At 34.4% G+C, this 144,179-nt stretch overlaps 1 protein-coding gene across 1 annotated transcript; it reads left to right on the top strand.

The window, feature by feature from the left end:
- The first annotated feature begins 70,432 nt into the window (after positions 1–70,432).
- On the top strand, positions 70,433–143,725 carry kcnip4a (potassium voltage-gated channel interacting protein 4a). Its single transcript, XM_088931128.1, has 8 exons — positions 70,433–70,532; positions 106,430–106,554; positions 123,822–123,891; positions 131,169–131,239; positions 135,558–135,665; positions 137,528–137,632; positions 138,850–138,912; positions 139,784–143,725. The coding sequence occupies exons 1-8, from the start codon at positions 70,433–70,435 to the stop codon at positions 139,829–139,831; spliced, it is 690 nt and encodes a 229-aa protein (XP_088787254.1). The 3' UTR covers positions 139,832–143,725.
- Positions 143,726–144,179: the final 454 nt, after the last annotated feature.

Here is a 144,179-nt window from a genome sequence, read left to right as displayed (position 1 = left end):
TTTTGCCAAGATAAGTTGTCTGCATCATCAGCAAAGATTTATTCATGTAGTAAAATGCTGTCATCACACTTCATCTTTCTCTGTAAACAAATAAAGACATTGTCAGGTGTATTTGCTGGATATGTACAAAGGAAATCAACAGGAGACCAACAGAAGCAACATGAACATAACAGAATTGCATTTATAAAATTGAATGTGTAGTTCAGAAATTTGCATTTGGAATTAAAACTAAAAGAAATAGCAATGGCAAGAGTTCAGCAAATTTATACTCAAAACACGAATGTGTTTTCATTAAATAGTTTGAGTAATAGGCTCACAGTTTCGCATAGTTTCAGGAATTTTATCTTTGGCAATTGAAAAGCCAAATAAATTAAACTTATACAATATACATGCTTTACATACCTTTACATAACTCCTTTATTTGTATTTTTAGACTTCAGGGTTCTTTAACCCGGTTAACCTGAAGTTTATTTTTATTATTACAAAATACAGTATAGTCCCAAGTGGCAGATGTGCTTGAATGAGATCTTCTCTTGGACTTTTTGTTAGAATTTCATTTATCATCCTGATTATTCTGATAAATAAAAGATCATTTACAGAAAGCCTGCAGAAAGTTTAAAAACTGACTTCAATGAGGTACAGAAGAAGCAGCAAAAGTGTCAACAAATGCCATGACAATCTTAGAAGAAGAACTTAGATTACCTGTCAGTACAATGCCTTTACAATTCCCAATTCTCTTTACTCTGAGATGCTCTTTTCAAGCTTTTTAGCTTTTTGGAGGAGTAATTTGCATCCAGCATACATCAAATTAGGTCTGAGATTTCTCTTTGCAAGATATTTTACTGAAATAGTTTTCATGGTAAATAGCAATTTAAGGAGAAATAACAACAGAGTATCATGCAGGACATGTTTAATAAGAAATGTATCAAGAACAGACTGACAGGGTGAGCAAATATTTCATCAGGGCGAAATACCTGTAAAATTAAGCTCTCCTTTTATTTATTGGTCTCAGATGCAGTCTGACATGAAAAGGCACTGTGAACTTTTTACCTTTTTTATTCTTTGTCCAGACATCAAAATCAAGTATAATTCACACTACAGAAATGCATTCTACATACAGTAGGATTTTCATTTTGAAAGAATCGGTAAAACTACACTTATAAAAGCCAAATTAGATTCAGTTTTTTTTTTTATTTTCATCATTACTACACTAAAATATAATTTGCATTATGTCAGAATTTACCCTCATTTACTAGTTAAGCAATTGACAAAAGGAAATATTGAGATAATGAGATGTCACTTTCTATCTAGTGTGCAAAGCAAACTTAGACAGTTTTTCAAGTACTAATAATAATCACTGTGCATTTATTATAATTACAGAATTGTTATGAGCATTAGGTGTATTAGATATGAAAGCACCAAGCAAAAAAATACTCTTTAAGCAGCAGCTTGTGTTTGCTGAAGGAGAAAAAAAGAGCTCTTTCAATGGAATTTCTGTGTATTTATTTTCTTGACTTTGATGATTTTATACCAAAAACAGTTTTTTCTGTATTTTCTGCTACAATTAAATAAATGTTGCCATGAAGGTAGTTGATTTAATGACAATGCATAATGAGTGCTTAATTTGTAAATCACAAGAAATCAGAGATCAGTGTGAATGGGAGAGAAAGAATTGCTGTGAAGTATTTCACTTTCAAAGTATTTTCCAGACATCATTTTCGATAGTATGTGAAGAAGGCAACTTAAAAATAAAAATTAAAAAAAGTTATGATTAAATTACCACTTAAATTAATTTAGGTTAAAAAATCACCCAACGAGTGACATCTACTGTATCTATGTGCAATAAAAAATGCTTAAATCTTTATTATTTTAGAACAAATTCACCTGAAGTGTTTCCTCATTAGATAGTGAATCTCTAGTGTGTACATTAAAAACATGCTATGCTTTTGGAAATTAAGCTCCTTGTTTATGTATAAATTTTAAATAGATGTAATGGATAAAATATACACATCTGGTTTAACTGTGTGGTTAAACATTTGCTCCACAAGATTTTAAATCACTTAGGGATTCAGTGGCAAGAAACCTTTCAATCACAATTAGAGAAACAGTATGCCAGCAGGGGACACACACAAGCTTTCTACATGAATCCATAAAGTACATTCTTATTTTTGGAACATCTCCTTAATCCTTCTTGTTTATTCATTGACTAAGTGTGATTTATTTGACTAAGTGACAGGATAGAGATCAAAGTGATGGCTGATTGTCAGATTCTGATAAAAGCACATTCCCTGCATTACCTTGATATGACATTTAAACCTGTCATACTGGTCTTGATGATATGGAAATAAAGAATGAGAAAAAAAGATGTAGTACCCTTCTGTAATGGAGGGTCAGTATCCTGTATGCAACAGCCATAAAAATCACTGCTCTATAAAGGCAGTGAAATGCTATTAACTGGACTTTAGAAGGAGAACAGCAAATTAAATAGTGAAGGGTTTGGTAAATTGTACAGGTGAGTCATTATCAGTTTTACACATTAGACAGCCCATGCATCATTGAAAATTTGAGAAAAAATCTAATGTTCCACCAGTTATGAATCACCAGTCACCTTGAATCTAGATCCCTCTTACCCTGTACTGTTTGGCCCCCAGTTTTATTACACAGTAGAAGTTTCACAACACTTCTAGGACTGTTAGCATTAACTAGAAGAATACTCATATCTCATTGACAGCACTTTGAGCTTACAGATGCCCCACAATTCTGGCATTCTGGCAGACTCAAACCCACCTTTCTGGCAGTGTTTAGTCAACCGTGTACTGCTACTTTGGGAATTCCAGTTGCCATTATGTACAGTATATGAATAATATAGTGCAGACTATACAGTAGGTTTTTTTCTGCACTTCAAACACATGCCTCACAACTTGAATAAGTTTTAATGCACCTTTGTTGGTGATTTTATTATGATTAGGATTATTGACAATGCCTGACATTGCAAGGAAAAATCCCCATATGTGTCATCTTTGGGGAGCAAAATGAGCATTTTGAAAATATCTGCTTAGCTTTTCTGAACAGGGTAAGATCGTAACTGTAATTCTTTATCTCTTTTAAGTTAAATTCTTCTTGTTTGTTTCCTTTTTATGGAAAATATGTCAACATATTAACACTGAGTTTCAATAAAAAGGCAAAACTGATTTACAGTTGTGAAGTAAAATAGTTTATTGCTAAAACATAAAGATAGTTTTCAGTGTCTCATACTGTATGTAATTAATCCAGTATTTGCTTGGATTTGTAAGTTTTCATCAAAAAGGATCTCAAAGAGCTTTACAAATAGAAGGGAACCTTTTTTTTACTACTGGAATATTTCTTTTATATTTATTTTTTACATTTTGTCAAAACCAGTACGTGTTGATTGATTTTACTTAATAACCATATGTTGGATTTTGTGGTTTGCTGAGTAATAGTTATTAATCTTTTTCAATTTGGTCTACATGAAAAACTGCTAAAACTCTAAAGGTCATGGTGGTTGTTCTTGTGAATGCACCCATGGAAATTAAATGCTACAGCACACAGAAACCCTAATGTTTTTATGGACAACACATCAATTTATTTTCGATATGCTTCTGTCTTAAGGCAACTTGCTGTCTTGTCCAAACAGAATACCATCAAATTGCAGCATCTTGCAGCTTGTTTCCTTTGTTGAAAATTTAGAATAAAGAAGTTAAGATGGGGGAAATCAGATGTTTAGTACCAAATGTTTAGAGACAAGAAAACATAAAATACCATGTAATTGCTATTAAAAAATAAGCTTTGTGCTTGTATTAAACCCTGCTTGGTTTTGACAATACTATCTTAGATACTTGAAATTATTTTTAGAAGAAGTTTAGGAAAATTTAATTACGCAGCTGCATAAGTGAAATGAAAATTTAATTGGGGTTCCATTTTCCTCACTGTGGGAGCTTTATTATTGAATATTATAAATAGAATTCTGACACTGTTGCTCCCAATTGGTTTTTCCACCTGTTTGGTCTGTCTTTTATAAAGGCTTGACATGAATGACAGCTTATACTCATGAAAATAGAGATGTGGCTACTGTTGCAAAATGACTTGTAATGGTTTGCTAAAAATATAGACAGTACACATGGAAAACATGAGGTCATATTATCTTCTGACATTTAATCGTTGAAGCAGAACTGTATGCACTTTGAATCACAATCATGAAGATCAGAGGTGTGGTATTTGATTTTTGCACTGACATCAGCATTCTGATTTTTCATAATAAAAGGATTTACAGAATTGTTAAGTTTTAGTATACTGAAATCTTTCTAATTAACATGTTCAAACTGATTATCAAGATATTTGCCTTTGTAATACTATTTCAGGATATTTTTTAAGGATACAATGATAGATCTTTCGATATTATGTAAAACCTAAACGTGTCACGTACAAAATTCTGCAGTGACTGGACAATTAGACATTATGGGCATGCACCATGAGCTGTGAAATGACTGTGTAATATGTTTTCTGCTCTAACCTCCTGCTAGTTACTTAAAGTAAATATCTCATTGATATAGTCTTGTTAAAAAATATTTTTCTGATCATTTCGAAATATTAAATATTTAAATGTAACATACAAATCATAAATAGGACTGGTGAATATTATTTTAATAGATTTTAGACAATTGCAGCATTGCTGTTAATGATGCTTTTCTTTTCTGTTTGAGCAAATATGAGTGCCTAAGAAGTAATCTTTTTGTTCAAAATAATATGATTGTCAACTTTGTTTTTTTATCCCATTGCAGGGTTTTATTATTCTTGTCACTTTTCTTTTCAATTGTTCTTTGAGCCAAGTTGATGTGACAATATGAAGTGAAACAGTTTTGTTAAAAGGATTAATGGATTACAGTAGGCAGATAGAGGAACTTTGGATGTTGAAGGATAAATCAAAGTTTTTTTTTAAATATACAGTACTGTATTTTTAGCTTTTCCTTAAAAATAATAGAAAGTGTACAGTAGTGTTCACAATGTGCAAAAAACAACCTTATTTTTTTTTCCACTTAACATTAATAAGTGCACTACTTTTCACATATTTTTGGTTAACTCATCAAGGACAAAGCATTTGCTATAGACTCAGAGTACTTTCAAATGTAAAGATGTATGGGAAACATCACTCCTTGGTTTAAATTTAAACAAGGGGGTTATAAGGAACTTACTGATTGAAAGACAAAATATTCAGAATGAGATGGTGATACACAATATCTGAATGAAAATCCTAAAGTACTGTATATATCTCTTAGAAATGGGAGCTACTGTACAAAAAGACCAAAATCAACATAAGGATATACTGTATGAATGATTACAAATAAACGGCATTTGATCTATCTAGCCCGTGTGGTACTGTAGTTAGTATATAATCATGAAGCCATTTATTAATGGAAATTAGGGGACCACATTCAAGAGTGCTTTGTTTTCATACACCTACAGTACCTGTACAATCCTTTGGGAAACAAAATCCCAGCACCTCATGGTATTAGTTTTAAATACACTTCCACATACTGTAGTTCATGGTTCAACAAGAGCAGCTTGTGTGCTACAAAGGATCTAAGAATTTCAAAAGATCTTTAAGGTTATCAGGATCCGTTTTAAAAGACTGAGTTAAGAAGAGTGCCTTGACTTGGATTTGAAACTCTATGGTTGACAATTAAGTTAACCGTAGATTAATGTGTTCATGCTGCTCAGTTCCAAGGGGAATATTTACTGCCCTACTGTACATTGTACCAGCTGGAGCAGATGACGTTTTGGCATCAAAGACATAGAGGATTGCAGTTATCAAAACAATTGGCATGATGGATGATCTTTTAAGGTTCAAGAGATATATGATACAGGCATGGTGAATGTTATGCTACATAAGGTGTGTACATTAAACGGGAAATAAGTATCGATGTATTAAAGGTGGTGACAATGTCCAAACATAAGCAAAAGTACAGTATGAATGATGGAGCATTTCTATAGTGCCTCCCATGGCATTGTGATCTACGGTATGCTGATCTTTGTGCTGTATTATATTATTGTTTCACTACTGAACTCTTAATGAGCTGTGGAGACATTAGCCAGTTCAAGGAAACATGACGGCACCGAATGCTTTTCTCTCTTTGTCACTTTATAAGAAGAGCACTTTTAGCACAGCAGGGAAGGCCTCTGAAGGCATCCTAAATGCAGTAAATGCAGAATCTCTTAAATAAAATGCATTGGGTCAATAGATAAATGACAATCTAACAGATTTAGTTTCTCATTCAAACAACTGGTCAGTTTGTATTATGAAAACAAACATCATGGTTGCAGACATTTCTGATGTTCTGGTTCTCTGACACTTATTTAGGACTTTAAAAGCTACCAACATAAAATCAAATACAGTCCACATGTGGGTCAAAGTCATTTTCTTTTGTCTTCAACCTCATATCCCTTCTGAGTGTTTTTTACTCCTGTGGCACAGCACAGCACTTTAGGACTAACATTTGTTTTTTTTGTGCTCTTTGCATTTTAATAAGGTTCTGGCCCCTGTCAAGTGGAACACTACCAGTATTGACAGGGTCTAACATCTTAACATTTCAAAGGGAAAAAATTTAGCCTTCTTTTCTTACATCTAGTAGAACTCTTGTGATGTATTCCTTGATATGGTACCTCCTCATTTCCATCAGAGATATGGCAATTATAGTTGACCTTGTATTTGTCTGTGTCATTAAGGTTGGGAGACTAATTTATTATCATTATGATTTATTACCATGTCAAATACACTTACTGTAGTTCAAATTCTGACATGTATTTCAAGTATCAGAAGGAAATATTTGTTTGCCTCTAATGTATTAAAAACTTGCATTTTAAAAATAAATATTTTATAAATTAGGTAAAATTCTAGGGATTACAGAGTAGACAGGACAACGGATGGGCATATATTTTCTATGTCAAATATGATTAAGTTACTTGCTTAATACTTCCGGTTAAAAATATTACCATTTTAAAGTTTTAAGATATTTTAAAGTTCAAAGCACCAATCAAAGTCTTGTCCTTAAAACCTGTTTTTGTTAGTCTTAGCTTTACAGAATTAGTCATACTGATACAAGCCAAATCACACCACTTTATGAACGAATGAAGCAATTCCCAGATGTAGCTTTACAGGAACTTTGTTGTTCAGTATATACTTTCTACAAGCCTTGTCACACACATAACACAGCCACAGCATCCTTTAGCTGTTTCTTTCATTGTGTTTTTACTGTTCAACTGCCTCAGTAGTCTTCATACCTGACTTTAAGTGACCCTAGGGCATCTTGAGAGATGGCTTAGAGAGTCATTTGGAAAGGCTTTAAAATTTCCAATTGCAGTTTAAAACCAAGAAGAGTGTGTGAAATCAGCACTCTTCTTAATTACAAGCTGTGCAGTTCCTAAACAAATACTTAGTTAAGCTTTTTACAGCAGCAGTCTTTTATTCAGGATATGGTGCCTACAGTACTGTACATAAGCATAGCCTCACCAGGCTGATATAACATGCTGACTACATTAAGGATTTTTTTAAGTGCATTTCTTAAAATTTCATTCTGTTTTTTATGGGGGGTGTTGTATTTCCTTTGGATATAGAATATAAGAGCCAATATAAATAAGTATTCATTTTTTTAAGATTAAGGAAAGGAAGAATAAGAGCACTATATAAAAAATTATAATTTCTATAAATTTAGAAAAAAACATTGGTCACTTCTCTGATCCCACATTTAATTTGCCCCATAATCAATGTCTTATTAATGCTATCCAATTGTTCGAAATATTGTATTAAACCAAGCCTTTTAAATATTTATGTACAGCCTGTATAACCTATCTAGATTTTACAAACATTGACATTCCTTGAGATAGATATGAAATTATCTACATCTCTGTAATGGGTTCTGCATCAACAAACTGTGTCTATCTTTTGCCAGAAAGCCTGTTGTCTGCTTGCTCATGCATATTTGAGTATTTTCAAGACTTTCAATTCATGCCCACAGCAGAGCCAGAGCAGACTGCAGGTTAGTTGTGCCCCCATTGGCTAGCTGTGTGAAACAGGCTGTTTGGCTCTATGTAAGCAATCTGTCACCTGTCAGGCAGAGCTACAAGTGAGCAGAACTCTGAAAATCTAACCATCTGTTAAAACTATCTCACAATATTTAGATTTCTGTAAGAGCAAAATGGCTTAAGACAAAATACAAAGTGCGATAGTAAATTCTTTTCCTGTTAAATGTATTCACACCAAAGGCTGGAGTCATTTGTTCACATGGCTGCAACCAGAAATCTAATTTGTAAATCAGTAAAAAAATATGCTCAAATGTCTTTGAGGGCTCACACCCACACATGAAACTTGGGTGTGGGAAATTGGGTTTCATATAGAAGCCAGGTTCTTACGTATGCTGTTTTCTAACTGACAATTTTTAAGATTTCTGTTTTGTTTTTAAATTACTACTGTAGGTGTCCCAGAGTAAGAATGAGGGAAACTATAACATCACAGACATATTTTTTTATTTACTCATATGCATATGTTGTATTTGGCAAGCAGATCTTAACAAGACAAATAGGGATATGGGAAATTAGAATCAAGTGATGGGAGAGGACAAACTTATTCATAATGAACCTGCTTTGATACAAAATATTGCAACATACTGTATGGAAAAAGTAACAGCTTGAACAGGGTTCTATTTTTGAAGACACTGAAAATTTGAAGTCTGAGAGTCCCTCTATATTTCTTGAAGACAAATGATGACTGAAATTGTTCCACTGTGTACTCAGTGTGTGCACTTTGTCAGCACACTGTGAGCCCTGTGTGTTTCAGTTTAATCTTTCACAATATGAGGTTATTAAACCTTTTCTTGCTTTATTACCTAAAGAGATTAAACTAAGGCACTGTAATGTTTTACAGGGTGTTTAGGGACACTATGTTTTGTGTTGTTTGGACACAACCTGAATGTAGAACAAGATAACAGATGTTTTTCGTTGGTACCTGTGAAGCTTCCACATAATCATGTTTTAATCTATATGTGCTGAGCATCAAATGTCATCCATTACAAATTGTTGAGTCTCAAAGTGCTGTGCATTGGTGGTCCATAACTTTAAAAAACTTTTGGAAAAACTCTTTATCAAATAAAAACCTGAATTGATTTGCAAATGTTTTCTTACAAATACTTTACCATGTAGGGTGTAAAACCTTTTCCTGGCTAAGAACAAGTAATTGTGCAATGTGACCCTAGTTTAACTTAATACATTAACTTTTTGGCTGGTGTTTTCTTCCATTATTGCAAAAGTTTATATAAGGTGTTATTATGAGGTGATGTCATACATGTGTGAGTGAACAAAATAAACTAAAACAGTTCTGTGACCAGACCAAACTGACCCTAGAGAGGGCCAGGGTAAATCTGATGAACACATGAGATTTATCAGATTGTCATTTGAATGTGAAAATCCTCATTTCTCATGAGAATATAAATGAGCTTGTATTATGACATCCTTGAGAGTATACTTGGGTGGTATCTGAACCAAATCTCAGTAGTCCTATGTCATCTACACTGTGCATAAATATTTGGAAATAGAGCTACAGTATAAATAACTGAGTTGGGTGGTTTCATTGTACTGTAAGCTGCTGTACCTCCACAGTGATTGGCAAATATTTTATGAAATTGTTTTAACTCTTGAGTAAAGGAAGACATTGTTATGATGGGTGAATTTAATTTTGTCATATAATTTGAGAAGAAGCAATAGAATAATCAGGTGCTGAAAATGAAATGGTAGACATGGTTTTGCAATTTCTTTCTTACTCAGTTTGTTAAAGGACAAGCTAGAAGCAACTTGTTACATTGATGAGATATTTTCAAACAATCTAGACAAAGGTAAACCAGAGGTGATTAACACAAAGGAGTTAGTGAACCGACATTGTAACACTGTATATTTTGAAGAATATTTTAAAACTACTCTTCAAAGTGTACAATATACTGTACATACAACCTGTGTTGAAAACAGGTGTAAAATGTCATGGGAGTAGACTCTGAAAGAATTATAATGTAAGAGAAATAGAAGGAAATAAAAGATCATATAAAATAACAGAGTCAACAGAGAATTGATGTACTGTATACAGTTCTGTGCATGACAGCTACGCAATAGAAACACAATAGGGTAGAGAGCTATTTATCATTTGGTTTTAGCAACTTGCCTCAGGTGATGAACACACATACTGTACCTGTATAGATTCCACTGTTGATGTTATGTGGCAAGATGAATGTAAGCAAGTCAAATTCACATTCAAATTCTAAATCAATGGTTATGTTTATGTGCTACTGTACATATGAAATTGAATTGTTATATCTGTGCACAATTTTTTCTCTCGCAGTAATGGGAGGGAGTCAAAATGTTATTGTCCCCACCACATTCAGTAGAGAAGACTTTTATATATATATACTAATGATATTAAAAGCTGTAAGTTGATACTTCTCATTCACGTGTTCTAAACTGAATGTTTTGTATTTGGTGTTAAAGACTTCGGAATATTTTTTTATAGGCTAAGGTTAAATAATGAAGTACCCACAATAACCACTGATAACTGTGAAACTGAGAGCAAATGTCCATCAATAAACAAGGTTTGCTTTCCAGTGCAAGGTCAAATCATTGTATGTTTTTTTTTTCTTTTATTAGCCTGTTTTCTGCATATAAATAGAACATTTCTTCACAGTGTTAGTTAGCAAAATATTCTAATGAGGTACTGTAGGAATATCCTTTGTGTAATGTTATCATAGTGCACCACTTCAGGAGGAATGTTATTTACCACTTATTCCAAGACAGCACACTGAGAAGCTTGATGTGTGAAAATTTAATTTGAATGTAATGCTTTCTAGAGAATACTCCAGTACCAAATCTCTGGTAATTAAATGAAGAAAATGCTTTAGGTTTCTGTGTCCCCCTGCAAAATCAAAGCAGAACATGACAGAATGCCTTCCATCTATTAATTTTAGGAATGCTTCACAAAATATATTATGTTTCTGAACATATTTCTTAATTACTAAACAGATGCACACTTTATTGCTGAAAAATGAATTTTTATTGTTCTTATTTTTATTGTTACTCATTTGGTGAAGATGGTAATCTCTTGTCCAGATCAGTACTTACAAATGAAAAATGATAAAGGTTTCATTTCAGTTTGTTAACTAATACTGTAGTATTCACAAACACTACAGAGGCTGTTTACAAATTAGAGGTTGCATTCACATTTAAAGAAGCAGTGTTGTCAAGAAGCCATCCTGTGAGATATTTTCCACTGTATGGTATTTGCAGTGCTTATATAAGCAAACTACAATCTACTTTAATGCATTTCTCAACAGATTTATTGAGGTAGATGTTGATTTATGTTTTTAAGATGTTTGCCAGTCTGATTTTTCAACATTTTTATTATTTTCTGAAGTGACGCAACAACATGCAAATTCTGTGGCATCTCCCGTTTGGTGAATTATTTCGATTTACACAGGGCTTTGAAAGCCTGCAAAAGGCCACATAGTGTCTACATTGAGATCAAAACATATAGTAGCCTACCGTTCTGTTTAGACTGTGTTCATTAAGCAGTATTTGTTAAATAGCAAATAACAACATACTGTACTGTACTGCAAATGCCTCAACCAAGCTATGCCTCAACATCATAAATGCAGTCTTTGGAGTGGCTTTTACAGTATTTCAAAGTTCTGCAAACTGATTCCTAGACAATTGGGTGTTAGGCATATATAGTACTCACTGTGTAAATTTGCTGTGGAACAATACATGCAACAGTAAGATTGACTCTTGATGTGATAGTGTTTGCAGGGGGAAAAATTCAGTCTTTCTAAAAATGGATTTAAATTTCTAATAGAAAATTTTGAGTTTAAAAGTTTAAAAGCTAGACTCTTCTATAATGAATAGTGATGACTTGAAAGTAATGATTTCTGCAGATTCTCTCTGTATATGTATTGTGACAAAGTATTTGCAGGAAGGTTACAGAAGGAGTCCATTGTACAGTAGCTCAGTGATAGCTCTTTAACTTTATCATGAGACTCTTGATAACTTTCTCATTGTGTTCTTCATTATGTCCATCAGGCTTGGCAAGTACAAGCTACAAGCATTGAAGTGCACAGACAATTTTTCTTTTGTATATATATGTACACATGAATATATTAGAATTATACATACAATAAAACATAAAAATACAACAGATTTTCAGACATAGTGGAATTCACAGTTTTATAAAGCAAAATGTGGTTCATTATATCAGACAAAGGATCTCTCAAATACACCAATACACAAATTTATATTATTGACAAATATATTACTGTGTATTACAGTATATCCTTGTGATTTAAAAATATACAGGCTTTAGAGTTAATCCTGCTGTTAGCATCCACATCCCCCAGTAAAATAAAGGAAATTTAGAATATGACCATGACAACTGCATGCCTACAGCACATCAGGAGTATACAGACAATACAGAATTTGTTTGTGTTATATCTGAAGAAATATTTTACAGTATGTTTGTTCATTGTCTTTTATATTGGAATTGCCCATTCAACATGCTCTCATTGTATTAAACAGCTGTTTAATTGAGAGTTAATGAATTATATTTCCAGTATTTTAATAAAGTTTAGTTTTGCTTTACATGGCTTCATATACAGTATAATTTAGTGGTTCCTTTGTACTTGGAACTTTCCCACCTTGTAGTCTTTTACAATTGACATTTTTGTTCTATTTCACTACTTTTTTGCTGTGACACAGATAACCAAGTAATACCTTCTTACATACTACAAATAGAAATTTCCTTGCCATGATAATATCACTGAATGACTGACACATACAGCAGTATTGTTGAATATCTCTAAATTGTCATACCAGTAGAGCATAGGGGAATATACTGTAGTATACTGCTTTTACTTTAGAAAAACTAGGAATTTGCCCTAGTTTTTGCAATTAGCAATTAAACATTATTCTGTAATCATTAGATTTCTTCTGAATTCCCATGAAAAGCATTTAGCAGGGTTTATGACTTATGAATAATAAGTTGCCTTTGCATTGTTTAAACCAACAAGCAGCAGAGGTGACACATCTATTGATAGTGGGTGGCATACTGTATATTTAATGTTTTGATCACCTGTGATACCTGTGAGGGTTATAGAGAAGGAGAGATTATTTTCTTATCTTTTCAGATGTTTCCTAAAATTTGAATACGTATGTCATTGGCAAAGCAAGTGTTGTATAAAACATTTTTTAAATCACACAGTCAGTCAGATGTTTAGGAATGTGAAGGAAAAGCAGGTGGCTCAAGCAGTTTGCATTTGTATTTTCATTCACTGAATTATGGTTTCATTCATTGATGGACCAGAACAGTACAGTATATAACAGTAGACGTAGAAATTTGGATTGTAAGATAAAGGATAAGCGAGATACCAGAAAACCAGTTTCAATTCTGTCTGTCAAGATTTTTATTATGGTGCAAATTTTAGATATATGTTCATAATCATTGGTGATTCTTATGGATTTAAAGAAGTCTAGCATCTTTGGAAGCTACTGTAGATTAAAGTGTTAAAAGTTTATCAAATGTAAAGACGGACTACCTATCCACAGCCCTCTGTTATTTAATTGACCTTTTGACTGTTCAGCTATGCATGTGTGCTCAGACCGCTATTTCAAGTACCTGTACGTTCTATGTTTTAGCATTCACTCCCTCTAAAAATGTGAATTTTCAAGCAAATGCAAATTTGCAGCATTCTTATTCCAATAATTTTGCTCTATGCTGACTTTCACAAATCCTTTAACTCTACACTTTGAGAAAGAGCTGTTTTGTTACTGCAGACTGACAAATAAGGTCTCATTTGAGGTTTACTGTAACAAACTGCATTTGCACCCTTCATATTAAAAGTCTCTCTTGAGCCTTTTCTGTACGCTCTAGCTGTATCTATCTTAGGTACTATTAGTCTAATGTCCTTACCAGTGTTGACATAGCATGCTTTATTATGTTCCATCCAACCCTTATAATGCCTCATAATTCTCATTGTTTATGTTTTAGGCTGAAACTTTATACCGCATGCTGTAGTTGAGATGAAGGTATTCTGACAATATTAAATCATGTTTCGCCACACTGCACATATTTATTTTAGTCTGGTTATCCCAGTTTTAAAAATACAAATGTCATAGTTTCTGGTATGCTCCTGATGTCTCCCAGGTTGACCTCTGCATTTTTCAGTTCTGCCTGGAGTGTGTTAATGCTCTGGGAGACCTGATACTTTCTTGTTTTTTTCTTTCCATTTTGACCACATTTAATGTTTCATACTCAAAAACCTTCCTGATTTGTTTGGTATTTAAAAACACATTTAGAATATTTGTCTCTTTTTTTTATTTGGGTGCTGCCTTTCATTTGTGCAGTACTACTGTACATTATTAGCAATATCTTTGTTACAGTATTTGTTTCAATTGAATATGATTTCCAAATGCTAAGATAGACTTAACATTGAACCTGAACTTTGAGAAAAAAGAAAAAAACTGCTTTGAATGTATTTGAAACATTTGACTACATGTGCAATAAGGTGGTCAGCAAATATTTATTTACAACTGATTTGTACAGTTTGTATTGGGTAAGATGAATGGTTTGATATATTAGACCTACAGCTGAGCTTTTTGTGTATTCAGCCTCCCAGTCTGTTGTATAAACCCTTAATATATTATATATATATATTTAAGAAACCGATGACATTGGCAACATGTTTTAAAAGCAAGAGTTTTAAAATTCATTTTGTCACATAAAATTCTAGTTCTTTTTCTCACATAATAAATAAATGTGTTTTTCTAACACATGAGAAGTATGTTTTTGTAGTTTTCGTTTTATACCTGACCAATTTGGATTGACTAATTGCATCAGCATACTGTATCTAAGTTCACAGCAATGATTCCTGTATTGCATGGATAAAACGAGATTGGATTTGCCTTCCCATCATAGACATTTGTTTTGTGACACAAGGTCCACAGTTCCAGACAGTAAAGTTAGCACCAATTGGAAGGGTTGTGCATCTCTCACTGGTATTACAGGCAGGCCAGAAGGTTCCCAGGAAGGTGCAGGTGTTGCTGTTCCCAAGAAAGCCAAATTCATCCCATATGTACGCCTGAAGTGTTGTGTTCAGTTTTGGATAATGTATGAATATGTCTTTCAGGGATGAGTGATGCACCTGAATAATCTAAAGAACACTATAACATACAATATAATCTTAAATCCTCTTAAACAATTCTGTACAATCTCTGACCAAAATATTAAGAACAGCAAGCAGTGCCAGTGGCAGGAATTAAATGGTAGGCTTGGGGAGCATGAAACGTCTGTCACCTTCCCCGTGAAAAACTTGTGAAACCGTTGGAGCATGCAGTTCAATCCACACACCATTAGCCCTTTACAACCTCAGCTGAAGGCAATCTTGCATGAGGTACAGGATGGGATTGGACAGGCTGCAGATATTTCAGAATCTTGTGGAATATATGCCATTTACTGTTAAGACTGTTACTGGCTATTCACAGATGCTAGTTGTTAGGTGCTATTGTTATTATGGTTATTGAACTGTAGAGTAGACTGTGGAACTAGGGACTACACTATATACATAATATATATTATATATATAATTAGATTTAATTGTGCAAACTAATTAAATCCTCATGTTTAAGTCTAAGTACCCAGTCATATATTTATGTACATAGTCCCAAGCTAACAGGTTTCTGAAAAGGACAAAGGCTTCTAATTGTTTGTATATTAATTGAAAGAATGCAAGCATTTGGTGAGCCTAATCTGAAGACTTTTGGCATAGCTTTTTTTTCTTTCAGCTACAACCTTCTCCCTAAAAGTCAGTCAATACCTCCTGGACTCACACTGTCAGTGATTGGCACCTATTCCCCAACTGATGACACTGGTCTGTAGTCAGGTGAAGATTTCTTTCTAGGATCTGAGAAGTGACTGTGTGAGTTTATAGTTATTTTTACATTGCTGAGGGACTTCACCTTGCAGGTGAAGAGCTCTTGGAGACATTTGAAATAAGGAAGATGTGAAAAAATCCAGATATGTCATCCAGACACATGATAAAGAATCCAGGAGGGAATCCAATCTACCTGTAGCTGGTAATTTTATGTGAATACAGGTGGGAGACAAAAAATACTCTTGAAAGGCTGTAGCTTCAGAAGCCACTGAAAACAGCTTACACATGCTATAAGAGAAAATGTATATGTCATTTTTCAAAAACAGATAATTTTAAAGTAAATCTAAGAAATATTTATTTCTCCAGGGATTAACTCCTGGGATTCTGACAAAGGGAGATTATAACTCTGTCCAGATTCTTTTCCTCAGAATCAAGAGCAGATTTATTCTATCTTTTAACAACGAAAAAAAATATTAAAAGACAAAAAGTGAAAGAGAAAAGAAAATTCTGCTAAACAGTTGACAGTGTTTAGACGTTAAAATATTTTCGCTCTGCTTTGTTCCTTAATTCTATCACCTTATAACGGAACATGTCAAAAAATACTTTAAAAACATTTTAGGTAGTTCAAAAAACAAAAAGTCTTGATTATATAAACCTGAGAAATACTGTATATATATTCCCTTTCATATGATAAAACAGAAAGGGAAATATTTCCAGCAAACTGTTTTGTACTTCATGGCCTTTGTTTATGAAAGATAACCTCACAGTGCTGCTAAAAATGTTAAAACCCATAATTAAATAACTTCAGAATGGCTTAGCTATAAAATAATGTGTGGTGTTTTGCAGAAAAACACCTGTGCTAAGGTCAAAATCAATTTATAAGATGGTTGTTTTCATTTATTAAATTATACAGTAGCCCTCCTGTTCTACTTAGCATTTAGAATGTAGGCTGGTATGGACAAGTTTTGCCACACATTTTTGAACAGTGCCTACTTAGGGCACAATGCTCCTGAAAATTATATTTCAAACCATCATGAAAAAGTTAGGAATAACTTTACTTTGGCACAATTCATTGAATGTACCACGTTTCCAAGTCACATTTTACTATTTGTGCCTCAGTATGATCTACTAGCCTACTCATTAAGATTTAAGTTACCTAGCAGGAATGATCCAGTATTATAATGTAAACATTATTTTCAGTTTTATGGATAAAGATACTATCTATTTTCCCATTAAGACACAAAGCTGTGGAAACCTGCACAGGACTGACTTCACCATCGAACAATTTAATGTGCCTTGGGTTGTTGTTATGCAAATTGATTGCAGATATTCTTTGTCTTTGTCAGGCTGTTTGTTTGATGGAAATCCTTAGTTTAAGACTACAAGTTAAAGAAAAAGAAAGTGAGCATTCATTTCATGATTTCTTTTTATTGATGTGGCATTGCTGTTTAATTTTTCTGTATTCTGACCTGGCTGTTAGAGACGTGGTTATTCTTGACTCAGTATGTAGTCTGGAATTGTATTTCAGATGTGTATTATTACTAGGTTCATATCTGAGCTTTAAAAAAACCCAGAATTGAACATGTACAGTATAATGAGCATATAATTTAAATATATTTGTTCCTTTGCAGCTTGCATACTGATGAAATTCTGCAATTGCATATACAGTATAAAGCTAACCTTTATACTGTATATGCAAAATAACTTTTTATTTTTAATTTACAGTATTAAAGTACATTATGTCTAATATGTGCTTTGAAAATGTAAGATAGCAGAAACGTTTCTATCCTAGGATTATCTGTACCCAAGTTAGATATTTGGTCAAAAGGTCACATTTATTACACTTTAAATGTGACTCGGATTTCAAAACAAAAAGTTAAACAACAAAAAAAAACTGTTTTTCCCTTTTTATTTTACTAAAAACAGACCTGAGATAGTGGATCTCATGTTCTTATTGTGATCATGCACAATAACTGTATATTGTGAATTATGATCTTTATCTCCCACTATTATCTTAAATCATGACAAGAAGGTTCAATAAAAATCTCAATTAGTGCAGTTTGCAATTTATTTCTGGGCTCATTAGTCTACCATTCCTCCCCTTTTTGTTTTAAACAATGTTTCCTTTGTTGATTACAGTAATTTGGTTTGGTTTATTGCTGTTTGTTCAAAATTCCGATCAGACAGCAAATGATCAGTTTTGAGCAACTGAAACAGAGTTTGTCTATTCTACTTCATATAAGAAGTATGAGTTTGAGGTTAATAAGACCCTTCATGATAGCTTCTTCTTCAGGCCATGCCTCTACTCCTTACCTTGTTAAACTAGCCTTTTCTCAAACAGACAGCTACAGTGGAGCAATTTGTAGAATCTTCTGATTTGATTTCTGATACATTTACATGTACATGTGCAGTACAACCATTCAGAGAGAATTAACATATACAGTATAGGAAAATAATATCCTTACACTTACTGTATATACAGTAGCACTTTTCTTGACACTCCACTCAAAGCTCTTTACAGGTAATGGGGACTCCACCAGTACCAACCTGAATAATGCGACACGCTGCCATAGTGTGCCATTATGCTCACCACACATCAGCTATCAGTGAGGAGAATGGAGTGATGAAGCCAATTCATAGATGGGAATTACTAGGAGGCCATGGTTGGTAAAGGCCAATGGGAAATTAGAACAGGACACCTGGGTAACACCCAAACACTTTTTGAGAAATGCTCAGGGATTTTAATGACCACAGAGAGTCAGGGCCTCCGTTTTGCATCTCATCTGTAGGATGGCACCTTTTTACAGTATAGTGTCCCTGTCACTATACTGGAACATTAGGACCCACACAGACTATGGGGTGAGCACCCCCTACTGGCCCCACTAACACCTCTTCCAGCAGCAACCTTAGCTTTTCCAGGAGGTCTCCCATCCAGTTATTGGCCAGGCTCACACCTGCTGAGCTTCAGTGGGTTCCCAGTTGTGAGTTGCAATGGGAATATAAACAATGAGTAGGCAATACACTACAAAATGTACAGAACAAGGAAAGCAAAAATGTAACCTAGCTCTTCACAGAGCTCTACCTAGAGATCTTCAAGGTTCCTCACTTTTAAAGCACTGGGCAGCTAAGTTACTTACCAGACTTTCTTTTACCATATTGCTTTTTTATTTCAAGTCTCTGGAGATTTTGCTAAACTGTGCTGTGTTGCAGGAGATCAAGTGTCTAAGCAGGGATGTTCAGTTCTGGTCCTGAAGGGGCAGCATATCTGCAAGCTTTCATTCTAACACTGATTTTAACAACATACAGTATAGTAATTCAGCTTATTATTGGCTTGACTGGACCAACTTTTTCCCAGCTCTTGAAGTGTTCATGTTATTGCATAAATGAAGCTTTAACTAAAGAGACCTACAGTAAAAAGCCTTAAGACAAATCTGCAATGCACCCTTGCCTACTGCATGACTACAGTGGAACTATGCACTTAGGCACTTAGAAACAAAATATTGATATTCCGCATTGTTTTAAAGGTCAGTTTAAAATGTGTGGTCATGGACAATACTATAAAGTGCTGTAGATATAAAGAATTTTTAAGAAGTTGCTTTAAAATGTTTTCCTGCCAAAATCTAAATATGATTTTCTAAAGGTCAGAAAGTAAGAAAGAATGTTTACAAAAATCAAAATACTGTCCACAGGGTTAAATATGGCTTTGGTCACTGTAGCCTGCCATTTTCAATTGCTACTGAGTCATTTCTCACCACATTACCAGGCAATTGTGGAGAGTTGCCGACAAGTTTCCTTTTTAAGTTGTCCTTGATGGATTTTCCTTAAAGGTCAACTTGTATTTAAAGTAAGTGCCTGAATTATTCAGGATCAATTTGTTCCTCAAAGTTGTCTTGTGAAGAGGTACAGTAGATATCTCTTAGGAGAAAGAGGTGCAGGGACTAAGGTTATAGTTGCAATATTGCTGAATGGCGATGATTTGTTCTGTAGATTTATTTAGAATTATGTACTGTACCGGTGCAGTGCTAACATTAATTCACATTTCACTAGGAATAACAACACTCAAGAATTAAGGGAAAGGTTTCTTTTCCATGCTGAAGACAAAAAAAAAGTGACACAAAGTTTTAGCCATAGAGCCTTCTTTACCTGAACACCACAGCCAAAATTTTGTCTCTTTTTGTTTCAGCGTGGAATAAAACTTTACCTGTTCCTTTGCAGCCTATACCATGCTAACACAGCTACCTACTTGAAATTAATTAAGTATACTGAAAAGGTTTATTAAGTGTTTTAGTCACAGTACAGTAAGTATGGCTTAACCCACTTGTCGGAGGGACCAACCTCCTGGCTATAGCACAATAAATATGGAAGCTAAGACCCCCAGTCTGAGTAAGGAGTGACCAAGGTGGATGAGGGATGCAAAGGACAATTGTGAGGGACAGAAGAGGACTTATGTACTGTACAGTGTTTATCCATTTTTTGACATGAGGAAATGACTTCAGAAATTACAGTAGGATAGCTCATGCTGATTGAACTTTTAATTTAAACTCCATTAAAGGACACATTTTTCAAGGCGTTAGTGTAGTTTATTTGAATATAAAGAATGGTACCAAGAGCATTTGGTTTGTTTTTGAATACAGTGCCTTCTAGTCTTACCTTTTCATACCTCCAATGAAAGCGGATGAAAAACAGTACAGTATCCAAAGTGTGTCCTGTTTGTGCCCGTTGCTTGCCGGGATAGGCTCTGGCTCCCCTGCAACCCTGAATTGGAAGAAGTGGTTAGAACATGGATGGTCATTTCTCCAGCCGTCAATCCAATTGAACATTTGTGATTCTAACTCAAGGCAGCAGTGTGCTAGGGGGCACCAGAAGATAAGAAGAATTTAGAGCAATCCTACATGTAGGGATATTCATAAATGTCCTGTCTTACATGGTGGAAAATATTAGTACGCTACAGCATGTATCTTGGTGCCTCCAAGATGAGGATTTCCAAAATTATAGCTAAAGTTGAGTGAATAAATGTGACCCTCATTTTCCGGACTTTATTTAGTGATGACAACTTTGACTTTGCTCAGCGCAGTGCTCTTAGGATTACCATAACATTTTTAAAATTTTTATAAGCAGTAAACTTTATCCAGTTTATCTGTCGTTATCTCAATATATTCATATATATTCAGAGATATTTATCTTTAGACATTCATTCATCCAGATTTAGTCTCCACTTTAACTTTAAAGGGTCATAGTGACTGACAGGCACGAGGTGCAAGGCAGGACTACATACCAGACCTCCAGTCTATAGCAGGATGCAGGCATGCATTCTACCACAAATGGGTTACAAATTAGAGATGACAATTAACCTGAACAATATGTCTTTGGACAGCGGTAGTAAATCAGAGCACCCACAGGAAACTCAAAGACACAGGAGAGAACAAGCAAACTCTACACAAAGGCATTTCAGTATGCTACTTCATCAAATAATAAATGATAACCTTGTTAATTTTAACATAAAAAAAGATGCAAGAAACTAAGTTCAGTTCTTATGAAAGTTTGTGTGAATCGTGTAAAAATTGTTGGTCTAATTCACAAAGTTACTTACATATATGATGAGGTGCACAAAATCCAATATACTTAAGACTGGATCTGTGTTTTGATATCATTGGTCATTAAATTATTACTGTACCCTTTCACAGAAGAACCTTTTATCAATTCTGCCCTAAGTATTAAACATTATATGGCCTTGGTACATTTCAATATGAGGTACAATCTCTCTTATATTCTATAACTGCTTGTACCCTCTGGCATTGTCTCAGTGTGTCACTTATGATGGTACAGCAGCATTCTTCCATGCATACTGTATTCTGTAATATATTTCAGTTCATTCTTCTTTTCTCTGCTGGTTTTCACTTAAGCATTGAACAATTTAGATAAGGTTATCAAGCTGTTTTCTCTTTTGTAAGTTTTGATTATCTATATACCGTTCAGGTAACAGAGAGTTTAACTCCATGGGTAAAATGTTCTGCCCAAATGTTACACACAAAGGTCCTTATGGTTATCTATAAAATACAATTGTCACACATCAGGTGAAGGTGCCCAGTAACATGACTTTCTTACTTTGACCACTGGCATAAAAGACATCAATTATAGTTCCTTTGTTCCTGTTCCCCAGGATAGTCATATTTTTGTTATCACAGACGCCATGTCTCTTTTTTTATTAATGTAAACTAATTCAATCCTGCCTCTGACCAATAGGCCAGTAGAATTTTCTCAAGTCTGGCTTGGAACCTAGCATCATTGTTGAGGAAATTAATTGGAGGCAAGTGTACTTGCATTTCATAAGCATATGCATTCTAACTACAAAATAATATTAATGTAACAGCTATTGGAAAGATTTAAGGTGTTTTCATGGACCCATCAGGGTGCTCATCTAGATGATGTGCTGAAGCTATAAAAAAGTCAACAAAATGCTAAGAGATTTTGAAAAGCAGGGATTTTAAGACAATGAAAGATATTTTAAAATGTTATAATGCTTTGGCAAGACCTCATTTTATAACACTGTGCAAAATTATCATCTCTTCATAAGCAAAATGATTTTGCTGCTCAGGAGAATGAACAATATTTTCTGGAAATCCAAAGAAGGGCGGCAAGAGGAATGTGTGGTCTTAAAGGAATATTTTAAACATGTAACAACAGAATCTCTTTAGTCTTGAACAAAATACTTGAATACTACCAAGGGATTTTATTCAGGTATCAGAATCCTGATAGTTATTAACAATGTCAACGCAGTGCATTTCCTCAGGATCAAGATCAACAGTAACATGGGATACATGTAGAAATTAAAACAGCAGGCTCTTCTTTACACAAAGGATTGCTGGAGTACTGAACAAGCTACAGTACACAGCCGTATTATTGAAGCTGATACCCTAGCTTCCTTTAAGAAAGAGCTTGAAAGATTCCTTGTATCAATGACCTCTAAATAACCAAAGGAGCTAAATGGCCAGTGATGTCTCATTTTATTTGTAATTTTAATAAAGAGTATTGTAAATATCCAATCTCCAGCATCTGGATTCTTATAGGAGTGTTTAAAGTGCACAACTTTGATACACTAATTTAGTTAGCTTGCTGCAGTATATTAATGTAGTATCTCCTTCGTTTCTTCTTGATCTTGGTACTACTTGTATGCTTTAACAGATTTTCTTGTGAGGAAGCTGTAGTTTGTGGTATTTTGGTACCCATGGTTGACTAGTTTTGAGATAAACCATACAGTAAAGCTCATTGTCTATGATAAAGCTTGTTTTCTTTGAATTGTATTTTTTCCTTTTTGCTGTCTAAAAGATGTTTAGTTTTTGTGTTTTGTCCTGCATATGAGGCAAGATGTGGGGCAGAAGAGAATATGTTGTCATCTTACACAAGGTCATCAAGGGAGGTAAACACAATTAATTTGATACCTTTTTATTCTTAGACCTCTGAAGTCTATAGACAAGGTGAATAACAAAGCTAGCATGGCACAACATTGCCTGACTCCGTCTTGTCTGGAATTAACTTGGAAGGTCAGATGGATCATCTCACTTTGTATACAGACTTTATTAGTACAGTATGTGCATCAGCCATTTTCCACATTGCTCATTAATAAATGAAAACAAGCCTCAAGCATCCGCTAATATTATACACTTTACAGTGTCCTTATCTAATGTAAACAATGCATATAACCTCTCAAAATAAGCACTCCTTTCTCATTAAATTGAATCTTTAATCTGCTGTAGCAGCTTCACAAAAATATCAAATTTTACTCATTTACAGTCACTTAAAAATTGCATTATGCAAGTAGCTCATTTATATCCAGTGTAAGCCAAAGTTTTAAAACAAACTGAAAAACTGTATTGTTTCTGTATTGTTTCTTTTAGTTCATCACTGTTATATTAATAAAATAGGTAGAGAGGTGGAAGTATAGGTTTAATCTGCAAGTGACTCACTATGGCCACTAGAGGGAAGTGTGTGATGCTGTGTCCTGAGAATTCTTCAGTGTCAGGTAATTGTACACTAAGGGAATATAAATATGTATAACCAGCACAATCTTGAATTTTATTTAATGTTTGTAAGAAAGCAAGAGGGAGAATACCGTGCCATAAACACAAGACATCAAAAACTTTTTTTAATTCTTTGACAAAAATGTTGTATCCAGGATCCAGGATGCAAAAACATACTGTATAAAAGCACAAAGTGTTCCAATAAATGAATTATAATCCAAAACCTATTGTATAAATTGCTATTTGAGAAATTTTCATTGGATGTATGGTAACAATTTTATTTAAAACAGTTTTAACATCAGACACCTTTTAACAGAGATCTCTTAAGAAATTGGATAATTCATGTGTTGACAGTGACAGATATGACCATGTTGCCCATTGTATGGTATATAATATCTTTAGTATTAATGTAGTATTTCCTTTTTTGTAAACTTTTAGTATGTGTTTAGTATGTACTGTATATAAAGCTACAGCTATAATTTAGCTGAATATTCTGTATCATTTTACAACTAGATCATGCTTGACTATAAAGATGCTACCCCTGGGTAATATCGAGTAAAGATACAGTACATCTTTAGAGGAAATTGACAGCTTTTCCATTTGTGAGCACCCAATGTCAACAATACCTACATTAGCGATTCTGGTGGTCATTCTGTTTGGGTTGTTCCACTAACAAAGGGAGTAATGAGTTTGAGAACCAACGCTTAGATTTGTCTGCTTTCTTTTTTGTAGAAGCAAGGATCAGCTTTATCTTTTCTAACAGAGAAATGCTTGGCAAGTGTCACTTTGGTAACAGCCAAGTTTCTGTTGTTTGATTCAATAAGAGCTGTGAAATCTAGTTGCGGATGCTACAAAATGTTGGATCAATGTTTTTAATTTAGAACTTCTAGTTATTTTGTTATACCCACATGATGGATTGTTGTAGGGAAAAAATTAAGCCATTTACAGGACAAAATGGCAGTAAAAAACAGTTGTGTTTGGAGTTGTGAATATTGTCTTTTGCCATTTTCAAAAACCGCACAAACATACACAAGGGGGAATGAGTAAGTGTGGACAGGCACTCCCAAACCTCCACCAAGCCTCCTGCCTACCCATCGACTGTATTTTTCAACACTCGACAGGCAGCACAGTCCCATACTGGAAGCCCGGCACATATTCGAGGAGAGATGTAATTCTCACAGACACTACCGCTTGACTGCAAGTACCCAGGAGACTGATGGGATTGCTGAGAGCCAAGAGATCCATGGCTGACTAGTCAACTCTGACCTTGGTGGCACTTAGCCAATTGTGCACATCAACTTGGCGAATCCCAGACAGAACCAGCAAGTGATGTGGCCAGATGCATCATTCCTCATAATTTAGTTTTTCTATAACTGTCCATACAGTACTGTATGTGTTCCTTCTAAATCAAAGGAAGAGTCTAGCTTAACGAGAGAGGTACAAAACAGGCAAATACTTCAGCTCTTACATTCAAAGATGCTGTGAACAGTATCTGCAAAGCACTGGATTAAGAAAGTATTATTATGGAAATATTGTGAGGTTTTTTTTAATTGTATGGAATTACTGATCAAAGATTACATCTCTAATTTATTTCTGTAAACATGAAAGATCCATACAGCTTCTATCCAATTAATTCTTCCCCTTAACTTGTTTTAAAAATATTCCTTTCCCTAGCACTTTATTTAATTTTGAAATATAGCCGCATTTGTCTTGTGCCATGTCATCTTGATAAACAGAAGTTTTAAAGGCATCAAATGCCAAACAAGTGAAACAGCAGCTTTCTGTAAAGTGTACAGAAATGAATCCTGCTGATATCATCATGTCTGAAGTGTTATAAGTTTTTTACTTTTAGGTAGGCTCAAAGCACAGTGTCTCTTGCTTTTGAATATTATGGAAAATATGAGTTGTGTCTGAACCATTTTTCATAAAGTATAAATGCTATTTATATAGAAAATAGAGTTTCCACCTTTTGTTGCTCTCTGTGCTTCTAATCATGTTACTTTAAATTAAGACTTTGAAACTACACAATTTACACCAAACAAATACAAATAAAATATTCTGATATATATATAAATGCATTGTATTTTTAAAGAAAATGATAATGTTTGTAATTGCAGAAGTATTCATTCCATTTGTAAATGCAATCAGTGCAGGTACAGTAGATTAGAATAATTTGAAAGGTCACAAAATGTGTGAACAGTTTGATGACTATCCTTCTGTCTCATCAAGTTTCCAGAGATACTGTACATATTTACTTTCAAACTATGATTCACATACAAAGCTGGGTAAAAAGTACAGATCATGAGAAGGCTACTTCCCCGATTCTTTTGAATGAAGTCCATCACTTAAAAATGGGCATGATTATACCAACCCAGTACTACCTACAATAGATCAGACGGCCCTTAAAATTTTAAATTCAAAGAGCCTCATTGGCATGACCGATGAATTTCAAAAGCATATACAGTACCATTGACACAACATTTACTGTACAGACATTTACAGAATATGAGAGGAAGAGTGCCATATAAGAATATTTTGTATAAGACTATGGAGGGAAAGGGTAGCAGACAAAGTTGTTCCCATAGGAGATTGGTTGCAGAGGTTTCCCGGCACCATCAGTGTAGAGTTAACAGCTGTTGGGCTGACTGGAAGGGACAGAAAGACAGCAGTTCAAAGGTTGGGAGAGGTGGCAGAGAGAGCTTTATGCTGGCTCTACAACAGAGTTCAACTGGAGGCAGGGAGGAGATGGGCAGTGACTGATATTACTTGATGTTCTAATAACATCAAGTCCTTGTCAACAGCAATAGTCAATGCAACTATTGACTAAGGCAAAGCATCAGTAGATGTATCTAAAGAGTACAAACATTTACACACATCACATACTGTAAAACAGTATTGTCCCTGTCCTTTCCTCAGGCTGTGACAGCAGATCACCTACAGTATTTGGCTATCAACTCTCTTGTTTACTTTCCAGTAGGATTTTATAATGTTCTGATTCTGGGATGTGTGGCAATATTTTCTAATCTGAGAGCATTTTTTGCAAACTGAGCAGCAAGGCAAACAGGAAACTGGTTAGTATTACACAGTGACTTTCAAAGATTTCCAAAGTTCTGTGTCTGAGATAGGTGTCACTCTTAATCCATTTATAAAGCCTACACAAAGCTGGCCTATATGAGTGAATGACATGAAAAAAAACAATCAACTATACAGGTAAATACAAAGTGGGTTCAAACCCAACCACATATCTCCCAGTCAGTACCATCCTAACTACCACATATGGTGGTGGCAACATCATATTTTAGGGCTACTTCTCATCAGTAGGGACTGGGAATCTTGTCAGGACTTATAGAAAAATGGATGGTGCAAACTACTGTAGATTCACATTCTAGAAGAAAACCTGCTTGAACCACCCAGAAATCTAAAGTCAGGTCATAAATATATAGTTCAGCTGGGTGATGACCTAATGTACAGAGCCAAAGTCACACTGAAATGGTCTAACAAAAAAAGAGTGAATGTCCTTGAATGGCCCTGTCAAAGTCCTTGAACTCAAGAGAAGATTTATGGAGAGGGTAGACAATTGCAGTTCACCAACTATCCCCAGCAAAGTTGTCAGAACCAAAACTACAAAATTCAATTTCTGAATAATTGCTGCCAAAAGTTACATCCACCACCTACTGACCTACTTCCACCACCTACTTGGTGCATGAATACTCATATGCAAGCAGTAAATATTACTTAGTATGTTTAATTTTAAAGTAATTGTAGTTCATTTAGATGTTATATTATTGAGCACTAATCAGTACTTGTACCAAACATGGTATCAGTTTATAATTCTGTATGTACAGTCTAGTTTGTGAAATAGAATGCCTAAATATTTCAGTCTACTGTTACAGTTTCATTACACATTAAAATGTTTACTGAAACATTAAAGTTTCACTAATTGAAATTTGACACCAATGTAAATTAAATGATGATACTGGATTGAGATTATCTTGTGTGCAATGATGGTCACAGTAAATATGGATCTCTAATTTTTCTAACCTTCACAGGCTGTTGATCTGTGAAAGGTTTAGTAATTTAACTCACTGTGATCTGTCCTCTTAGTGGAATGACTGACACTTAATTTAGTCAGCAGCATAATTGGGATTATTCTAGCACATTTGTGGAATAAGTCAACTTTTAGAATTTGCAAGTCCAGCATATTCAATACCATATGGTTCTTTAGTGTCAGGTCTTTTTACTTACAGTAGTTAACGAGACAAGTTATTTGCTAATTAGGCACATTCATGATTCTAAGGCTTAAATGTTAATTATTTGAGAAGTATAATATATATATAGAAGTTGAACTGTTCCTGAATTAACAGACCTCATCTTCAACTTTCAGATGGATCTAAATAACGGTCATCATTTTCAATACAGCCTCTTTGACAACAGATAATTCCTTGCTGCTACAGCTGTATGTATAAAGCAGTGAGAATGACAATGTTTGACATCTGTAAGCCCTAGATAGATAACATTTGTTCCAGCTGTTTCTTTTAATTTACCTTGGACAAATCAGTATGTTCTATACCTAGGTTACCATTGACATGTATATGCTCATTTTGTAACATTATTTTGATCACTCCAAACCAATTAAATAAATATGAACTATAAACTTTAAACTAGATTAAAAAGGCTAAATGATGTACTTAGAACGTTAAACAAGTTATTAACACTTTCGATATTGTTCGTACTGTAGCTCTTATTCCTGACCAAGTTCTTCTTTGTTTTTGATTTAAACCAGATGGATAGGAACTTGGAAAAAGGGGTGTCTGTTGAGGTAACAGTATAAAAAATCAGTGCATTCAGATCCAGTATTTACCACTTTTAGAGTGCATGGTCAATACATGAAAGTTTTAATCGCAAAAGATTTGTTTTTTTTTGATTAGTCAGACTTGCCTTGAGGTTTATGAAACAACAAAACAGCATGGCATTCCTCATATGTTTAGAAATTACCCCAAAAAACCATTGATTATCAGCCTACTACTTTGCTTTGGTTTTTTGCATCAAATCCCTACCTTGATTTGAAAGGTTTCACAGCACCAAGCAACTTTTCAGTATAGTTTAAACCTCCAGGCTGTATTTTGTCATTTGCTTTCTTCTGATTCAATACCACATATACAGTACAGTAATTCCATACTGTATATTTACAATGGAGTACAAAAATACTGTAGTACTTAGGAATAAACAAGAACACCATCAGCACATAAAGCGACAAGTTTAGACAATTTATTGCATTAGAAATTGTACGTCAACACACTTTCTCAAAGCTACTGTACAGCAAAAAAGACCTATAACAGAATCACTCATGGGGATTGCATACTCATTATGAGTTATCTTGACGGTGTCAAACAGGTCCTCTCTGTGGGATGTGCTCTTGGCTGAACATTAGGGTTTCCATGAGATTTCGGTGTGAAAGTTGACTTCAAAGCTGGTGTGTACCATCTTTGCCCAGGGCTCTTTAGCTTTTGGATTCATAAGTCTCTTTCACTTCAAGGTATCTGACATGGACAACAAGGGTACTTTTACTCATCATTTCTGCACTCATCCCCTCCCACAGCTTATCCTCACGCTCTGAACCTACTGCAGAGAGCAGCTAGACAATTGTAGTGCAACAAGCAGAATACAAGGGGAGGTTTCATTTATAATTGATTAATCCTCTATTGTACATTCCTGTATCCTGAAGGTTTTTTACATGTTTGGTCATCTATTTTTTTTCCAATTCAATCAGTATATAAAGTTGTTCTCCTTTTGCAGCTTTTATTAATTGATATTCAGAGTACACAAAAAACTATTTAAATTATCTGTTTTCTATAAACATGTTAATTAGCCAAGTGCAAAGGTCTGAAGCCCCTGAGTGAAACATAATTTGAAAAAAAAAATTAAAGTAAACAACATGGCAGAACAAACCTGGGACAACAAGAAACAACAGTCACGTCAAACAGGAGAGTAGCTTTTCTGAAAATCGGTAAAAACATCTAGTTTGTGAATTTTAGATGTAAAGATAGAAACAGGTTTAAAACACTGTTTTGGTTAATGAAATGTTCTCAGTCATTAATGTACTTTGATATACTTTGCAAACTACATCTCTCATGGCCAAGTGTTTGAAGTTATGAAAGATGATAAAACAGAAAGTATTATACATGAAATAAAGAGAAGATCTGTTTGAAAGTTAGCTGGTAAGTTTACAGAATGTTTTTAGGTTTGCATTCTGAATAGGGATTTATACAGATTTCTGAATAGAGGCACAGTACAGTATATACTGTACTTTATGCGGGCATTCATTTAATACTTTACAGTATAACTGATATAGCTTAGTACTTATAAATTCAAGACTTTAATGAGTATCAGTTTTGATAGAAACAATTTGAATAGATTTTTTAAAAAACATGTAAAATATTTATGTAAAATAACTTATGTAAAAATATATTACATCCATTTTTCAGACAGTGCATAAAAGCATTTTGTATGCAAATATAAATAGACCTTTTTGTGAGAGCTACAGTACATTAATGTGCCATATTCAAAATTAAAGTTTTAAAATAGCTTTGTCTTGCAGGGATATTACTCAAGGATTTCTAATTTCATTATTATTTATTTATTGTGCCTCAAATTTATTTGCAAAGCAAAAAGTAATAGGTTTATTCCATGCTGAAAAAAAAGAAAACACAATGTTTCGGCTTCTTTTTTTCAGCATGGAGTAAACCTATTACTTGTTCCTTTGCAACCTACGCATGCTGACGCAGCTACCTACCACAACTATTTAAATTTATTTGTTGTGTTTGATATTGCATCTGGCAGTAATTGCTAATGTAATATTAGTCTGCAATTTGTTGGCCATATTTCATGTTGTTTGGTACAAAGTTAATATATTGTATATTTTGCTTTCTTGACATTTATTCTTAAAAGTGTTTATTATAATGTGTTATTGTATTTGTTTCTTGTTTTTTGTTCTCTGTTATTCAACACCATTAAAAATTTCCTTAGTACTATTTTTTGTGGTTGTATATTAGAATAAAATGAATTGTCTGAAAGTACTTACTGTAATATGTTTATAAAACAGAATAATGGAAATCTGTCGGAAATAATCTGTTTATGTTTTACAAAAAAAAGCAGATCGGCTATTTACAGTATGCACCAGTATGTTTATTAATAATATGAATGACATCAGTGAAGTTATTAAATTCATTTCATAAATAAAAGCATTTCCTGTATAAGAAAAATACATTGGCAGCTTTAATAAGATGCATTTTTATGTGCTTCGTTTAACAACTCAACTTTTTTAAGCCTTTAGGGTTCTATGCTTTTAAAAAGTTATAAAAGAATACTGTATGAAATAATGCCACTGAAGATGTAATGGTTATGATGCATAGCTTTTGGAGATTACTTTTTCTGCGGTACTGTATAGTATTTTGTATAACTTTATATGAACTATTTCTGTGCAACTTTATAAACCTTATATAAACAAACAAATGCATCCTGGAAAAAACACGTACCTGTAGGTATCATGTCTTATACCTTGAGAAATATGTATAGGGAGTGCAATTAATGCACAGTAATGTGTTAACAAGAATAAACAATATACTGCAGAAGCTAGATACATTAAAAACATCCATTTATCTCTGCATGGTCTTTTATGCTGAATTCATTAAATAGGAGAAAAAGAGCAATGACCTGTTCATAGCTTCAATGGAAAACAGGCTGATCGACTAAATATGACTTACTGTATCTTAATAGAAAATACATTCATCTTCAGTGCAGGAAGTGCAAAGTAACTCCTTTGAAGTGTATCTGCTTAATTTCATTATATATGCATCTTATTTTCATGGCTAATATAGAACTAAAAATTAATATTGACTAATGCATCTAGGCAAAAACTAACTTCATTTTTATCATCTCCCCTTTATGGAGACAATACGAAAAAACGATTACAGAAATGAATACATTGAAAAATGGTGAAGGGAATAAAATGAAATTTCACCAAGATGAAATTGAATAGATTGATATTATGTCATGAAAAGAAGTTAAGATGTGCAAACAATGACACTCCCTTGGCAGAAATGAAAAATAAGGGAAACCCATAATAAGTATGGGAGAGTGAGTATTTCAGACAAATTTCCCTCTCCCTGCTCTTGGGAATGGCTGAAATGGGGAATTGGTAGTCTGCACAGTGGTGGCATTGCAAAGATATTGATTGGCACTTGAGTTAAATTGTGTGAGCAGTCAGACTTGAAAGGTCTGAGCAGCAGGCAGACGCTGAGTGAAGATAATTCATGGTCATTATCTGTTCCAGCCACCAGGCAAGTAGATAATTGGTTCCACAATCAAGCCTGAACTTCTTTTGTGACCCCTTTACAAGTAAAGCAGAATTCTGTTGTTCTTTCAATGCCCTGTTCAAAGTGTGCATACTGTATTACTTCACTCCAACTGCTAGACAAGTTTATGATGCAGCATCTACAGGAAATAACACAAACAGAAAGCAAACCTTTCATTTGTGTCTAGCAGAGATATAAAATCATGTGTATTTTTGTTTCCTAAAGGATGCATAACATAGAAACTTTTGTTTGAATTGAAATATGTGTTTGTATTGATATGGACAGCAAAGCATAGGGATCTAAGCTTAAAAAACAAAGAAAGGGGGCAACGATGAAAGACAAGGATATCTGAATTCTCCCTCTGTAAAAAGACATGGGTAACAACATACTGTAGTATGCACTTATGACTTTGTTGGGTTTAATTTTTTGGAGAAGTCTGTATTGTTAACCCAGACTAACATCTGAATTATGATGTTTTAGCGGAGATCTCAGTGGGACCAGAGTACTTATTTCATTACCTAGAGATACAACTGTGGACCAATTTTAGAAGAGTAGAACCTTTAACTACAAAACTTATTTCCTGACAGTGTTTTTTGTTTTAAATGTAAGAATTTAATTAATAATAAAAGTGCACATTTATCTTTTTAAATGACGATTTTATTATTCTGTTTATCATTAATTTTCTGTGTGGGTAGTTCATTCAGAAAATACTAACAAAGATAAGCCTTAGATGACACAGGGCTCCTTTTATTAATAAAATGTCACTTAATTTATTTTTTTTAAACAAAGGGAAATCATTTTTCATCACTTCTTTTCTCCGCTTCTATGTTTTCTTTCGAGATGCTTTTCAACACAACTCACTCCTGTGCTCTGAAGCTAACAAGAGCCAAAGAGAAATATGAGCTTTCTCAAGGTCTGTTGTGTCAGTCAGGCTGATAGCCCCTTTTCTCTCTTCATGACACAGGACAAAAACAGTGAGGCTGAAGTGTCATCTGGGGATGGATTATTGATTTAAAGTGCAGCCACAGCTCCCACTGACCACACTGAGTCCTGCAAGGATACATTAAGCTAAATGCATTTACTGCCACACTTTTGTGTAGCAGCTCACTACTCCTTAAGACCACTGAAACACAAACAATTCAGCCAATAAACCTAGATTTGCTTCTGGTACCATCAGTTTTTTTTTGGTATTCCTTAATTATTTCTTTACTGGTTAAGCAGTTTAACTCCACCATCCGTGCATTAACTGATTCCTCCAATTCAGGGTTTTGAAGGAGCTGGAGCAAATCTCAGCAAACAACAGGCACAAAGCAGGATACATGCTAGATGGAACGCCAGTCCATCACAGGGCATACATAGACACAAACACAGACTCACACCAGGGCCCCTATTCTGTTTATGTGAATATGTGACCAGTTTACAGGATGTAAAGTTGAACCTAAGAATTCAAATTTAATTACAACTGGATTCTGTAACAGTGGTTTTCCTGATCATCTTTGTTTTCACACTGTGAAGGGTTTGTTGTTCTCTGTCTGTTCTGTTGTCAGACAGAAGGTATTACTCTAAGAACACTGAGATATTTGTCATCTTGAACATACATTTTGCCATATACAAAATGACAATGTGTTTCTTTAATAATGTACATCCTGTGGTGTATATAAAACTACGAACGATGAATACAGAATTTGTTTATTCCAGGGATCCTTTACCTTCTTTAATTTTGATATCTTAACTACTGGGACAAATACTCAGGGTCTTGCTTCATCTTTTTGAAGAGAATAATTCTTATTTGTCTCCAAAACCCCTTTCAAAACTTGGAACTATTTTTGCAATTTCATCACTTTTTTGTGGCATTATCAGTAACACGCAATTTTTAGTAATCTACCTATCTTGCAAAAATACCATTAAGAGAATAAACTTTCTGACACTATTAAATCTTTGAACTTGTGCCTCAAACCCATCACTCCTGATCACAGTCTGAAAAAGATTGTGTGCCACGACTGCAGATACCATAGATGCAGTTGTTTATCAACATTCTCTTTTTAATATGAATAATATTCTTGTGAGATCTGCTCTGATTTTTATTTTTTTTTCTGCTGAATAGTGTTCATGCCAATGACTGTGGGAAAATAAAAACTCAAAGGCATCTGTTATGCTGCATTAACAACACAAGAAAATGCCTTAGTGAAAGACTGAGGGGGTTGCTGTGTAATGAGTCACAGTGCAGGAGCCAAGACACTTGTGAGTCTCTGGTTGATTCAGTGTTGGAATCAGGCAACAGTTATCACTTTCAAATTGCACATTATGTTCAGTGTAACATTTTGGAAGTCAACTTTAGTTTCTGCACAAACAAAATACTAGTTTCAAAAGGCACATTGTGTATATCTTTACAGGTCTTTTAAATGCAAAAACTGTGTAAACATACATTTCAAAGATACTGGATATTGCTTTAAGATCTGGAGGTCCCTTTGAATACAGCAGCCATCCAAGGAAGTAACCAGTTAAGGATCCCACCAGGCGATGGTGTCACAATGTCAGGATGAGTTGTATTTGAAAGAGTTAGAGATTTCAATAGCTGTGCTGAGAGAAAATGTTTACTGGTTTCAATATCCCGGTCACTCTTCAGAGCTGGTCTGTATTTGCAACAACAAAAAAAATTGATTGTAAAACCGTATAGCAAAAGGTTTTGTGGTCAGTTGAAACCAAATTTGAACTTTTTGGTCTAAATGCAAACCATCCCATGTAATCCAAACTCAAAAAACACATTACTTAGTCAACACCATTCCTGCTGTCAAGAAAGGTGACATTGAGGCACTTGGCAAAAAATAATTGCACTATCATAATGTGCAAAATTGATAGAGATTTAGGGATCTGAGTAATTTGGGTGCCACATCCCTAGGTTCTGGGTTTGTCCAATATTTTGAATCAAATTGTTGTTAAAGCTGGGGTGCATGCCTCTTTTTGTGTATTTTATAAAAATAATTCTTACGTCCCGTGTTGGACCTGGTTATCAACTTATCCAGCTATTAGTTAATTATGACTTGATTTTTCATTTAATTTAGCTATCACAATAAAACCATACTGTTAAATTGTTTGATCTGAAAAGGAATCACTCAGGATGACTGATACTGATGAGAGGACTCCATGCTTCTATACTGTACATTTCATCCATCCAACCATTATCTAACCCTTTTATCCAATACAGGATTGCAGGAGAAATGGAGCCCATTGCTAGTCCATTGCAGGGCATACCACAAACATACTCCCATTAGGGTCAGTTTTCCCAGGAGAACCTGGAGGAAACCCACGTGAACACAGAGAGAACACACAAAGGCCATGAAGATAGCACCCAAGGACTTGAACCCAGGACCCCAGCAGTGTGAGGAAGCAATTTTAGTCACTGCACCTCGGCGCTCCCTGCTATTCAGTATATGTTGGGGAAATGGATAAATTTGAAATTCGGAAAAACAACCTCACAAAAATAATTACCTGACAAGCTCCAGTATTAGCACTTCTGGGTCTGAAAGCACAAACAATCTGTCACCACAAAACTATTTTTTAGCAAAATAATGAACAAGCATAACATGTGTGAGGATAGGTTCTGCCAAGAAAAACAGAATGCATCTAGGTGCTCTGTATTCACGATGATTCTCTTTCACTGATCGTGAAAGACCGTAGTGCTAATATAATTTTGTACTTCGAAAGGCACGTTGTTAGAGGTGAATAATTTTTGCAGGGTACAGTGGCTTGAGTGAATTCATTAACCAGAACATCTTAACACTTTATTTGAATGAACAAGTGCTATTGTTAAATAGGGATAACTTGGAAAACAATATTCATTATACTTACTAAATTATTGAAAATACTTTCACATCCTGTAGATGGTGATGTGTCATGCATATGTAAATCTGCTTTAAGGCTTTCAATTTGGTGTGATAGCCTCTGTCAGAAATCCAAACAACTGGCAATCTCAAATTTGTTTAAAAGCCATTAAGAGATCCTGAGTGTCTCAACTAGAAAAGACTGGATTGAGCCCCATAGTGCAGATATTACCATTCCAGTCTCAGTTATTTCATTAGCAAGTCGTGGTCAGTATACTGTAGCTATGCAACAACAACCTCCAGTGTGTCATGACAGGGAGTTTGATAATGTCAGTGAAAGCTGTGTTACTACTCTTTTTTCTGTAAGAAAATGTGGCACTGGCAGAGTGCAACAATAGTGGATGACTCTGGCACATCCAAATTTCAGAAGAAATCAGATTTAATTACCCCAAGTCTGGTTTGAGTGTTGGAGCAGTAAACCATGTGGATTAATAACTGGCCATACAAACTGGGAGGGCATAAACTAATTGGTAATTCCAAATTTAAAAATAGCCATTAAAACCATTTTTATAATGATCTCAGTAAAAGATAATGTGAAAGTAGCAAATGATGAGCAACAATCTATATATATAACCTGAATGAGAATTCTTAATCTTTATTCATATTGATTAATGATCAAAGGGAAGTTAATTAACTTTTTATCCTATTAAGCTCAAATGCTTGAGTCTTTGCTCGTGTTACAAATTAGCATGGTTCATTCAACAAGGTTTGTTTGGCTGAGGGAGTTGAAATGGACCACATACAGTAAGAATATTTTAATGTTTTTTTTTTCTCTTTTTAAGTATTAATTTGAATAGCATTAATAATCAGGAGTTGTCTCATTAAAAAAATCAATTAGTTGTGCATACTTTTCTCGACAGGTTGAAGAGCTAAGGAGGGAGATATCACAGAAGGATCTCTAATTTTCAACAAGTATACACACAAAAACACAGATAATTTCATGATACTGAAATAAATTCTCATGCAGAAATATTCTCCTGCTTCCAGAAAAAATAAAAGAAATATTTTACAGTAGGTTATGAAATAGCATAACAACTGATAAAAAATTAAGCATGTAAGCGTGCTGATAATAAGAATAAAATAATAACATTTCACCTCTTAAGCCTTTATTAAGTGTTAGGGAAAGAAAGAAGAGTTGCAATGTTATAAAGCTAAGGAGAATAAAATAAATAGAATGTAAAATGTATAATATATAATACATACCCATATATACAGTAGTTGTAAGAGTGTTTAATGAGGTAGTGACTAGAAAAGAAAAATATTAATGGTACAAACTAGCTTTCAAAAGAACAGCCTTCTATCTAAAGGGACGTAAGTGTTCTCCTTAAAACTAGATTAAAAGTAAAAAATAAGTATCTAGGTAAAAAATACTCATCCACTACTGGCCTCTCCAAAGTTCTTTCATGACCTTGCATCTTACTGTAACTTATTCTCAGTTCTCTTTTACAGATACTAACACACTGGGGGTCAGGTGTGCTTGTGGGTGTCTTCTGTATGGGTTTGTTGTAACAGAACTATCCTCTGTCTCTCTGTGTCTTTAGCTACATTCTGTAATGTCACTTATTGGTCTACTAACAAAGTCTGGTATTTCTCTCCAAAAATCAATTTACTTATTATCCATCCATCCATTTTCTAATCGCTGTGTTCAATTCAGGGACGTGGGGGAGCCAGAGCCTGTCTTCAAGTTCAACACTTAATTGCCATAACAACTAGTTGCATGGAGTTTGATTCTGTGAGGTCATACAATTAAAGAATGCATCCACCTAAAACATTCACAAGCCTTCCTCAACACACACCAGCAATAAAATAAGTAACAGTGAGATAAATAACAGTGAGGCCTGATGGAATAACAATAAGCCGTGCAAAAACATCAATATTAAAGTGCAGAGATTTGCATTTCACAGCCTCTGGGTAAGTGCTATTTCAGAACCTAGTGGTCCTTGCTTGTTAGACCTACAGTACTGTAAGCTACTTAACCAGATGGGGGAGAAATAAGAGGCTGGGCAGGGTGGGAAGGGTCAGCAAGGATCTTTAGAGCTTTGCATTTCAGTTTAGAGAAGTAGAGTGACTCCACAGAGGGAAGGTGGAATCCTACAGTACTCTCTTTAGCTGTTTCTTGTCCTCGGCAGAGGTGTTGCCATACCACACAGTGGTGGAGAAGGTCAAAACACTCGCAATGACAGATCATTGCGCCCTGTTACACCCCAAATGTCTTTAACTGTCTCAGAAAGAACAGCCTCTAGTGAGCTTTCTTGACCATGATGAATATGTTGGCAAACTGGCATACTGTAGGTCCAAGTGCACATCAGATAGGACATTGGCTATGAGTCACTCAAAAACTTTCATGATAACAGATGTCAACGCTACTGGTCTGTAGTCGTTGAGGCATCTTAGCTATGCATCTTAGGCATAGTAGCCATCTTAAAGTAGCCTGCTTAAGGGATAGATTGAAAATATAGGAGATAGAAGCAAGTTGTTTGGCACATGATTTCAGTGTAGCTGTTACACATGGTACAAGGTTTGGTCCAGATGCTTTTCTGCTCTTCTGTATGTGGAAAAATCATCTTAGATCATGCTCCTGAATGATAAAGGATGTTTGGAGGGATCCCACTGACTGTCTAGATGCAGACCGCCGCATGTGGTTTTGTGCATCAAACCTACAGTGGAATTCATTAAGATTGTCTGCTAGAAAGGGGTTGTCAACTGGAGCAGACAAGTAGGGAGCGTGTGCGAGTTCAGCTAAAGAGGGTGCTCATATACAGTAGGTTCATGATATATGGGTGGAATAGAGACCCCGCCGTCTGCTTGGGCCAGTTGCTGTAGTCAGCTGAAGACTGGATCCCTTGAAGGGGGAAGAATGTGTGAGATCTAGGAGCATGGAGGGATTCCGAAAAATAAAAATGTTCCAATGGAAGAGGGCTTTCAAACAGCAGCTTCTCTCCTGTCTGGTCTCTGGTCCAGGTGTGAGTGTGTTTAATTTGGCTATGGTTGTGTTGTGTATGTGTGAACGATTATCACCAAGCTGGAAGGGCCACCCACTGGGGCAATAATGAGAAAACTGGGGAGAACGAGACTCAGCCTGTATTCCTCCAGATGTGTGGAAGAAAGGTAGGAGGGGCTGAGTCTAGCTCCTGTTTCTGCTGGTGGAAGAGTAAGGAAACCAGGAAGCAGGGGACTCTAGGAAAAGTAAAGTGGCCGATTTCCAGATCCTGGCTTCCTGGGTCAAATGAAGATGGCATGTCTCTGCTGCAAGGACAAAGAAAGTCTTGCCAGGGTTGATTACACATTGAGCTGTTATGGTTGTGCGTGAATGAACGTATGAAAAAGTCAGAAAATTGTTGTGAAGGAAAATATTTTGTAGTGTCTTAAGTATGTTTGGGAGCTGTGTGATATCTACAAGAAGCAGTAAAAAGATGCAAAGTAAGAAAAAGTGTGAGAAAATCTTGTACAGATGGGTCCCATAATGAGCTCACCTAGTGGGCGAGGGCCTGCCTGTTGACACAGGGCTTACAGAAATTTTCTCTATGGAATATATAAACAAGGCTGAATCGAAAGCATGGTTGGGGAAAACAGACAAATGGTGCTTATTTTTGTAAAATGACATGGGGTACTGAAGGATATCAGAAACTTCAAAGGAGCCATACAAGTATAGTATATACAGTAGTTGGCTTTGTACTGTAAATAATCTACTGAATAATAGATCAGTTGTCTTTCATCGTTGTCATTAAATAGGCTTTTTAACATGTACGTGATTCATGATTGTAATGAAATACTTTGTATTTTTGTACAAGGATTGTACAGTAACTACCACATGAACAATTTGCAGAATACACAACCACAATTGAAAAAAATAATAACATACAGCATAAAAGTGACATGGAATATCTATGCCTGACAGGGAGGAGAAACTTGTTGTTCTGGCCTGTAATTTTCCTGTAATAATGGTATCAGACAAGGATTCTCCCATTGGATAATAAAGCTCATTGTCAGTAAACACTCAAGAGGAATATCAAATGTATTTTGATTTGTATCCAGCAATATATATATATTTTTTAATTGAAGACATCAAAAAAAGTAACAAGAACTGTGCCTGACAGGAGTACCAAAGTTTTGGTTACCCCTGGAGGCCCTACCTCATGAGGTAACAGATGTTGTATTGTATAGACTGGAGTATTGGAGTGTTTCTCTCACAGCTCATTTATTGTAAGCCATCTTGTGTGTGCTTACCAGTTGTAGAATTATGCTTTCATATATTGTATTTAACATAATTACAACGATAATCAATGTAAGCTACATCTGGCTTACAAAAAAATTAAAATAACATTTTTGGTTTAAAGAATTGGTTTAGTAATTCTGAGTTAAAAACCTTTAAAATTAAGAGAAAAACCAAATCAAGATTTTCTCAAGATCTTGCCTCCTCCAAAGGTGAACAAATCACAAATGCTAATCTGTTAGCTGTGCTGACGAAGGCTTTACCTTTTTCAGCCACTGAAAACCTTTCAATATCTAAGAATATCTGATATAAATTATTTCTGATTGCGATGGGTACCAGTTACATTTACTAGAATAGAAAGGAGTGGAATTCTTAGAAAATTAAGGGACATAAATAAGGAGTAGATTCAAAATGTGAATCCAGTGGGGAAGAACTGTATATGTGAATGTAACAAGTAATCAAGTGGTTAAACTGTATTTACTGTAAATGTGTTACATAATATTAGGAACAAGGCGCAAGAGATAAAAACCCCGGTATTACCATGAAACTGATATAATGGGAATCACAGAAGCATGGCCATTACTAAGTAATAGTGAATAATGATAAAAAAAACAAAAAAATGATAGTCTATTTAGACATACAAGACGAAACATAAGTAAATAAAACAAAGACGACCCATTAAGGACAAGGGATCGTAATATGGGATGCTTAGGAGGATATTTAGTATGTTTAAGAAAGCAGATTATAAATCAGTGAGAGCTTAATAGAAGATGAATGTACTTAGATATGGAAATAGCAGAGAGTTGATAGCATCAGTTTAAAGTTATACTGTCTAAAGTACAGGGCTGGTTCACCAACACCACTCCACAACACACAAGCCAGTAAATTATAGTCTAGAAAGCTCTGACCCACATGGTATAATACCGTAAATCAATTAAGAGAAATTTAAGGAGAAAGAAAACACTTTATAAAATGATTAAAGATGAACTGGATCCAGTTAAAGAAAATGAGTATTAATAATGAATTCCAAGCACAAGTGACAAAGGACATTAGGAAGAAGAACAGAAAGAAAAAAGTATTTTAATAGAGGCTCAAACTGGTAGTAAAATACTTTTTTCTGGCATTCTACCAGCAAAAGAACAGTAAAGAATGAAAAACTGCTTCAGAGATAATAAAACATTTAGATCATAGAATGCAAATAGATGATATACTCTATTAGATGAACATTTCACTTAGATGTTTACCAAGGCATGAATGACAACATGCCTTATCCAGAGCAAAGTTCTCTATTATGCTGTAACCAGATGTGTTACAGATATGCCTACAAAGCATACAGAACTTAAATCTTCAGGCCTTGGTGATATTAATTATGGAAATAAGATGTTTTTCATCTGACATTAACAAAACACTTCCAACAGTCACTCAAGATTGGGGCAATATCCCTTGACTAGAACATTGTTCATATACAGGTAGTATACATCCATAAAATGTTGCAACAAAATTGAACCAAGTAACTATAGTCCAATAATTCTTACTTCTATTACATGTAAGGTTATGGAAACAATAATTAGAACCAACCTAGGGGGCCATCTGTACTGTATGTATGAGTCTAGTAGATAGCTAACACAGATTTAACAAAGTCAGTTATTAGTTAACTAAGCTGTTAGTGTTCTTTGAACAAGCAACAGCAGTAATGGATAGAAACACAACATATATTAAAGCATTCAGCATCTAGACTTTCAGATTTTTTTACTCATTAAAGATTTATATTTTATATTGCATGAGGTAGACTTTCAAAGTACTGTTTGTTCTCAGAGAAAGAACTTGATAGAATACAGATGAGTCTTTAATGCACAAATTGAAAATACACGTACGTTGGGTACCAAATGGGTCTGTTTTAGACCACTGCTGTTCCCACTTTAAATCAAAGATCTAGATTCTTGTATAGGGAAACAGAGGTTGAAGCAACTACTTTTGAAAAATATGTTGACATATCATTCTTCTATACAAAATTAATGTTATAATATGTCATCAAAAGTGTATAATTTAAATCATGTCAGTCTGTTCAAATTGTATTGCAGTATGCACTTGTTAGACACAATTTAGACCATGGACACAAGGCAGAATACACACTGGATGGGACATCTGACCATCATAAGGCACACACAGATACAAACATGTACACACTCATACCAGGGCCAATTTTCCCAAAAGCCAATTAACCTACCAGTCTGTCTTTTGATTGGAGGGTGAAACAGGGGCACCCAGAGAAAACCCACATAAACTCAGGGAGAACATACAAGCTCCATGCAAATACGAGCCTGGGATTGGAACCCAGGGCCGCAGCTCTGTGAGCTAGCAATGCTAACCACTGCACCACCATACTGCCCTATAATTATGGTCATCCTGTGACAAAAAAGATATTGCCGTTATGGAATCAGCCCAGTGAAGAGTATGCAGATAGATTCATGGGACAAATGGAATGTCCTACACTGGCAGGCAAAACGAAGTGAAATTATTTGGTCTTGAGCAAGAAAAAGCTTCCATGGAATCTGATACAAGAATTCAAAATCCTCAAAGTCCGCCCAGTTGAGCTTCAAAATAGCAAAACATAAACATGTTGTAGAAGACACAAGTGAAAGGTAAAAAGTGCTTTTGAAACTGTGAGAAAGAGGATATTTTTTTTCATACAAACATGTTCTAGTGTCCCACAAAGAATTATGGGAGAGTAGAACAAGCCAGTTAATACTTTGACTTCTTAAAAAAATGGCTGGAAAAAATCTACTAGTAAAAACAGAGATGTATAATGACCTCCAGTCATTTGTAACCTATTTTGATGTTCTTATTATAGCTATTGCAAAAATGATAATGGTTAACATTATCTAGATAGAGGTTGAACTGCCCACAAAGCATAGCACTTCATCTTTTCTTTCATTTCATTTTTTAAACCTTTCTTTATTTTACTATGTTTCACCAGTTTGCAAATACAGTAGTCCAAATAGTTTTTTTTTCTCTCCAGGTGTCCTTGTGAATTTGATTTGCTTTGAATTATAGGCCTTCTACTTACTAAGAGCTGGAAAAAAAAAATAGAATTTGACTTTTTGAAAATTACCCCTAGAGGTGGAACATAAAACATCACTGGCGTCAAAGCTGGCATTGAGAGATGTCTCTGCACGATTAGGGCCCATTTGATAGAATCTAAAAGATCAGATTAAATTGAATATAATTCAAGAAAATTAAAGAAATTGTGGATGATACATTCTTAAAACAAATTGCCATATACTTTGGGGATGACAGGCACTCATCACTACTACAGTTCCATGATCAGTTATCAGGTTTTAATATATTTTTAGAAACAGCTCACTGTAAATGAGCAGTATATTAAAAATGGTGGTATAGTCAATGCACTTTACAATCCTGAATATTTCAGATATGTTGTGATATTTCACATTTTTGCAGCACACATTCATTAAATTTAAAAATATTAAACTTTTATGGGCTGTCAATTATATGTTTAAATTTTACAAAAATATATCTCAAATTGATTTGATGAAATTCAATCACAAAACTTAACATTTTCTTTCACATACACAACAGACTTTTCTGAAACTCATCAATATGTATAGTATATCCCTAAAATAAGTCTTGTAGATCTTCAGATTAAATGTGGGTAGTTCTTACGTGAAGATGCCTGAGAGCAAGTATCATAAATCCTACATCAGTTCACCTGAATTCATCTCTTAGCAACACTCATTTGACAAACCAAGATGAAATGCTTTTCCAAAGGAATTTTTAGAAATGTAATTAAAGTATAACCAATTTCCTAAGCAATTTGACTTCTGGCCTCTGTATTACACAGCACCTTCTGTACTCTGACAATATCTACTATGCCTCAGGCCTTCAGAATTCTTAAAAATACTGTATTAAAGCTATTTAGGAAGCTAAGCAAGCAAAGGTACTTTTCCTTACAAAATACAATTTTACCCTTCAATTAAATGGTTATTAGGACAATAGATAATTCATACATAATATTGACCAGATATTTAACACTTTACATCCATACCTACAGTACAAAGAGTTATATAAAAGTACCTAAAAAAGTGTGGAACCTAACATAGTTTTCAGATTCAAACATTAAAATATAAACAGGTAGTTCAAGTAGGTAGCTGCGTCAGCATGCGTAGGCTGCAAAGGAACAGGTAACGGGTTTATTCCATGCTGAAAAGAAAAAACAAGAAACACAACATTTCAGCTGTGGAGCCTTCTTCAGGTGTGAGCAAATATATATATGAGCTATTAAAATACAAAAGCTGTATTTCTGAGCCTGGGTATTTTTTAACTGGGTGTTACATCAATTGTTGATCATTGCATGTATTTCACTGCAAAATTAAAAACTGGCGATCCTCCATTGATCCAAAGCTTAAGTATGATTAAGAGACCCCTTATAAAATGTAAACCAGCCACATACTGTATTTACAGTATGTGCTTTAACAGCCTTACAGAGATCCTTGTCTGTAATCTTAAGAAATATCTAACTGCTGTTTTTGATGTGTCCTGTTCTTATAATTCTCTACAGCAGCACAGTACTAAAGAGATGTGATTCTTGTGAGGTATAAATCTTTGATATGAGGTATAAATGACTGTTCTTCAAAACTTCAAACATGCTTTCCTCTTTCTATAGTGCCTACAGTAGGAAACCTCATTAATAATAGTGTCAACAACCTGTTAATAAATTAAAAGGAAATGGTTCTAGCTTCTAGAATTTAGAACAGACGCAAATGTTTCTTCATGCATTTTTAATAGTATAATCTATCAATTTTCTTATTTAACTATGAAGGAGAGCATGTGGTTTCCTCTCCTTTTCAGCACTGGGCATGATAGCGATAATAAGGGGAAATGAGTTTAGCTAGATCATTCAATATTGCCAACGAAATGGCAACCCTCATAGACTCGTGGTCTTGCAGTTGATTTCCAACATGAAGCTGGGGTCAAATGAGTAAATTTGTAGATGTCAGGAAAATCAAGCAAAATGTTTTTTTCATGAAATCAGCTTAGCTTAGTCAGAACTGTATTTTAACTTCTGTACTTAATATTACTGTAATATTATATAATGGTGAACATTTTTTCTTCTGATTTTTTTTACCTTGTAAAGGTCTCTGCAACCCCTTGAGCTTGTTAGTGTTAGAAATAATTTAGATAAGTTTGGGAATTTCTTCAGTCCCCAGAACTTCAAAAACTTCGAAAACATCTCAGTTATTTTGTTCACATCAATGGTATTTTATTTTTTAATTAGGACAATTGAGTTGTAGGACCTTATCATAGCATTTTGATCTGTAATTATGAACAATGTGTGCAAAGATTGCATTTCTAGTCTTAATTGTCTTAATACTTTGGCAATCTTTACAGTGCATAGAAGCGATTTAATTGATTGGCATTTTGTTTAGCTAACATGAAATAAATGAGAGCTCATAGATCCAGAAAATATTCAAGCGTAATATGAGTTTTTAATAGTGTCCTTGATAACAACTTGTTTTCTTTCGTACAGTATGTGAACAGAAATTGCATACTCTCATCATCCAGTGCCATGCCTAAGGGGAATGTAAGAAAAGCAAGACCTTTGCCAAAAGACTGAAAAATGGCATCTGCTTTTGTCTTATACTTATAGCAGTTTATTGTCATAAGTTTACTTTGTTCTGAAGCACTTGTTTAGTTCAGTGAATCCAGATATTTTTTGACAAATGTACAATTTCCCACCTTTATCTGTGCTTTGTGTGATCAGTTGTCATTTAATTTGCATTTTATAATTTTTTTTTTAAAAGATGAATTGCTGCTATTGTTCTCATTTCTCATTCTGTCCTACTTTGTCATCACCTATTCTAAACCTGATCTAGATAGTTTGGGCACACAAGGCTCAACAGAGGCCATAGGAAAGATATAAATTATCTGAACAAAGGGCTGTTGGCTCAGGTTACATTATCTCAGTTCTAAAGGATTCACATGGGCTTTCCATGTACATCATTAGTGTCTGTTGTACAGATAAATGTAAATGCACCTGTAGGTAGGACACATTTTGTAAAGTGCCAGCATTATCAGGAATTGCGTTCAGTCTCATAATTTGTAAGAACACATTTGAATAGAAAATGCACATATCTGATCTGCTGTATTCAAAGTGTTTTCATGAATTTGAGGTCTTTTTTATTTTGGGGGGATTTTATTTTTGTAATTTCTGCAGCACTGCACAAAGGTGTTCAAAATTCATGAAGCCAATCTTAAATACTAATGAGTGGCAGTAGGTGAAAAATAGAAGTGAATTACATCTTAAATGTTACTTAATTCATAACAGTGTAATGCATGTAATGTATGTATCTGTTAATGCAATTATTTCCTAGATTATTAGTAAAACATTTAAACTTTTTCACAATTTATTTCATTGTTAGACGGCATGGTGAAATGACAACCATGTAACACAATATAGTATCATGTTTATGACTTTCCTTTAAATCAAGGGGGAACTTCTATACTATAGAAAAACAGTAAAACAGTTTGATCCAACAGCACCATAATAGTTGCATTAATATTTATAATTTTAGAGAGGAAGAAAGTCTTAGAATTGAAGCTATAGTACTGCTACTGCTTGTGAGGTTTCTACTTGAAAGTAGACCAAAAGTTGAATCACCTTGAAAGGAAATAATCAGCTGCATTGAAGGTTAAGCAAAAGGTATGCACATTACAGTGAATTCCCTTGATTTTTAATCTTATCTGGCTCCATGCAGAGGTACAGAGGTTAGCTGGAATGTCAAAGAAAAACCTACGAGAGTAATGTATGTTCTTATTGAGTATAAAATATTACTCTTTCCATCACTGCTCCTATTTGTTAAGGATTACTCTCTTCCTCCTTACAGGATGAAAATGCAGCAAATTTGAATTTTCACTTGAAAAGTGGTAAATATTTGACCCCCTGTAAAATACTTGGTTGTAAACCTTCCATTGGTAATTTATTCACATACAGGATATGTAGATCTGGGAGATAACTGAAATAAGAGTGAGCTTGAATTCACAATAATGACAGAAATATAAACATTAATATTTTAGGTGATTGAGACAAGTAGATGGTTTTGGTGCTTTGCCTGGATTTAGTCACAGAGAGTCTCAGAATTAAAGCTGATTGGCTGAGGCATGAGGGTGTAGTCATGAAGAAGCGGTGACTGGACCCCTCCTACACGAACCGAGCCAAAGGATAGTTGCAATGGGTGCATTGGAGGAGGAAGAATGCAAAACTGTGCCCTGTTTTAGAGGATGCAGTCTTAACTGGTGTGTGACTTTGGGTTTTTTTTTCCCTGACAAAATACGAGAAGAAAATAAAATGTCCCTCACCCTACATGAAATCTTCTCACCTTCTTCCCTCAGTCTTACGTCCCTTCACCCTTTTGCTTTATCTGAGGACCCTTAAAATATGGTCAGACAGCAACAATGAATTCCCCATGAAACAAGGACTTGACAGTGTCAGCAGCAATACACTGTACCTTCACTCTCACCTCACAGGCTTCATGAATCGATACATCAAACGTACCAAGAAATCATACCAACTCAGGCCAGAATTTAGTGGTGCCAGGGGAGGAAATAAAGAGATTCCTAATGCAGCACCAGCAATTATCCAAATGCAGTGAAATCAACTGTTTCTGCCTCTGCAAGATACCCAGGTAGTGTTATCATCTAGCAACAGTATCAAGTAAAAAAGGGGAATATCCCTATTTAGAATAATGACCAAACAAAGAAGAGATCTTTTTCCACAGTATATTCACCTCTGGATACTTCCTAAAAATATGTTATAAACTGCTCACATACAGTAGCCTCCCAGACAGAGTGAGCACAGGGCACTAAGGAACTAGCTTCATGGTGATACTGTTTAAGAAGGGTGAGATACACGCTGAACATAAGAGCACAACTCTGTGACGGAAAATAAATTAGATCCTCTGAAGATTAGGAATTTTGGAGGGAGATTTTCTATTGTACTTAATACCGTCCCAGTAAATGGTTTCATCTGCAATATTTAAGTCCCTATTTCAGATAGTAACAGCTGCTAGAAGTTTACTGAAGCCTGCATTTACAGTGGTATAAGTAAATCAAAGCAATTTGTTTTCCCTTGGTGCTAAATAGTTAATGCTTTGGGGTATCCCAATAATGCTACCATTAGCATGTGTTTCAGCCTGGAGATGTAGTTTCAAAAGGAAAGATAAGCCTGAAAGCTCCGATTACAATTGTGTGAGTCTTTCTCCTGAACATACAATTTAAATAATTACATGAATTATGGGTACAAAACACCATCTACAATGTGAAACAGGAACTCCAGTACAAATCAGTTGTTGAAGTCTATATGAGGTGACCAAAAGTGAGGACCTACTGTACTGTACAGGAGCATCGGGGTTTAACCACACAGACAATGGACCCAAATTAAGGACATTGAAAATAACTTAAAAGTTTGACAAAGCGAACCTTCCAGGACGACCTTTCACTATGCAGAGTGGAGGATTTGATACACAGTCCCTTTCCTTTCCACATGAATTTTGAAATTTTACAATGCAATTTTAATGCAGTCTGTTTCAACAGCTTAAGGGAAGAGAAAGGGGAATCAGACTACTAAAAAAAATTGAGGTGAGGAAGTACATTCATTTTTGTAATGGAGACTCAAGCCTGAAAAGAGTTGGAGAAATAAATGTTTTATTTTTATCTTTTTTATGTCAGCATCTACTGTACCTGTTAAGAAATGTTTCTAAAAGTGAGTACTGTTAATAGAAATGTGGTAGAACAGGTGTAAAACCTATTTTCATTAAATCCCTTTCAAGCAGGCTATACATACAATAAATGATAAAAATATTCAATATTCCCACCTTGTTTTGTATTTACCAAGGTTTTGCGTATTTTAACTGGGAAACAATCAGCAAGAGGCAAAGTTAAAGGAATGTTGCATGACAAAAATATGAACAGCTACAATGCAGAATACTGCTTGCTAGATATCAGCAATATAAAAAACAACCTGCTTCTACAACTGTTGCTATTGTTTGTTGGCAACAGCTGTCTGTACAAAGTATTTCGGCTTTCCATTCGATTTTAAGCTAAAATATAAATGTCTTCACTTCGCGTAAACTGCACAACATTGTTTATTTTTCTTTTCTAAAAGTCCCTTATTAGCGTGTTCCAAAATCTCCTTTTGAGATCATAACAAACACTAGGTAAAAGTTTAGTGAGACCAATAGTTGTTACTGAAAACCACTGAGGTTACTCCAGAATTTGGGAGGAACTGCCTACACAGGTCTTATCCCCTTTCAGTTTTGAGCAAAGTAACTCTCCTGTTAAGCTACATCTGTGACAACATCACACAGGAGTTGTTTGATGTGATGGGACAGAGGTAGAAAACCAGAGGGAGGTGTGTATGAGAGATTGATAAAATAACAACACCAAGGGTGCCTGCCACGTGCACGGGCTATTCAAGTTCATACAAGATGCAAGATGCAAATAGGAATAAACCTATTACTTACTCCTTTGCAAGATGCAAATTGCCTGGCTGATGGCACTGACCACAGCAGACACGAGTCACGATTCAGTTCATGCCTTGTCTGACAAATGCGGATGGTTGGATGGATCTGCCCATGGACTATATGTTTGACACCCTTGTGCTACAGGTTCTGAAGACAAGGCAAACAACAAAACTAAACGTTGGCAGCCCTGAACTGTATAATTTAGAGAAATTATGGTCCCAGGAATATCAATGATCACTAATAGCTGTGAAGCTTAAAGTTAGTAAGGGGTTTGACTGGCCGCCTTTAAAATAATAATTCTATGTAGATTTGTATATGAGAAAATTACACAGTGTCTAAACAGTGAATTGAATTATTTTATTAGAATGCTGATTTCCAGTGTTGTGGATTCAAAAAAGGTGAATTGCTGAACATGCTCTAGAAGGATCAGCTGGGTTTCCAATTCAATAGTTTTTTTTTCTAAAATGAGTTTCATGTAGTTGTGAAGCAAATGAGAGAATAATTTTAATAGAGCCTTTGACTGTAACCCACAAAATGCAAGAAGTGTTGACCAAGCCACTTTTAAACTAATTTTTAGTTACAGTATATCTGAAGAGTTTTAATAACGTGGTATTAAAACAACAGCAAAGGGCATACAGTGATTTATCACTTTAGAGTGTAGAAAATGGAGAGGTGATCTAAAAGGATATTAATATCACCACATTGTAAACCCCAATATGAGAAATAACAAGGTAATAACTACAGTATATGGAGCAGGAAAAAAGAAGAAAAAAGCTAGTTGTTTGGCTGAGGGTTAAAATACAAATTTATACTGTATCTGCCATACCAAGATCAGACTTACAATTTCAACTGGGTATTTGCCTCTGGTAATTCTGATCTTTTGATTACAGTATATGTCTAATGACTGTATTAAAGTCTGTGCCCAAAATGATATTGAAAGTTAACACATTCTAACAGAAACTTCCAACAATCAAAGCCCCTATTTGTTTTGTTTTCTGCAGACGTTGAGGCTGGCTCATAGTAATGCTTATCAACAAATTAACAGTATCTACATTAGTTACCTCAAATGAGACCTTCTGTATCATGGTAATATTTGCTGTATATTTCTCTGTTGCAGATAATCTAAACTACTATATTTGGTTGGACAATTTACCTTGTGTATGTTCATTCATGTGTATCAGAAACCAAATTCACTGAAGAAATTAATTCCTTAAGTAAATGAAGAGCACATAGCAGCCGATAAGTGAAACCATAAAGAAAAAAGGACAAGCATGTACTCAATCTTTCTTTTTAACAGTATAACTGCCCCCCTCATTCATCCCAAGCATCAACAGGATCGAGAACAAGAGCCTCCCCCCCAAGAAAAAGAACACCACGTGAGCAGAAAGGAGACGTTATTTTGTAGCCCCTCTACTTCCAATATCCTCCCATTTGAAACTTTTTTATTGATCCTGTCCTGACTAGATGCCAAAACACTGGTGCTCCCTTAGCAAACAAGCTGTTGAACATCAGAAATAAACCAACCTGATTAATACATTCAGGACCCTCTGGTTACCCCATGATTGTAACATTGTTTAGTTTTAGGTGAACTTCAAGCTCGATTGCTTTGTGCTCCAGAATTTCCAGCTTTTTTGCGTGGACATTCAGTAACTTTTGTGTGCGTCCAGAAAAAAAGTCCAGTTGAAGAACCAAATCCTAAATACAGTAGTTAACATTAGAGCTTTTAAGTTCACAGTCATTGCAGCACTCTTGATGCCACCATCACGAGCTGTGCTTAGAGTAAAACGGCCATCTTGCCCAGATCAGATTATTTCTTTTTTTTTTGTTGAAGACAGGGATTTCATTTTCTGGGCCACCATCTCTCATGCTGACAAGAAAAAGTGAGGTCAGTAACAGGAACTCTTCTTGTATTACCTATAGACTCTGTAGAATTAAGTACTTTTCTTTTTATTTAGTTTTCATATGTTGAAATGAACAGATTTTGCCCATGAATCTACAAAAAGCCAAATGGTTTCTTCTTTACCTTGTAATAGCATCTGCTGTGGCATCCATGATTTAGTATCTGGAAAACAAAAGTTGCTTTCTGTAGAATGGTGGTTACTGCATTGATGAATATACTTGTTAACATGAAAAAAGGTTTCAATCAGTTTTTAAGTAAAATGAAACTAATAGATCATGATTCTGAAATTAGGTAAATGACAGAAAACAGTAATCATCTATGCACAGTGACTCTGGCTATGAATTAAGAGCTACAAAGTTATTTCTCACTACTAGATGTAAACATTTTTGTGAAATGGAGTTCATAACTGAAGTTCTGGTGGTATGACAAGTTAGCAGAGAAAGTATACAGAAATGTTGTAAGGTATTGTAAGTATTATAAATCCTTCTTATTAGGCATATTCCATTTAGAATGAAGGCTCAAAAGTGTTCACAGATTTTAATTATTAGTCTGTCACAGACTGTGCCTTTCTAAATATGATGAGGTTATTTTTATATGAATTTTTTTTTTGTATCACACAACAAACCTCCCTTCATATGTCACTCAATTAAGTTTCAGATCCAGATAGATCTAAAAATCCCTCACTCATCCTATTATCTTAGACATTTTCATCACAGGTGTGAACCTTTGTTTGACGGGTGGCATTCTGAAGGTTGCCTAATGAAGTTACTTAATTTTTTTATGAAGTGTTTTAGAAAAAAATACATTTTTAAAACAAAACATCACTTTCCAAAGTTCTTTTTGAATTATGGCACACTGTACAAGTCATTAAAAACAGGTGTATCTGCTGTATGTGATTAATATTTCATGCAGGATCCAAGACATTTTCTTAAATTTCAAGTCTTAAACCCTTGAGTAATATAACATTATGTCACAAAGCAGGATTGTGAGCAAGATATCCATTATGCCTAGTAAGCTCTTTTTTGGTTTATAGAAATGATGTAGGCATCTTAGTGTTTTCTTGTGTGGATTGTAACATAGTATTGTTTATTTTATTTGTGTTGCTGTGGCTACATAATTTATTCTCAGAGAAAAGTGTCATAAAAGCCAACATAACAGGGTAAGAAAAATTTGTTTCTACTATGAAATAAATTCTCCACCTTAAAGAAGAAAAACAGAAAATAAAAATTTGATAAACTTAGTGTTTCCCTTGTTTTCCTTTTATATATTTTGAGGGAAATTGGGATTTTTTTATTTGTTTTCCAACCCATGTATAATGGCCCCTGTTTTTCTCTAAATATGACACTTCCACAATGTGGGTAAGTCTTACAGAGGAAAGATGAATAAATAGTAATGGCAAGGCTATTATGTATTCAGGGTGCCACTTTAGCAGAAAGGAATATTTCACATGAAGAAAAGAAAAATGTGGCCTTCAAGGATGTTAGTCGCTTTCCCACCAAGAAGAAAAATGTAACTAGGACACATACTCCATTGTTAAATAATTAGGGAGGAAAACAAAACATTATTCTTTGTATTCAACAATTGTATTAGAGCAATTGCAATCTATTCAGCATACGTAATTTACAATATGACCTCACTTAATTGCAGGTTATTGCATAATGGGTAGAGATTCCTGTTGACTTCATCTGAAAAAAAATGCCATATATGTGTTTCATTGTACATAAATTATTTAAATACACCTACTGTATACATAATGTGTTGTTCTGTCAAAAATGGGTAGATATGAGTCTTCTAATTTATGTGTTCAGGAAAAGGTGTCCACTTCAAATAACCAATCATATGCAATAGGAATGCTACACTTCTTTGAAATTACTGCTGTACATACTCATTCTCTTCCCTAAAATATGGTCCATATCAGTGGGAAATAAAATTGTTCACTGATGTTAAAAACATATTTAATAATTAGTGTTCTTAATTGGATTAAATGTGTGGTGTGCCAGCAGGGACTGGGAAGCTTTTCAAAGCTAAAAATAGAGCAATGTACAGGCAAATACTAAATTAAAACCTGTTAAAAACCTAAAATCTCACATTTTAGCCAGACAGTAATCCAAACCTGGAGAGGTTAAACAAAAAGAAAGTGAATGTCCTTGAGTGACCCAGTCTTGGCAAAATATGCAAAGAAGAATGGTTAAAAATTGCAGCATCCTGGTGCTAGGTAGACTTATAACTGCTGTCAATGGTGTTGATTTATATACATACATAGTGTATTAATGCATACACAGTGAATTTTTAGTCGGAACTTAAAAAATGTTTTAGTTTTTGAATTTTCATTAGATATTGGTTTATAAGCAGCATTTAGCATTTTTTGCTGACATTGAACTTCTTTCACCAATAAACATGTTCAATATGAGCATTCAATGAGAAAATAATTTTAATTTTATAAAAATGTGTATATATTTGTAATGCATTTCAATCAGACAAGAAAGAGGCTCAATTCTGTTGCAAAGTACGGTGAGCATGAAAAGGTTTATGAAAAGTTCATAAAATGTATCTTATATATGATTTAGTACGTTGCAGGGTCAGGGTAAACATTAGTGACAAATAATTTAAGAAAATAAAAATCAGTTGTAGTCTTTGGCTCATACTTACTTCAAGGAACCAGGTTATTAAAAAAAATGTCAGCCACTTCCTTATAACCAGGCTACCATTTCCTCAGCCAGACAATTTACACCAAATAAACTTTCAACACATTATCCTAATAAACTTTATTGTTGTGTCACATTAATTTGGGTTTAAAGGGGACCTGCAGTAACAATTTCTCAAGTTATTCAATCTTGGTAAAAACAATTGACAGTATCGCAAAATGTTACAAGTTCTGAATTGAGCACAAAACTTTGTGAACTTTGTAAAAGTACTATGTAGTCTGTTGTAGTTTTTTTTTGTATAATTTCACAACATGAAGTATTGCACATACTGTAGTGTCAGTACTGGATATCATCAGGTGAAGAAAAACAACAGAAAGCATCAACTTTTGCAATGTTACTTTTTCTACAAGGAAAACAATCCCTACAGGACATGTACAGTGTATAGTCTAGTTGTTTTATTAAATGTATACGTCAGCTATTTTCTGTACATATACTGTATATATATTTTAATTTATTTCAGAATGACTCTTAAGTATTTATGATCCCATATTACTACCTCTAGAGGTTGAAAGAGTAATTCACCATAATTGAGAGCTCGAAGCTCATTTCAGTTTTAGCACAGTTCCAAGGGCAATTTTGTTTGGTAAGGTGAATAAAATCCATCTATTTCAGAGATGAAAGTTACTTCATGGAAATCAGTAGACCATAAAAAGTGTTTGAACATAGTTTTTTTTAAACTAACTTTTCAAATAATCCACTCAGTGGATCAAAATGCTGTATTTTGATTGCAGTGCAGCAATATTTTTTTGTAACATAGCAATTTATAAGTAAAAGCTGTGGAAATTTAACATAATTTTCCTGGATTTTGAATTCTGTTTCTCACAATTGACACTTAATAGGCCTTTTTTTGCGCCTCTGTATTGTCTGGATGAAAACAAATTGTATTTGAAAAGCCCACATGAACAACTAAATGAAGTTCATAAGTTGTTCCCTCAAGCTCAGGGCCACACATCTTGTAATACTGATGTATATTCTTCCTACATGGACAGAATACTTTGTTTCCCCCCAGCAAACGTAATTTGTCCAGTTCTCAATCGTGTTTGCGCATTGTTTAATGCATTTACTGTTTCACAACATGTATTTATTACACTGTCTATGTACTGTATGTACTGTGTCTATATATTGTAACTACTGTTCATTTCTGTTCAGACTCCTGTTGTGAATTATGGTCTTTATTTTTTTCCGGGTTTGTTAAGTGTGTCCAGAGACACTAAATTAGTGGGTGCTCAGGATATTTTTGATTATCTACATTTTTTCAATAGTTAAATGTATTTCATTTATGACAAGAAAGACAAAAATGTAAGAAACACTTATATTTTACCTTTGATTTATATTGTTTAATTAATCAAAAACAGAACACGATAAAATAGTAATAGAATTTTTTTAGAAGCACTTTTCAACAAATTCAAAAAGGATCAGTTGTCATTCTCCTCCTCCCAAATTTAAACTCAAACCATTTTTGTAATTCAAAGCTGTTCTGTAGCTGAAGTCACAGATTCTAAATTCAGCTGTTTTTTTCAGAGATGATTTTTAAATAAAGGGACAGGTAAATGAAAAGTTGATTTGATTTATGGTCTTAACATTTTTACTCTTCTGCAGTTGTTATATCTAATAGTGGAAATCTTATCAATACATTGTAGCAAGATGTACTAAGGGGCATTAAAAATGCAATAAATGCTGTCGGTTCCAATATTCATCTATTGCATTTTTAATGTCTCTCAATATATAAATCACATAAGTACACTATATGACATGCTATCTAATACAGTATATGGAGTCAAAATCTTACTGTCTTCATTATTAGTCTTCTCCTCAAAATTAAAATAATTAAGTTGCATAATAAAAAGACACATAATAATGCCTCAATTTATTATGTGAATAGGACTGGTCAAATTATTGTGCCGGAAGTCTAATTGAATCAACATTTTTTTGTTTTACAGTTTCTGGAATAGCATTGAAAACAGCATCTGATTTAACTACCATTCAAAGCCAAGTGACTAAGTGAGCTGCAGTCATACCTGTTCTTTTTATTTAGCATATAAATTATTCTAAGCATATTTTTGGCTGAAGTAAATACCACTCACTTAAGCCTTTAAAGTTTATTTCAGGGCTTTCCACGGTCTTCAGTATTGAAATGTGGAAGGGCTCGGGATTAACATATCACTCATATTTTATGTTTGAAATGAGACACCCAAAAACACAGTTATTGCATGACTGTAGGCTGAGGTAACTGTAAAGAAGCATTTCCCATTATCATCAGTACAGGACTGTTGTTTTAAAACAATTTTCAGAAAAAGAGTGCCAAGGTTAATGACTGCCCTCGTAGACTTTCACATATTCTGTGAAAAGTACTGTGATTGAATCTCTTTAGTCTTAAGCAGTGAAGGTTATGAGATAAGTAAAGTATTACGACACCTTAAAGATACTGACAAGGTAATAAATAAGGTTAGAGATGAGAAGAGGCCATTCGACCCAAGTCAACCTAGAGAGCTGCTTCAATTGAAACTCGAGGGCAAAAGTGAAAAATAAGAAGGTAAGGATTGAGGAAAGAGAACTGGTGGGCCTTTTTTGCAGAAAGGGTCTGAAAACAAGGAACCAGCCATAACATTTCAGATCCTTCAAGAAACAGCTGTATGAAATCCTCAGATATTAGGATTTAGGAAAGAGAACTGGTGGGCCTTTTTGGCAAAAATGGTCCTAAAACAAGGAACAAGCCATAATGTTTCAGATCCTTCAAGAAACAGCTGTATGAGATCCTCAGATAAAATATAAGCAATCAAATGAGCATTGTACTGTATGCTGAATTACCTCTTTTTACTTTTAACCTTTCCTTAAATTGCCCAAAATTGAAAATATTGACTTTTCTTTCTAATTTATTTTTCCTTATGCAGCAGCTTGTCTTTCATGACATGTGGAAAAGGTAGTTATAGTTGGTTGTGCAGTTACTTTATGTCACCGATACACAGGGACGTGAAGTAACCCTCATTCTTAGATAAAGACAGATATGACAGTCTACAGTATTTCTTGGAGCAACTCTTGCACTAAGGAACCACTGGGAACTCCTCAAATCTCAAAATGGCATTTGGTTCTTTTGGCTACTTTACACATTCTCTTTTTGAAATGTTGAGATTTATCATTATTTAGCTGAGTTCTGTGATAACGTCCCCCCTTGTAAAACATGTGCTGGAGCTAGTGGCAGGGATGAGACAGAAAATTTAATCTAGACCTGAGATCAGTTTTACTGTCATAAGAACGGAATAAATAAAGGGCCAGTGTGTCACTGCCATCCTGTGCACAATGGTGATAAGAAATCAGGCTTTTTTAATGGACCTCTTTTTATCCAAACCATTTGACATTTTGAACATTTCTAGAATATGTCATTTTACAAAGAACATGGATGAAAGATGGTTCTTTCTGTCAAAAGGTCAGGAATGAAGACACAACATCATGGTGATTCACTAATGTTAGTCTACTCATTGCTAAAATATTATGCTGCAGGACATTTTTATGCGTACATGCATAAAAATAACTTCCAACACTCTTGACCGATTTTAAGTCTCCCATAAAGGTGACGTGTGGGTTAAATTTCATTCTTCTTCATTTTTTTTCACTCAATTTTAATGATATCATATTTTCTTTTCCAGGGGTGATATTCACAATAAAAAATGCCATTTACAATACAACTCATTTACTGGTGCATGTAAACATGTAAAACAGTTTCAAGGGGTCTATGGTCTCAAACTGAGCATATTTCTTGTTTATGACATTCTTAATCACTGTACGGTCACATTCTCTGAGTCTAGCCTCAGTTGTAAATTTGCATTTCAGACTGTATGTCCTTAACCTCAATTTGCAAATGCGCAGTGAAGGGAGACATTATTCAGTCTGCGAGGAGACAAAAGCTGTGGCAGGAGACATTGCTTAGTTAAAGTAAAATTGCTGTTGCAGTTTGCCAAATGTAAGAAAGATAGGGTTCAGCAGATGCAATATTTGCCTATTGACATACCAATGTATGTTTTAACATTGTAACTGGATTTTTTAAATGTAAAACGGTAAGATAATAGAGCCTGCTCAGTCAGCAGATTTATTTTAACAGCTTTAATTTAGCACAGTAGACAATACTGATACGTTTTTTTAATTAGCTCTCCTTTATCAACATCAGCATGTTTTAATTTTGCATTGCATTTCTTATGTATTCCTTGTCTAGTATGAAAGTGGTTATATAGTGGTACTATAACTACAATTCTCTGACATATGTTCATAGAGACCTTTCTATAGGGCTCTGATTAGTTTGTCTCACAGAGGCACTGTAAGAGTTGCAAACAGACAGGATTAAGGCATGTTCCTATTCAGACACACTGACAACATATCCCTGATGGCAAAACAAATGTCCATACACACCCACTACTGTGTATAGAATGGCAGAGTTCCCAGGCAACATAAAGTTTTTTTTTTCAATAGCATGCTAAGAAGGTAACTTAAAAAATTTTAATTTCAAATGCCATAATAAAGGCCTACTTTTGTAGTCTGAAACATTTTTTTCTGTGATGACCTGTTGTCGGATCCGTAGGATTTCAGAATACGAATGTGAGATCTTTCACTAGACTATACTGTACAGTATATGCAGTATAGGTTTGAGTGTAGGAGGCCCAGTCTTGGGGAGTACACAACTATCAAGGAAGTGGCACTGTACAGTACCTGCCCCCACCGCATGAACGACAAAATCCTAACAGGGTCAGAGCAGAGCTACATACCATACAGTACAGTATACATGTTACATACTGTATACTGTATAACCACCTGTTAACCATATTGACAGAAATACAATACATATTTTTTAAAAACTTTCATGTATTGAAATAAGTTTTCATGTGAAATATACAGTACATTGAATGTTTAACTTTTGTTCTTCCATTTTATAGTTTACAGTTACATTTTTTAGAACTATTAACATCATGCCAGCAGAGACGGGGGGTGGGGGGGGTAAAATACATCGGTGATTATGACTAATTTATCTACATTTAATTATGAAAAATGACAGAAAGAAATAAAGGTCTAATAAAAATATTAAATTATTTTACTTCACAAAGTAAAATCTGGTCTAAATGGGGGCAGAACTTATTTCTAGGTAAACCAGTATTAAAAATTAGTTTTAAAATATTCAACCTTTCAGACTGTATATTGAGAGAAAATTCTGGTGTTGCTGGTTCTTTAACACACCCTTTTCTCATAATTGTTTTAGTACTAGCAGCTAGAAAAACTGCAGTTATACTGTATATCTGTCTTTTGGTTCATTACAATCAACCAAAAAGTTTCCTAGATACAGGACTGAGAATTCAAAAAGTATGGTTACGTTTACTATATTATTAAGGGCTATGTGTAGAAATTGTTTTGAAATATTTTTTTTGTTTTAAGGATAAAATTCTCTTCTATTTTGTAATTTGCATTAATGCATGATATAAACGTATCTTTCTGAGCAGTGTTCTTCCTATTTCCAAGGAAATGTGTTGTTAAAAAGCATGTTTGAGCATGCTGCTTTGCAATGCAAAATGTGGCCCAAATGAATCCCATTTATTTCCTAACAGTTACCATTTTGTTCAAAACCATATGCGGGTTTTTGACATTTAACCTCTTTGTAAACTGTATGAAAAACCCAGGTGAATATTTGTTCAATTTAATTATTGATAATGGTTTGCACTACAGTCTTCCTTTCAGTTTTCTCCAAAATACTGGATATGGATAAATGTGTTTTAGTTTTAGTATGTTTCAAAACCTTTTTTCTTGAGCACCTTTTACTGTTTTTTTTATGTTTGGAGCAGAGGAAGTTACAGTGCATGCTATTCACTCTTTATTCAGTGTCATGCCTGCATTTTCTCTGGACCTATGTAGTTAACAACAGGTGAGATTTCTTCTCTCCATATTAAGCGATAGGCATTTAGGTTTCTGAAATTCAAATTGTACAGTATGTGACTGCCCTTACTCTATTTTTACACAAACAAGGTTGCTAATTCATGATTTAAAATAGGGCGGTGTTTTCAAGCTTTTACAAAAAGTTAGAAAAACCTTCCTTTAAAGTGTGTTTTTTTTACTGTCATTTGACAGCCATCTTTTGCTCCTCTAATGTGCCCATTTTAGTTAGTGCTAAATCAATCGATCAATCACCCAGCCTTGGTGTTTTTAAATTGTAAAGACTCGTGTTAAATATTTCATGACACAAGAAGGTGTGCGTGGTACCATATGCTTAGAGTTCCAAGAGTACACTGAGTGATACTGGAACACCAGTGCAAATTAAGAACAGTTTAAGCTTCTTTGTTTCTAAGAAGGTTTGGCTTAAGGCAGATAAACAGGCAACAATTTGGGAGACATAATTATTTTATTTGTGCAACTAATATGCTAGACATGAAACATGCAAATTAGTATTTTGGAAATATCTACAAAATTTCATTGAGTTTGAGTTAGGCCTAGCCTTTTGCAAGACCATACCCTGACCAACCGAGTCTCATAGTGACAAACACTTACAACACCATTTGAATGAGACACAAATTCAGTAACTGACAGGTAAATGTGTTTTTTTATGAATTAAAAAACTCCACTTAGAAGAAAATGGGTTTCTAAAGTGATGCTAGATTAAATAGAACCTTTCTCCCTATACAAAATAAATGCATCAAAATACAGTGAGAAGTTTCTCTTACTTGACTGTGTAACAAAAAGGAAATAGTTATTTCCACAAATAAGAATAAAGCTATTTAAATGTAAAATGAAGGTTATATTGTAAATTTATATCTTTCAAGGAGAAGGCCATACAGACTCATGTACTTAGATGTTGCTCCTGTCTTCAAAGTTAGATACAGGGCATCATAAATGGCAAACATAATTAAGATATAAACCTTTTCTAATGTTATACCTGCTCAGTGGCACGGAGAGCAGAATAATAAATCCAATCATATTCGCAATATGGACAATTATTATTTTTATTATTCATTTTCAAACCACTTTTTCCAGTTTAGGGGTGCAGGGGAGCCCATGACTATATCAGCAAGCAACGAGTGCAAGGCAGGGTACACCCTGGACAGGATCCCAGTCCATTGCAGGACACACACAGATATAAACACAAGCGTACACACACTCACACCATGGCAAAAGTTTTGAGTGTAAAAGGAAAGCAGACCACCGGGAGGAACACGTGTCAATACTAGGAGAACATACAAACTCCACACAGATAGCAGCCCAGATCTGGAATTGAAACCAGGGCCCTATGGCTGCAAGGTAGCAATGCTAAATGCTGCACCACTGCGCTGCCACTTATAGTTCTTCTTGTTCTTGTTCTTCTTTTTCTTCAATCACAGAAAAGAGGTAAGATCGATTTTAATCAAAATCACTTTGATAGATGACAGATTCACCTTCATAGATGACAGCTGTTTGGAATCTTACTTTTAGTTACACCCCACTGAGCCAAACTGGGGTGGTCTTGCAGGTTTACCTCAGTAAGGAAGTTGCATCAATACGAATCACTGCAATAAGTAAGTAACGTGTTAAGTACTTAAACGCGTTAAACTTATCTTTGGGAGAATAAATCACAACAAGCTACTGTAGCAGTACAGGAATAGTACAGGATAAACATTCAGTTAAACAGTTTCATCAGTCACTAAAATTGTATTTAATCAAATCCAGGAATGGGGCAAGCCTTCTAATATAATACCTAATTATATTTTAATATTAATATAATAATGTGATTTTATAAAAACTCCAGTATCGTTTATACAGTACATGCTATGCCTTTCAAAGAGTAGCTTCTGTCTGACAGAAAATAAAAGCATAAAATAATTTCAATTTTCTGTAACTCTTTTGAAAATCAATATCTATAATGGGGAGAAAATCTCGGTGAGTAGAGCAATTGAATATTCACTTCTCTGTGCCTGTCTGATGCTTTCTAAGTGTTGATGAAACCGACAGAAGAGAAATATGAGCTTTGCTCGCATCATAGAAAAAAGCAATGAAGAAACATTCCCAATGGACTTCTTTTCCCCTACAGTTTAGGATTCTCTCACAACCATTTGTGAATTTTCTTTTTTTTATTTTATTTTTTTCTAGTTTTGGTTGGTTAATGTAGTTAATGGCTGTGACAGGATTTCATACTGCTTTCCCATGCATTGCAAAAGCATGTTCAGTGGGAATACATGAGAGAATTAACCTTTTTCTTTCAAATATTCAGAATAGATTGTGAAACACGTTGTTTTCCTATCAGCAATCTGCTTATATTATTAATGTGGCTCATGCTTTTATCCACAGAGGCATACAGAGACTAGAAACACATATTTTGTTTAGAAATGTTGGTTCCAGTTTATACTGATGTTTTGCTTGTTTGAGGGCACATCAGCAGGAGATTTCTCATGTGGGATTTGACCACAGAACACCATTCCATTGTCTAGAGTCCTAAAAACTATTCTGAATTGCAGCTTACATTTATTGTCAGTCATCTAATTGTATAGTCTAATAAAATAGAAAACGAAGGCAATGATCTCTAAATGTAAAATCTATGAACGAAAAATTGATATAGAGAAGAAATCACTAATCTGCATATTTGCAAGGTGATGCAGAAGAATCTGTGTATATACAGTACCAGCTTGGTTTTGTTTTCCGTAATTATGGAGCATGTTTGTGGACTTGTTGTCATTATAGCTCTTGTATTTAAATGAGCAGTCCCTTGCAGTTTACCACTATCAAAAATTATGAGCCATCCGTCCATCCATTTTCTGGTTTATCCAATTCATGGTTGCTGGAGAGCTGGAGCCTATCCCAGCAAGCAACGGGCACAAGGCAGGATACACGCTGATTTGATGCCAGTCACTTGCATGGCACACACAACACAAACATGCATGTATTCACACAAGGGCCAGTTTTCCAAGAAGCCAGTTAACCTACCAGTAATAATAGTAATAATTTCTTACACTTCTATGGCGCTTTTCTAGACACTCCACTAAAAAGTGTCTTACAGGTAATGGGGACTCCCCTCCACCACCATCAATGTGCAGCATCCACCTGGATGATGTGACGGCAGCCATAGTGCACCAGAACGCTCACCACACATCAGTTATCAGTGGGTAGGAGAACAGAGTAATGCAGCCAATTCATACAGTAGATTATTAGGAGGCCATGATTGGTAAAAAACAATGTGAAATTTTTGAGAAATGCCCTGGGATTTTTAATGACCACAGAGAGTCAGGACCTCAGTGTTTACAGTGTTTACATCTCATCCAAAGGACAGTGCCTTTTTAGCGTATAGTGTCCCCATCACTATACTGGGACATTAGAACCCACAGAGACCGCAGGGTGAGCTCCCCCTACTGGCCCCACTAACACCTCTTCCAGCAGCAACCTTAGTTTTTAGTAGAGCTTAGTAGGGCTCCCATCCAGTTACTTACCAGGCTCACATCTGCGTAGTTTCAATGGGTTGCCAGTTGTGAGTTGCAGGGTGATATGGCTGCAGGCTGAGTCTTTGGACTATGGTAGGAAACCAGTGCATCTGTAGGAAACCCATGTGAACACAGGGAAAACACAAACTCCACACACATAGAGTTCAAGTTCTGGAATTAAACCCAGGGCCCCAGCACTGCAAGACATCATTGCTAACCACTGCGCCACTGTGAACCCTAATTATAAGTAAAGTCGTTAAATTATTTCCCTTCCTGTGTGCCAATATATACATATTTACAATTTACAATATATAAAGTAATACTACAATAACTTCCATTTTTTTAAATTGCAGTAACATTTTTAAAACAAGTGTTGTATTTCTTAAATTTCTGTAATTCCTGTTTTGAGAGTTTTTGTTATTTATGGACCATTCAATTGTTGAAAATAATTCAGAAAATAGCATTCTGTCTTTGTTGGTTTGTTTGTTTGGAGGAATGGAGGTTCTCTTGATTTCTCTTGTCTAGCACTATAGAGAAATACAATTTTTATACATTTAGCATACAATACAATCCAAGAACATTTTTTATATTCTTTTATTCATGACTTGTGACTCTTCATTCAGATTTTTATTTGGGATCTTTATTAGATTTATTTAATAATCGCTATAAATATTGCATACACAAAGTTAACACAAAATAATTCATATATTTTTTATTTGCAAAACTGAGCGATATAATAATTTTCATAGTAATAGCTATTTGCTTGGAGAGAATCAACAAGTTTCAAACTTGCTTTATTTTTTTCACCTCAGCAGTTACTCTGTAGAAGGCCTTTTTCTCAAGGGTCTTTATTCCAGTGTGTTAAGGAAAAGGCAGAATAACAGAATATGTGTCACTTTTTAAAAGCTCCACTTTAAAAATCTAGTTACTTATTTTTGTTCAGCAGTTATTTTTTTTAGTCTATAAAGCAGGTGCTTTAATCTGTCCATGCTTTCTTAAAAAGTCAGGTGAGGAGTTGTGTCAGTGTGCATTGGCTGAAAAGGACCAAGCAAAACTTTCAGGTGTGTCACCCGAAGAAGGCGACAGGAGAACTTTGTTTCTTCCTTCCGTTTTTCAGTGTGGAATTACCATTGACTTGTCTATTAACTCTTTTCCCCCTGTTCTGATTTTCATAAACATGAACTGTCCACCTGTATCCATCAATGCGATAAACACAAAACATATTATGTAATATTATTAAAAGAGTTCCTAGTCAAATGAAATTTGCTATCAATTATTACATTTAATTCAATGATTCAATGTCTTTGTGTACTTTATTACGTTCTTCATCTCAGTTTTGGAGGACCTGCAAACCACTATGATATGGCTTTAACATTGATGCCCAAGCACTATGCACATTGTCACATGCTTTCATTGCATCACATCACATTATTTGATTGGAATTCATGCTTTCCATACATCTTGGTTATTGACCTGGTTATTGGTGATTTGAGTTCCCATTATGTATTGAATAAATATGCAAGATGCATCACTTCAGTGGATACATAATTGGAAAGTCTCTTTCAATTGTAAAGTTTCTTATTTACTTGACTATTTATATATACAGCGTGTAATTACATAGTTTAATTAAATTAGGAAGTATGAGTCTTATTTGATCATCTTCACTCTAAGTTACCAATTGCAAATTAGAAATTCAGGTTTTCATTTTGCAAAATTAAGAGGCTGGTAATTCACCACCAACGTTGTGTTGTTAATGTTTCAATGTTTAAATATATCAGTGTTTTAATCTTTAACTTAACTTAAAGTTTAAGTCTTTTAATCTTGTGCATTCATGATGTTTGAACTTCATTAACCTCTGGTTGCACACATTTAGGATGAAAAAATGACATTTACATCTTCAGTAGATATACAGTAATTGTTCATAAGTGGTTTAAAGTAAGATATTTTGAGCTATTGTGTATTACATTAACTGATACTTAACTTTGTTTTTCCTGGAACTGTATGTTAAAATAAAGAGTGTATTCAAAGACAAATATTTATGTGTTGGACTTCAAATGTGACTAAATCTTCTAATGAAATAAATAAGAATTTGGCTACCTTTCTGAAACATGGTTTAAAACTAAAGAAGCAAATATTCTAGAGAATTTAAACATTTAAAGTTTAAAAATTTATATTTAAAATATTAAAATATTTTTTTCTATTTGAGTCTTTAAAGTGACTACTACAGTTTTGTTGTTATATTAGTGGATTGATCATTCTCACACTTTTTCAACAAGCCCAGTCACTTTGAATTACATGAAGAAAGAAATATTTATTTGTATTCTCTTTCTTCTACCTTTTCTTACTTCACTGTAGTACACAGATTTTCTTTTTATTATACAGTAGCAGTCACTTCTGTGAAAACAGTTGAATTAATAACAGTGCTGTCTTAAAGAGGAGCCATTAGCTGGGTATCTGGGATTATGTCACGATTTTCATTATGTTGACCGCAGCAAAATGTTGTCATCTAGAAGCATCTGACAGTTCTATCGAAGCAGTATGACACTTTTTATTTGCTCTCCATTAAATGAAATGTACATGTACAGCTGTCTGCACTTCCATTTAATGTGTATATTTCTACTGTAGAGTATATTACAGAGAGCTCATTATAATAGATCTTTTTCTTTTTCTTTCTGATCAATGCAGGAACATCCTTTGGGGATGTAGGTTATGTAAATGAATGTTTAGACCTGCCTAAGAGAATTTGATTTAAGCACCTCTATTGGCCTGTGAAAGGTCTAATTACCTTGCAAATCACTGATAAACATTCTTTCATTTGCCGTAATATGCCCATAGCACAGGATTAATTTATTTTAGGTGGCAGTTTGCCTTATGTTTCAGTAACGCTTTGAGCGTTTATTTTTTTCCAGTCTTTTTTTTTTCTGATTGATTTCTGCATTTTGTGTTTGTGATGCCGCAGCAAATATAAAACTAACTCGAAACTGCTGTAATCAAGGAATGTTGAGTGGTCGTTAAAGGGACTCATCTATTCCAGCTGCATAGAAAGAAAAGTTGTTTTAGAGGTTGTAAGGGAGGGACTGTGCTGTAAGGGAGCAGAACTGAGAGTGAGTGCATTTGAATGCACAGAGCTGCCTGATGAACAGTGCTCCCTAGTGCAAGTTCTTCCTCCTCCTTTTTTTTTTTATGTCTGAGGCAGCGAATTCCACACTGGCAGAGCCAAGTCTTTCTCCCTGAGCTGTTTAGGAACAGGTATTCTCTTACAAATCAAAAGTAACATTAACTACTCCTTAGGATGTCTCAACGAGTGGCTGAGCGGTCATCAGAGCATTCCAAAGGAGCACGCCGGCACTCATAAACACACAGCTCCAGGGAAGAACAGAGAGAGAGCTTGATATGCAAAGGCTTTGGCTGACACCTTTTCTCCGTGCTGTTTCCCATCTCTTTAACCAGTTGAAGCACTGCGATAAGAAACCGATCACTCGCAGAAACCTTTTACTTACACATAATTTGAGAAGAAGAGGAATTTTTTTGGTTATTTTTTGGTGGTGGTTCGTCATCCTAGCTTGAAGTTGTCAGGTAGAGAAAAGCAGCAACTCCAGAGCTGAGTTTAGATGGTGTGGCTCCCGAAAGCATGCTGAGTGTTGAGTGGGAGTCGGAGGGACTGCAAACAGTGGGCATTGTTGTGATTGTTTGTGCCTCTCTGAAACTGCTACACTTGCTGGGACTGATTAATTTTTCTGAAGGTAAGACAGATGCTCAGCATATGGTTTAAAGATACTGTAGTTTACATACTGTAGGAATCGGCAGATATCTTGAGTCTGTTTATTATTTGTTTATTATTAATTTGCTCACAGTATATACTGTAACATGCATGTTTTAGTTTCTTTCTTTCTGAGCCAATTGTGGCTTTGATTGCATAATGCATGCTTTCATGTAAACGAGTCTTAAAACAGAAAGCCAATTCAGCAGTCACTAAAACTTCATTTGTGAACCCACTTATTCCATTTGATGTTGTACAGTAGTTAGAAGACACTGTGATAAGTACAGCCAGTTTGTGGAAGTGCCCAGACTTCATTACACACTAAACTAAAAAAAAACACCTCTAAATTTCTAATATTAGATATTTGATCATCTGTGTAATTATTATTTACTGTATGTATTTCTCAGCAGTTCTATTTAATCAGTTGACAATTGATTTAAAAAAGCAGGCATTTCTCAGATTTAGTTTTGTAACTGATCAGATTGTAGTAGGGTAAATTATTTTGTTTTGTCCACGAAGGTTAATAAAGAAAAATGATATGTACTACTTTTCTTATTATTTGATAATATCTGTGAAAAGAAAGCAAGTTTTGGTATAATAGTGTCAGAGGTATCTGGTCACATACAGTAAATGAGTCATTATATCTAATGGTTTATCATTTTGTTGTTGGATAAACTGTGATCATACAATATTCCTGTTATTGTAAAAGTGGCCACAGTTTCACAACTTGTTATTCTTAAAACTTGCCATTTTGTAATTCGATTTTTCCAAGTTCTCAAAAATAATAATAAAAAGGATGGGTTGTTTCATTTTCCAGGTTACGGCAGTATTGAGATGCCTGTGCAAACATGATGCAGACCTTCTCAGTGTGAAAATAAAATAAATGAGTTTTTTTGCTCAACAGAAGGCAATTAAAACACAGGAATCGTGAGTCAGCTTTTAGACAGTGCTGTACAGTTTATGCCCTTATTTTATGATGTAAATCAAAATCTGATAAGATCCATTATCATTGTACTGTAAGTAACTGCAAATAAGCATGTTGCAGGGAGAAATTATGGAGTAGTTTGATTAAGTGCAAAGAGACTTTAAAAATGCCCATTGCACATTTTTAAGATGTGCTGCTCAGAGATACTTCTTGATGTAAATATCATGACTAATATTAAAGATTGAAAATCTCAGTAGCTACAGTATAAAGTTTCCTACAAATAGTTTAGATAGGCCTTTAATACTAAAGACCCAAGGCTTGTGTTTTAAATTCCATCTACTGTTTTAGCACTACAAAAACATATCAAAATGTGTCTAAATTGCAATAGTTACAATTAGCACAGATATCTCTCAGTCAACACCATCTCTTTTGTCAAGAATGGTGGTGGCAGCATTATCGTATGGGGCTGATTCTCATCAGCAGGGACTAGATTGGGGGCAAATGAATTGAGCAAAGTACAGGCAAATCATAGAAGAAAAAATGCTTCCGTTTGCCAAAAACGAATGCTTGTATAAAAAATGAATCTTTCAGCAGGCCAGTAACCTAAAGAAAGCACAAGGACAAAGCTACACTAGAGTGGCTTAACAAGAGGAAAACAAATATCCTTGAGTAGCCCAGTCAAAAGTCTTAAATTGAATCCTATAGAAAAACTGTGGTAAAACATTAAGATTGGTGTCCATCAGTGATCCTAAACCAAACTAACAGAGCTTGAGTGAGCTTTCACAGACATATTGGTGACAACTGCACCATTTCAGTGTGCAGATTTATCTAAAAATTCTTGCAATGGTAATGATTGCAAAGGTGCTTGCACTAAGGAGTGATGATATATATAGAAATTAATGCTTTTGCAATCAATATATTTGAACTTTTTTTGTAGTTACTGTATAACCATCCTGCCACTAGAGGCCACTACACAGACTCAGACTCTATTCTTTGTAAATAGCTACACAGTCAGTGTTACTTATCTAATTGATTAGATTAGTAGTGAATGTTGTTCTTGTACATCCTTACATGAATGTATTTAATTACCTTTTTGTTGTAAATCTCAAAAAGGACTCCTGTAAAGCCACCTGAACTTTATCTGTCTTGGCCATTGTGAAATTTAATGTTTGTAGACCTTGGGATCACACAGATGAAAGGTAGGGTCTGTTGTAAATTGGTCCTGAAACCTGACATTTGCAAATGACGAGCTGCTACCCTAGTTTTTGTTGTCTTTATGTTTGAAAACTAAATAATGGTCTAATGCAAAGAGCTGATTTGGGAAGACCTGAGCCCTCATCAAAAACATGTAAAGCTTTGGGGAAGAGAAGGAAGTCATAATGAGAATGGGACCCATCCCTCTGGCAGAGGAAGTGTGTCAGTGCATCAAGAGGGACTGAAAGTACCTCCAACAATTCCCTGAAATTTTTACCCATTTGGTAGTCGTGGAAACTTGGGGATGGTCTGAGTGGTGTGGTGATCTTTACCACCCAGTAAATAAGAGGGCCCTGAAAGGGACTTACTGTAGATTTGTGTGGCAGTTATAGAGTATCTGGCTATGACTAGCATTGCTGCCCCAATCAAAGTAATCCTGCCATGACTTCCTGCTCAGGGCAGCACTGGGGATTGGATCAGAATACAATTTTCAGCCCAGGGAATTGGAAAGTTCCAGAGCCTAAGCCTATATCTGAAGCTGAGCTGAAGACGTTGTTGAGCATCCAAGATGATCCAGAGGTGCTCCAGCTGCCAGGACCAAGTAACTGAGTGCCAGCAGCTGGTCACAGAACTTCTTAGCCAGCAGCAGTGGCAGGAAGCTTTACATGGTACACTGTTCTTGAACTTTCTTCAATGGGATAATGCTACTGTGGGGTAACTCCAGCAGAACACTAGACAGAGCCAGCGAGAAAAACTGATTCACAATTCCACCAAATTAACCTGTGAACTCAGGGAGAAGAGTGAGTCCCTGCAAGCGAATGAACACCTTTGGAAGAACATGGAGTCCAAAATGACTGCTTGTGACATGCAATGGACAATGGAGAAAGAACTTAACGCCTAAAATGCCTGCCCATGTGACAGATCAGTTAGCTGAAGTCCTGCCAGAGTGAAAAAAGAAAGCAGACTTCAGAAGAAACTGAAAGAGGTGAGTAATGAGCTAAAAGTCTCAGAGTTGCAGCCACGGCCTCCAAGCCGAGCTAGAAAAGTCCCAGTAGGAGGTGGCCACAGTTTCAAAGATCCAACACTGGCTGAGAAGTGCAGAGACATTAGTGGAAAAGGGGGGCAAAGGTGGAAAACCTGCAAGCTCAGTTCATCCAGCCCATTCTGAAAGGAAAGCGTTACAAGAGCATATTCTTTCCACAGAAGTGAGAAGAATTTGTTGCTGAAAAAAATATTCATCAACAAAATAATTAAATCTTTCAAAGGTTAATAAAACACTTACAAATTACAAAGACTCTTTAGAGACATACTGTATAAAAAGAGATTCCAGGAATGAGGATGGTTCTGAGCTGTGGTGTGTGGTGACCCAAAAGCTTCCTAAGTTGAAGGACGTGCTTTGTCCTATGAGCCAAGAGTCTTCTGAGGTGAAGGAGAGGGAACCACAACAACCTATTGTCACCAGGCCCTGAAGAAGATGATGAAGCATCTTGGCCTGTGTCTCCAGGAGAGCAGGAACATGACTCATTGATATTGCTGTTCCAACCTGAGCCTTCTGGGGAGGAGGGACACAAGACAGTAGCATTGCAGCTATGTCCTGAACCTTCTGGAGAAAAGGGACATAATTCCCATCTTGGTTTAAACATCTGGGGGAGGAGGGGTACTTCAGAGTACCATCAGAGACTGGTGAGTCCATGACCTCTCCCGTCAAACCAGAGAAGAGAGAGGACATTCTACGGAAAACACCACCACTTTCCTGCAGTCTTCATTGAAGGCCAGCATGATCTGTTCACATCTTCCATAAGACAAATGGGAACAAATATTGGGTCCTTTTTAGAGGAGAGTAGAGACTTGAATCCTCCAGCTTTCATATAGGCAAAGACTCATAGAAGAGGGTGTTCAATGCAGGTAGAGGTTTGTGAGAGCTGTAATTGTACCCAGCTCCTTGTCTGCAAAAGGTTGACACTCCCCCTCTTTGGAGGCTTCTAATCTTTTTGAAAGCTATACAGTGGTGTTAATTAGCTAATTGATTTGAATAGTGGTGTAAGCCGTCCTCGCCCATTCTCACATGGGTGTAATTAAGTTTGTGTTTGGTATTAAAATGGTATGCATGCTGCTATGGTGATGGTTATTTTATTTCTGAGTGCTTTGTTTTTGGCCATTGTAAGGTCTTATGTGTGCAGATCCTTGGTATCAATCTGGTTAAGAGTAGGACCTGTTATCTACAAAAGTGTTCACTTTAAGCATTCGTATTTTTAATTTAGCAAAATAGAACATTATTGGATGGAGGCTTTTTTGCTTTTTTTATGAAAGATTAAGAAGTCTCTTGTACCTAAGAATTTAGATGCCTAAGCCTATCTTCTTAAAGATCTATTTTAACGTCTGTCAAATCTGAAGCCTGTTACAAGCATTGAAGTGGAGATGTAATGTTTTGCTGCCACATCTTTGGCAATTGATGCTCTGCTTCTCCAGGATAAAATATGATTTATCAGGCTTTTGGTCAGACAGCCAGTGACTCATCTGCTAATAGTGTCACACAAAGCACACTTAAAATGGTATTAAGTTTACAACTAGTATGTTGATAGATATAAATGTCAATGAAGTCAACTAAAATTAATTGTACATTCTTAGCAGTAAATACCAGAAAGAATCATTATTTGACTGTAGTGGTTTTGTAGAGTAATACTATTTGTACAATGCAGAATACTTTACGTTTAAAGCAGGAGGATGACCTTAGTTTGCTTGATGGGGGATTATGAATAAACCTATATCTTGTATGAGGCTCTCTAACTAAACCTAAAGCATCTTTTACAATTAAACTGTTCAAATTCAGATACATTATTAAATTCTAATTCTTCTGCTCTGTTTGAAAAATATTTTGGTGGTAAAAGTTAATATGCACATACCAACATAATAATGGTTTGCCTGGAGTTTAAAACATGTTTTATATTCATAGTAAAAGATTTGTAATAACTGAACTTTCACTGACACAAAAAACTGCTTGGAGATAATGGGTCTGTAATTTCCCTGAGGTGAGTGTAGGGGAGCTAACCACCCAGAGACATTACAATCTTAAGGAGCAATAATATTTAGATTTGAAGATTTTAATTGCTATACATATCATGTAACACACAACCTTTGTTTACTGTATTTAAATATTATATTATGTTGTTCTGGTAGCAAAATGTTCTCATCAGTGCAAGCTGACTGATTTTCTCCTATAAGGGTGTGGTCTAACTATATGCGGCACAGCTGGTAAAGTAGGTTATTCATTGCATTGTGTAGAGCTGAAAGGCTATTGAAGGGAGGTGATGATTACTTCAGGTATCTGCTCACAGATACCTGTCATCACCAAGTTGTCAAAGACATGAATAAGATGAAAACCCATGCCCTGATGGCATGATCTTCACGAGCTCAACACAAGAAAATGTGACCTTTCATTAGTAACTCAGGGCAATCAATGATAATGATTGAGTGGTAAATGGAATTTAATTTAAAAAAAAAACTACTGTTTCGGTAGAATAGCTTTACCATCACATCAGATATTTTAATGTACCTTGACAAGGAAAAAACGTTTCACTTATTTGGATGCTGTACAACTGATTACAACAGCTACTCTAATTCTAATTTGTTTTAATCATTCAGATGTTTTAACAATAGTTTTAACAGTAACCAGATGTTGTACTTCTCTGCATGCCCCTTCTCAGCAGCACCCTCTGGGAGTGGTAAATGTCAGACAGCAAGGCTTACCCACAAAAGATTTGTGTTTATTTTTGTAGGCAGACAAACACTAACAGGGACAATTAACACAAAGTGCTGACTTGCGTCTTATAAGCAAAAGACCAGTCTGTGTGTCAAGAATGATAAATATTCCCAGGGAGGGATCTACTGTAGTGTTATTTCCTAAAAAAAAACACAACTCTCACCAAACTTTGAAATTTAAAGCTATTAGCAGAAAGAAAGAAAACTTTGTTGTGGATATATCTAAAGACTAAAAATCCTTTCATGTCCTTTTTACTTTAAATCACAATTCAAATATGTTACCTCAGAGGTTTTTTTTCTACTGCAGTGTCTTTCTATACCAAGGAATTGGATATCATTTGAAAAATAAAAAAGCCATAGATTAGAATGTGACCTTGCTCACGAAAGAATCTGTGAGACTTTCAAAGTGTGAGGTATGTTTTTTGTACTTTCCAATGTTCTGTAGGTTGAGTGACAGAATGCCATGTGGAAGATATGCCTTTTGACTCCATACTTTCAGGGGTTATTGGTAAACAAAGTCCAGCTTGAAAGGTCAGTTATGTTGCAATTCGTAACACAATGTGTGGCCAGGTTTGACCTCAGGAAGACAATAGATTGCTTTTCTGCCAAATTTGCTTTTCAGCAGGGAAGATTAATCAGAGAGTGACTGCGTTGGTTTTGCATTTTTAAAGCCATTTGAAGATGTAAAAATGCTTTGTTTATTTAGTGATTCGTTATGCTCTGCTTAACGATGAACACTTAAAATGTTAAAAAGACAAATATCATTAAAAAATGTATCCAACTATCTTTCAGTAAATATTAAAATAATAATATTGTGGTGTTGTCTGTTTATTTTTTACAGCTTCACCAAAACAGTTCTGAAATATATTAAGAAAATAACCTGTTTAATATTTAATGTGTCAAGTATTACATTACGGCATTCTGATATTCCAATGCCTTAGTGTCTCATCACTCACTAAAGAGTGGTGCTGAAAGATATAACCCACAGCACATTTAAGAGCAACAGGAGCACCTTAAAAGTCTATTTACTATATATATAATTTACAACACTGCCAGCAGGAAACATATCTAGAACCACTGTACCACTACTCCTTCACTTTCCTACTGTAAATCACTATCTGTCACACTAGATATTGAACTAGTTTAAAGTTATAGACATTGTTTGACAATGTGGATTGTTGTTTTAATATTACAAATAGTAAAATAGATCTTGATAAGAAGGCAATCTTTTTCTCATGGATGTTTATGTTATACATGTATGCTAATTAGGTCTTAGAACTTACTAAGTCCTTTAGTTCTGAGAGAAACCTTTTGCCTTTCATCCCTTTATGGTTTTGTTGCTTACAATGTTGTGGCTTTGTTTTATGTATTTGTTTAAACCAACCCATGCACTATTGGTCTTCAGTAAGTGTTTAAAATTGTTTTTTTTTAATGCAAAGTAGATAACTAGTTCAAGTTTTCCATTATAGCTGTTGCAAAAGACCTATTAAGGATCAGAAAATGTTTTGGAGAAAGCTGAATTGTAGGAAACAAAACCATTTACATGTTTATATGCAGTATACAGTATATGTTTCAGTAAGGAAAATGGCAAATCAAAGTTTTTTCAATGTAAAATTTTCATATTTTTTTTCTCCAAATAAACATTTACAGTACCTTTGAACATTTTGGCAACTATCATAATCTTGCACAACCTTGTATAGCTAATAGATTTTTCTAAAGGAAGAAAAGGTAATGTTAAATGCATATCAGGGCATAATTGATTTCAGATAATTTAAATTTCATTTCTGTTTCAATATTTCATCAGGACTCACAATAATCTCCTGTCTCTACCAACTGTATACTTGATATCGAATACATCTGACATATATAATTACTTTGCATGTTTCAGTTACCATTAAAATATCGTCCATGTCCTTTCTGTCACTGAGGGTTAAAAAGAGGATGTGTGGTGTTAGCCATGAATACTCAAGAAGGCTGAAGGATAATGAAATAGTTTTTATGAAAGAATGGAATGCAGGAGGGCACAGAGCATCTCTGGTAGCTGCAGCAATAATTTATCTTATGTAAGAAAAAATTAAAAATTGTGGTCACTGTGATGGGATATTAGTCTGCATCTCAAAGTCAAACAATTAATATAATCTTTAGGTCTCACTGGATGGGGGTGTGAAAAACATGGATTTTTAAAATGAGATGGGTAAAATTCTGACATGACAAAACCTAGTATCTATTTTCTTTAATGTTAGAAAACATCCAGTTCTGTTTCATTTCACTTTTTTGAAAATACTTATTTCACAAGCTTTGCAGATTAATTGAAAAAAACCTACTATGTGCCTAGAGGCAATACTTTGTATTTAATTATCTTTCTATTAAGTGCATTAGGTTCCTTAATTATTTTGGTGGGGGTATATTTAAATTGTAACTAGGTAATTTGTAGTTGAATTTAAGATTAGCTACCACACTAAATTTATGTTGAACAGAAGCACTGTTAAATTTGGCAGTGATATTAATTAAGCAATTTCTAACAGCAATAGAAAACTTCTGATGGATTAAACAATGAAAAACGGCAAATTTCCAGAGCTCTTTGTGCTTTTGCCTAATTACCCTTACAATCCTGTCCGTATTAACACAAAGTACTTTAAATAAGCTCTCCTGCTGGGCTGTGGTGCACTGCATTCCTGCCTCCTGCATTTTGAAGGATTAGGAGGCATAGTTGTGAAAAGCAAACAGACAGAAAAGAAGCTACAGTATTGACCACTGTGTGTAAGAAGCTTCCACCTTCATCAGTCAGTATAACCCCTGATTCAGACTGAACACCACTATTTCGAGCACTTAAAACACTTCCTTTCTGGTGGCTGCTTTGGGGGATCAATATTTTATATGACCTTGTTTTCTTGTCAAGAAAGCCTATCCAGAAGAATTCTTTTTCAGTACTCATTAGAAAATGCACTCTGGGATTTAAGAAGAGAATACTAAAGACCGATGCCTCATGAGCTGCTCCGCCACAGATTATCTCATAACAAAATTAAAAAAGATGTTTTTCAGTCATGATAAAATAATAGCTTTCTGGCATAGCAAGTTAGGAATAAGCATTGTTACTCTCCCCTGCTTTATGAGAAGTCTTACTTTATTTAAGGATCTCAGTGACAGTCCTTTACACACTTGTCTTGGTATATTACAACAAAGCATTTAAGCATTACAAAACAGAATACTGAAGCTGTAATGAAGGGCTTGCATAACAAGGCTGCTGACCAGTTAATTGTAGGACTGTTGACAACAAAGATTAGAACTGCAAAACAGTTTAATCTTCTGTGCTGCCAATAATGATAGCCCTCGTCCTCTAAAAGTGTAGCAGTTGTACAAATCAATAGACTTTCTGTCCATATTGTCAGTATTTTGCAGAACAATGGCAGACTATACTTCAAAAAGAAAAACAGCCAGAGGCTTCCACCATATTCTAGCCTTTCTGAGGAACAGCCCTGATATTTTGTTTATTTTTTAAATTAAGCAATGAAAATGTAATTGATGCTCTGATCTTGCTGTGTTTCACAATATGATAAAAATAATTAAGCTTGAAAAATGTAATGTTTTTCCCCCTGAGGTTTGTAAGACTAATATGACATCTTAAGTGGAAGTCATTAAAGAAAAATGTACCCATATACAGTACTGTAACAATTATTGTTTTGCTAATCGAAACCTGTAGTTCTTCAGCTAATAAAATAGCAGAATAAAATACAGAAATGACATCCCATAACAAGGAAATTGATGTGTGGAGTATGAAGTGACCATAATATGTGAATAAATAAACCTGTCTTTTATAATACAGATAAACTAGATATTGCTGAATACGTCACAATTTCATTTTCTCTTTGAAGTAAACTTTGTATTTATGACAATTACTTTTCATATCTATAAAAGACTTTCACATAGGCTAGTTTTTCCAAAAATATTATTACTTTAATGCAACAAATTACTAGGGAGAAACATATATCCAAAAGCAGTGTCTGACATATTTCGTTATTGGATTTGATCCTACAGTATATTGTCATGTTACCTGTCAGGTTCATACAACCACATTGTTTACTTTACAAATCATGATGGCCCAAAGGCCCATGGAGTTATCCCAGTGCAATACGAGGCCACAATGTTAACATCTGGGGCTTAAACCTAGAAAATACCAAATTACAGAGCATGACACTCCCCAATGTAAACAATTAGCCTCTAACCAATACTTCCTAATGCAACACTCCCAAATGTATCAAGTAAGGTATTTAAGTACCATAGTGAATTATAGCTCTGAAGTTTACTAATGTTTCAGAATGGGTTTTTGTATATGAACTAAGTAAGTTTTAGGTTTTAGAAGTTCTTTGTTATTGAAGCCCTGCCTGGGAATTCTGTTCATTTATGATGACATCAGAGGGCCATTTGAGAATCTAATTTTTTTAATCCTTCTGCTCCCAAGAGGACTATTCTTGCATTCAAGCCTTTCTTGTTTTAAAAAGCCCGATTCCTTAAGAACAGTTGAAACCTCTTCAAAATATAATTCTACACGTCATGTGGAATCTAATTTTAACGTTACAACAATTACAAAATGAGATGTGTATTGAGTAGTGATTGAAGTCAATAATTCTCTCTTCCCACTACAGAGAATTCAGAGAGGCTCAATCTTCAAAGAACCAAATTCAATATTCATTTTCCATGTTTTTTCATGTACACATTACTGTAATGTTTGACCAGTTTATGAAACAAAATCACCTCTGTTTGCCTGGGCTGAAAGACCTTTGAACAAGGAAGATTCTTCTATAGTTCTAGAGGAACTGTAATAAAAGAATACAAATTGAATTATATTTTTTTGCAAAAATATACTACTTTAATGGAACTTTAATGTAAATATACATTTCCCTCTACTTGGCATATGGAAGGGAATTTGTGTTTTCTTGGTCTCAGACTTGTGACTGCAGGAGCATCTGTGGTACTTAATCTGTATGAGATCAAATCATATATGTTTTTCATAATGTTGTGCTGCTGAATTTTAATACAATATAATAGTGTCATTTTTTATACCCGTGTACATCAGTACAGATTGCTGGAGACATTTGATGTATCAAAATACAATGATGGCATTTGACATTTCTTCTTCTTCAAAATATGTTAACATTGTTCAAAATAAATGAATTATTGCTCAGTATTTCTAGATTAAGAATATAATCAACCTATATAATTCAATATTTAGTTGGTTAGTTAAACTCATGAGACTGGTTGTTTCTTATAGTAACTTACTGGTACAGTATGTTACAGTGCTACTTCATTCTTTTTCTTTACAATTGCAAATCGAAAATGCAAGTAGTTTTGAAGGCTTCCAAGCATATACCCTGCCCACTTACTTTAAGAGTGAGTAAGCATGAGTGAAGTGTGAGTCAGCTAAGAGGAAACTAGAATGGAGTTTGGTAACAGTTTTAAATTTAGCAACTAAAATTATAGGAAACATTTAAACCAACAACTGATGACCTGCTGTAGTATAGGCCTATGAAACATTATAAACTCCAATTCTGTTTCAGAATGAAGAAACCTGCCAAGTTTCAAATCAGTTAGGGGAGAAATTCCCAAGATAATAGGAGCTTGAATTTTGTGAACAAAATGGAGGTCAGGTGTACAGTATATTTTGGTTCACATGAGATGTAAACCCATATTACCCACATGTCAGCATTATTTCGACTAGAATAATAAATCATTTTTAAACCTTAACTTCACCTACTCTGCTCTCCTACTGCCACCAGCAACTGAGCCCTGGCTTGATACATTGCCAAAAAAACAAGGAATTTATTTTCACAAAAATAAACCAGTTTCCCCCCCAAAGAAAACTCTCAAAGGAGCTCATCCAGTTTTCATCTTCCTTCCAGAGATCTACTAACATACTGAGTTTTTCCATTCTCATATATAGCACACCTTAACCTCGAAGCCTTTCTCTCTTAAAGGAACCACTCCCATATACTGTATACTGTACAATACCAGGTAAAGAAAGGCATAAATTAGATGAATTATATATAATTTTACAGTGACCATTCCCCTTAAGACTAGCAGTGATTTTTTCCCTGCTGATGTGGCACTCAGTCTTTTACTCTAGAAGGTTACAGGTGGCCATCTTACTGTCTCCAATTGGTCAAAGATAGTGTCCACACAAAAAAAAAACTCCAAGAATAAAGGAACACTGCCGTGATTGTGGGGAAAAAAGGGGAAAATAAGTACCACTCATATCTCTTATTTTTCCTATACACAGACAGGTTTTCAGGAAGCAAACGGGAAAAGTCTTTGAGTACATACTGTAAATGCATGTCTTTACATAAACTAAGACAAAGGCTTATACTTATATAATACCTTGCCCCGACAGCATCTACTCATGTGTCGTGACTGGCGCCCCTTCCTCCACCTCATCTCCACCTTTGCAGTGGCTCCCTTGCACCTGCTTCATGTTAATTAGGGCTTGGCTGAAGAACTGAAAAATAAACTGAAGTACTGTAACTTTGCAATCAATCACTTGTATTATTTATACAAATGATCCTTTTGTTATTCTGAAGCTGATTTCCACATGGTACGTTACTGCATATGTTAATAATTATTGAGCAACATCTTGTCCTGCTTGTACTGTAATATATACAGCACAGTTGCCATTAAATGTCATTTGTATCCCCTTCTTTCTTATGGAACATACAGTACCTGTAGCAATTGCGAAACAGGAGGAGCAATAGCAAAGAGCAAGGCATCATTTGATAGCAGTCTACTATATGTCTGTATATAACTGTAAGGGAGGGTATCAGATTAATTTAAATGGGTATAAAACTTAAAGACTCAGCATCTGGGGCAAAGCAAGGACAGTGATACTATTTTCAGTTCAAAACCATTCAGAAATACAGAAATACAGACAAGTATTTTGAAATTGAATGCATCGTTGCTCCAAACAGTGTCAGACTAGGTGAACATTGTCTGTCCTCAGATCTTCAATCATAAACTAAACAGTTTTAATCATAAACTAAGCAAGTATTTTTGGAAGTTACTCTGAACACACAGGAATGGATTTACCTTAGAACCTACAAAAAGTTATCTTAAGGAGACTAGAGTAAGTACTAAGTACTCTAAGCACCCCAAATTAAATTGAATGTATTTTGCATGTACTGTACCACATTGTTAGAACTAGTCTTGAGATGTAGGTAAAAAAATTCCCTCTTTTTTGCATCATGTTCAGTACCTGCTGACGTCGGGTACATCATGCCTGTAATGCTTACTGAATACCAACACTGCAAAGCCACACTTCAAGAATAAAAGATTTCAGAAAATTTATATTCACTTTGCACCTTACAGTTACTCCTTACAAGCACAATTAGTCACACTGACAAGTAATTGATTTAAATTTAATGAATCAACTTTATCTTCTAATTCAACTGAATGTTCTTGCCTGTGTGGGTAACTGATACTGTGACTGTGAGATACAGATGTAGAGCTAATATAAAGGCTTTTTGATGTTGAGAAGTGATTAAGTTTTGTTTTATCATCGTAGAATAAGCTGTACTAAATAATGTACTGTGTGCAGTGCATGCAGTTGATCTTGTGTCATGTCACTCTGGTTAATGCATCTAGAATTTAAATGTGACACACTACATTTCTCCCAATTTGTATTTGATTGCAACAATTACAGGATCCCTCTGGCTGAGACTATAGCAAGTGAACACTACCATTAAAACTGTTCTCATCAGCCTTAATCCATTAATCCATTGCATTAAGATAAGGTGGTACATCTTGTGTGAATGGCAGTTGTCTGTTTCACCATTTAAGGTTTTCCATTATTTCACATCACAAAGGCTGTGTGTTTTCGTGAGCAGTAAGCTCAAACTTTGACAGCCTGCAGGTGAACCTCTGGGAATAGGCAATTTGTAAGGCAGTAATGTGGCATGATGGTTAGGGCTTTGGACATACAGTACTATAACTGGTGAGTTGTGAATTTAAGTCCTTCATGGACCCTGTTATTGTATTTTCAGTAAAGTAGGCCTACTTAACTCAATTTGCTTCTGGAATATGACCTTCTGTATAAATGTGTACAAATATAAGTAATTGTATCAATATAGGAATATCTGACAACAATCTTTTAAATGTATTTCCAGGCCTGAATGCAAATATGCAGAACATAGAGTACTGTATACAGTTCCTACACAAATAAAACCCATGTTAAATGGAATTTTTCTTTTTTTGTTGTTGTCCTGAAAAGTATGTACAGTATCTTGAAATGTTAGAAACTAAATGTGTTGATCAAACCATTACTATTTTCTAATTGGTAGGGGCAAGAGCAGTTGAATTTTATTCTTATGCATACCTTCACAGTGAGTATTACTCTTCCTAATATACTGGAATTATAAATAAAAGTGAGGGGGGAAGAAGAAGATGATGAACCCTCTTTGTCTGGTATTGCTTGAAGTCATAGGATAGGAGTTTTGGGCTGAAATGATATGGCAAATACTCATATGCATTCAAATTGAGGGACTGTTTCCCTTCAGTAAATGAGAGCATTTCATTTTCTTTCAGAAACACTGAACAAATGCTTGCTTGTAAAAGAACAGCATTGAAAAATGGCCTTTCTGAATAGTAATATTCCTTGCATTCAAAGCTCAATGGCTGCCTATTTTGTTTGGGCAAAACCACAAATGGAAATAAATGACAGACCTTATTCTTATCTGCATGCTTTCCAGCATTTATATATTTTCTTGCAATATACAGTGTTTGTCTCATTTTATATAAACATACGCATGAAATTTGTGAAATGGGAATTTTGTATCGGTCATTAACCTAATACTGTGATAATAAAAATGGATGTATTTTTAAGTGTGCGTCCTGAAAAACAAATATCGAACAGCAATTGTGGGGTTTTTTTTGGATGCTGGAGGTCTTTCAAATATGCTTGTGGTATCCATGACTAGTTTGACTACTCATGTCTCAATCTTTTCTACATTCTTTTACCTGAAAGATTGATTATTCAACTATTACTAGTACAAATTTAAATATTTAAGAGTAGCAAAAGAACAAGAAGTGTAATCAGTTCCACCTGACAAAATTTTTCTAAACTCTTTCAAAATGATTGAACACACGGGAGGGTATATTGAAGATGTTTGAAATATATAAATACATCTTTTTGGTTTAAGGATAGTTTTACATACTAATCAAGTGCATTTTATTTAAATTACTATGTCTAATGATGAGATTGATAAAAAGTCCATAAACGTAATAACCTGTTGTATGTTTGGGACCTATATCTAAAATAGAATCCTTTTCATTTTAAGTTACTTCCTTATAGACTTGCATGATATTGATTTATCTTCGTGTATCTTTTCTTGGTTAGGTTGCATCTGTTTTTATAGTTTTTTTTAGCTCCTGGCAGCACCATGTTTTAATAAGTAGGCAAAGATATATGATTTACCAACTCACCTCGCCTCCAAATGTGCTCAACTCATCTACATCCAAAACTTAAACTTTGTTTAATTGCATTATGGCAATTCTCTGTTGAGAAAATGAAATATTGCTGTCAGCAGAATGGATGCAAATGGCACACTGGGGCTGTTGAACCTGACATGCTTCAACTTTAAAGGTTGGATTGCAATACATATCACAGTTGGTGTGAAGGATTTAATGCTTTAATAAATCATACGCTCAAGCAAAATATAGAGCAGCATGATTTATTGTGGTAATATTTTGTATTGTCACCCATCTGTGAGTTCAGTTCTTTGAAATAGAAGCCTTTTACTTAAGGCATCAATTAAAAATGAGCAACATATTTTGAGCAACTGGAATGTTTATACTGTACAGTCTCTTAAAGGTTGTATACTCTAATTCTTGGTGAGGTATCACTGCACTCTTCAGAAGAGCATTTCAGTCAGATTGCTGCAGTAAAATGCCCATGTTTACAAATTAACCTACTGTATAAGTGTTTGCTTTGGATAAAAGCATTAATCACATAAATTAATACTAAACTACTATGATGATGATGGTAATTATTATCATTATTATTATTCAAATGGGGTTTAAAAGTGTAAATTTTAAATTTTCTGGTTGATATTCATCATCTTTTTTTTGTTTAGAAAATTTATAATAAAAAATAATAACATTCAAATTTGAACTTTAATTAGATTATTAGACCCTAAACGGTGAACACCTCCATTAACTGTCATCTAAAATATGACCAAAATAGATAAACAGTATCTGTATGAAAGTAAAAAAATGTTCTTAATTAGATTTTCTGTCACTCTATTACAATGGGCAAAATTGCGTTTGCCCAACACATTAGAAAACAGCGATGTTTTCTGAGTGACACATAACATTTGTTTTCTGACCTCACAATATAACCAGAAAGGGCAACAATCCAGTTGATAAAGTATATTTATGGTCTATTTCAATAATATTTGCAAATCTAATGAATGTTCAAATGGAATTTTGTACAATGGAAAGTAGTAAATGGACTTCACAAAAAGTCATATGTGGAAAAAGATTTGTTAAACAGTTCTTAATTTTGTGCTTCTTTATATGCACAGATTCATCTAAACGTAAATTACATTATAACCTTAATATAAGCTGTCATTTTTGGTATGCTTGCAAATACTTTTGCAAAGCTGAATGGAGATGCATCAGAGACTGTATTGTATATTAGAAAAGCCTTTGCCAAGTAAACAACAAAGACAAATCAGTGGCAAAATGACACAGCACTTATATGTAAGTAACCTTGCAAAAGAGCCCCTAGATAAGACTCTGTGCAAATGTATTCAGATGTATTCATTTTTCTTTAAAACACTCTTTAGAAAACTGACAAGAATGAGCTTCTATGAGGTTTAGTTATCAATGGATGTACAGTACTGTACTTGTATACAGTATATCCATTCATTTGTATTCAACCATATAGATTGTACTCCTACTTTTTTGTTGCATCTGTTAAATCTATTTTGTTGAATTTCTCAGCCCATGTGCATACAGGTGAGATTACTATTTTCATATTTTAAAAAAAGATTGTAGGGAACTGAAATCTCCCTCTACTGTTTTATTCCTTTCCCATCAAGAAACCGTATCTATGGTTGTTATTGTCAATGGGGGGGGGGGTCTTGTGTTTGACAAGTTTAAAGATCCTAGATAATCATCATTTTCCCAATCCGGTCCTCAGTACCTACACAAATGTCCAGGTGTCAATCAGCACATACTTTTGTTCTTCAATTAACCGTATTTAGGATCTTGTCTTGCTCATAACTCGGGTCACTGGAGTTGTGAGACTGTAACAAAAAATTGCCTCCTCTCTTTTGTAATCTTTATTGGATAATAATATAAATAACATAACTGGATTGCACCTGATGCTTCTGCCTTAAATATGCAAAAAATAAACTTTACAGTAAACCTTTAAAATCACAATAGAATATTTCAGTCTGCATTATGGATGTTCTTGAACCCACTTTTGTGTAGTACCTTTGTTTTTCTTTATAACACTGTGCTTGTTATGGGTATGAATAAAAAAAGTGATTGGTTTGGTTAGTGCCTCGGGTATTTATATATGTAAGCAAAATCTTTTTGTTAAAATCAGTTTAGAATTTACAAAAAATTCAAGCATACTGTAAATATATGTCTTATCTGAACACACAGAGTGCATTAAAACTAGTTTACCATTAAATTAATCTCCAAGTTATTTACTAATACTACAGCCAGGGTGGGGTCTAAGATTCTTTAAGGACAGGTTTTCTGTGAATTCTAAACATGGTAACCTTAATTTGATTATATTGCTTAAAATGTGATTTATTTGTCAGAATTTGGGTCAGTCAATAAGGTCTGGTCATCTGTAAATTCAGATTACAGAAGGCAACAGACCTGTTTAGTCATACCTTTGTCAAACTTAAAAGAGACATACTGTACTGTATATTATGTGGCTAGTTTGTGCTATTACATCATCACAGTACTCTATTACTGAACTGGGACACAGAGCACCTATTTCTGGAAGCAAATATTGTTCTTTACTGATTGGGTAGCAGTTTAGTTTGTATAGAAAAGCATTCACCTGGTAGTGAACTGGGAAATGTTCACCAGTGCTGAGACTGTTATTCTACTGTACGTTTTTCCCTAGAAAACAGTGTTTTTTAATTTCCTTGCAATACGTTGGATCTTTCCAATATGCAATATATACTGTACCTGAATGCCTTGAAAACCATAAATCATTTTTCAGCTTTTAAATCATCAGTTTTTAAGTAGTTGATGCAGAATGGTGCACAGATTAATGTGATGAGCAATGTGCTATTTGCATCTGTCTCAAAGGTGACCATACTGTATGTATTGTGTGTAATTAATAGAGTCAAAACTTAAGACACCTCTCTTTTATAACTGTGATCACTTCTGTGGAAACTGCTTAGCATTCACTCTTCCTAAAATATGGATAGTCTTAGATGTCTTTACCTACTTCTTTTATACTGATGGTACATTCAGTATATGCCCCTTGTGCTTTGTTTATGTGTGTAATTCAAAATATTAGTATTATACATATATAGTTTCATATAAATATCGCCAATTTAGTTTACCAAGATTAAACTTTGCATTAATAATGAATAAATGAATAAATTAGCTTCTGCAAATCGTTATAAGGAGCGGGTGATTTAAATGAATAATTATCTGTTCCTTGTGCCTCCATTTAAAATGTTTCCTGTTTTGGAACTCTTGTTTCTATCTGTCCTTTCTCAAAATGTATTACAAGTAGATTTTATTTTTAATTGCGTTTATGTTAAGCATTCCTGAGCATTGCTGACACCAAGGTACTAGTCAAGATGTTTTTAATAGATGAAAGGGACTTTGAAAGATAAAAAATGTTAATGAATAAAATAAGAATGTCTTTTGAAGTATTATGAACTCCATCTTAAAAAGATTTCCAATATCATATTTAATTTCATATTTGTACAGTATCTGCATTTAGGTCACGGTGCAGAATATTCCTAAGTGCAGCCCTTACTACAGCAAAAAAAACAAATCTTTAAGTAAAGCTTCCATTCTTTTTTCTTGGCCATATCATTATCTAAGTGTTACTGTGATACCCTAAGCAAAACCCACACTTGGCTAAGAGCTTCTGAAGTTTGATGTTTTAGTGGGTGTCTTGTGGGACCTGCTGAGCATTGTGTCTTTACGTTAAAGATATACAGTAGGGGAACCTAAGCTGGTTAATTTTTAAATTCCACATTGCAAGGTGATAGAATAAAATAATAACTGGTAATTCATCTTTAAGAAATCTGTTGTAAATTGGCTAAGGTTGAGTCATTTCGACACATTATGAAAAGCAAATTCTAGGTTTCTTGTTTTTGCCCTTTCAGCTGCATGTTTTATGAGCTTGTGATTGCCATATTAGAATGACAAGAAGAGTTCTGCCTGATGAAAAAACAACGAAATGGCCCCTGATATTTCGTCACAAAACTAACTGATCCGTAAGAAGTAAAATCACATTAAGCCTGGGAGCTGTCTCAGTATTGATTAATCCAAAACCTAATGTGGACACATAAAATACAATACAATAATACAGTAAATTTGATAAAATCCTCATAAACTCATAAAACCTATCACTATATTACTATGGCAGTAAAGCCTGTTACATCTCTTTGTGCATTCCATTTCATAATGTTATGGTGATTGTTGTGTTCTTGTGCAGTATTCTCGATATTTCAAGCAGGTGTGCAAGAAACACATTTAGTTGAGGAGTTGGTTTATTAACAAAGTAGTTTTAAAATAACCAAAATACAATATAAAATCGAAGTGAAGAGTATCAGAAAGACAATCTCAAGGGTTATTCTTTGAGTTCTGCTAGAACAGTGGTTCCCAACTCTAGTTAGAGAACTATTTTGTCTGCTAGTGTTTGTTCCAGCTAACCTCTATCTTAATTGATTACTTTAATATAGACATTTTCTTGTTTAGACCACTGGTTGTCCTTTTATTGCATTCACTCTTGCATTTCAAAAATATCTGCTTCAAGTGTGTATTTTCCAAAAATGTCAAAATACAGAAGTTTAAGCAATATGTGTATCCTTATTTATAAATAAGCAGCTCAAATTATAGACACAGATGAGAATTAAAATGTACATTCAGAAATGCACAGTGGTCTTCCTTGGAACCAAGGATAGTAACCAGTGTGCAAGAGACCGGAGGAAACAAGGTTTAAGGGCCTGTCTTTTATATCAGATGTCCCACCCACTGGTTACCTCATTTAGTGTTTCTTAAAAGCATATTGTCCTTTCACAATTCTACCGCAATGCAAACAAACCACTAAAATGACATTTAACACTACCATTAAAAGAGGGTTTATCCAGTTGATGTGATATTTTTACTGATTTTGCTTTTGTGATATAATTTTTTGGAGTGGAAGTATTGGAAGAATGATATTGTTTTTCAGAACAATGCAAAGAATGAAAGAGGTATTTTAAATGGCCTTACTCCAGCCTTAAGAAGGCCTTTTGGATTCTATTCTAACCTGGATTTTCAACTGAACAATTAAAATACTGTAACTGTTACATTAAATGTGCAGTTACTGTACCTATATTGCACCTCAGAGTCATGGTTTGAAATATTACAGTTATCTACTGTAGTTAATTAAATAATTAGACCTACTGTATGACTGAGAGGTTCATTGGAATGAAAAAAAGACACTAGGCCCTCCAGGAATGGAATTTATGACCCCTAGTCAGTAAAATTTAGACCTTGAATAGTTTAGTGTGTAATATCAGGATATTTAACTAAGATTCCAACCAAGATTCAAATATTATTTGCAACCTTTGTGAAGGTGTCCCCCCATCACAAGGAAGTTTTAATGCCATGATTATTAATTTATCCTGACAGAACGCAATGCCATCAAAAGTTTCCCTGAACGGCTTTTTCCAGTGTGGTGAACACCACATACTGACCTGTTGGTGCAACAGGCTTGTTTATGAGGAGAGTTGTAGGCTGTTTTATTCCATTTTAGGGAAAAGGGTGTGTCAGCGATTAACATTTTATCAGGTTAATGTAATGGATCTTTTATATATATAATTACATATATAGTACGCTAATGTGTCAGAAAAGTATTGTAGCTGAATCAAGGAACAAATTTCATTTTGAATGATATCTTAGGTGCAAATCAGCTGTGATACTTGTAGAAAGAAGACATGGAATTTAATTAAATCTTTCATCCTGTTTTTGTTGGCCTGCATCTTTAAGCCGCAAAATGTTTCTCTGACCAAGACAAAAGGCGAAGGCTTCAGCTCAAAAGAAGCGAAACATCTTTAAACTACTGTCTTGTGGAATTATGGAGTTGCTGTATTTTTGCATAATTGCCCTACATTTCCCTGCAACTGGATCATCTCAGTGAAATATGACATTACATTGTGTAGAATACGGCTATTGTCCATTTTCATTTATCAAATTTTTATTACCTTCAGCAATATCATTTGACACCACAGTCTACCTTGTAGTAATTACTGACCAGCTACATTTACTTCTTTCAATCATATTGAACGGTTTTGTAATATTGTCTATTATTGTAATTTGGGTATTCCACTTTTGATGGTCATTTATAATGACTCTCAATTGTTACTTATTGCCTACTTTCAAATTCTGTTTAGTGTTTTGATGTCTAGTTATACTGTAGTTTCCATTTTTGTTTGTATAGGTGGTCTTTTCCATGATTCAGAATTTTATCATTACATTAAAAAAAACAATTTGTGTTTTGACAGTATTTGGGATGTTTTATTTAAAAAAATGGAATAGGCTATCCAGCTCTTGTTGAAGCCAATACTTTGGTTCAATCAAGAAATTGATGGAAGAAATTATTGGATCAATTAGCTACTAGCTACCAAATGTGATAGATCAGCCCAACTGCCTTTTCTTGTTCATAATCTGTCATAAATTATAAACTGCTTTATAAGTTATTACAGATGCTAGTGGCACTGGAGTTTGGATGACTTGAATTGCACATGATTTTCCTGGTTGCACAGTGGCATGGCCATTTGTGCTTCTCCCTCACAGCTCAAGGATCTGTATCCGCATGGGATACATCACCTCCTAGAGACATGCTGGCTTGATTTGATTGGCAACCTGTGTAGGTTCCACCTTTCATCTCGTGTTTCGAGGTTAGGCGTTGGCTTTTTGCAACCTTCAACAAGATAAAAGGCTTTTTGGATAATGGAAGTATCCTTGGTTTTCCATCCAACAGAGACCACTGGGACTTACCTCGTCAGTGAAAGAGTGCAGTGTTGTCAGTGAAAGATGCATTGCTGATCCAGGTGATAACACTTGTGTGAAGCAATGTGGAGTCACAGCAATGTCATATGGTGAATGGTTAAGTCAGTGGAGTAGTTCATATTTGTTTTTCTCTTTGTGCTGGTGATCTCAGTGGTGAGCTACAGTATATTGATCAGTAAATGACAATATCAAACTGGGAGAGTAGAAACTGGAGAAATAAATGGTCCATTCAATTAAAAATACTGGGAAATTTTTCCCTTTTGGAAAATATTAAGTATTATTTGAAGCACATTCCAAATATTCAGATGTATTTCTGTTTTCATGTAACAGCAAGTGAGCTCTACCTTTTAAGTCCCTGTGGGGAAAAATGAGAAATTTGAAGAATTTTCCCAAAGATGTGAGGGTTATTGAGCCTATTGAGTTCTCTGAATCACTGCTGTTGGCTATTGACTTCTCAGTATCACAGGAGATATGTTTTCCTATGTAATGTAACTTAATTGATTTGAAACAGTTACCCTCTTGAAAGAAATTGAGATGGTTATTCATGCCTATTGTATTGCCTTGTGCATTTCAGAAGGAAGGAAGCAACGACTTTGTACCTTCTGCATTATTGTATGCAATTAAACATCAAAACAACAGACATTATGGGCTAGGGAATAAACCTGATTGGGATGACAGAAGATTTTATGTTGAAAGAGAAAGCTCCAACATGAAAATTAATAGATATAGGGTGCCCCATCAAAACAAAATGAGCCCTAATGTCGCATACATGTATACTGTACATAAATAGCACTGCATTTATTTGGGCTTTTGGTGAAAGTGGAACATGGCTTACCACATAAATATTTCTCATGGACCTGACAGAGGAATATACTGAGATTTAGTGAGCAAGCAATATCAGCGCTTAAATTACTGTAAGTGGTAAAAAAAAAGTCCCTATTGAACAGTATATATGTATTTTAATATTTTAAATTCTATAATCCTTAATTGCATGTCTTTATATTTCGATTTAAATACAGTACACAAACAATATGTAGTCTGTACTTTAATGCCTTGTTGAGAGTTTGATCAAATATTCACCCGATTTCTGAAAAAAAAAAGAAGAACTACAATGAAAGTGATTTCTATATCCTGAATTGTGTATCAGATTCATATTTTCATATAATGTTATATAGTGCATTATGTATCAATTTCTGTTAACATTCGAATATTGAAATATAGTGGTTAAGTCACTGAAATTGGGCTATGCCCATTTTGGAAATCAGGCTAACTGAAGTGTTCATGTACTGTACAAGTGTAAATGATACATATCCACATCACTTTTGGAAGTATACACATCACTACTTCAGATATTAAATGGTTCCCAATTAAAATAAACACTCTTAAAACATATTTGATTGTGATTCTCCCCCATCAGCAAAAATACAGCAGAAAGAAAACTCAGCTCTTTATCTTTTAGTGTCATTTAAAAGTGCAAGAGAAACACTGCAGTTGTTTCAGATGGGAGGATTTATGATAAATAGTCAACAAAATACGTTAAAGGGACAAAAAGATACATTAATTGGAATTTGTTGATGTAGGAAAAGCTCTGAAGCGTTTCTTATGGAGCCTACTAATGTCAGCAATGAAGCTTGTAATTCATGCCACGCAATGAATCATTTTCTTTTCAACTAAGCAACAACCTCCAGCTGAGTTACCAAAAAAAAAATTCTTTTGAGGTGGCCCTAAGGAATATTTCAAGTACAAAATTAGTAGAAGAAATAATTACATAGAAATTGTTTTGGCCTTATCTCACAGTGATTGTTTATTACAGACAAATAACGCAGTTCATAGAGGCGTGTTACAATACTCAGTTGTACTTGCTTCATTTTTATTTATTACAATGCGATGGTCAATTTTTGTCATTTGGGTACAGTTAACCCTACACACATCAGCAATATCTAGAATGATTTTAGGGGAAGTTGGGTTGGCATTTCCTAAAATTGTTTTACTGTACATACAGTATACTGCACAGTACACCAACAGACATACTGTGTATACAGTAGCTATTGTGACACTATGGAAGAAATTACCACACTTTATGATTAATATGTTACCCTTTGCATGCATTCTTATATTATTTTTCATTTGCAACATATCTTGTAATATAGTTTCTCATAAGTAAGCGTTGAAAGATATTTTATTGTGTATGGTATATGCAATATTCTATATTATTGTTCATGATCAACTGCCTCGTAATTTATTAGATCCGTGTATTTCATGGATAAATATTAGATGCATGATATGGAAAAAACAACATAACATTTTATTTTATTGATAATTTCTCATTAAACAAAAACATGTCAGGTATATATTTTAACTGTCACTTATAAAGACAAAAAACTGTTGTTTTTTTTAATGAGGTAAGACAGATGAAGGTTTTTTTTTTCCCCTTGCAATCTCCAAAGTTTGAAGGATGAGAGAGCACAACTTCCCTTTCCGCTTTGAATGTTCTGTCTGGTTTTCTATACAGCGAGTGATGAAAAACCAGATTCTGAAAGAAAGGGGAAAAAAAGGAAGTAGTTAAGAACTCTTTGCTTCTCCGATTTGTGGGTAAATGGGGAATTATTTCACCTAAAACTCTTCCAAACTCATGATTTTGAAAATAACACAAGCGTGCTGCACCCATATTATTGCAAGATGCTGTAACATGGCAGGTTTAACACTGCTCACGCGAGAAGTTTTTGTTATTCCCCATTGGGCCATGATCACCGTTCCACAAATTAATTGGTGCTTTCTGGGAAATGATACATACTGTACTTTGTATTTCCTGATTACTGTATGCATCACAGTAAGTTAAGAATTAAAGAAAAGGTGCTGTCAACACGAAAACAACAAAGTATGCAGAAAGCAGGACATACAACAGAGAGTTTTCTCAAGAAACTTAAAGTACCGTATTTACTGTTTGTAAACTCCAGACTGCAGCATTTTCAAGGGACAGAGTGGGTAAAGGGAAGGTGGGGTAGGGATGGGATATCAAATAAATTCACTGCCCATTGAGACCTACAGTATGTGCAGTATGCTTAAGCAGGTTACATAGTCAAATTAATCTCAGTCCAAAAATATAATTAAAATATATGATCACTTGTAAAATAATTAAGGGATTATGCTAGGGATTGGCTTGTTTTTTTTTCCTCCCAATCCAACAGTTTTACAATTAATATCTGCATGTTAGTTACAGTCGTGTTCCGTTTCTCCTACCAAGTTCTTATGTTGTATTCTGTGATGTGAGAAACAAAAGTTGTAGAAATTTCCAGATATGGTTTCCTCTATGTGCTCCAGTTTCATCCTATAGTCCAATGACATGCTGGTAGTTTGTTAGTTTCTGTAAAACTGGCCCTGGCATGAGTGCGTGAGTTGACTATGGTGACTATTATAATAGGTGACTACTACTATCTATAATTGGTGAGATAATTTACTGAAGTGACAAATCTAATTTTATTGGATCTGTAAAGTGTTGTAATTGTGATCAGGTGATCACCTGTGGCTTAGATCTCCTTAAGAGGTTACAGTTACTGTATGTAAAGTTAATACTGATTAGAGAGAAAAATGTTAATGAACATCAGTATAACAAAGATCTGGGACGGATCTTAACTACTGAAGAGAACATCACTTTTCTGTAAAGGATAGAAATTGAAAAAAACCCTGTATAATTTGAAGGTAAGGTCGCATTTGTTAACCTTTAAAAGCTGAGCTATATATACTTTATTTTGACGTGTTGTTCATTAGAAATCACCTCAGACCCTTACACAGACATTTCACGGTTTATATTTCTCCCAGTCTGTAAGTGATCCTCATCTGTATTTTTCAAATATTTTTCATTACCCTGCTTGTGAGGAACATACTATGAATTCATTCTGACAAATTGCTGGTAAGTATAACTTAGTATTAATACACCATGAACATGTGCTTCTGATTAATTAGAGTATCGATAACCACCATCATGATGGCTTTTAGATTTCATAAGGCAGATACAGGTGTATACTTTCCTCTTGTTATTTTTTCATTACCCAGTGCTTGTACTTTTTTCAGTTGTTTTAGCAGCCAAAGAAGTTGCATGAAACCTAATAACTGTCCCCATCCCAAAGAAAAGTGACCAACAAAATCTGTAACGTTTTAAGACAAGTTTCTTATTCCATTACACTGATCCTTGAAAGACCCTTAGGTTATTTTCTTCTTGCAGAGTACAATTCATTACTGGTAAGCATTGCATGGTAAGTTTGATTTGAACAGCTTTTTGCAGTCAGAGACGTTGCCCAGGGATCACTACGAGGAAGTACAGTAGCTCTTCTTGACCCCCTGACTGTGACAATATAACTATGTAACTTCTGCATGTTAAGCTCATACAAATAATAATAACTGATCCTTAACATTTTAAATGTATTGTGTTTAAACCTAACCACCTGTTGTCAAAGCAGGGTAAGATGTTTCTAGGCAAATTATTGCCAACAGCAGTATGTAATGCTGTATGTATTACAGCAGTATGTTCTTGAGTGTAGTACAAGCACACAAAATCACCCCAGAGTGCTGTGATATCATATGGGCACAGCAAGCTTTAGTAGTGGGATTTAGTACAGTACTCTGTTGTTAAAAAGAAAACTTTGATACATTTTGTTCTTTTGACATTTTGATGTCCAAAAAAAAGGGTGTTGGCAAAGAATATCTCACAATATTAGGAGACCTGAGAAAAATGTGGCAGTACATCGCCTGCTGTTTCTCAATTGTTTTTTGTTTCAAGTCAATGTAGAGATTTTTTTACAGAAAAGTGCACAACCATCTTCTCAGCTAAACTTCCATGGGAGTTAAAGAAAACTGTAAAAAAAAATTGCCTGCCGACAGTATGTATGGCTTACTTTGAATAGAACTAGATTCCTTTCACAGGCACCACAGTCACTTTCTTAGGAAAACACTTCTTAATTATGACCAAAATATTTACCAACAGTTAAATTGAGTTACAGTATCTTAACGTAACTTTATGAATCTCAATCAGCAAAGAGGTTTCTTTATTGTATTTTTGGTAAAAGAGACTTATACAAACTAAATGATTTTTGCAAGAGTAAAGTGTTCTCTTAAAAGTTATATGCTACAGATTTAAAAAGTCCTGTAAGTAACTTTAAAGGAGTATTCTATGTATGCAATTATTATTTAAATTCTGTCAATATACACTCCCAGTTTTATGAATGTATCCCTATAGTTATTTTTGTAATTTTTACTAATTTATGTTTCAGTGTTATTTGCAAAAAAATAGTATGCTGTTTTGAGGTTACAAATGAAAGTAGGATGTTTTATCTGTCTTTCTTCTTTCGTTGCTAGACGTTTATAGATCCAGGCTGGTTTTAGAAGGATAATATTGAATTAGCTTTCATGACATAGTTAGGTAATTTATTCTTCGCACCCCCAACCTTTTTTTTCGAAAGAAGATCCTTCTGTTTTGTTCTAAAGACAGTATAAGTACATTATCTTTTCTTGAGTGTCCTCTGTGTTTTGAGGTAATGTTAAGAGTATGACATTACTTTAAGTCTAGAGATATACTGTACCAGATCACTGTTCTTTCCAGAGCAGCATTTTTTTAATGTGGTGACCAGCATTGTACACAGTATTTTAATGAGGTTTTACTATTGTTTAGTACAAAATCCTGTTACATTATGTGAATTTAAATGTGATTCAAATTCTGCACTTTTAACCCTGTATTTTAGCATTCTGTTTGCATTTTTTAAAATTTCCTAAATTCTGATAGATCCAAATGTCCTTACTTTATAGGCAGAAGAATAATGCTAATATGAAAAACTCATTTTACTACAACTACAAAGACTACCTGTAGACCCAGTTAGTATACAGCAAGACAAATTATCCAAATAAGTGCTCTTATATTAAGCATACAAAATATTCAGCCTGAGCAACTATTATGACTTGAGGGTGTTAACTTAAAATGTGGATTTTATGTGTGTGATTGACAGTATTGTGTATTATGCTCGGGACAGTCTTAATAATCTTTGTAAAGTGCTTCTTGCATTTTTGTCAATACATTAACAATACAGTGGATGTTTAGAAATAGCTTTAACTGTTTAATAATGTAAGAACTTGGGTGATGTTTAGGTAATTCTTTTTTGCCTAGCCTAATCCTTCTTAGTGAAGCCAGTGTCAGGATATTTCTCTGGTCAGTATATTTCTCTAGTCTTAGCTTATTCAAATTTATTTAAAAATTAAAGATTGTTTAGGATCACTCATGTTGTCTGTTTATCTTTAAGAGACTTCAGTGACTGAAAACTCTAATGGGCTTTGCTTAATATGCATTAACTGTTCATATGCTACATTACCTCTCATAAATCACTACTCAGATAAGCCTCTTATGATTTTAATGATGATTTGAATTATGTGCTTTGGTTATTGAGATATATCTTTGAGAAGGTTAGCACTTTGTCGGAAGGCAAAAGTACTAAATGCATTCGATGAACAAACATGATGTGCACTGTGCATGTATTGCATTAAGGAATGTATTTGTCAATCAATCCTTTTTTAATGCATTGAAACAGGGCAAAAAAATTGGTTTGTATTGTAACAGATATGGTATACTGTGGTTCTAAACAGGATAACATTGTGGTAAGGACTGCATCCCTGAGTTTTAATTGACAGTAATCCATAAACAGTTTGAAGCTTACAACAGAAGAGCTTAACTGGCTGATTGATCAGTATGAGGATGCCCAGAATGCCAGAAGTGATTTTAGAAGCAATCAGTAAATTAGCTATGTAGAGCAAATAACACAAAACCCAGCAGATACTCCTGTTCAGACAGGTTACACACCCTGACCATGCAGGCAGTCTTGAAAACCGTATTATTACAATAGTTTGTCACAAAGGTCCCTAACTGAGAACTATGAAAATAATGTGATTTCTCTGATTAAATGTGCACAATACATAAATAAATACAAAACTTATCTCAACTTAATTTATTAGTTTGAATATCCTACATAGTTTGCATATCTTGTTAAATAGCAGAGATACCACCATGTACTGTAGCTAAGCAAGTTTGTGCATGGCGAGTACCAGAATAGAAGACTTCTAAACTTTTTATACCATTCCCCTAGCATGGTAACCATAAACACTTTGCTATAGGGGTTGTTGTAGTTTGCTTGAGAAGTTAAACCAAGGTCCTGATCACTTCTTCATGAAAGATTGCATGAAACTGCTTAAACAAATAGTCATATTAATCCCAGGGTCCTGGCTCACTTCCACCCTGGTTTTGAAAAGTATGACGTGCCTTAATACTCTTATTGAAGCGGTTTCTCACTTCCCCACCTGATCTACTCTGTAGTGATGCTCATGGTGCAGAATTGGCAGTCAAGCATCACCAAGGTGGATATTGCACTATTGTATAGGATGAATCAGGTGCCATCCTGAGAATAACGCACATTCAAGAGAAGCATACAGTATAAAAACTACTATATATCAACAGTTTAAAAAAGAATGGTCATCTATGTTTTTTGGATGGTTTACCAATTATTTTGCTTATTAAGCCAGGAGTGGACAGCTGGGGGCATGGTGGTCATGTCTTAATTCTATATTGTATAGGGTGTGTACAGCTTCTGTATAGCCAATATTCAATCACGGTATCCATGCATTTCACAACATCTTTAAGCCTCTTACTTCATTTTCCCCTTAAACACCCTACCTTGAAACAATTAAGTGCTATTATGAAACTATTATTACATGTACAGATGATTGCTCAGATACTGGTCCAGGACATGTTGTTGCCACTGAGCCATTAAAAAAAAAACAGTAGGAGCTTGACATTTAGACTCAAACCACTGACCCTGCAGGATGGTTGGCTTGTCAAAGACAAAGCTTCTAACTTTGGCTCTAACTCGATACATTTGCTTATGCTTACATGCTTAGTTAGCCTGTATGTTGAAAACTGCTACTCATTCATTTACTGCCAGTCCTGATTGTGTTTAACTCACTCTACCCTTCATCATATGTACCAACGGGCAACTCATTTGAATCAACATTGTTAATGTTAACATTGTTATATTAGAATGTAGCTCTCAGATTCTAAGGACTGTAGAAAAACATTTTTGATTTGATATTAGTAATGTCAAATATATTAATCTCTTTTTTATACTCTACAAAGGTAAAAATATCTGCTTTTCTTTAAAGTTCTTTAGAGTCATGATGGATGTTTTCAACACTGTGAAATTGTATTTCTCACAGACTCCTCAGATTTACTTATGGGAATGTAATGAAATGTGGCCACAATGGAAATGATTACCCTGCCAGCTGATGCCTTCTTAATCTTGGATGGGTAGCAGGGCCACACATAGCTTTTCCTCAGCCCTTGGTGCTATCTGTGATTTAAAGTAAAATAATGACAGTGATGACAGGAGAGATAGTACCCTCTCAACTCAGTGACAGGAATGCAGTTTCTCTGGCAGAAGAGCAATGATAGTGTTTGTGACAACAATGGAAAATGTTCACAGCAGGTATAAAACAAATTTCATGACTTTAGGAGTTATACAAAAAAACATTCTGCTAAATATTGTTTGGGTTGAAGATGGAGCTGTTTGTTTAGGTTAGGAATTAGTTGATATTCATTTCTTTTGCTGTGTAACCAATACCTAATTACTCTATAAGATGTCTGCCAGCATGAGTATAATGTCAAACAAAACAAAAACTGTAATTGGTGCAAAAATCAATTCATACATCAGCAACTTTTAAAATACTCTATATTTTAAAAGAAACATGCTTAAGGAAATGTATAGTCTAATTAGAAACAAGGAACACAGTCTTGACCATAGCCTGAACTATACACTTAACCTAAACTTTATGCTTGCAGTTATGTAGTGTTTTCTAAATTGTTTCCAATACAATTAATTGTTGACATAATTTATAGTAAGTGTTTCCTTGCTGTTATTATTGCCATTAATATAACAGCAACAACATTTCATCCCAACCATATTTCTATGCATGCAAGTTTAACATCAGGCAGTTCCCAAGCAATGTTGTTATTATACTGTATATCTGTGTTTAATAAGACTAATGTGTAGTGATGTGCCTAAGAGATAGGGTCATGTTCCTTCAGGAAATCAGAGCTGAACATTTGAAGCCATTTTTGCTCTTAACAAAAGTAGTCAGCACTTTACTAAAATAATAACTGCTGACCAATTGTTTTCTAAGAACATTTATTAACTGTGACCCCTGGCCAATGTGATACTACAGAATCATTTATTTGCAAATTATGCTAGTGGACTAAAAGAAAATAAATTGCCTTCTGATGAAGACAATACTGAACTTTTGAACTACAACCAAAAATACTAACTTGAGTTGTTTCCTCCTAGTTTGCTGCATAATCCATTATATTATTAATAGCAAGCTAAAGCAGTATTAACAAAAAAAAGCAGCCTTTGTTAATATAGATGTGCAGTATAATAGCAGTTTAATAGTTTTAATTGCATTCTCATTCTAAATTTCATTAGCTGAATATATTAAAAATGAATTGACATGCTTCAACCATAAAATAGTACAAGGAAAAGCAAGGTCATTGGTCTTGTCCCTGTCCAGGGATAATACTTTAAGATTATAAGATACAGTATGTGTATAAAAGTAAGTTTTATTTTTGATGGGCTATGCCATTAATTGTAAGGGAGTAAAACCAAAATGGTACCCCTTTTTGCTAAGGTAAACTAAATTGCATTTTTGTTTTGTGAAGGTATAACAGTGAAGTTCTGTCACATTTCAAAACTGTGTTTTGCTTCTTTGCCTCCTAAAATATACGGAAGTATAAGTAATTGGGATGATCATTGCTAAAGGATTGACATTAAAGATTCCCCAGAATAAACAGATTTTAGGCTTCTAGCAAACCTGTCAGATTACTAACATGTTATTTTAACCTTTCAAGAATACAGGAAAAATGTTCTGAAACTGTTTTATAATGTCTGTTTTTGAGGTCTGGATCAAATTTTAACCTATCTGCACCAGGTCTCTGTATTTTAACAATAGGTTCAATTCCTTCAGTGTTGCTATTGGTAGGCATCTACAGTGGCATTTACTGTACAAGTCATGTGTCAAGTTCTCACAATAAATGAATATACAGTAGTATACAGTACTTCAATCTTTCAAATTATTTTTGCCTTGAATTGAAATGTTTGAACCCCTTGACTGCTTTTGCCTGATGCAAGTTTCCGCTCTTAAGTTACACAACATTGCTGTGTTTTGTGAACAGCAGCATGCATTGCGCTTGTTTCTGGGACATGGGCATTAACCAAGACTGATGATATATCTTCTAGGTTTCATCTACCCTCAGAGCAGCACCAAACGCAGTATTAAAGAGCGACTTTTGAAGCTCTTTTCTTGCTCAGCTGCCAAAAAGACATCAACAGATAACCAAAGCAAGTTATTTCTTTCATTTTCTTATCCCTCTTTTCTAAAGCTCTGCATGTGGTGATTTTAACAAAAATCTAGAACTGGTTGGTCTTGTGACTCACACTGTCAGATCAAAATATGCCTGTGGTACATACCCCACTGGACTAAATTATGACAGCTTTGTACGATCCACAGGCAAGCAGTTCTTTTATGACTCTCTGTAGTGATCACATCATCTGTTTTTTGCCAAAAGCCTATTACATAAAGAAAATAAAGTTTATCATGCAGGAGAAAGTAAGCATCTGTTTCAAATTCTCTGAGCAAAATAGTAGCATTTTACCATTAGCATTTTATTCTTCAAATCTGAAGAAACAACATGAAGGAATTCTTAAAGGTATATTTCCCTTTCAATAGTTTATCCTTCAGGAGGAAAAAAAACTAATATGAATATTAAATTAGTAAAATAAACCAGCTCTTTAACTGACAGTGCATCTGATCAAAAGGCCAATGGTTTGAAATCCAGCATCATTAACCTCCATGGAATAACTACAGCACTGTTTGATGGTTGTAGTCAGATATGCAGGTAACAATAAAGATGATAACTGATTTATGTACTAGTGTTTACCACCAGTCTACAGATTTTTTAAAGATTATATATGTATATATTTTATTTCTACACACTAACAAAAAGTTCTAACCTTGAAGTATAACTTGGAGGTGCGTGAAACCCAGAATTCCCAACATTATTTATTGGTCACTGTATTTCTGACAAGCATTATTCTGTCTTTGAAGGCTCTTGGTTCAAAAATGTTTCCTGTCATAAAACCCAGGATTTTAGTCCCCCTATTTCCATCATGGCCCAATCCAGTTCATTCATAGTTTACATGTAAAAACCTCTTAGCCAATGCAGTAGAAGTCATATTGAATTCCACTACTCCACATCCAGTGCGTGAGAGTTAATGGCACTGATACAGTATATTACACCTCCTGTATTCTCTATAGCTCAGACCCTAAACCATATGATGTCTGTAGCTTGAGATAAACAGTAAATGTAACTTGTAGAAAATCACAACATGGATGATATGTGAAAACAGGCTAATGTGCTTGTCTGTTCTGAGACGAGAGTTAGCCACTCATTTCAGCTTCAATGGCTGAGAAGAAAAGAAAGTAACAATTCTAAGAACCCCACCCCCTCCTTATTTTCCATGTTTGAAAAAAGAAACCAAGAAATCCATCAGTCTTTCCCTCACTGAACACATTTTCATGCTGAGCATAATGTCAAAGCAGTTTGAGTAAACCTCAGGGCAGATGGAACACCACTTACAAATCAGAACCCCTTCAGTAGAATTTCAATTTGAAATTCTATCTGCAATGTCTGCCTCCAGAAAGGTCAAATACTTCTTTTCATCTATTTTCACATCAAACTAAGGTAAAGTATGAATATAACATTCCAAATTATACCATCCTGGGTGAATTATAAAGTGCTTTCTCAGTAATCATTCTAAGGGGTTCTCAGGGCCATTTCAAATCATCTACTACTCAGTGCAGTGGCATGTAGAAACATGGCATATTCTCTGGATAATATTATTTATGTAGAAGCTATGTAAGATCATTAATATGTTGACTGGAATTCCCCGGGTTCAGGGGTCGAGTTCAGGAGTCATGGTTTGGTTAAGCGCAGCTTCTGACACATTTGAAAAGGGATTGCTGTTCTTAGCTTGATCAGCCTGAAATAGTTTTCTCTAAAACTACATTGCTTTTAAACAGGTTGACTGCTTTGGTTTCCAGCCTCCTCTGTCATACAGTTTTGGTTGCTGCAGAATTCATCATATAAATGGCAAAAGACCGTGCTGTCTCTGGAGCATACTGTTGTAGGGTCATTGCAGTGCTTTTCAATTGTCTCACACATACAGTACTTTCATAGACAATGCTGGTTGAACTGCAGTACCTTGTTTTTGTCATCTCACCATACTATGTTGCTATAACATAATTACTGTATAAAATGATGGCAAATCATCTCAATTTCTTGTTAAAATATCAGGATTCTAATTTGATGCTCACACACCTACGAAATTAGGTGTTTGTTTTTCCTGATAAATTCATCAATGGAGGAAAATCCTGTATAAACACCGTATGACTATGGTGCACTGGATTTAATCTACCCAGAGACAGGGCAAGTGGAAAGTGCATTTAAAATTGAGAACAGGAGCTAATCTTTTTTCCCAGATTCCCTGGGAGTATGAGAACAAGTAATCCCGTAAGGTTGCTGAAACTGATACTGTGACTTCTTTCAAGGAATAATTGGATGAAACACTTGGATCAATTAGCTACGTTCAAATGGGCTAGATGGGCTGAATGGCCTCCTCTTCTTGGTAACCATTCTGTTCTTAAATAATAACACTAAATTTCTTAATGCCAGCTCTTTTTGTTCATGTCTGTATTTGTTATCTAAGATAAAAGAGAGCTCCTAGCAAACGCTGATGTATTCTCCCATTCCTGAAATCAGTCTCTTAAGATATCAGCCTCCTGTAGATTCAATTGACTTGAAGGCATCAACTCTGGACGGCACACTGTAAAAATCCTCCAATGTGGAAGTATCACATTTGTACAGCCAACAGAATGACCTAGCCCTTCCAGAGCCAGACCTACAGTATTAAAAGGACATTTGATTTGTTTTTTTTTTCATCTGTAGAGTAAAACCTCTGCATTTCTTTTCCTCTCACTTTTATGTAAAAATGTAAACAATCTATTTTTGCTGATCCAGTTAATTGACATGTTAAAGATGAAGTCTCAAGAAAAATACTGTGATGTCAAAGGTCTTATATGAGATGTGATACACAAGAAAAAGGAAAATGTAGGACATTCTCATCAAATTAGGAGCTGAGAATAGCAGACTCTGTAAGATATGGGAATATACTGTATGTTGTGGTCATAAGACATGTCCAAAATATTACACAGTATTTTAATGAGGTTCATTGTACAATTTTAGCATAAGGTTCCTTGATTTAGATTTAAATTTAACTACTGTACTGTATATACTGTATTACATTTTGGCTGCTCCATGGCACTCTGATGACTCACAAACTGTTATATATAATACTTTGAAAACTCATGACACATTTTCCAGTTAAGTCAAGCACTGTGCTTAATGGTCAATACTGTATATTGTACTTGGCGTGCCTTTCCACTGGACACGTGGAAAATTCAGATTACAATATGAACTACAACCCCTGTGGTCCACATGGGGGCAAACATTAGAAACCACTTCAAATACACATATTACATTGGAGTGTCAACTTTGACCATATTATTTCCTAGATTAAATTAGAGATCCGTATTGCACATTACATCAGAATTCTTAAATTATATTGTAACAGTCAATATGTATAGTCTCTTTTTATTGCTTTGTCACATTGTCTTAAGGAGGAAAAATTCAACAAAAACACAAGTCTTTCTCATACTGTAGGTAAAAGACTAATGATATTATGAATAATCTACCTCACTGTGCTCCCTGCATTAGTAGGATATTCTCTGGCTTTGTGTGTCCGTTACCAGAAAATATGACCTTCTGTTGATGGATGGATGTTTTGTGCATTTCAAGAATGTAAACACATGAAATCCAAAGTGTAACCACCGACTAAATTAATCATTTGAAGCAGTACAACTGTAGGTGTTAAAAAGTAGAACGTTGAAGTCTGCCTGGGAGCACAGCAAACCTGAGGCATGACTATGGCGAAAAATGTTACCATCATTATAAACTCATGAATAGGTTTGTGGAGGCTAATCATTGAATTTCAAGTATAAATTGTTAAAACAGTGCAGCTTTCTGTAACTATCCCAAAGATCTCCAGATTGTCTTTATCATAGTGCCCTGTAATTCCATCATATTTCTCTAATGGAACAATTTACTTTTTAAAAAAGTGTACAGTATAGTATAAGAAAGCTATTTTGATAGATATTGATGAATATTGTCCTTTAAGACCCCTAAGACGTTAAGTTAGAGAATCCAGCTACCGCCCTCAGATACAGTAGGCAGCCTGGAAATCTCAAGAGCATCAATGACAAGCTGTTTCACAAGCAGCTGCTGTGAAATGAAAACCGAAAAGATGTAATATTTTTTGTACATCAGGCAAGGCTTGGACACAAAAGATTCAGATCTCTGACCCAGATAAATTGGCATCAGCCTGCTCAGACCCTTAAAAGGAAATGGAATACTCTGTTTTCTTCATGTTATGAAGCAATGACACAGCAACAGGAACCAAAGATCTTCCCAGTGCAGTACATAAGAACTACCAAATGCACAATAAATACCAAATAAATTATGTGTAATCCATGTATATCTGTTTAGAGTTTTTTTCATTCATAATTAATCTTTATGCATATTCAGATCAGAAGACATTGTTATTACTGTCCAGTTAAAATAAAACCTTACAAAGACAAATTTTATAATAACATAATGAAATCCCTTTAAACACATTTGCAACCCCAGATCCTTCCTTAAGGATCAAGAAGGTCTCGTGGAATCAATTCTGCAGAGGTTAATATCATTCACTCCTCCATTATACTGTACCTCAAGCCATTCCCATGTGTTCGTCTTAGTCTGAAGTCCCTCTATTCATGTATGTTGTATACTTATACATGATTTTTGCATACAGTATGTTACAAACAAAACAAGTCAAAGCACAATACAAACCTGGAACATGCTGTCTGTTCTATATTGAAAATGGGTCTGCATCAAGCTCACATTGGGCTGGAATCCTGCCAGCTCAACATTGGGATTGAAGTGTTGTTGAAACATGATGTTTTTTAGTTTTTCTGTGAACATTCTTTTATGTACTTTAAATGCTTCAGAACTTAAATATAATTAAGAAACATTAACTGCATGAAAAACACATTCCCTTCAATGCACAAAATCTCTTCCACCACCTACCACCCCTCAGTGGTACTAACTCTGGGCTTCCCATCAATATGCCTGTATACTATACAACAGCTGTTTTCTTTTAATTTAAAAGAAAGAATAGGTTGCATATGCAATGGTTTTCTGTTAAATTAATCTATATGAATGATTTAATTTATAGCTAAACATCGTCATATTCTCTTGTACAGTTAGGCGGAAAAGTAAAACAAGTAAAAATGTCCCTCCAAAATTCTGCCAGATATTTGTGAAAGAAAGTTTAAATCACTATTACTATGGCCTACAGTATACTGTATTTAACTTAGAGTTCTACCCACAAGCTAGTGTTTGATGATGAGCAACTATCGATGCCAATGAAAACAGTTTGATGTTATCCAGGCCCAGATCTTCAGATATTCAGTAAGGCACTACAAAATAATTTATTCTTAAATAAGTCTGTGTAAACTTTTTTAGAATGTAATTTCTATTGCAAATAGCTGGCTCCAAATCCATTAATTAATCTGTCAATATAATATATAAAATAAGATATAGTTTGTGCATTTACAAAATAAAATATTGAAAGGATCAATATTACAACAATATGCAATTTATTGTACCACTAATGCCCACCTTTCGAGCAATTTACTGTATCTTTTGACATGCTGCAAGCTTCACAATAGTAGGAACTATTGATGAATAAGCAGAACTTGCACTGAGGTCACTGCAAGCAGTGAGGAGCCAAAAATCACAAGAACTGCTGGTTCTCCAAGAGTTGAGAATCCAATAAGTTGGACTGGCCAACTAATCCCAACTATTCTCATAATATCTGTGCCATAGATCTCGGCCTGCTTTCAAAGTGAGCACTTTTACCAGTTGAGGCTTTGAGCAGGTCCTATTTTTATTTTAAGGGACAAGATAAACATGGTGGCAAATAGTCTAAATGAAAACAACAACAGAGACTTGTTTTAACTTGTTTTGATTACACTGTATAAAAGATCACCTTTGTGCTGTTTTTCTTTGAGCCTGGCTAGCAAGAGCTGGGCTCCCAAATGCATACAGTATGTAATAAAGAAGACCTCTGCTACACAGACACCAGAATTGCTGTCATTTTGTTTGACACAACAATACTAAAGCTTAAGAGTACCAAACACTTTTTTTTCCATTATGGTATCTAAATTCTATACAGTAACTCCCCATATTACTGGTATATCTCAATGTATTCAGCATGTTTGGCTTTCCTCTCATGTTGTGCCTCATGTGTTACAGACAGCGTTGAAGATGAACTGGAACTGGCTACAGTCCGTCATCGACCTGAAGGACTGGAACAACTGGAGGCACAAACCAAATTCACAAAGAAGGAGCTACAGATCCTCTATAGGGGATTCAAAAATGTAAGCGCACACTCGACTGTGGGTAAAGAGAGAATTTCTAACAGTTTGAATGTGACTGTTGAAGTAAGCTGTAAAAATCTTCTGTAACTACGGTAACAGTAGTCCATATTTCTACTGTGTGCTCACCAATATGTTATATACTACTATTACCTTTATATTAACCCAAAGTTAGCCTGGACTTAAAGAATCACATTTTTTATTGTAAGTCATTGGTGGAATGTTTAGTGGAGCTGTCACTTTTTGAAGTATTAATGGATATTAACAAGGGACCACCAAATGCTGAACTTATAAAGTTAGATTATTATAATGCCATTACATTTTATTAAATACACAAAAATTAATGTTTGCAATAATATTGTTTCTCCGTTTTGTAACCCCAAGAGTGAAATACAGTGGACCATGATCTTTTACTTCGTGCTGTAATCAGGGATCAATAGCTGGCTGTACTAAAGGTTTTGGATGTTTTCTGAAGTTTTGCTATTTACTATCAGACATACTGTAGTGCCTCCTCCAAACAGCAGCGACATTGGCAATGCCAAAAGTCTAGCCCCCACTGCAGGCAAATTAAACACTACTCAGTTTTCTAGTCAATCATATCACCAAAACATCTTCAAATATTGAAAGAGCTCTGTTGCAGAGATGCAGTGATAAATGAAGTCTCCAAACATGCAGCCAGTAACAAGAGGTGCCAGCCTCAGTAAACTAAGAATCTCCCTGTGACTTTACTCAGCAATACTCAACAATTTGTGTGCCGTCGGGAGAAAAAAAAATTCACTTATGAATGGAATGGACAATCTGTAGGCAAAGAAATTTACCTAACACTCTAAACAGAGGCATTTACAAGATGAGTCACTATAATTTCCTAACCAGATTGAGATTTTCTGGAAATTATTCACATATTTCAAATCCTTGTGCTTGAAACAAGTGTCTGTATGTCTATATGCTAGCTTCTTTTGCAATTACTGTTTGTAACAGGACTTTCTTCGCTTCCTAAGCCCAACGAATCACCAAAGAGAGAGATGTCATATGACATACAGTATGGGCCAATGGCTGGTCAGTTTTTGGTGGTGTTCCATCTTTTGATATTATTACATGAGTATAGTTTTCTCTGCTTTTACTGGTATTTTGTTAGAGCTGTTGATGTAAAGTTGAACGTTCTAGAATAATGTAAGGAGATTTTGAAGGTAATTTAAACCTAAAATATGAAACAAACGCAATCCAGCTGTGAAGCTACAGTATAATTACATATAATTGACTTTATGTCCTTGCTGATTTCTGCTGAAATCAAATCAAGAACCTTTATTCTTCAAAAACTGAACAAGAGAAATTGTCTAACCCTATAGGACAAAAGCTACAAGTTATCCATTTATAACACTTGGCAGCTGTTTTTATTTCATTCCTCTGAATGACTGAGCAGAAAGTGTTTAAAGTGTTAAAAAAAAAGCATTTGTTGCTTTGTTTCTGCTTTCTCACAAGGCAAAAACATTACAAGGTCATTTCACTTCTATTCAGTCCTTCCTGTGACTTGGTGCATCCCACATGACATAGCTTTTACATTAATGATGTGTCTCACTGCTATTGATTTTTTTTCCCTCTTTGGAACTGCATTGACTTTCCTCAGAATTAATTAAAATACCCAAATGTTATAATTTTTAAAAAAAAAGTATATATTTTTTTAATTATACTTAATTATTGGGTTCCTAGTTCTAGCTTTGTCAACAGCCTTGAGAAACAGTACATCATGAAAAATGGAGCACTTTATTTAGTAGTGTTTCAATTCAGTATACTGTATAATCTGTTAGATTATTGGTGTTGTTGCGCAACTGAAGTTCAGGAAGAATCTGTAAGAAATGTCACGTATTTTCTGAAATGTTGGTGTTTTTGTTTTCCCCAAGAGTGGATTCCTTCATTACTGTGAGAATCATTTCTGATATGGTATATACCGTAATAACCATCATAACTTTATAGTGGCTTTGTACTCCCATTACAAGTCCACAAGCAAGATGGATATGATCATTAGAATCTTGTAAAATTTAATTTTGAAGTAGTATAGTGGATAATATGTTCCATATACATGCTGAGCAGCAAGTCTTTTTAATGAATGCATTAGCATTCTATTTGCCCAGTACAAATGTCATTAGATCTTTATTTTCCTCTTCTCTTTTTTCTAAATGACACATAGAGTAATATACATTTGTACAAAACAAAGTTGCTTGCAAGCGTGCAGTCTCTTGTAATTCTGTGCTACCTTTGTTTTAAACTGCTCTGTTATTGTCATTAAATGTTGTAGTCTTGGAAGATAATTATAATTAGTGTGTTAATGGGTGAACCTGAGAAAAGGGAGGTATCCATTAATCTTGCCATTCTGCAGTTAAATATTTTATATTCAGTAATTTACAAGGACTATTCAATTTTGGGTTCCTTAAAATCTATGCATTATGAACAATTAAAATCCTTATTTGCTAATGTTGCTATTTTTGTATTTAGAAACTACACTCATTCTTCAGTTAGCCAATAGAGACTATTTTGTGAAAATAATTTTTCACAAACATTCTTAGGTTTTTAAAGTTTTTTCTCTTTTATACAGTGCATTGTAATTCTAAAAGTAGAAAGAGCAGTATAACAATATAAGTTCTGGAGAAATAAAATTATTTATCAGACAAAAGCAAACACTTACAGTAGATAATTAAGGTAAAATATACAGTATATACTGTATGTATATATCCATAGAAAGATTTTTATCCCTGCTTATATCCTTTTTACTTTAAAGTTATTGCTGTGAAGAGTTTTTCATTAGAAACTCATTTTATGTACACATTAGAACAAGTTCTGGCATCAACAGATAAAATAGTAGTAATTAATAATAATAATCGCTAACACTTATATAGCACTTTTCTGGACACTCCACTCAAAGCGCTTTACAGGTAATGGGGACTCCCCTCCACCACCGCCAATGTGCAGCATCCACCTGGATGATGCGACAGCAGCCATAGTGCGCCAGAACGCTCACCACACATCAGCTATCAGTGGGGAGGAGAGCAGAGTAATGAAGCCAATTCATTGATGGGGATTATTAGGAGGTCATGATTGATAAGGACCAATGGGACCAATGGACACTGGGGTTATACCTACTCTTTTCGAGAAACGCCCTGGGATTTTTAATGACCACAGAGAGTCAGGACCTCAGTTTTACGTCTCATCCGCAGCATGGTGCCTGTTTACAGTATAGTGTCCCCTGTCACTATACTGGGGCATTAGGACCCACATGGACCACAGGGTGAATACCCCCTGCTGGCCCCACTAACACCTCTTCCAGCAGCAACCTTAGTTTTTCCCAGGAGGTCTCCCATCCAGGTACTGACCTGCTTAGGTTCAGTGGGTTGTCAGTTGTGAGTTGCAGAGTGATATGGCTGCTGGGTAGCGAGTAGTAGTAGCAGTGAGTAACAAAATGGTTTGGCCCTTACCAGATTTCCTCTATATACAGTACAGTGATGGTTGTGGTGAAAGATTGATATAAAAAACAAAGTTAGGTAAAAGAAGTGTATGTGGGGAGTTTGTCAAAGTTCGAGTACAAAAGCCAAATATAGCAGAGATACCAAAACCAGCAAACACAGAATAACAAGTATTCAAAATGTACACGATGGGCTGTTTTAGAGTAGATAACAAGCAAAGCCAAATCATATTTACTATCATTCATTCTTAGCATTCATTCAGCATTTAACCTCAAACCAACTAAGCCAAATCAAATATTGAAAGCAAATATTTTCTGACACAGTACCTCCGGAAAACTGCATTTTGTTTGTGTACTTTTATCATTTACCAGTACATGAAAGGATTTCCTGACGTTGTACTAAGTTAAATAAGAAGTATAAGTAAAATGATGTAAATAAAAAGGTAGAAAAGTATTTGAGTGTGTTTACTTATTTTCAGGCTTTAGCAGTGAGTACTTAAAAGCCACACTATCTGTGTGCAACATGAGATAAGAGATTTTTTTTCTTAAAGGTGGTACACAAGTGAATTTGATTTAATGTAATCTGTCTTAAAAGTATTGTCATTTGCTTAGCTAGTGTTCAGATGTTGACATGCAGTACACTTGATATAAATGAGAAAGAAGCTTAAACAGGATAGATAGGGGAATTAAAGGAAAATCCTGTTTTATGGTACATCCAGTCACTGAATTGTAATTAGTTACAGCTAGGTTACATTAGTCTTGTATTCAGGGCTGACAATATAAAAAGTAACTATGTGCACTAAAAGAAATGCCTTTTCTTATCTTTGGAACAGACATTTATTTCTGTTGCTACAAATATGTATGTTCAAGAGCAGGCACTAAATGAAATGTTTATAAAAATATTAAACCTAGAAAGCAGAAAATGCTTTTCTTCTCCTAATTAAGGTCCAAGGACTGAAGCACAGAAACATACTGAACTAGAGTATACTGTATATTGTTATTATCAAATCTGGTGTATGTTGCCGAATGTCCTGTAATTATTTTTTAATTATTCCATAAAATATATATCCTAGTGTTCCTTATTCATTTTTTTAATGTTTACATTTCTGAATTAAAAGATGGATAAAGATAAATGTTTTAGTGTATAGGGTAAGTTTTATATTCTCTCATTTAGCCCTTACAAATATATGTTGCATGGGTTTTATTAAAATGTAAAGTTATTTCTTCCATTGAAAAGAGCTGTGACCTCCCATATCACCAAAGTAGTTTGAAATACACTATTTAATTATAAGCTTTCTGGGCTTGGTGGCATCTGGGATATATGCTTATGCTCATTCTAAAGAGCATTTTGCTGAAGTTCATACAAAACAAGTCTCTAGTGATCAATCTGGTAAATTTTACATCAACAAAATAATCTCTCAACCTAATTGTGAAGAGCTGTACTATCCTCCCTTACTACATCTTAGCTATAGCTTGTTTGATTGCAATCTTACAAGCATTTTAATCTCTCCCTGTTTAAACATTTTTGTAGTGCTTAGAAACACAAATAACTATCAGAAAAGGGGTACGTTTGTCTGTAGTGCAGGCTAAATTCGTTCCACAGTAGGCTAATCTGCCTTCCAGATGTCTCTTCCATGGCAAAAATAGGAGGTACACAGCAAAAGAAATGGCATGTCTTTATTATCATTCTGTATGTTGCACATTACAGTGGCTCTGTTTATATCTGGAGAAGAAATAAAATACAATAGACGTCTCCATAAAAATAGATCAGTGGTTTCAAATTGTAGGTGGCACAGCGGTGCAGTGGTCTGCATTGCTGCAGAGCTGGGGGCCCTGGGTTCAATTCTGGACCTGAGGTGCTAGCTGTGTGGAGTTTGTATGTTCTCCCTGTGATTGCATAGGTTTCCTCTGGGTGCTCTGGTTTCCTCCCACAGTAATAGAAAGTTAATTGGCTTCTTGATAAATTATCCCTGGCATGCGTATGTGTGTTTGTGTCTGTGTGTGTGCCCCATTATGGTCTGGCATCCTGTCCAGGGTGTAACCTGCTTTGCATCCATTGCTTGCTGGGAATGGCTCCAGCTCCCTTGCGACCCTGTACTGGATAAAGAGGCTTGAAAAAGGATGACTGGATGGATAGTTGCAAATTGATAAATTGTCGGATTTTCTTAATTCTTGTTGTGGAATGACTGGTTAGCTTTATTGTGTGTGTGATGATATACAGTACAAGGATGTACTGTATAGTTTTACTGATATAACCTGAGTCAAATTCTGTCACAGAAAAGTTACAAACAAGAAGAGATTATCTGAGCCATATAGCCACATGGTTACAGTACCATACTGACACAAGGATCTCAACCACACATTTTTTTAACAATCCTAGGGAATATGTTTCAGATTGGGTAGGTGGCTTTTTTTACAATGCTTTATGTAAAGAAGTGTTGCTTGTTTTCTGTCAAAAATGTACATCTGCTTAATTTCTTATGCTAACAGGAACTTGATCTACGAATGGTCATACTGTATGTACTATAATAATCCTTTGGTTGACTTTGTCCAAGCTTTTCAGAATTTTGAATCAAGTCCCCTTATAATTGCTTTTGTTCAATAATTAAACATATTGCCGTTTATTGCCTATAGTAAAATGGAATATGTAAGATATTATATTAAATATACAGTAAGTATATACAGTTACAGGTATATGCATGCAACAATCTATGAGTATTGTAATCTTATAGAAGTGTATACTGAGCTGTCAGTTCTGCAGTTAATTTGTGTAGCACAAAGTAAGTATTTTCCAAATTAGGGAAGGAACCATCATGAGTCCCAGTGATTTATTAAATAGTTTCTGGAAAACACTCATCATAAAACATTACTTTTCTCATTTATTTGCCCAGTTCTCCTTTCATATTGTATGGATGGAAATGTATAACAGTAAAGAAAGAAAATAAAAATGGTAAGTAGTGTTCAAATGATAGGTAATTACTGTAGCTTCAGTGGTAATAAAGCAAGTATACTGTATCTGAAATGAAACCTTCTTGGTACATTTGAACAAAATTAATCCCTGATCAAGGCAGCATTTTGCTAACTGAACATAAATCAAGCTGTGTGATGAATGCCATTTCCATTTTTATGTATTAAAATACACTATACTCTCTGATACCATTTAATCTTTTGGTAATGTATGCAACTAATGCATGCTTTGACTAATCACTAAACATAAATCACCAGCAAATATATTAACGGGTAAAATACACAGAAAAGTTCTGTTTCATATTGGTTATGCGGCATCTTGAAGTCAGTAAACAGCTATGGCTGACCATTATAAATCATAGCTGATGTTAATGGATTTTCCCAAATATACTTTGGAAAAAGTGTATTTGCTTTTGGAAATTACTTGCCTTTCTGCCTGTCTTTGCACATAACTTCATTAGCCTCCTGTTAACCATTAGAAAACCTAAACTATTTTTTTCCCTAAAAGTGGGAAATCATCATCATTATTAAGTTATAATAACAGAAAATGTGCTGGTGAAATAAAAACACATTAAAAAATCTGTCTGAGATTTTTATATTATACACAGAAAAGCATATTAATGTATAGCAATTAATAAACATATTTTATCTGCATGTGTTTTCATTCACTTGTTGGCTAATGTTTCCCAATGTGTCTTAAGGATCAACTCAAAGATGTGTCTTGGTTTAAAGTAATACATTATTTGAATAATTTGTGGGATGCTTATTGCTGCCTGATGATGAAAAATACTGTAGGTGAAGGTCTGAAAATTATCTTGATAATATCTTAATAGTTCTTAAAATGTGAACCACAATTTTAACTTTCTGCTATACACATTTTTAGTTATTTTTTTACTTTCTATTTTTAAATCTTTTTTGAAAGTAATTTTACTGTAAACAATGCTGGTTATGCTACAATTTCCTGTATCAGGTGGTTGTTTTGGTTTTTTAAATATTGCTGTGTTTCAAATGAAGTTTCAAATCTGTAAATTCAACTAAATATATTCTCATTAAAAGATTAAATATATAAAAAACTGTAAGTACCTCAGCTTCGGAATATTCTTTAATTATTCGTCTTCATAGAGCTATAGCGCTTTATTTAATAGCTCAAATCTGGAATTTCTAGAAAGTTTATTTGCCTATAAACAGAAGATATAATACACTACAATATTATTAAAAAGGATTACAAATGGTCGTGAATTCAGTACAATTTCACGACACACAATGCTTTACACAAACCTGTCAAGCATGAGCAGTGTAAAATCCCATCAAACACTGCTCAGCCTGATGAGGCACAATAGTAATGGGTGCCATTCATTTGTATCTGAATCAAAATTGGACCCCAGGTTTCAATGTACTTTCTACTCTATCACGGTTCTTTATAGTTGTTTAATTTCTCCTGTGAATATTTGTAGGCAAAAATTATTAAATTCTGTCTTTATTATTATTAAACTCAGTACAGCTATTGGACAGTGAAAGCACTCCTATTTCATTAAGTATTTGTTTTCTTTTTCTTTGGCTGTGTAATAGAAAATCCAGCAGAGATACTGTATGAAACTGCACATTAATTAAAGTAAACACGTATTTCACTTTAGTTTTATGTTGCAGCAGTGCAATTATTGAGTTAATTGTTATAGCCTTAGTGACCTCAGGAAGTTCAGTCCAATGGAATACATTTCAATTATAAGTAGATGCATAGTATTTATTCTAATTAGCCCTGTGAGATCAGCAGAAACTTTGGTAAGGAGTTGTTGGAAATTAGACTTTATCTGAACATCTCACAACCTTTCTTCTTGGATCAAGAGAGCACAAGAGCTTTAGTTTTGCTGACTACATTAAATGAAATTTACTGCAGTCTAAAGTCTTACAGATATAGTTTTTATATGTGTATAAAGATATAATATAAAAGGCTCCTGTGTGGATTTTAATGATTTTCTTAGCAGTAAATGGATCTTAAATCTGTCCTTTTTGTTTTAGGATTATTTATTATTTATTAATTATTTCAGTTGTTTTCAACATAATTATGCTATTATGCACATAATCATATCATTTGTATGAATACTTTTTTTTATCAATATACTGTACATAGTATTCATGAGGGCTCTTACAGTACCTTGCATTGTGTCTATATAACAGCTGTGATATGTCGACTCTTAAAAAATCATATAATGATGTTTTACAGTTAAAAAAAACAAATGAATGTCTGAGTTATCTTTATTGAAATATATACATTTTTAAATCATACTTAAAATAAATCATATCTGACATACAATGGACCTTTGTCATCCTATTCCATTAAATGTGCAAGATGAAGTGCACCATGTACATTTATAAAAGATAAGATTAAAATAAAAGATAAGATTTAAAAAAACAACATCAAGTCCTGTGCCTAATTGGAACTTTGAATGTGGTAACTGTGCTCAGTGTAGCAATGAGATGAGAAGTACTTTTCTTTAGTCATCCATTGACTGACAGGTTTTCCATTAAAGGGATCATTGCATGTACTAAAATGAACATGAATTACATGACTTGTCACAGTGCAATATGGGAAAAACTACTGTACATGAATGTTAATACAAGGGACAAGATAAAATATAAAAAAAAATCTACTCTACCATCTCTGAGACTTAAAAAAGGAAAACCTTTAGCATTTATACACTTCAAGTTTTGAGCCAAAGATAATTGATGAAAAATAAATTTACCTGTTTTATTACAATACATATTTTGAATAACTAATATTCAGTATATGCACTTAAAATTTCAGTGTAATTCAAAAAATGTTTTTGAGCAACTGGATTATCAGTTTGAATAATTGATTATATTTTCATATGTAAAACTCTGTGGTTTTGTATTTTGTGAACATTGTATTAGAGTTTTCTACTGATTTAGATTACATGTAGGAGAACTTTTCTAACATCTGTCTGTAAGAGAGATAATCAATAGAGACGAATGAGCCATTTGCAGAGGAGACCATGCAAGCTTAGAACATAACATTACCAAAGTGATGGAAAAGGATAAATTGTGGAGAAAGAAAGAAACTGAGGATGCACCAAAGAACACCATCTCATCTGTGAAGCATGGTGAAGGTAAAGGCTCATCTTGTTTTTGTCTGTTCATAAAACCTTCTTCAGAAACTGTTTTGACTTTCCTTTGTACTTCTGTACTTCCATAGATTATGAACCATGCTAGAGAGATAAAGTCAAATCCTGGGCATGCACGGCTGATTTTGGAACTGCCTCAGACCTCTTTGTTGATGATAAAACTCATTTTGGCAGATGTAGAATGAATTCTGAAGTTATAGAGACAGTATCTTGTAATGTACTGTAAGACAATGCAGCCATACTTATACTTAACACTGATCTAAAACATACAATCAAAGTGAATAAGGTGTTAATAAAAGAAAATATTAGAATTGACAAATTAATCCCAGGTTTAACTCCAATGCACACGTTTTACAGGCTGAAGAAAAAGAAGCCAAAAGACCAAAAGAACAGGAGAGAACTCAAAGTGACTGCAGAAAATGCTTGGTAAAGCAATTCAAAAAAGGTTAATCAAAGAGTTTGGTGAACCCAGAGTGTCGAGGACTTCAAGCTTTTATTACCTCAAAAGGATATGTAACTACTGTATGTTCTGACCTTTACACTTTAAAAAGTATTTAATTTAATTTTAAATTTAATGTGTACAAATGATTATGGTCACTTAAAATCACTGAGTTGAACACATAGTATTTTTGTTCTAATGTGATCCAAAGTGTGCCTAGACTTTCAACAAAATGAAATGTACTGTATGTTGTTATATTTGTTCATTTTAATCCCATGATCACATATACATGTTACTTGTCAGTTAAACAAAAATAACAGTAATGCCTTTGCTATTTCAATACATTTGGAGTGCACTACTAAAACATAATAGATTTGGTATTAGTAGATTTCATAGTTTAATCACTAATTAATTAATTAATTAATTGAACTACAGTACATGTACTGTTGATTATGCAGGTGGTTTGGAAAAAAAAACATAATTAATCATGAAAGTCTTCAATCGGAACATGAACTTTTTGTTTCTTTCATAATAATATGTGACAGGTGTATACAGTAATGAGTGAGACCCTTGTTTTTCTTTAGGTCTTTTCAATTTTTCAATTGTTCTTCCTCTAAAACACGCAGTGCGGATGTTTATGCCTTGTTTTAACACAGATATTAAATTTAAAAAACACACTTCCCAATTAATAAAATATTAAGTGAACTAGGCTGTTCAAAAGTTAGATTGTTACGTTATAACTGAGATCATACAATAAAGTGTTGTCTACATTTGCAAACATTTTCCATTATAAACTGAAAATGTCAACATAAATCCAAAATGTAGCAATTTGTAGAAAATTGTACATAAAATGTAAAGGTCAGATTTGGCTTAAGAACAAGTAAAGGAAAGGGATTTAAAGAGTGTTTATTAACAGTAGTCATACTTAACTGGGTGTAGTACAGTAGCACAGTCCTTGATCTAGAATTCCCATGATAAATTTCATTAAATCATTAATGAGAACTGGTGAAGAAGGTTGTTTCCTGGAACACTTTTCCTACAGCTAAAAGAGAAACACAGATAATAACTGTGAGAGAGGTGCAAGCTTCAGAAAAAAATAGTGGAAACTTAGCCTGCAATGTTGCTTTCTCCCCTTAGTGAAAGCATCCATCGTGTGTTGTCTATTTTGTTGTACAGTATAATTGTTTCCTCTTGTTACATTTACATTGATAACACAAACAATTTTAATTTGTTCAAAAAATTACATGCAGCATTCTTTGTTCAAAAGGTAGAATGAGAAAAGACTGGTTTCACTACAGTAAATCTGTTGTTTAATAGCCTGTAATAATTTTGTGCAGAAATAACGGTGGAAATTTTTTTTTTTACCTTGTGCTGTTTACATTTGCTTGGATTTGTAGAAATTATTTTTGCACAAAGATTGTGAATGTTCCCAGTTATTCTCAGTACCCATGACGATGTTGAATTTTCTGAATTTGGGTTTCAAAAATCTCCTTATTTCCCCTTACAGTCTAGACCTACTGTAACATTGAGTTAGTCTGCATAAACACCGATGTATGAAACAAATCCAGGTGTGCTTCCCACTAGCTGCCTTAATATCAAGAAAGCCTGGTACCACCCCAGTCATTTTTCACTTCTTAACATTTCTATGTTCTTCATTTTATAATGAATCTTTAGATCCCTGGATGAATTAATTGGTAAAAATCCAAATGAACTAGATGTGGCTAAATGCCCCCTTTTTTTAACTGGTCTTTGGTTTTGTAAATCGTGCAATGTCAGATGGCTTGCCAGACAAATGATAGTAACTTTTGCTATCTGCTCCCTGGGGGATGGTAATTGAGCTTTGCCTACGTCTGGAACTCTCTTGTAATTCAGTTGTAATGAAGATGTTTCTCCTTAGAGGGTCTTCTTACAGTCACACAAAGACACAACTAAGAATATCAATGTTTTGTAGTGTTAAGTGAAAATTACAGCATGGTTGGGGTGCTAATGAGTTTGAGACATTGTATGCTTTACTACTCAGTTTTTTTTTCACCTTCTCCCAACAGTCACCACAAATGCTTGGGTACTTCTAAATAGGGAAAAATATATTCAAATCAGCTTAAATAATCAAAATTTCATGAAGCTGATTCTTGCTATTATTATTGCTCATTCATTTTCAGTCCATTTATTCTGGTGAAAGTTCCAGGAATGATGATGAAAGTCATTATAAAATTCTTTGTTTTCATTTTCTGTTATGAAAGTTACCACAGACCAGCAATTCACTTGCTTCTCAGAAATTGACATACTGTTCATGAAAAGCAAAAAAAATCTCTCAGTCTCGTTACTCACCTATAATATGATTTGACAGGGACATGCTTTTATTTTTTTCCCCTTTAACCTCATGAAATGGAAAAAAGAGATACTGTAGCTACTGTAGTCTTTGACACAGAATCCTGTCTTTTCATCTTTCCCTAAGAAGTCATAACAGCTTACATTTAATACTGTACCTCAAAGTCTGAGGCCATTGGTTAAAATACCAAGTAACAGGCTACTATTTTTAAATGTGTTGACAATCTGAAAGAACCCATTATACTGAATATACTGTACTGTATATAGTATAAGTGATTGTCAAAGGTGTTTGATGCAAAGCATTGGAAACTCATGTTCTGTGCCTTAATGTAGACATCTGCAGAGATACAGTCTTCATTGCTCCTTAAAACCTCCACCCCACTTTATTGCATCAATAAAGGAAAGTGCATCAAAGTGGTTTTGAAATTCCAGGGTGTTTTAAAAAAACCAACACAAGTTTCAGAGCATTCTTGTCACAAACCAGGGTCACCACTGTCTAACCCAGAAACATAATTCCTTCTGTTTTAAATGTTAGGTCACAGGGCCATTCTTTTCTTTTTTTCAGTAAAAATCGATAAAAGCCTTGAGAAATGTGTTTCTCCTGGATGTGATATAAGAGCCTTTTCAAAGTTAAGTAGTTGCTGTTTGAAATTTAAGAAAATATATTTTTTCTCTCAAAAATGTTTTTTATCTATATTTTCTTTAATGCCTAAGGATAGAACATAAAAATTTTAGTATTCTATTTCTATAAACCAGTACTAGGTCATTTAGATCTTAGAAATCCCATTATCAATTTCATTATCAATTTCAATTATCAATTCACTTTGACTTATTTAAAGGTAGTGGAAGTGAGTTTGCATTCTTTTGCATTAATTACTTTTTGTATGTGATGCCTTGAGAACAATATTCATCAGTCTTTTTACCCTTTTTCTGTTCTTGTTATATGGAAGTGAGTGTGTGTTGGAACTTAATTACCAGAAATATCATGTGTTCTGTGTTTGAAGCAATTTCTTGCTTTGACTTCCCAGTTTCTTCAAGAATTCCATATAGTGCAGTATACAGTACATCAATCACCTAAACAAAGTCATTTTTCTTCCATGCTGTACGTACATTTCTGTATGGGACTAATTAACTAGCCTTTTCAAGTTCAGCAATGGTGTTTGTAGTGATTTCCACTATTTCTGAGGATTCTAAATGCTACTATTACCTCCTTTCTTTTGAATTATTTTTTTCACTACTGTATAGACAATACTGTATATGATTCCTGCAAAACTTTAGATAGATTGTAAAAATACTTTAATAAGCCAAATTAATCATCTGCAAGGAAACATTAATAAAACATCCTTTTGATGGTTCCTGTTCTATTTTAATGCAACAGGTAATTTTTAACTAGTGATTTTGTTGTCTGTTTTTAAGACACCTAAATATTCATATCTCTGCATTCATATCTCTTTTGGATCTTATTCAATTTGTTTAGATTTGCATTAGTTGGCATCTACTGTACCTTTTAAAATGTCTTTGCAATTAGTTTGTCAAAAGTGATCTCATTAATTTTTTCATTTAAGTACAGCTGGACAGTTTTCACCAGACTCAGAGAAATGTGTAAGGAGTCTCCTAACAGTCCTTTCACATCTGCTACTGCTGCAGTATAGCAACTCAAAACAGTTTATAGCAGATGTTCAGAAGGAAAAAAATTGTAGGGGGGGGGGAGATATAAAGAAGTACTTCTCTATATCTCTCCCCCCCTACAATTTTTTTCATCATTTGTAGATGTACTGTACTGATAGATTTATTAAAAGATTTTAGATAAACAGCAAACAAACAAACAGCGGATAAAATACACAGCCTTGGTGTCACAACAGAGATGAGCACAATCCTGACTCACAGACCTGAATAGAGTCTGGACAGATTTCTGTGGATTGCTCCACCTCTGTCTCTGCCTGTGCCTCTGCCTGCCAGATGATGAAAACTGGTCAGTCTCCTGTTGATTGGCATTGGAGGGTTGTTTTCATTGATGTTCAACACAAGTCAAGTCAGAAGAAAAAGCTGGCTATGGCAATATAAGGCAGGATAGAAATAAAAGGAGGCCACTGGACCCATGTGATCTATTTGATTGCTAGTCTCTAATTGATCTCATAGAGCCATTTCCTGAAAGAAACCAGAGTGTAAGCTTGGAGATCATACCGTAGCTGGTTCCCAACTCCCTCAAACGTTGAGAAAATGTCAAGACGTTCCATTTTAAATACACTTCTACTTGTATTATTTGGTTTGTGTTTCACTTTTGATTCTAAAGAAGTCCATTGTGCAGTGCAGATTTTATCAATGCCTATGAGGAATGCAAATGCTTGAAACACATCTCACAATATTTTTCTCTGTTCATTTCAATTTATGTGGTAGTTATTCTCTGGACTGATTCCAGTGTACTATTAACATGGTTAACAAAACTAAACAATATGAGGTTTTGTTAGTACACTGTATAATTTTAACACAACTTTCCTTGATTTTAATTCTGTACTTTGAAATATATATATTCAGTGTACGTATACTGTATATACAATCATTCTGACCACACTTTTTATGCTTCCCCACTAAGACTTTGTGGTGTTAAAGCCTGTCAATGTATTTTTAGTACTTTATGGTCTTGCATTGTCCTGCTAGAAAATCATCATTTCTGAACCGGCTTGCAGGAATGGAAAAAAACTGAAGTTCAAGGACTCTGCTGAGGTGTCTGCTTATCAGTAGTGTTGCACTCAATCGGCACCAAATGTGTAAAATCTTGTATTAAAGGAGATTCCTTCAAACATTATCACACTTCCATCATTCAAACCTTTTTGGCTTGAAAAATGCAATATTCAGCATAATATTTGCCGCAAAATCTCAGCACACAATGTGTTCTTTCAGATCTATCAAGGGCAAAATAGCTTTTATCAAGAATAAAACCCAGAGCCACTCTCATTGTTTCTCTGCTGATTGTTAAAGTAAAATGTCTTGTTCTCAATCACCTTTTCTTACATGCAGGTCACTTTCAATCATGCTAATACTATAACAACCAGGCAATCTTCATTACTGAAGCTATTGTAAGCATGGTTATATTTTTGTTTGCTGTTCTAGCATAAATTAAAAATGATTGTGGATAAGTATAATGCATTTTTTTTCCTTTCGTATGATGAGGCATATACAATCAATGCATTTTGGTAATAATTTGGGACATCTTCAATCTAAGAAGTTCAAGTAGGTAGCTGTGTCAGCATGCGTAGTCTGCAAAGGAACAAGCAAAGATTTATTCAATGCTGAAACGAAAAGGAAAAAAATGTTTTGGCTTTGGAGCCTTCTTCAGGTCTTTCCTTCAGTTCACCTTGAATAACCCTTTATTTGTTCCTTTGCATCTTCAATCTAATATACTTTAAAATCAAGAGACATTATTTTCATCAATATTTATAAACCCCAATGTTATTTTTAGTTATTCTTGTAGAAAAAGAGTGTGAATTATGTTTCAGGACAGCGCCTACAGAAGTGAAAAGGAATTTGAAAATGGTTATCTGCATTGCATTTTAGGATTTATTTTAATTACTTAAACTACTGTATACAGTACTTTTAAACTGAGATTCTAACTACGATTTTAATTGCCTACGCTAATTGATGCCTTTAACTGACCTGCTGTCTTTAGACATTTACTTGTTTCTTGCTCAGTTCTTGGTTTCAAAATCTTTCTACATCAAGTACTGTATAGTACATTGTTTCAACAAAATCGCCATGTGGATGTTTACGCAAAGTTTCCCCAACTCCTTTATTAAGAGTTTACACCATAATTTCTGCCTAATTGTCTCTTAAGTGATCAGTTTTCTAGAAGACACAAGTAGGAATGACAGTGTTTTTTCTGTAACATTTAAAAATTAAGTTTTTGCTCCCCTCTGCAGAGGTCTGGTTGGTTACATTTCTACATATGTAGAAATGTCCGTGGGGGGAGTTTTGATACTCATAAATCATTTTATTAGGTATTTTTGTAAAACTAAGAGGTATATTGATATTGTTTGTAAATCATGTTGGATACCTGCAGCAGGTAATGTTATTCAGAATTTGGTGATGTCCTATGCCAGGTGACTGAAATGGTCTGAATAATGGGTAGAGTGTGCAGAAAGACTGATCAATTTTTATTTGTATACAACGTGTTTTATACATTTTTTTACTGAGGTTTAGAAATCAAGCTATACCTCCAACCAGTGTCTTCTGGGTCACCTAAGTCACCTAGAAAGTAGAAACACAATACTTCAGAAGGCATAGCTGATCACTCCTGAATATATTTTAGCAGTATTATTTTTTTTTGTATTCTTGCCATCAGCTGGCTAGTGTTTTTATTTGTACACTTGCAGAGAGATCTCCATGTTTTAAAAGCTAAAAAATAAATGTTTTAATGTAAAGTTTAATGTGGTCCCTTTTCAACATTCTGCTCAGCCTCTTTTTAACATTCTGCTTACCCTCAAGAATTACATGAGATCATTTCCAAGCCAAACACTAGCCATTTCAGAGCTCTGATGAGATGATTATTCAGAATTTTCTGCCCTCGAGACCTTATTAAACGTGTTTGATGATCATTCTTCTTTATTGTGGATATATAATCTTTGCAGATTCAAATGATTATTCCTTCAGGAAAAAAAAAATCATTCCTTAGTATGACTACACTGCTCTTCACAGGCAGTGTCATACTAAGCCCACACAAAACAAAAAGAAAAGACTATTAATATTATATTATTTCCCCAGATACAGTATGTCTCCTGCTGAATTTAGAAACTGTGCCTTGCACAGGCAAATATGCTTTGTTCAGAAATGACAAATACTGCAATGTCAAAGGTTGAGTTATCAGCTAGCTGTTCAGAGTTCTCTGGGAGAGAATATTTTTGACATTTTCAGGTCTAATTGAAATGTATTTTTCATTTTTTTCCAGGAATGTCCTAGTGGGGTGGTCAATGAAGAAACCTTTAAAGAGATATATTCTCAGTTCTTTCCGCAGGGAGGTAAGTTTGGCTGGGGTTTTTACTAGCACCATTTATATATAGAAAACTATTATATTGTACTGTCACTTAGAGAAATTGTTTTAGTTTTATAGCACTGTCTTTTCAAAAGCAATAACATAATATAGAGAAAAATACCCATTAATATCCTATAAACATGCAACCTCCTACAGTAACTCTCTCACCTTCAAAAACAAATTAAAACATTTGCTGAATTTACACTCTGTATGAATCATTCAAATTGTTCTCTAAATGAGTATTTTAAATTAAATGGATCAGCACAATAGGAAACCTGCTAAAACAAATAGTTAGTGAATTTATTTATCTTTATATACTGCGTCAGTCAGTCCACACACTTTTATGATTCAAAGAGTGCTTATACTGTAGCTTTCACTGGCAGATAGTCACTGAACAGGGTCACTAATCATGTTGGAGAGAAAAACCAGAAAAAACAAATAAGTTTTAACTGTGCAGTGTTTAATTAGAAACAAAAACTAAAACATGAACCAGCAGTCCCCTACAGTAAAATATATAGTGTTTGGAAACTGTCTAATCATACTGTATATGCTGCAGCTTTGAATGTGTCCTCGTTAAGAACTAACTTTATTCTGTGTAAATTCAGCCATCAAACCCCTTATTAAACAACTTCAATCATTTCATAATTGTTCATTCATAATTGTTAAGTATAGCTGGGGACTATAAAAAACACTAGAAGTATTCTGTTATAAGCCCTTTAGTAATCCTTTATTAATCTTTAATAAATAATGAATACACATTATCTTAACTGTTATTAACTCAGTCATAAATATAGGTATGAACGTGTACTCATTTAGCCTTCACATCATTGTTAGAAATGATAAAACACTGTTTTTGTGCTCTGATGAGACTGTGGTTCAGCATCACAGCCTCACTTTGTTGTCCACTGTAATGTTTTGTCTCTGATTGTAAGGCAGAGACTTTATTCATTATAGAAATATTGTAATCTGCTTAGCATAAAACATCATAAAATCTGATTAATGCATATTACTGAATCTAATTACCATTTGTGGAAAATGTAAAATCAAATCATGAAAAAGTCATGCAACAAAGACTTCACTTTTTAAATTTATTAAACAGCATCACTTTACATTTAAGACTAAATGAGAACATAGTCCCACAAGTGGACTGGTTTCTAGCAAACCACACCACAGGTTTGTTAGAAACATTCAATAGGTGTGGGTGAAGTCCTCAATCTGATACCCATATGTTTTTGGTGTAAGGGGCCAGCTCCAGAGCAGTTATTGCATAAAGATGCTTATTTGTTATTTTGCTTTGCAGTGGTGGGCCCATGCATGTGGGCTGTAAGAATAGCATGTATTTTGATCAAGAATGCTGTTGTGTGTGTGTTTGAATTGCATTTGTTTTCTTACCATTTCCAGAAATTAAATATTAAGTGGCTCCTTGATTTCTTTTTCAAAAAACATGTCCTGTAGAAAAAATAAAGTCTCGGCCACTTGTGTTATTCAGCAGCTGTCTAGCGATATGACCCAGGCTCACTTCAAGGGCAATATAACAGTATGATCCAGATGTTTCCCATCATGAGCCGTTCCAAGCAGCAGCACATAATACAGTAGGTTCAACATGAGAAAGCTCTCGGGTTGGGATCTCTTGGCTTTCAGTAAAACAGTGACACCTGTAACTATAAGAGGACCACTTGAACAAACCTGAGCTGTGTGTATGCCTTCATATACTGTTCTGTACATGTAAGGAGACACTCACTCACACTGAATTGAATAAGCAACAGAGAATAAAAATAAAGTCAGGAGAAAGAAAAGAAAATAATCTTATTCATATTATGCTGGAGGTTCCTGCACGACCATGCCCAGATCATGTTTTTTACACTGTTGCCATTATTGGCCATTAGTTAGACTTTTATAAGCATTAAAAGAATTAATGTATATATAAGCAGTATATGCATTGTACAGTATATGCATAATTTATCACAAGATAATTTCCCACACACAGTTATGGTAGTGTTGGTAAATTGCTCTTGCTCAGAAGGAGTCATATAAATAGGCTTTTCAAAATGAAATCTCTATTACATTCCCTAAGGAAGACGACTGATTTCCATCTTCGTATTATGCACAAAGTGCTTAAGAAGTTGAAGTTAAGAAAAGCACTAAAAATAATTGCTCATTTCAGTTATGCTTTAAAACAGTTGATTACCTGTAGCTGTAGAAAGCATCTTTTCAATCTCAGATGAAAGCAAATGCCTTTATTAAATAATGTCTTCTTCATTTGTACCAATTAAAAAAAAGGTATTTTTTATTGTTTTCTAATATCATCCCATGTTTAACTACTGTGAGAAAAACCCTGAGGTATCAAAGCAATTTCTGAGGCAGTGAAACTCATTCACTAAAGCAGAGTTTCTCAAGCTATGGGTCCTGATCCAAAAGCTGGGCCACAAGGATATTCTATAAGGGTTGCAAGATGACAGAAATATTGTGTTTTGGATATCTTACCTTTCCTTACAGATTTCCTCAATCACTACCAGTTGACACAACACAACACTCAATACAACACAATACATTTTGAATAATTTTGTTATGTTTTACAGGTCCACTAATAAATGTGCACATGACCTAAGCAATAATTAATTAATAATAATAATTGCTTACACTTATATAGCGCTTTTCTGGACACTCCACTCAAAGCGCTTTACAGGTAATGGGGACTCCCCTCCACCACCACCAATGTGCAGCATCCACCTGGATGATGCGACGGCAGCCATAGTGTTCCAGAACGCTCACCCCACATCAGCTATCAGTGGGGAGGAGAGCAGAGTAATGTATCCAATTCATAGAGGGGAATTATTAGGAGGCCATGATTGGTAAGGGCCAATGGGAAATTTGGCCAGGACGCCGGGGTTACACCCCTACACTTTCCGAGAAACGCCCTGTGATTTTTAATGACCACAGAGAGTCAGGACCTCGGTTTTACGTCTCATCCGAAGGACGGCGCCTGTTTACAGTATAGTGTCCCCGTCAGTATACTGGGGCATTAGGACCCCCATGGGCTGCAGGGTGAGCGCCCCCTGCTGGCCCCACTAACACTTCTTCCAGCACCAACCTTAGTTTTTCCCAGGAGGTCTCCCATCCAGGTACTGACCAGCCTCACACCTGCTTACTGTAGCTTCAGTGGGTTGCCAACAATAGCTTTGTTGTCATGCAAAGTGGTGTAATGCAATACAGTACATTGTAGCATACTGCAGAACGTGTCCCTGATTTAATTTCTGAAAAACAAAAAAACATTTTTAGAATTATTGAGAAATCACTTTGTATTATGTGGCACAAAAATGAGACCTGAAGGTACTTACTGTATATTTAGGAATACCTCTACTGTACTGTAAAGTAATCTTTACTGTAGTTCATTAACATCAATCCTCTCCCTCTGTTTTCTATTTGAAATACCAAGAACATTTAACAAGACCTTGTAGATTGTGTTCTTGAAACTTGTCTAGCATAATTCTATGTCTTTACTTTCATGGTTTAGGTTTCTTAGACATACAGTAAAATTCAGTGAAGTTCAGTTGCACTGAAAGGCAAAACTCTTCAGTTTTAAATTTGCCTATATTAAGTTTCTTTAGTATAATCTGTCTTTACAAGACAATGGCCAGTATTATCATATTCTCCTCTTTTCTCTCTTGTGATGCCAGCCTCTTTTAAAAACTATTTCTCTTATGGTGATGTAATCTATCAAGTGCCAATGTTTTGACCAAAGATGCATTCAGATTGTTTTTAATAGAAAGCTAAAAGAAATCGAGAGGCAATGCTTGGAACACAAACCCAAGAAAAAATTGGTCATTGCTATTTTACTTGGCCACTCCATCAATCTGTACTCTGGCATTGGAGTCATCTTGTAATAGGATCTTATCTGAAGTTTCTTAAATTATTTTGCTGTTTCAGAGTTATTTGAGAGCTATTTGATGATGGAGCATAAACGGAACTTAACATGATACCACTGTTGACTTTTAAAGGAAGGAGCAAGACCATGACTATCTAGAATCCCCTTGGGGATGACAACCATTTGGCAAAAGAATTGTTAATGTCTGACCTTTACCTCTGTGCAATACACCCCACCATTAGTAAGGTGACTGGGAATCTGTGCAGGCATAATACTCACAAGGTCTGTAAGAGGATGAGGTGCAGGAAACTTTATTTTAACAGGTCTTGTAAAATCGCTCTCAAAAAACCCCACTTGTGTACTCCAGAAACTCCACACAGTTACCCCTGATGGTTCATGACTCCAACCCCAACCTTCATGTAGCTTTAGTGCTACAGTTTATACTGTAGCTCTTCCAACCTGCTCATTTGCTCCTTTTCCCCTGGTGCAGGTCTTTGTTGGTATATAATTCTAAGATGCCATAAAGAGTGGTTTGATTAAGAAAGATGGTGAGTTTCCTAATTTAATTTCCTCACCGAATAAATGATAAATACTATACGTAATCCCTTTCTCTTTCTCATACTGTATACAGTATGTCTTTTGAATGCCTCCTCCACCTGCATTGGTTTCCTAGCCTCTTCGTCATATGGCCAGGAGGTTGACCCTCAGCCAGACAAGATAAGCCAAATTCATTGTGACTAAAACTCTATAAACCTTGCAGTATGCTTAGTACTTGGGTGGTGTTATTCATAGTGAAATTCTTTGGTTGAATTTTTTGTATCTGTTTTATATCTGTGGTATTTTGTTCATTCTCTTGGTGTATTTTCTAAAATGACATTTGATAAATACAGTACGTACTTCAGATGTGGGCCATGCTGCTGTTGGTTTTTCCACATGAGTGATTTCAGAGTTGTTTTTCTAGCCCTGGGTAAATTATCATCCAGTGTTTACAATGTGTTTGTAAGAATCAAAATGGGTAGTGAAAATCCCCTTTGGGGAATGTAAACTTGAATATTTACAGTAATCCAAATAAGAGGTGTATTTGCCTAAGAGTACAATTATGTTTTTGTTCCACTATTTTCCTTTTTTAATAATCTGGCATTTGTTTATTACAAGAAGCAAAACAGGGTACTAAAAGTAGTGTCTTGCTAAAGCTAGGCATTTATAGTTTGGTCTTTTGTTTTTTTTATCATGCACCATTTAAGTCATGCCTCCTATGTATTCACCCTAAAGATATGTTTCTTAATACAATACAAATGAAAGTTTCTCCATGCACCTGAGACTTACCACTAAAACGAAAATAAAAACCCTCAAGTACAGAGAGCTACAAAATAATATATATCTAATTCTTATCAAATTAAAATAATATCCTGATGCTTTTTTTAATGAAACGAGCTAAACTACTGTATTTGTAGATATATTTTATTGGAATATTGTACAGTATATCACATTAAATTATTTATGCAATCTTTCAGCTCAGCTGAGAAAATCAGTTTGAAATTAGAAATCTGTTTGAAATTTCACCGTGTAAATGTAATCGTTCCTCCTGGAGATTTGTTTTAACCTATCTGTCAAATGTTGTGTTTGTGAAAGGTGAAGGTTTACTAAACACTCCAGAAAGAACCCTTTGTCTCTAGCTCAGTAATTGGCTTTCAGCTGAAGCTAAACACCTCTTTCTTTTATTCAGGTTAGGCTGACAAATACTGCAGAATTACGTGGAGATTTGTCTAATATTGCCTGGGATGAGAGCTTTGTTTTTACTTGTTGCTGGAATCAGCATTAAAACAAAATGTATATTACTATATGTAGTACATAGTATTACTACTACTATTTGGGATAGAGATATGAATATTGCAGATGGAGAAAGTTCCTAGGACAATGTCTGGTACAATATAAATTCAGCTTTCAAAAAACTGAATCATCAAATGTACAGTAATTTTAAACACAATCATGTGAAACTTCTCCCTAGTCCCATTCTTAATTGTCAGTGTACACTACCCTAAACGAGTATTTCATACTCACATTTGGTGCTGACAACCAGAGGTTCCGTTAAAATGACAACTCAAATCATATTCTTAAACAGATCAGGTCATCAAGGTAAGTCACCATTAGGAACCTCAGGTTTCCCTTGACTTAACCATTGGCATTGTTGGATCTTGAGATGTTTTAGACTTTTTACTTTTAGCGAGCTTTCCAATGTTTCTTGGTACCTGTGGAGGGCACAGTGAAGACATGGAATTCTGCTACTGACATGGTCATTAAATGTGATAAAAAGTAAAGTACAAGGACTAAAATTCTTTATGTTCATATGTTTAATCTCTTTTCCTTCTGTACTGGTCTTGTTGATCCTGCTCTATCTTTCACTATATCACTAAAGAAATAACAGGAAATCTCACATTTCCATTAAGTGATGCAAAAATGTAACTTGTCCTTTTGTTGCTGTGATCCTGTTTCCAGAGGTTTTTGTTGGGAAACAACTGTATCACTGATGGGTGGTCATTAGTAAAGGGATACTCTTTTTTTTCTCTCTATTTGAATTATGTTCTGAAAATAAAAAATTGGTAAAACATTGATTTTGTAACTGTAAATATCTAGGCTTATTACAACTTTCACTGGGTCTTATAAATTTGTAAAGAAAGTTTAGCTGTGATACAGTTGTGTTGTTCATTTTTAATTATCGTATTGTATTGCAGCTTGTCAGTACTCCATATTAATATTATCATACATATTAATGAACTCTGTACTCATCAACATGTATTATAACACTACATATTGAAAACAACAAATTAATTAACTGCAGTTTCCAAAGTAACTAGTCTAATTAAGAGTGGGACTAATATGTGATGTGTGTGTTAAATAACAAGAGAATTAGATTATAATACAAAGCATTAAATTGCCTTAGTTTCAACAAGGACATATACAGTACCTGTTGTTAAAATCTATTTTAGTTTCTTGAGGCAGTTTTGTATTTGTCACAGCTACCATAACAGGTGTAGAATCTGTTTACACTATGGGGATTTGTTTTTAAAAGACTCAATGGTATAGCCCCAGAAGTAAAGTTTGGGTTCCTGAAGCTGGTTCTCTTGAGCCTGTGAAGTGTGTATGTTGGGTATTCTAAGACTGAAATTGATGGATATGCTCTCATGTGATTCCATTATGGAAATTATAAGAGACAAAACTCATCAACTTAAAAAAACCTTATGAATATAATTTAAGAGGGAAGCTGGAAGAAGCTGCAAATTGGGGATAAAAAAGTTTCTTATGACATTACTAGCTCTCAAGAATGGTGGAAATAGCTTCCTGCTTGAGAATCATAAATTTGGAAAAAAATAGTAAACATCCTTTCTTTGTTGTTTCAGATGCAACGACATATGCACATTTTCTGTTCAATGCATTTGACACAGATCACAATGGTACTGTGAGTTTTGAGGTAAGCCAGACATATTTTATTTCATTTTAGTTGTAATAAACCTCCATGATTTATTTGATTATTCTATTTATTCCCAGCACAAATATGATTTACTGGCTTGTATAACCATGCTATGGTATGCACTGTTGAGAAAACATCATAACATACAGTACCTTAGATAAGTTTAGATAAGGCTGACTTGCTGTATGCAAAGATTAAATTTGAATGATTTCTCATTCAGGTCATTTTTTTTAGTGGAAAACGATCTTGCCTTATTAAAACAATGTGCATGCCTTATTATGTCTAGGCATTGAATTGGTGCTTTTGTACCGATGAAGCGAAGTTTAAATTAAGACGCTATTCCAGTATTAATCTTTTTGAATTGTACTAGAACCAATTAGTTTCTACTTCAAATATTTTTGCTTAAGAAGACATTGGTATTCTTCATTGTAGCATAGTATGTTAAATTACTTGGTAGTTAATTGTTGAAAAAACAGTTAAACATACAGTATAAATATTGATAGAATTCATTAGCAGGAGTAGGAAACTACTAGTCTATTGCTGGGTGCCTGTAAAATTTAGAAGCACTTTACAATTAACATGGATTAAGACCTGGAAAACAGCAGATAGGACTGCTTATCAGACTAAGTGGTTTCAATAAGACATAACAGTTTGAGATTATATAAAAACCAGAAACGATTGTGACACCCCAGGTCAGGAGTTACCTGGATTAATGTATGAATCAATTTTGTATTCAATTATAATATTTTTTTTTTCATTGTGAATCCCCCGTTTCTGATTAAATGCAATAATAATGGAAATCTGGCTAATGTGTTCTCCTTGTTTGTGCATACTCCATACTTTTGCTTGACTCCTTAATCTTTATCAGTATCATTAAAGATAATGTAATAAATATAACTATAAAGGCCATTTAAATTCAATATTTTATTTGAAATGTCTCACACATTGATAGGACAACTTTCTACTGTTTTTGCTCCACTGCTCATTGTAGACCACTTTTTTTCTTTATATATTTCTTTCTCTGCGATTAGTGTTTTACTTTGCTAGTAACATATTTGGTTACAGCAGGTTTTAAATGGTCTTATGTGTTTTTTGACGTATTCATAGCCTTTCAATCAAGGGTAGTGCTTTGTGTGCCATTTTGGAATACAGCTCTACAGAAGAAGGGACAAAAGAATGGAATTGGTCTATAAAGCATATCTGTATCTCAGAAATCTAACTTTTTCACAGAACTATAACTTTGAATTGTTAATGGGTAGGAGGGTGATATATTGTACAGTGTCTTGAACAGCTTGCTTATATTGTTGCTTTAAAACTTAAGAGTCATGACACTTTTAAATATTAACATATATTAAATAATAACAAATATTAAATATTTTATCTACATAACCTACTCCACTCAAAGCAAAAAAACAAAAAAGTAAATAAATAATTATAATAATTATTATTATCATGAAACAAACATGGAAAAGTCATGTTTGTATAAGTATTCAAACACTTTGCTCTGGCAAACCTAAATTATTTTCAGTTCACAGACCTTTTCAGTTAGTGGCCCCAGTCTATGTGCAGTTATACTGTTTCTAATGATTTCAAGAACACTGGCATCTGCTGGTTTTCTTGGTCAGGTAGTAAATCTTAAACAAAGACTCAAATATGAAGTCTGAGGAGCTTTCAATGCCAGTCAATCATATCGAGAATAGATCAGGAGATGGGAACCAAAAATATTGAAGCCTTTTCAACACTTCTATGAGAACAGTCTGTTCAATCATTAAAAAAAAACAGAAGGTGCATTGTATCACCCAGACAAAGCCTAGATTAAACTGTCCCTCCAAACTGAGAAGCTAGGTAAGCAGATTGCCCAGAGGGATGCCAGTGTGAGGCCAACTACAACTTTGGAAGAGCTAGAAAGTTCAGTGACTGAATAGGAAATGTGTATCAGTCAACAGCATCCCTCTCACTCCACAAAGTTGGCCTGTGTAGCAGAGAGAAAAATCTATCTCATATCCCACAATGAGTATGCGAAAAAGCACCTGAGTGATCCTGCAAAAATATGGAAAACATTTTGTAGTCAGTTTAGTCCAAACTGATTTTTTAATATAAATACTGTACCAAGAGTTATGTTTGTTGTGCACCCAACACAACCATCTATGCCATCCCTACAGTCAAAAATGGGTAAGTGACAGCTTAAATTTGCACCAAGCCACCGTGCAAAATTGGTATAAATGTACCAAAATGTACCCAAAAAGACTGGGGACTGCCAAAAGTTCTTCCACAAATTATGGTGTTCAAAAGGTATGAATACTTATGCAATCAACATACATCAGTTTTTTCTATGTACTTTTTCTCTGCATCTTATCTTACTCTTAGAATAATTCAGTATGAGCATTCAGGTTTTGAATAAATAATTTAGTTTAAAAATGTACATCACTGTACAGTATATGCATTTTGGGACACTATTTATGTTGAAGGTTCTTTATGGTTTAGCAAGGCACTGTAAATGGTATGGTAGCTCACTTACTAAACCTACTTAAATAGGTTGTAAAAATGACTTACAGATTAATTATTTCTACAATAATCAACCAGTGAGGATTTATGAATTATTTGTAGGGAGATCACATAAGCAACTACAAAAACAGTTATGGGTAATAAACTTAATGATCCAGACTATGAATAAGTAATATACTATATTTAAACATTTACATTCTGTATAAAAAATAATGACAATGTTTAAATTGATTATTCATTTTTATATCTGAATTTCCAAATATACCCTGAAATACAATACATTCCTGTTGCTGATAGGATCTTGCCTGATTTTTAAAGTGCAGTACAGCCCTACATGACACAGGCTGTCTTGAGATTAAAATTGGATGCTATTATAAAGTTTGGTTCAAGAAATTAAACATCAGTAATGTAGCCTATCAGGCTGGTTCTATGACATGTGAGACATTTTCTTCTGGTAAACAAGGATGTTTATGTGCTGGAGAAGTCAACTCTGTCTCTCTGCGTGGTACACACTACTGTCTATGAGATGTGTACCAGCTTTTCTTCTGCCAAGAGCTATAGGAAGCAAATTCCTCTCAGACTGTATCAGGCATTTCAACCTGTAAATAATTAAAGGTGACTGGATGGGCTGACAAACCTTTTCACTGTTTCTTTTCAGTGAATTCAGTGAATTATTTTAGTAATAATAACATGATGTTAGTTTGGCAACGAAAAAGATAATGGTTTTCAAAAGGCCAGGTATTATAATGTACTGTATACATATAACAGAAACTATGCCACTAATCTGTTAATATTTTGAAATTGATGGTCATTTCAAAGTGTTCTTATATAACTATAAAAAACTCATACAGAGCCTGATTTTCCACAGATGAGCTCAAAATAAGAATTCCTAGATTTCCACAAAAGCTTGTTTACAAGTAACACGGATTTATCTCTCTACTTCCACAACTACTTAGATATTCTTTTAAGGAATTGCTCTTGTTGGTTGTTCCCTTCATGGATGTTGTAGTAAGTGAACCTATTTTCCAAAAAGGGAAAGAAAACAATATTTCAAAAATACTGTACAACATAATAAGCATAATATGATTTAATAATTAAGGTGTATTAATCTAAAAAAATATGCACACTTTCAAAGAGGATTTTCTGTATGGCACATTTAATTCATTCATTCCAGAGATTTATTTGCAGTTAAGGATGTCTTTCCAGCTTTTAGTTATAAAACTAATGCAAATATAATAATAAAAACAGAATTTTAAGAAATATTTTACTTGCTCCTTTCATAGTTTTATGATGTGCTAGATTTTTTAAAAGAGTTTATATACAGTAAACAACATAATGGATTAATCCAGGCAACACTGACATGAAATAGCATTGACATGAATCTTTGGCAATGAAGCTAGAAACTGTTTTGTTGTTATTAGTCTGGGTTTTTGAGCACTCATTAATGCCATGAACAAAATGAAAACTCACAGCTAAATGTATGATACAGTATTTTTAATATTGAGATTACAAAATATAATATTTTAAGATAGGAAAGTTTTATATATGAATAAGAAATGTATTCTAATAGAATCTAAGTGAACAAACAGATATTCTTAAAATGTCTTATACATATGTATACAGTATATTCAGTACTTACTGTATATAAGATTCTAAATCCAGAAAGTACAGTATATCAGTAAAGTATACTTAAGGCTTTACTTAAGGTTAACAAATAATTTAACAGTTACATTTTCAAATATACATCTTCCAATTTGTACCAGCCTATATTATACAGTATGTTTTAAGATTACATATATCTTATTTGCTGCAGGATTTTGTCATGGGTCTTTCCATTCTGCTGCGGGGCTCAGTACATGAGAAGCTGAACTGGGCATTTAACTTGTATGATATCAATAAAGATGGATATATAACAAAAGAGGTAAGGATGCATGTTAAGAATGAAGAATTTATCTAATCAGGTGGATTTTACTTGTGCTTCATTTGCTATGCCTTTGTGGTGATTTCGGCACATGAGCAATTGTCACATACTGTATCATGGCAGGTTAATCTGTGGTTAGTGCAGAGCCCAAGGCTCATCTGGTAAGAGAAAGACTGCTAACTCCACAGTCCAAGCTACTGTACAGTACATTCAAATTCAGACTTTGTCAAATCTAGTCACCCTCAATTATACCATCAGATACGCTTCATGTGCTGTATAATTCTTTATGTTTACTGTATACAGTACAGCACTTTTCTGGACACTCCACTCAGAGCATTTCACAGGTAATGGGGACTCCCCTTCACCACCACTAATGTGTAGCCCCACCTGGATGATGCAGCAATAGTGCACCAGTACACTCACCACGCACCAGCTATCAGTGTGGAGGAGAACAGAGTGATGAAGCCAATTCACAGATGGGGATTATTAGATGGCCATGGTTGGTAGAGGCCAGGGGGAAGTCTGGCGAGGACATCAGGGTAACACCCTTTATCATTTTGATAAACTCATCTGGCTGAGTTACTTGAGTCCTCTTATATGCAGAATATACTGTAAAACACTATGGTATAATTTTGGATGAAAACTGTTACAGAAATCTTAGGAATTATAGCTATTTATGCATTTTGCTGTTGCCTTTATCTGAGGTTACTCATGAATGTAGGCCATTCTATGGTTTGTGTCTTTTCTCAAAGGGGTCTGCATCAGCAAATTACCCCTTACCTCTGTAAATTACCAGTGTCTCCATTTTAAATATAGAGTGGAGTTCAACATACTCCTGCTGACATCTAAGAAGAAATAAAATCTGAAAGCTATAACTTAAGTTATTTTAAGGATTTTTTGCTACAGTATAGTGCAATCCAGCTCTTAATCTACTTCTTTAGGCATTCTTACTTTGCAGAAGGCCAGGCTCATATGATGTGTCTGATCACGTGTAGCATCTCTCATTTCATTATTTTATCATGCTTTAAATCTTAAAAAAAGGAAGATGCCAGCAATATAATATCAGAATTAATTCATTACATTTTTACCGTATTATACATCAGTGTATAAAGGTACAGTCATTCTTGTTTCTTACGGTCTTTGAGGAGAAAGCTCAAAACATACTGTAACAGCATTTGAGATTACTTGCACCCATATTTGTACCTTTTCTTTAATGGATTGACCAGAATGAACGCTACAGATAAAAAAACAACAAATGACTTTTCTACTATATTTGAAATTTGAACACACTTTTAAAAAAGCCTTCACAAAAATGTGGTTGTCTTCTCTTTTTACAAAAGAAATTGGTGATGGCACTATGCTTGAGATATTGGTTTTCTGGACTTACTCAATGAACCTGCCAAAGTGAACTAATAAATAGGAAATCTATTTTAAAAAATGACTTGGTAATTTGAGCATTTCCAATATTGACTATGTTTTACTGCAACAGCAATTATAATTGTCCTTTGAAAAAAGGTTCAAAATATTTTAAAATACCTCATACATTTTTAATCTTAAAAGAATTATAGTAATGTTTTCAATTTAATTAATTCTTACCTGCTCAATATCTTCCAATGAGTACTTGTAAGTATGCCCAAATGAATGGAAAATTGCAGTGGGGGAATGGTTGACTGATGATTTAAAAAAGTAGGAAGAATTTTAAGATGTTATTTATTTATGCCTTTTTAAACAGAATTGCACTACGGATTTCTTGATGGCAATTTGTTTTCTTTTCAATTGTCCAAAATGGGTGGGGAAGCAGCATAACAACTTAATGGACTAAAAAGCCAATAATTAATCTAATGACTCAATCTGTTTGGCAGGAAATGCTAGACATTATGAAAGCTATATATGATATGATGGGCAAATGCACATACCCAATCCTGAAAGAAGAAACACCTAGACAGCATGTGGAGATATTTTTCCAGGTAAAGCATACAATATATTTATGCTAATATTTAATATGAAATGTTTAACTTACAGTATGTTATCTTTTTCACGGTGGTATTGCTACATGTTTGATCTGAGCAGCGTTATTAATACATGATTAAATTATCACCATTTCTAAGTTTTTTTATTGCAAAACAAAGTTTAATACTTGAATACCTGTTTATAAATTGTATTCATTATTGATAAATAGCAAGGACTAGGTCATTTAAAAAGCTAACTATGTAATGTATCCCTTAAACAGGAATTCTGTAGCCTTGAAAACCACATTCTGCAAAAAATGACACTATCACATTTTTCTTTTAAAAACTGAGAGGTCTGAGACTTGTACAAACCTTGTACATAGGATTGCTTCTAGTAAATGGGTATTTACTTTAAAAAAGTAATCTGTCATCAATAACTTATCAATTATGACAGAAATGTAACAGACTCAGTACATGTTAATATTTCCAATAAACTGCATTTGACAGATAATGGGAAAACACTTTAGTATAAAACATTTATTCTAAAATAATAACTATGGATAGCATACATTTCACATCTAAACCTGTTCCTTTCTGTTAATAATACCTAATAATAATTACCCATAATTAACTTAATTACCCATTCCTCAATTAATAAATACTATATAATTGTCCATTCTACTAAATATTCACATAATATTTGTTTTCTGATTATTTTGAATGGTATACTGTAAAATTCATTAAGTGACCTGAGCCATAGTTTAATTTCTTAATGCCTGTTGTCTTTGTTGTGTGTGCCATGGTTTTAATATACTTTGGGTAAAAAAGCCTATTCAAACCTATGGTTTTAAGTGGTTCTACCACATAGCTGCTTAGTACAAAATTAAGGACAATTAGGTACAGTATTGGTGATTGAAAATTGCGTCATCACTTTTCATCATTATATCATCACTAAAATCTACACTAGAGATTTTTAGATATTACAGTATCTGCTGTAATACAATACCAATACCGCATGGTATTGTTTTGCTTTCCACATTGATAGTAGACACTAGGATCATACCTTAATTTAAACACAGTAGTACTATTATAGACCATTGTTTTAGAAAAAAAGAAACAATACCACTTTCTTAGCAAAATTAGAAAAAAGATGAGTCTGTGTAATACTGTAAGTGATAAAATTGAAGAAAAAAAAAACGTGTGCAGTATTTTGATTTATTTTCCAATCCTAACAGAAAATGGACAAAAATAAGGATGGAGTGGTTACCATAGATGAATTTATTGATTGCTGCCAAAACGTAAGTGCCATTTCTTCCCGCTTCGTGACACCCAATCATGAACATACTGTACCATATTACAAAGGGACAGACAAAGATTAATTGTATGCTGAAAGGGTAAAAAGAAAAAAACAATGTTTTGTTTTAAATGTTAAAGGTTTATACAACTGAAGAAGGCCCTGCAGCCAAAACCTTTTTTTTTTCTTTTTACTTCCACTCATCTTAGAATTAGACTCTGTGTGGTGCTTTGCAGGTCACATGTTGAAGCAGCTCCCCACTCTAACCTCTTAACACTATGCTTCAGTTTATTGAGGCCTGAGAAACATTTGGCATGTCTTCAGGTTTCTGAATTAGACACCACCTGTTATGGGATTTTGAAGTAGTATAAATATTAATAAACTTTCATCCAATCACAATGTTACTTACTTAGCTAATTACTGGGATTGTTGATAGGTAGACAAGTTCCGAGTCTTCACCTTTACTTGCCCAGATTTTTTTTCTTAAGAGATTTGTAAGTAGCACACTTTTTTTTCTTTATAGCCGACACCTTCAATTAGTTCAGATAACCACATTCCAGTTTGACTGGTAACAAGGCCTCATAGAATACACTTGAGTAAATAGAATTGATATGTGCCCAGTCAGAAGGCTTCAAAACCATGGGTTACACTAGGTGTGTGCAATGTTTACTGAAGACCAAGGCAGTTTTATTCTATTATGTCCTCTCAATGTGTTTGACTGCTTGTTAAAGAAATACAGTAATTTGATTTTATCAGCTCGCTAACTGAAATGTGTTAATATTCATCTCTTGATACTGATGTATCGTACTTGTGATATTAAGTGTTCTAAATTTCCATTCTGCGTTGTTTTAATTTGGCATTCTCTTTTCCCACAGGATGAAAATATAATGAGATCAATGCAGCTGTTTGAAAATGTCATATAACATGAGGGCTACCAGGAGTCTCTTAACGGCTGGATCCCAGGATTCTTTGGCAAATTCTGAATAGAACTTACAACTTCATACATACTTTTTAATAGCTCAGCAATGTGCTGGGATATACAGTATATATATATATTATGCAAATACGCTTGTTCAACTGTAAAGTTCTCAGTTGTCTAATGTTTCTTTAGTGCAATAATGCATTGTCCCTTTTTCCAAAAAGGTTTTTAGTTTATGTTTTGCACCTTTATGTCAAAGAATTATATACATTTTAAGATAGAGAAAATTAAAACTGACATTTGTGAATTTGAGCATAGCACCATTCGTGATTTGGATTTCAATTTGATCAACCCGATCTCCAAATGGAATTACAGTAAGCGCCTCTGTTATCCTTTGCTTTTACCCTCCCAAAGTTCTCTGAACTTTATTGAATATTTCTCTGTATTATCTTCAAATTCATGTTTCATATCATTCTAGGGGGACAAAATCATTTTTCATGCAATTAAACAATAAAACGTTTAATATGCCGTCTTGAAACCCTCCTTTAAACTACTCTTACCACACAAGTAACAATAGTAATCAAGGCTCTGACCTTATATGATTTATAGACATTGTTAAATGCTAAGTTAATGTGTGAACCCACTCTAGGAAAAGTTTTATATTAGAGATTACAAATGCACTGAACATAGGTATCTAATTATTTTACTAAAGCAACGTCAGATATCACCCATTAGTGCCTTTACACATTCTGGCCCAAAGCTGCTTGTGAATACTGTGCTATCCAGAGAAGAAAAACTCACTCTGAAAACAACTGATTGTTACTCCACACTTAACCAGACAAAATACAACTTTGTTTTGGGTAAACTCAACTGTATAACCTCTTATTCATACAGATAGAGTTCACAGAAACCTACCAACAGCCCCTCATTGTGCTCCTGAAGGCTAAGCTTTATTTCTGATTTTTGAAAATCCTTAACAATATCCTCATGAGAAAATTTCCAAATGCAAGCAAACTGTATTTACTCCACTGTATAGCGGCAACACTGTAGAATCATATTGTAAAAATAGTAATTCCATGTACTCTATGCATCAATACACTTAATAGTCATAATGATTTGACACTTAGCCTCAAGACCCAAGGACACGTTTAGCAAAGCACATGGTTTCTGTTACCGAGAGAACACAAAATACAATTGGTTTTAATCTGAGTGAGCTCTTTCTGAAATTAAACTAGTGATCACAAGATTGTATTCACTCTCTGGAAGAAATACCTTAATAAGATTCCCATGACAGTGTATGTATACAGTAGTTTAATATACCGTACCTTTATTTTTAAGGGTAACCGGACACTTTTCACTGAGACTAATCATACTTTACCACTGTCCTGGTGAACATTACTATGCAAAATACCCACTGAAAAGATTAGGCACCATAGAGTATAAAGGAGAAGGATTTATTTGGCTTGTTCCTGTGGTGCATTATTATGGCTCACAGAAAAAAAGTGAGAAAAGTTTGCACTGTAGCTTCCTGTTTTGAAATGAAATACCTGGAAGTTGAACAATATTTTATAGTGTCAGCTGCTTGGTTAGCGGGGGCTTCTCCAATTTATGCTAATGGAAATACCCCAGGTAAATTTGCATAGTAGTTTCACATTTTCACCTGTTTCCCATGACATTTCAGGATAACTTTGCTTTCCTGTTATTTTAACATACGTGCACTGCACCTATAGTAACTTTGCTAGATTATAAAAATTACAACAACATGATTTTAGTATTGTGTAAGTCATCACTGCACAGTCCTTAAAGCAAACTAAAAGCAAACAAGGACCATAGAAATACTCAGACGGAAACAAGACCAATTAGAATTGAATGAAGTGGGACTTTGTGGTAAAAGGGAAACTTTGGGTGTACAGTAATTGATTATATTGCATTGTAACATCTGAGATGTGAAGATTCTGTCTGTTCTGTCCCTGTTCATTCTCAACTAAGGATGATAAGTTCCATTACCATGAGCTCTTTCATGGCTCTCACCCATATCAGTACACCCCCTTAAACACACTACACATAAGACAATTCAGCAAAAAAAAGCCCCGAATTCTAATGTTATTGTTTTCTTCACTGATAACAGTAAGACATTCTCCTAAGCATCTAATCCAGTGAATTGGTTGATCAAATTGAACTTTCAGTCATGTGAAAAATACCTTCAAGTAGCATGTCATAAAATATGCTTTTGGAAGCTTTTGTTCTAGCTTTTGTTTCTTTGATTAATAAGCATTTAATGATATAAACAAGCCTAGATTACTTCTTTGTCAGTTGTAATGCTTTCATAATAATAGTGCTACATTCTGAAAAGATTTTAAAGTACTGACTATTAAGGGTCTAAACAACATTAGAAAAGAATCTTTGTCAATGAATGTTCATTTTTTTCCCTTCCTTACTCTGCTTCCATTGTGTTTCTTGACCTTGGCATGCCTTCCTGCCACATTTTCTTCCTTTAAAGAAAGCTCAACTTGCTCTTTCTTGGTCATTTTTTAACATAAATCTTAACAGACTCTATTTTCTAAGTCATCAATTGGGAAATGTAGATTCAGGGATGTAGAATGTTTGTGAGATGTTGTGAATAGTGTCTCCTTGGCGTTGATTAATTTGTTATCAGCCAATTCACCTGGAAATATTTTTTTATCTGTGTTTCACTGTCTTTGGCATACTGTATGTACAGTATCTTATATTTAACTTTTTAAAAACATAATATAATTCTGCTGTATGTATTTATTGATCTTTTGTTTTCTATCTCATTCTAAATTTGTATCTTTCAAATCCTTAACCCCAAAGTGCAGTAGCACAATATTTTTTTTTTGTTGAAAAAGAAAGCAAGGTTATTTAATTTAAATGTTATTATTTGCAACAACATTTTTGAAACTGTTGTGCTCAGCTGTACATTCCATTTTATGTTCAGAAAAGACCTGCCCGTTACAGCAAATGACTCTTCATTGGAACTTTATTTAGTACTTGTCAAGGTACCAAGTATCCCAGTAAAAAAACTGTTTCAGACAAGTTCAGAAAAGGAATACAAGCAAAGCAAAGTAAAACCACACCCTGCCAATAAAAACAACTATTCTGGGTAACAGCTCTGAAATTAACATCCAGTAGTGCAGCTTTGAGAAGCCTTTTCTGAACAAATCTGTAATACTGTAGATTACCTTTACATACAGTCCAGTACTTCCTTTGCTGCCTAACCCAAACACATACACACTGCGATTTTATTTTGACATCGCACTTCAAAGCAGAAAGTTGTTGCAGATTCCCTTCATAGGAATGTACTTCACAGGGTACACAATGGTTTTAAGAGCAGAATTTGATTTACAGGCACTGCTGCAACATGGTGGGTGGCCAGACTAAGGCACTACATGAACAGTGAAGGGTAATTTGAGATAAAGCCATAGTTGTTTTTGCAAGTACAGTATATAATGAACTTGTACAGGATTTACAAAAAATTAACTGAGCACAAAATACTGTATGTAAAATTGGATGTAAATTGCAAGAAATTAAATTACGAGAAACCCTGCTTTAGTCATAAAGACGAATATCAAGAATCTAAGCCTTAACCATAATATACCATCTGTTATTTTGGGGTTGTTTAAAGTTTAAGCTAAATTGGCTCTTGTTTTCATGCACATTTCAGAGACAGCCCAACAATATTTTCAACAATAAAGATGTATAATTTGTTACATTGATGCAAACGTTATATATGTTCTGATTATCATTATTTTATCCTTTTCTGTTAAGTGTTGACAAAATGCCTCACTCATTTCTCTCCAGCTATCTGGGTTAATAAAACAGGACAAGGGAACAAATGGTATAAGTTACATAATGTAATAAAAGTAAGTTCTGATTTTAATTCTTTTTTGTAACCATGTTAATTGTTTTAAACTTTCATTATCGTTCAGTTTCTTCTTAAATTTATCAATTATATCACATACAGGAGGCATCCCTTGTTGGTTTCAATAGATTCTATAAATGTACTAAATATTGGATTTTGGACATGAAGTGATTTCTCATCCATTTAGCTCTAAGAATGTACATCTAGAGACCCTAGGGGTATGGTCAGTTGGCCTATTTAGATCTGAAAGTGACTTCAGTATTTATTCCTTCTGTCATGGTGTCACTAGACATTACAATGAATACAGAAGACTTAGGTTCATGTTATTGGCATATACTGTGGCAAAATACAGTATAATATTTAAACTGGAGAGCTGAATAGTGATATAGGCTTGACCTTCTCACAATGTTTTGCAATGGAGATGCCTACTGGAAGGTAAAGACTCAGTTTTTCTTAATCAAAGTCTATTAGT

Source organism: Atractosteus spatula, chromosome 1, assembly GCF_055471065.1.
Source record: "Atractosteus spatula isolate fAtrSpa1 chromosome 1, fAtrSpa1.hap1, whole genome shotgun sequence".
NCBI lineage: Eukaryota > Metazoa > Chordata > Actinopteri > Semionotiformes > Lepisosteidae > Atractosteus > Atractosteus spatula.
This window is presented reverse-complemented; position numbering and strand designations above follow the sequence as displayed.

What these genes read in the sequence shown, in the direction of transcription:
- kcnip4a (XM_088931128.1), top strand. Translation starts at nt 70,433, where the DNA reads ATGATCCAGAGGTGCTCCAGCTGCCAGGACCAAGTAACTGAGTGCCAG. An exon ending in TCAGTTCTTTCCGCAGGGAG is followed by an intron (nt 123,892 to 131,168) that starts GTAAGTTTGGCT and finishes TTGTTGTTTCAG; the next exon opens with ATGCAACGACATATGCACAT. An exon ending in ATGTGGAGATATTTTTCCAG is followed by an intron (nt 137,633 to 138,849) that starts GTAAAGCATACA and finishes CAATCCTAACAG; the next exon opens with AAAATGGACAAAAATAAGGA.